The sequence below is a fragment of the Barbus barbus genome, assembly GCF_936440315.1.
Source record: "Barbus barbus genome assembly, chromosome: 38".
In the NCBI taxonomy this organism is placed as follows: domain Eukaryota; kingdom Metazoa; phylum Chordata; class Actinopteri; order Cypriniformes; family Cyprinidae; genus Barbus; species Barbus barbus.
The window spans coordinates 10,509,916-10,652,988 of NC_136716.1; the positions used below are offsets into that span (position 1 = coordinate 10,509,916).

The window sequence follows — 143,073 nt, forward strand, 5'->3', positions numbered from 1 at the left end:
ACGTGCGTGGAGCCGGCACTGGAGGGCACGTGCGTGGAGCCGGCACTGGAGGGCACGTGCGTGGAGCCGGCACTGGGGGGCTCTCGGGAAGCGCGGACACTTGGGGGCGCTCGGGAAGCGCGGACACTTTGGGGCGCTCGGGAAGCGCGGACACTTGGGGGCGCTCGGGAAGCGCGGACACTTGGGGGCGCTCGGGAAGCGCAGACACTTGGGGGCGCTCGGGAGGCGCGGACACTTGGGGGCGCTCGGGAGGCGCGGACACTTGGGGGCGCTCGGGAGGCGCGGACACTTGGGGGTGCTCGGGAGGCGCGGGGCTGGATGGAACCAGCGGAGACGAAGGAGAGCCGGACGGAACCAGCGGGAACTCAGGAGGGCTGGACGGAACCAGCGGGAACCCAGGAGGGCTGGACGGAACCAGCGGGAACCCAGGAGGGCTGGACGGAACCAGCGGGAACTCAGGAGGGCTGGACGGAACCAGCGGGAACTCAGGAGGGCTGGACGGAACCAGCGGGAACTCAGGAGGGTGCTCTTGAAGCGCGGGGTTGCGGGGGTGCTCTGGGCTGAGGACAGCAGCAGTGCAGGGAAGAGTTGGGTGGCCGGAACATTTGGCAGGGTATGTGGAGGGTCCTGGCGAGCGGTGAGCTGGTGAGGCCGGGTTGTTCTCGGGTTGGGTTGGACGAAGATCGGTTTGACATTCTTCGATTTCGAAATCAATGCCATGTACATTGAGGACATAATTTATCAGCCCGATAAGGGAAAAACTGGACGTGGGGATATCGCAGCTGATGACATCTTTGTCCAACCCAAACCGAAAACACACACCGAGCGAGGCGTCAATCCAGCTCACCTCGTTGGAAACCTCAAGAAACTCCTCTACATACTCTACCAACTCCCGACCATCCTGCCGCAGACACCAAAGCCTGTCTTCAGCCATAGTGTTGTTGTAGGTCCGGTCTTCTGTCACGTTCCCTCTCGGGACACAAGGAGCGAGTAGACGTAGGAGTACCAATAAGCCGTTTATTGCACACACAAGGAAACGAGGAGCATGGGGAGAGACGAACATCACTGACGATTAGACCGGACACAGGGGCTAGGAAACACAGGGCTTATAAACACAGGGAAATAAGGAACAGGTGTGGACTAATCAAAACACAGGGCTAGGGACTAATTAAACTAATGAAGACAAACGAGGACAGGAACAGGAAGGCCAAATATGGGCACAGGAGGAGGGGAAACACAAGACAAGGACTGACAGGAAGTGTATTGCATTCACTTGAGGAAAAAAAATCTACTCTGTTTTTCTGAATTAACGAGTTAATTATCTCAGAATTACGAGATAATTTTTAATGAAAAAAAAAAGTTTTTGCTCTGTTTTTCTGAATTAATGACTTAATTATCTCAGAATTACAAGATAATTTTTCATGAAAAAAGTTTTTTCTCTGTTTTTCTGAATTAATGACTTAATTATCTCGTAATTCTGAGATAATTAAGTCATTAATTCAGAAAAACAGAGAAAAAACTTTTTTCATGAAAAATTAAGTCATTAATTCAGGAAAACAGAGCAAAAAAAATTTTTAATGAAAACTTATCTCGTAATTCTGAGATAATTAAGTCATTAATTCAGAAAAACAGAGCAAATTTTTTTTTTCTTTAAAAATTATCTCGTAATTCTGAGATAATTAAGTCGTTAATTCAGAAAAACAGAGCAAAAACTTTTTTTTCATGAAAAATTATCTCGTAATTCTGAGATAATTAACTCGTTAATTCAGAAAAACAGAGTAGATTTTTTTTTCCTCAAGTGAATGCAATACGCTTCCGTAGAGAAGAGAGTAGTAACTAAACATGGCTGTTTTAGTACACAGAAATGATTAAAGTCATTAATAAATATCTGTTTTAACAGTTAGTATCCCCGCAATCAATTTAACAATCAATCATACACATCATATATACACATACAGTACCACAACAGATATACACGCTGATGTGAAAATGGGATAGGCCCTATATAGAAAGACCACAATGTGCAATATCTAGGTTTCCAACATGAGGCCCTGCACGTGTTTACATATAGCCATAGCACCATATGAGACTGGAATTCTTGGGGATTGGCATGTACCAGAGAGAGGTTGTCTAAGTTCACTCTAAACTTAGACTCAAACAGGGCTGGGTGATCTACTAAAGAGTAACATGTTTGACATAATCGACAGGTCTATAGTTTAATCATATTTAAAGGTCAATACTTTAGAACCAGGGGAAGGAATTCTCATGAAAGTTTCAAATGATTGTATAATCTCGCTTAACCAAGAACCACGTGGTGACTAGATGCACTCATTAAGTGAAGTGACATTTATCCAAGTATGGTGACCCATACTCGGAATTCGTGCTCTGCATTTAACCCATCCAACGTGCACACACACAGCAGTGAACACACACACACCGTGAACATACACCCGGAGCAGTGGGCAGCCATTTTATGCTGCAGCGCCCGGGGAGCAGTTGGGGGTTCGGTGCCTTGCTCAAGGGCACCTCAGTCGTGGTATTGAGGGTGGAGAGAGCGCTGGACATTCACTTCCCCCACCTACAATTCCTGCCGGCCGGGGACTCGAACCCGCAACCTTTGGATTACAAGTCCGACTCTCTAACCATTAGGCCACGACTTCCCAAATTAAGCACAAATTAACACAGTCACTCTAGGTGATGTTTCTATTATAAGCATATTTTGCACTCTAATCTGCTGTAATGATAATACTAATATATTTAACTTTAATAAATGTAATGGTAGTGGACTTTAGGGTCAGAAGTCCAAACCAGACTTAAAGAGGACTATTCTGACTAAAATTAATGAATTATATTTCAGAATAAACTACATCTGCAGGAGAAAGTACCTTTGAAGCTACCCTTGAGCAAAGAGATATAGTGAAGCCACAATAAACACATGAACCTAGCAAGTCTTCTCTATTTAAATAAACGATGGCTTGGGTATAAAGCCATCGCAGCTGCTTTTAAAAACTGATAGGGCACTCTTTTCATATAATGTGGTGACCATATCTGTTCTTAAAGAGATAGTTCAGCCTAAAATGAAAATTCTGTCATCATTTATGCACCCTCGTGTTGTTGCAAACTTCTTTACTAAGTGGAATACAAAGGTTATCTGAATGCCCAAGCCACTCTTTTCCATAATATTAAGTGTTAAAGATATGCTTAGTCCCCATTCACTCACTGTATGGAAAAGAGCAACTTCGACAGTCATCAACATATCTTTTATGTTCCCTGAAACAACATGAAGGTGATTAAATGATGACAGAATTGTCATTTTTGGGTGAACTGTCCCTTTAAAGCTTATATCTTTCAGTGCTGTGAATCACAGAATCTGTGCTGAACCTGACTCTCTCTTTCTTTGTGTGTCACAGACAGAACAGCACAGCATTTTGGGATGTCTAACAAGCCCTCTAGCACAGCAGCCAGAATTTTTATTGCACCACAGCAGTGTAGATATTTAAAGCAGGGATGTCAACAATACTTCACAGCATCAAGCAGAAGCTGTAAATTAACCACAAGCAGGAATATCTATTGATTATTACAACTATGGTGATGATTATACCTTAAGATGGCAGTGAAACTTTTTTTTATTAAAGATGTCAGAGGATTAGGGGTTTGATCGATGCTCTGTTGTCATGGAAAATCAATATATTGTCAGGGTTCTGTCACTTTATTCACGGTTTTGTGACGGAGCCCTGACACTCCCTTCTTGTCTTGTTTTCTGGTGAGCGCGTGGCTTCGGTTTAGCTCGAGCTGCGTGCTCTCTCCTCTGTGTGCTCTGTTTCATGTTAGAGCGTGGTGTTCGGATCCCGACACTCCTGTCTTGTTCAGGCTCGGTTCTGGTTTCGTGTCGGGGTTCGGACACTCACACTCCAGGTTTGTTCTTGCTGTGGGAGCGTGTGATTTCGAGTTCGCTCGGGCCGCGTGCTTTTTTCTCGTTTTGTCTTGTTCTGTGTTGCACGCAGCTTGTGTTTTTTCACTGAATGCGTGCTTTCATGTTTGTCATGTTTTGTGAACATGCATTTTGTTTTGCTGGCCATGTGCTTGTGTTTTTGTTTTGTGTGAGCACATGTCTGATCTTGTTTAGTTCTATGTGCCATGTGCTCTCATGTCAATTGTTTTGACCCCACCCACCTTGTTTCCTGATTATTGGTTAATTTGCCCCACCTGTGTTTACTCGTTACCCTCCTCATTTGCTCCCTTTATAATCTCCTGTGCCGGTTTGTCGTCCATCTTACCCTGTGTGAAGTCCTGTCCTGTCCTGTCCTGTCCTGTCCTGTCCTGTCCTGTCCTGTCCTGTCCTGTCCTGTCCTGTCCTGTCCTGTCCTGTCCTGTCCTGTCCTGTCCTGTCCTGTCCTGTCCTGTCCTGTCTGTTTTCTCCTACGGGGTGGTTTTCTTTTGTTTATTTAATTTTTGTATTAATAAAGCCCTATTTCCTCCTGCAGGTGAGTCCTCGCTCTCATCCCTTCCCCTATACCTGACATGTACTGTATGCATTTAAGCTGTTCAATGTAAATGATTACAAGCTTTCCATTTAATGTCTAGCAAGTACGTACTTTAGTAGGTCTGACCTGTACAATGTTATTGCACATTCAGTTGCCGCAAACAGTAATTTGACATTTGTAACATTTTAAAAGGCATGTTATTACATTAAATGTTTCAAGCATAACATGAACTAAACTGACTTCACAGTACGTCTATGAACAACAACAAATTGTATACATCTATATAAATGTGTGTATTTAGTTAATACTAAAAATGTCAAAAAATGGCTATAAATACTTTTTGGGCTCTCTGTACTTTACCTCATAGTGTGATTGTCCATTATTGCATTATGCATTGAGCTTGCAGCCTTGGGCACATTGGGAAATAGCGGTCATTTCCTTCCAAGTTTTTCTGAAGGCTAAATCAGTTTACTGCATGCTCCATTGTTTTGTAACCTTGCATTAACCCCTTAACTGTCATCCCCATTTTTGAAAATTCACGAGAACATGCACTATCCAAACTTAAATTATTATAATTCATGAACACTTTTGAATACAGACCTAAGGTTGGTCTCTTTTTAAAGAAGACAATTAGCAGATTATTACAGAAGTGAAATCATTTAAAAAAAAAATTAAGTATTAAAAAGTTATAGAAGTTTAAATTTACTGTAAAGAAAATGTATTATACAAATTTTTTAATCTTTAATCTTATTTTATATAAAATATTTTAAAAAATAGATAAAAATCTAAAATTGCTGTAACTTTAAAACCATTTGTCTACATACGTTGTGTTCCAAATTTGAAGTTGATATAAAAAAAAATTGAGGTTCATATGCGATTTTGTTTAGGCGTTATACCAAAAACAGCTACCGGGTGCCATCGAAACTCCATTGAATTGGGGTTTTTTTATGCATTTCTGTCACAAATATATCAAGTTCAAGTTTATTTGTACAGCACTTTTTACAATACAAATTGTTGCAAAGCAGCTCTACAGGAAATTAAGTTTCCACAATATATTAATATATTGCAGAACCTTAATATATTTAACTTATGGCAAAATTTGGTAATTCTGTATGTTGTCTGAGCGTTGGCATCCTCTGAGGTCCTCTGAGGGGTTGGCATCATCTTTTCTCAGGTGTTCGGTCATCTCAGATCATTTAAGGGTTGGATCCAGACTGAAGCTTCTGTAATTCCTAGTTACCATGGGATGTTAATCCCGTGGCAGAAACAGAGAAACAAATAATTAGCGTAGTTGCTGTTCCATCTAAGCAAAAATGATTTGTTCAACCCAAGATAAAGAATAATAATAATGTACATTTGATCAGATATAACTGCAGTACAAGATTATATGCATTATGTGAATGCTTGGCTAAAGAGATGTGTCTTTAATCTAGATTTAAACAGAGAAAGTGTATCTGAACACCAAACGTTATCAGGAAGGCTATTCCAGAGTTTGGGAGCCAAATGTGAAAAAGCTCTACCTCCTTTAGTGGACTTTGCCATCCTAGGTACTACCAAAATTCCAGAGTTTTGCGACCTTAGGGAGCGGGTTGGATTGTAGCGTGGTAGAAGACAAGTTAGGTACGCAGGAGCTAAACCATTTAGGGCCTTATAGGCAAGTAATAATATTTTGTAAATGATACGGAACTGAATAGGTAGCCAGTGCAGACCTGGTAAGAACTCTAGCCGCTGCATTTTGGACTATCTGTAGCTTGTTTATTGAAGATGCAGGACAACCACCTGACCTAGCAGTGCATTACAATAGTCCAGTCTAGAGGTCATGAATGCATGAACTAGCTTTTCTGCATCAGAAACAGGTAGCATGTTTCGAAGCTTGGCAATGTTTCTAAGATGGAAGAATGCTGTTTTTGTAACATGGGAAATATGATTTTCAAAGGACAAGTTGCTGTCTAATATAACACCCAGATTTTTTTACTTTAGAGAACGTAACAGTACATCCGTCTAATTGTAATCCAAGAGATTTTGTGTACTGCTTTTGGTCCAATAAGTAATATATCTGTCTTCTCTGAATTTAATAGGAGGAAATTATTGGTCATCCAATCTTTTACATTTTTTACACAATCTATTAGCTTAGATAGTTTAGAAGTTTCATCTGGTCTTGTTGAGATATATAGTTGAGTATCATCAGCATAACAATGAAAACTAATCCCGTATTTTCTAATAATATTACCAAGGGGCAACATGTATATTGAAAATAGCAGAGGACCTAGGACAGATCCTTGTGGTACTCCATACTTTACTGGTGATAATTGAGATGACTCCCCATTTAAATGAACAAAGTGGTTGCGATCGGACAGGTAGGATCTAAACCATCTTAAAGCCTGCCCTTGAATACCAGTATAGTTTTGTAATCGATCTATGAGTATGTCATGGTCTATAGTGTCGAACGCAGCACTAAGATCAAGTAATACTAGCAATGAGATGCAGCCTTGGTCTGAAGCAAGAAGCAAGTCATTTGTAATTTTAACAAGTGCAGTTTCTGTACTATGGTGAGGCCTGAAACCTGACTGAAATTCTTCATAGAGAGAATTTCTTTACAAGAAGGAGCACAATTGAGTAGACACAACTTTTTCAAAAATTTTAGACATAAATGGAAGATTTGAAATGGGTCTGTAATTTGCCAGTTCATTAGAATCTAGTTGTGGTTTCTTAATAAGAGGCTTAATAACCGCCAGCTTGAATGGTTTTGGGACGTGACCTAAAGATAACGATGAGTTAATAATATTGAGAAGCGGTTCTTCTGCTACAGGTAACAACTCTTTCAGTAGTTTAGTGGGTACAGGATCTAATAAACATGTTGTTGGTTTAGATGCACTGATAAGTTTATTTAGCTCTTCCTGTCCTATAGTTGTAAAGCACTGCAGTTTTTCTTTGGGTGCGATGAATGAAGCTGAAATACTAGACGCAGTGGAATATGCATTTGTTATTTCTGATGTTATCTATTTTATCAGTAAAGAAATTCATAAAGTCATTACTATTAAACTGTGAGGGAATATTGAGATCGGGTGGCGTATCTGTATTTGTTAATCTAGCCACTGTGCTAAATAAGAACCTTGGATTGTTTTGGTTATTATCTATGAGTTTGCGGATATGCTCTGCCCTGGCAGCTTTTAGAGCCTGTCTATAGCTGGACATACTGTTTTTCCACGTACTTCTAAAAACTTCCAAGTTAGTTTTTCTCCATTTGCGCTCAAGATTACGAGTTTCTTTCTTGAGAGAATGGGTATAACTGTTGTACCATGGCACAGTACGTTTTTCTCTAACCTTTTTCAATTTGAGGGGGGCAACAGCATCTAATGTATTAGAAAAGATAGTGCCCATGTTGCTAGTCATTTCGTCTAGTTCATGTGTATTTATGGGTACACAGAGCAGTTGAGATAAATCAGGCAGGTTATTTGTGAATCTGTCTTTAGTGGTTAGTTCTGCCCGGACGATAACGCGGAGCCAAATAATTAATATCAGTAATACGCAGCATGCACGATACAAGGAAATGATCAGTAACATCATCCCTTTGAGGTACGTGAATGTTAAAATCTCAGACAATTAGCACTTTATCAACATTAACTAGTAGATCTGAGAGGAAATCTGCAAATTATTTTAGGAAATCTGTATATGGCCCTGCCGGTCTATACACAGTAGCCAGAGCAAGAGATAGGAGAGATTTATTTTGCATATCTAACAGTGTAACATTAAGCAGAAGTATTTCGAATGCGTTAAACCTCCTGTATCCTGTTTTCTGAGTAACATTGAGAATATCACTATATATTGTTGCAACACCGCCGCCACGACCAGTCTGACGGGACTCAGTAATGTTTATAACAGTGGCTTGGTGGAGTAGACTCATTTAGACCAAAATATTCATTTGGTTTAAGCCAGGTTTCAGTCAGGCAGAGTACATCAAAATTATTATCTGTGAGCATTTCATTCACAATAACTGCTTTGGGTGCGGGTGATCTAATGTTTAGGAGCCCAAGCTTTAAAAATAGTTTTTGTTCATTTATTTTGCGTTTTTCTGGTTTAATCACGATCACATTTTTTCTAGATCCTGCATTAAATTTATATTTTGACCTCGCTATCCGGGGAACAGACGCAGTCTGTATAGATTGGACAACGCAAGTACTTCTATCTTTTAAGTGGGTAGAACAAAAGTCATCATAGCAGTTATTTGAGAATTGTCTTACTAGTCAGATGGAGCGTAGCGTCCTGGAGATGTTGTCCGACAGGAGTTCCGCTCCGACTCTGCTGGGGTGCAGGCCATCAGCACGAAAAAGTCTAGGATGCTCCCAGAAAAGATTCCAAATATTAACAAAGAGCAGTTTCTGTTCTTTACACCATGACAATAACCATTCGTTTAAAGCAAACAGTCTACTGAACCTTTCGTGTCCTCGTCGATACGTGGGAAGCGGTCCTGAAACGATGATCGTCGTCGCGGGCGATGTACTGCGTACCATCTCGATCAGGCTCCTGAAATCCCTCTTCAATGTCTCCGTCTGCCGCAGCTTGGTGTCGTTAACCCCCGCGTGCAGCACGACAGCACCGATGCTCTCATCGCCCATCAGGATTGCGGGTATCTGCGCAAAAACATCGAGAACACAAGCACCGGGGAAACAGTGAGTGTGCACTTTACCTTCAGCTAACGTAGCACGGACGTGCCGGACGATGGAGTCTCCGACGATCACAGCATTGTGTTCCGTCTCACGGAGGGGAGCGAAGTGGAGGTGGCGGAGAGGTCATTGCCCGGGGCCTGGCTCGCGTCTTCCGCTGCATCGATTTTTACAAAGCTCATCGTTCTGAGAAGCGAGGCATGCTCTGATTGGCCAGCTATCCAGTATGTTGTAGTTGGCCGAATACCTCAAGTGTGAGACGGAAATGTTACGCCCCTCACCGTATTGTGATGCCGTGTCCCAGCGCGACGACACAAAAACAATAAAACCCATTATAAACGAGGCATTTGTTGTATCCACTGGGGACATAATTACTGATTATAATGACTTGTACTCTCTTTTTAAACATTGCCATGTCTGCATTTGTGATCGGAGAAACGACAAACAACAAGCACTCCACACAGCTCAAAACTCGCATTTGAATAGTCAGTAGCAGAAACGTACTTACAGGCTGTGAGTCAGAAGTGTCCGACTGTCCTTGCAAAGTTGGAATTGCCCCACTTTATAGAAAAAGCCTTTGTGCAAGCCAGCATTGTAGGCTACTTTTCCAGCTTCAGGAAATAGTCCTAGGTAAAATGCGCTCCACAGTGCACACACTCAAACTTTGGATTGAACTGTTCTGGAACAGTGTTGTAAATACAACTTAACCATTGATTTCTAGTTGTGTCCTCTTTTGGAAGCCTGAACAAAGTACTTTCACTTTCACAATGGAACACAGAGTCTCCAGGACATGGCGCCGGAGGCTAGAATAATATACTACAGCAAGAATAATAGTTCTTCTTTCATTACATATACATTTGGGCAGCGTTTTGCAAATATCCCCACACCGTGACGTAGACATGTGGGGGTGTTTAAATGAGCCGTTTTAGGGGGGCGTGGTCAAGTCTTAACTTTTATAAAGAATATCTTTTTGGTTTTGAGACTTTAGTCTTTGCAACTTCAAGGATCTTATCTATGCACAAACAGCTTGTAACACTCCAAAGAGAAAGGAACACTTGAAATGGCATCATATGGCCCCTTTAAACAATGCTTCATGCTCACATTCTAGTCAGGAGTTAGCAATAACCCCAAAATTACAAGGGAACCTTTTCTCATTACATAAAAAAATGCTCTGTTGTATAAAAATGAAAACATTGCTGTATAACTTTATTCATTAAAAATAAATGAGCAAAGTTTAAATAAATACATTGTAAATACATTTGTATCCGGTCATTGGAGAACATAAAACCATAGCATGAACACTGGTGATGAACACTGCTAGCATGAACACTAGTGATTCAGACTGACAGATGACATAAATACAAATAAAGAATGAGCCCAATGAAAATCACATGACATCATGAGCTTAAAATATGCAAAAATACACCACCTACAAGTATCCAATCACACAAGCCAAGCCAGGATAAATAGGATGACTGATGTACAACCCACTAGAATAAAGGTCATCCACTAGCATACTATCATACTGCAGTATCACTAGACCTTGAGTCCTAAATGAATTGTGAAACTGATGGCACAAAGCAGAGCATTAGTCATAGAAATAAATTATGTTTTTTTTTGTGACCAATACTGCTGTTAACCATTCTATTTGAAGAATAATTGGAATCACCATCCAAAAAAAAAAAAAAAAATTGAATAAGCACAAACAGTTCTTCCAAACATGAAACAATCGCTGACAAAGACACACACAAAAAAATCTAATCACATTACCAATATTCCTTTCATGCCCGAGAGCGGTTGAGAAAGGGTTGTCAACAATTACTAAACTACACTCAACTGACGTTTGAGCTCAGACCTATAATTTTAAAAGTTCATTAGTTTATTAACAGCTACATTTTAAAAGCTAATCAGAAGCAGAGGGAATGCTTGAGTTAAGGAATGCTTCACACAGGAGCTTTTATTAACTGTGGGCCCCTGTAACCCTGGAGAAAGAGCGCTGTCTCTTTAAGAATGCTGGGCAGACTGTTTGCCAGGCTATTTTAGCTGAGACCAAGCCCCTTATTGACCTACTTTTAACAGGAGCATGGGCATTACCCAGGCCCATGTTGAAAAAAAAAAATCCTTAACATTTTAATTGTAATTTCACATTGCAGTAAAATAGAGCAGATTTACACTATATTTTCCATTAATCCACATATTCTAATACCACACAAAATGTTTGGTCCTTCACTCAAAGAGTCAGCAATGATGTGTGCAAATCACACAATTGCTAAAGACGAATAGTTTAACTGAGTTCTTCATAAAACCCTGGTTCACAACAATTAATACTACTCTACACACAATCCACAATGCATCATGCTGCTTTAACTTTATATCTAGATCTTACATTATCACTGCTGTGCGTTATCCTCCTGCTTACCTGATGTGGCTGTCAGGATTGCGCAAAACTCAGAATTGTAGAATTGTCTACTAATTCCTTCATGAGTGTGAGTGTGAATTGAATTGAGCGTACTCACAGGAAGCTGAATTGGAACTTGAATTGGCATGACAAGAAGTGGAATTTGCTGCAGAAATTTAAGACAGGCAATGCATTCTGGGAAATAAAGTGCTCTTTCACCCTTGTCAACAAGTTAACTAAAATTGTATGGCTATATAACATCTATCTACGATTTTTAAAATGTTTTTGAAAGACATCTCTTCTGCTCACCGAGGCTGCATTTATTTGATATAAAAAAAACAAATAAAAAAAAAACATCAATATTGTGAAATATTATTACAATATAAAAATAACTGTTTACTATTTTTCTATGTTTTCTATGTTATTTATCCCTGTGATGGCGAAGCATTCATTACTCCAGTCTTCAGCACCACATTATCCAAGTGCTCAATTATTGTTATCAATGTTAAAAACAGATGTGCTGCTTAATATTTATGTAGAAACCATGATAAATTTCTTTCAGGATTCTTTAATGAACTGAAAGTTAAGCATTTGTTTTTTTACTGTATTACTATTAAAGTATTTAATATAACTTTTGATCAATTTAACACATCCTTTGCCAAATAAAAGTTAGAATTTTGTTCCTAAACATTTGAACAGTAGTGTATATAATTTTGTTGAATATTTAATTCCACTTCCTTGCATTCAATTTCGAATAGCAATTCTGCATCTTGTTTGTTACCACAATTCAAATTAAATAATTGCACTAGAATTTAAAAGGCATTCTCAATTCAATTCTGATGCACAACCCTGATGGTTGTTAAAAAAAAAACTATCACATCCCGTATTCTTTCAGTGAATGCAGATGAAATTATCTACAACTGTAATTTACTCCAATCCGAAGCCCTCTGCATTTGAAATGGCAATAGTTAACTTTTGCCGCAGTTCTTTCTTGCTCTTGTATGGAGGTAGACAGATCTGGTTGAAACATGTATGCGACACTGGGAGCCTGCAAAGAAAATGAATAGATAAAATAAACTGTAGAGAATGAACTTGCATGCAGTCATTACACTGCAATCTGCCAATGTGATGATTACCAGTCAGTGGAGACATCAATCTTGGAGATCTTGAAGTTGAGGTCGGCCATTCCACCCACAGGAACGCGGTCACTTCCTGTGGTAAAGTGAAGAAGTTTCTTCTGCAGCTCCAAAGGAAAAGCCAGCACCACGTCCCAAAAGGCTCTGCAACACCAGAGTGAACAGTAACATTTCAACCGATAGATATGCATATAAGAGCATGATTATGAAAAATTGTAAACAGGACATGTACCGGATGGTGGGGTCAGTCTTGCTGTAGCCCTCATACTGCACCACTCGCTGCAGAGAGCCCATGTCCAGATTAGGACTTCCACAAACCAGGATCTCAACCTCCTCTGGCCTTAGAAGCTACATAAATGACAGATTTAATGAGTCCTTAAAATACTACAATTGTTGTGATTATGTCGATGCATATGCGCCCCACTTGCATGTGTTCTTTGCAACAAAAAATGTTTGGGTAACACTTTATATACAAGTTCAATACAAGGACATTGTTTAACATTGGCAATAGCTAACATGAGCTAATAATGAATATTAATTTTACAGCATTTATTAGTCTTGGTTAATGTCAGTTTCTACATATGCTAATACATTTTAAACAGTCATTATGAATCACTATTGTTCAAAAATCTGTGTTTTTAGGATTATTTGATGAATAGAAATTTCAACAGCATTTAATTAAAATATAAATATTTTGTAACATTACAAATGTCTTCACTGTCACAATTTAAAGGGATACTCCACCCCAAAATGCAAATTTTGTCATTAATCACTTACCCCCATGTCATTCTAAACCCATAAAAGCTTTGTTCGTCCTCGGAACACAATTTAAGATATTTTGGATGAAAACCGAGAGGCTTGTGACTGTCCCATTGACTGCCAAGTAAATTGCACTCCCTGTCATCAGAAACGCATGGATACGTATTGTACGTTTGGCTTTCCTGTAGCTCAAATAGTAGAGCATGGCGCTAGCAACGCCAAGGTCATGGGTTCGATTCCCACTTTGATTTGAACGGAAACAGCGTATCCATGTGTTACTGATGACAGAGAGTAGCATACGCACTTTGCGTCCATCGGATGCCCAAATTGGCGCTACACTGACACAGAGAGACAGAGAGGAGACAAATTGTTGAATAAATGTCGTTGTTTTTTTTTCTTTGACTACAAAAAGTATTCTCGTCGCTTTATAAAATTCAGATTGAACCACTGATGGCAGATAGACTATTTTGACGATGTTTTTTATACTTTTCTGTGCCTTGACATTGCAATTTACTTGGCAGTCAATGGGACAGTCACAAGCCTCCTGGTTTTCATCCAAAATATCTTAAATTGTGTTCCGAGGACGAACGAAGCTTTTACGGGTTTGGAACGACTGATTAATTGATTAACTGATTAACGAGTGATTAATGACAAAATTAGCATTTTGGGGTGGGGTATCCCTTTAATGTTTTTGCCAAATTAAAGTATTAATCTCTAAAATAAGTTTAAACAGTAGTGTAGTAATATTATTTAAGCCTGAATTATAGTGAATAGTATCTTATAGTTAACCTTGGTTAATAAATACTTTAAAAATTATTGTTCATTGATAGTTTATGATACTTAATGTATTAACTAATACTGGCAAATAGCAAAAAAAATTATAAATAAAAACAAAATAACAACATTTTTATCTGATTCGTATGTTATTCGAACAACAATTTAAAGAAAAAATGAAAGCAGAAGATTCCTGGTAAAATAGCTTGAATTTTTTTTTTTTACATTTTATTTAGAAGACAGAGTCAGAGCAGCATATTAAACAATGTTTTGCATTTGTGCTTATCACATATTTCACATCCCCAACCCCTCCACCCCCTGCCAAAAAATAAAGATGACAAGGATAAAGTAAGCTAAAAGTAAAAAACTAACATTACTCTATGTTGGTGTGAAACCTTGTAAAATATCTATCTTATCAAAATACAACTGTCGCCCCACCCTGCACGTACACAGATGGTGTTGTGCAGTGTGTTGAGAAACAGTCAGACAGTGTGAAAGACTGAAAGATAAAGACAGGTCTTTAAACCACAGAATACTGTAGGTAGCAATGGTCCAAACCAATCTGTCACGTCCTTCCCCTCCCCTAACCCTCCACCTCACCCCAAGCCCAACGAGTCAGATATTACCATTACAAAGCCTCTTACATAAGCTGCCAGGGACATAGTCAACTGTTGCATAATCGCTAAAGACGGGGAGGGTCTAAAGTTGATCATGGTCAGTGGAATCAGGCCAGAGGAGGAACTGAAATCATGTTTATCTATTCTCATTGTGACACTACTTAAATAATCAACCAGACACATGTATAGCTGATCCTACAGCATGCAAGAGAGAAAACAAATAAAAAAAACTGAGCAGAGCAACTGGTGATTGTGCAGTTCAGTGAACCCAGAGAGAAACCAATGACTTACAGGCTGAACATTCCTTAAAATGGTCAGATGAAATAACTCTCCCTCTGCTTTTCTTTTTTCCGTGTGCATCTCTTGATTAAGAGAGCAGTCTGAAGTAGCACCATATTGGGAAGTCTAAATCGAGGCTGAATCATCGCTAAGATAAACAAACGTGTAATTTATGATTTTCCCTGGTGCATAGAGAAAAATATCCAACAATAACAAAACATCATCCTGAACACTCTCTCCTGCGTATTTTAGGCTCACTACAAGTCACTGTTGTTCTTACAAAAGAACATTTTGCAGCAAGAAAGAACATGTGTATTGGTAAATGTGGTTTCTACACAGACTATTCCAGCACACAGTTTAAAACACTCCCTCAACATGTGTTGAGACACAAGAATTTTAATTAATAACTATTAACTGGCAAACTGCATTAATGCATAACAAGCAACAACAAAAACACAACTTCAAGTTCTGCAGATAGAAAAAAAATAAAATAATAATAATCACAATAATTTTTTTTCTCACCATAATAGTAATACCAGAGTGCGTTAATTAGTAAACTAAAAAAGGAAAGTGTCAAAAGAGTTCATGAAGGAACTCAATTACAATGGGGATCGAAAGTTTGGGAACCCCTTGCAGATTCTGCAAGGGGTTCCCAAACTTTCGCATGCCACTGTATGTAATGACAGTTTTGGTCTCTATAAATTATTCTAGGTATTTCAGACAATATTGTAAACTGTAACAGATATTCAGTAATGAAAATAAATTTACATATTGTCTGAAAGAAAAATAATCAAGAATAATTTAAACCAAAACTAATATCACATTGTTGTTGTCATTATAATTAATGATAATTATTCTCTTAGAGTTTATTATACAGTTCTATTATATTCTATTGTATTATTATTACACATGCGTCGTGATACTCTTTCCACAATGGTGGCGCACCACTGCAGACGGGATGAGGAGGAGAAGAATTGTTGAATAAAGTCATTTTTGTTTTCTTTGCATACAAAAAGTATTCTCATTTCTTCATACAATTACAGTTGAAACCCTGATGTCACATGGACTATTTTACTGATGTCCTAGCTATGTTTCTGGACCTGGGAACATTGCAGTTGCATTGCTGTCTATGGAGGGTCAGAGAGCTGAGAGAGTAATTACTTAGTAATAATAAACATTATTATTAACAACATACTTTTCCATAGTGAGACCAATATGACTAATGGAAAAACCTGTGTACAATATTTAAAAGAAAAGAAAACATAAAAAACATTTAGTTAAAACTAGTTAGTTCATTAAGTTAGCATTGGCTGTGTTTAAACATGGAGGAGACCATGTTAAGTGACATACTCAAGAGCTGTACAAAGTCAGATTTCAATTGACATGCTAAGCAGGGTAAGAGACTATGTATTCATTCTATACGACCTTGAGTCTGAGGTCTCTCCCAGCCAGTAGCTGAAGAGCCTGGATATGGTATGGAGATTGAACAAACAAAGCAGGCCCAGTTACAGGGCACCCTTCCAACAGAGGGGGAAGGGACAGCCCATGCACAGATGTAGCCTTTACACACACACACACACACACACACACACACAACGGCCCACAGACCCTGCCCTCTCTCCTGCCCCTGAAACTCTCTCTGTCTGAGAGCCACTTGTAGAATGACTATTCCAGGGCTTGCAGTGCCTCACAACAGCAGTAGCTGTTAAAAATTACTAGCTGCAGTTAAATGTCAAGCTGTTTCTTAGCTTCTGCTTACTTGCTTGCTTCCAGAGTATTCCCATGAGAATTCCTTTTAATTACCAAGTAAGTATTTTGGCAAAAACCATACAAACTCACCATCAGGGCATTTGAGGCACAAACACTATGAAACCCATGATAGAAAGCAGCAAACTGCCTGTAGATGGATTTATTCAGCAGGAAATCAATGTAGAGCTGGACGTATTCTGTGCAGGGGCAAACAGATCAATCCTTCAGTAGCAGGAATAACACAATGAGATAATTCATGTTGAAAAGGGAAAATCCAGTCATGCAGATAACTAGAGAGTGAAGACTCTCTCACCTTTTCTGTTTAGGTTGGTTACAGGGATCTTGTCCCCTCCTGGTTTCAGATTATATGACTTGACCACTCCAAGTTCTTCTTGAAAAACCTAAAAAAGTACAAAAATGACCTCCGCTTTGTTTATCTGCAGATGTTATCACCTGGTTCAATCAGGCAAACACACTTATCTATTAGATACAATGGAAGGGGAAACAAGTCTGAGAGCAAACATCCTGATGCAGGTTGAGTTTAGAGGGGACTCGCCTGAAACGTGGTATAGAAGTCCTCTTCAACGTTTCCTTCATAGCTGAGAAGTTCCCCAAGTCCATGAGCAAGATCCTATGCACACAGAAGAACTCATATTTGACAAGTGTGTGATTTTCTGAATTCCTAGCTTTTTATATGCTCCATACTGTGCATTTCTACTTTCGCAAACAATGCAGTATAAAGGGCACTATCTACACAAATCATAATAAAATTAAAATGCACTGACTATAAAAAAAAATATAAAGATTTTATCATGTATGTGGCATTATGTGAGGTTTCTGTGACTGTGGCAAGGCAAGGCAAGGCAAGTTTATTTAATTAGCACATTTCATACACAGTGGTAATTCAAAGTGCTTTACATAAAAGCAAGTAAAATAGTCATTAAAAAATAATAATAACAACAATATAACAAGGAATTTAAAAACTAACACTCTCAAGCTTTGTTCAAACTCTTCTGCACTAAGTGAAAAAAACCTTCCAAAACACCTAACTATTCCCCTACTTTACCCCTTACTTACTTTGACCATCATAAACCAAACAAATAGAAGTCAACTGATTAACCAACACACTTGTCTTTCTTTGCCCACATTCTCTTTACCATCACAGTAGTTTAGCCTTCTGTTTAAACGTTTAAAATGATATAAAAATGGACTTGAAATGTCTTTAAAGCAAGTTTTTATTATACATAAAATAGTGCAATCAGTTCAGACGTAGCATTACAATTTTTTGCAGCTAATAAAATGGTAGCAAATGAGATGTCTGTGCTGTTTGATGAAAATTCCGGAAATCTAGTTTTTCATTTTAAGAAAGTAGCTTTAGAGATTCCACATCCACATTACCTTTGGAAAAAAGTTTGAAACAAGGAAGCAAACAATGCCCGCAGGCAGTTATGTAAGTTTGGAGGAAGCCTGAGACTGTTAAAACAGAACATCTGGCTCTGCAGTAACACCAGAGTGAAGGGGAATCAATATGTCAAAATACAATCAAACTCTGGTACGTTAAATTTCAGCATACATAATAGTCTGTACTATGACAAAGAGCTTTACAACAGAAGAAATAGCTAATATCGGGCGCCCTCTGCTGGACACATGAAGAGAGGCACTGGCTGAATTTTAACAGGCAAATGTGAATTTTTCGAAATTGAGATTTATGCATCATCTGAAAACTGAATAAATAATCTTTTTGGTGTTTGGTTTGTAAGGATAGGACAATATTTGGCCGAGATACAACTATTTGAAAATCTGGAATCTGAGGGTGCAGAAAATCTAAATATTGAGAAAATCACCTTTAAAATTGTCCAAATGAAGTTCTTAGCAATGCATATTACTAATCAAAAATTAAGTTTTGATATATTTACGGTAAGAAATTTACAAGATATCCATGATTTTTGGCATAAAAGAAAAATGGATAATTTTGACCCATACAATGTATTTTTGGCTATTGCTACAAATATGCATCAGGGACTTAAGACTGTTTTTTTTGGTCCAGGGTCACATATTGTCACCAAAAGAAAACAGTACCCTGTACGCTGAAGTACACTGGAACAATTCAGCCATTATTATCGCATGTGTTTGAAATTAAATGTATTTAAAATTTTGCCTGTGATCTTGCCAAGTTTAATGAAAGTGAAATTGACGTGATGCGTGGCCAAGTATGGTGACCCATACTCGTAATTTGTGCTCTGCATTTAACCCATCCTAAGTGCACACACACAGCAGTGAACACACAAACACCCGGAGCAGTGGGCAGCCATTTATGCTGCTGCGCCCCGGGGAGCAGTTGGGGGTTCGGTGCCTTGCTCAGGGGCACCTCAGTCGTGGTATTGAGGGTGGAGAGAGCGCTGTACATTCACTCCCCCCACCTACAATCCCTGCCGGCCTGAGACTCAAACTCGCAACCTTTGGATTATGAGTCCGACTCTCTAACCATTAGGCCAGGTCTTCCCCAAAATGGTATAATAATATACCCTTTTCAAAAAGCAACTCACATGATATTGGGGAGACCAGGACTAGTTCTCACACAAAATAGTTGAAACAAGAACTGTATCTCAGTAACTAGGTTTTGAGCAAAAAAATGACCAATTACTTACATTGTTGTTTTCTCCTAGTTTAACGTAAGCAAAACAAGTAAACTCCTGTACACTATCATTCAAAAGTTTAGAGTATATTTTTTTAGGTAAGCTTTTTGAAATGTCTTATTCTCACCAAGGATGCATTATTTAATCAAAATTAGCATTGTAAAATATTATAAAAAAATTTAAATAAACATTTTCTGTTTTGATATATTTAAAAATGTAGTTAATGCATTCCAACATGCTGATTGGCTGATCAAGAAACATTTCTTATTATTATCAATGTTGAAAACATTTGTGATGCTTAATATTTTTCAAGAAACTATGATACCTTTTTATCCACTGATTAACAGAGAGATCAAAAGAACACCATTTATTTGAATTTTGTAACATTATAGATGTCTTTTCTATTAAATGTAATCATATTAAATTACCCTTGCTGAAAACACTGTACTGACCATAAACTTTTAAATGGTAAAATCAGAGTTGTATACATTCAGACAATCATTTGATTTTTTTTCTTTTTTTTCTCATAATAATTTCTCATAAACAGCAATAAGTAACAGTAATGGGATACTCTTACATGATATTTAGCTGTATTTGAAACAGAACACAAGAAACTAGCATTTGAAGGGTTAAGGAGATCAAAAGACAGAAAATCATGATACTTCAAAGGCCGCTGTGGGATTCACAAGACAGGCATGACTTTATCAGCAGAGCTGAAAGCCAACAGAGCGCTATTACTGCAGTCCTCAGAACAATGCACCATCTGAGACTTATTAATCGCATCCAGGCGACTAGACAACAGGAGTGTGTGAGTCTGTGAAGGCTGGGTGACACCCTGGAAGTGCAAAAGATAATACAAGAGCTATTTCTGACTCAGTGCTATTCTGTCAGCCATCTACACTGTTTATATATGGCTTAGTGAGCTCAATGTCACCATATAATGAGCATCACATCCTAAATAGTACATATATGCTATACAGGGGCTGGATTACTTAATATTGGAATAATAACACCACACTACACAGTGAGGGCAGGAGGTTCACCCATCAGTGATTGATAAATGTGTTTGTCAAGATTTGGCAGGATTGAATATGATACCATGTGGTGTGTCACAGCTTGTGTACATACAGGCATAATCTGCTGGAGGTCGTCCAGGGTGAGGGTCGCCATGCCGACAGGGGTGTCGAGGTCACATGGCACAATGGGCGGGGTCAGCAGCTTCTTGTAGACGCAAGGGGGGAAGCGGATGTCCAGTGTGATGCTGTTGTACACAGCCAAGCCCATGAGCTGACAGATGGGGTTAAGTTTGCACAACTGGAAGGATTCACAGACCTGACACACACCTCCAGCCTTATGTTACACAATGGCTGCGTCAGAAACCGAAGGCAGCTTCTTCACTGCTTGATGGCCAATGATCTAACAGGCAGCGGTTTATATGAAGGCACCTTTAACACTCTGCTTTCCAAATGTCACATCTAATGATCACCATGTAAGGTGGATGATTTTTAGTCATAGCTACAAATTAGTTTACTTATTTTAACTACCAAACTACACTGCCATTCAAAAGTTTGGGGTAAGAATTATTTTTTTTTTTTTTTAAAGAACTTTTAGTTTTACTCAGTATGAATGATTTTTTTTAAGTGACATTTATAATATTACAAAAGATTTCTATTTCAAATAAATGCTCTTCTTTTGAAACTTCTATTCAACAAAGTCCTCAAAAATATTAAGCAGCATAACAGTTTACAGCATTGATGATATTAAGAAATTTTTCAGCTTTGAAAATTCCGCTTTGGCATCACAGGTGTAAATTACATTTTAAAATATTATTTAACAGAAAACTGTCATTTTAAAATGTAATGATATTTCACAATATTACTATTTTACTATATTTTGATCAAATAAATACTGTCTTGGTAAGAATCTGATCAACCCCAAACAAAAGTGTATAGGCAGGAGTGTGCAATATCAAAGGCAGTAAAGGACACATATAAGCATTTTTTGGGGTTTCAGACACAACCAATGTGAAAACACAAAATCCTTATGCACATCTTCTCCTGTGTTCTTATGCTGTGCCTTCAAGGTAGAACATTTCAATCATTACAAACTGGTTAAAATAAAATCTGAAATTTTGTTCTTTTTAGTGCATGTATGTTAGTTTTACGACTCTATATGCTAATGCACTAGTGTTCTCTTGAACAAGAATGCCCATCCACTAAAACCACCAACTTTTGACTACAAATAATGATTCATGGCTGAAATATAAACTAAAGTCTTCTGGCTTGTATGCCTCTGATGATGTTTGGCGAACTTCTCCAATCTTTTTGCCTGCTTAAACCCTGCCCCATTCTTACAATTGACTGCAAGCTCACATTCAAATCTGCCTTCATTCAATCAACAACCGATGAATAGAAACAAGCCCCCACCCTACCTTTTTTTTTCTTTTTCACTCAAAAGTATGTCATAATTCTGAAGAAAAGATCTGCCACTACTTCTTTTTAATCTCAACTTTAAAGTCTTAAAGTCTAAATTTTCTGTGCAACTGGTGGCATCAAATGGAATTGTAATCTGCTTGAGCAGCCAAATTTAATACCAACTGAAGATGAAGGGAGTGGTTGAAACACTTTAGTGTTGCACAACTTACAGAAGTTATTTAAGATTTGCTAATATTGCAACATCACCTACAGTATAGCAGCACAGTAAGATGCATGGAAGAACACCCAACAGGTGTACAATATATTTAAAGGAAAATGTGAAGAGCCCTGCACGTAAGTACTTTCAGCTGTAGCTGACAACTCAGCCCCATGTGCTCTCCATATGTGTAGCTAGGGCGATGGAAAAAAAGTCCTCCGCTCAGGAGAGAGAGCAGACAGGCGGGACAGTTTCCATGAGGACTGCAACGATGAGACAACACAAACCGAGCCCTGGCTGTTCCTAACGAGACAAAACAAAAGAATCTTTATTTCATAATTTTTCACTGATGTGACACAGCAATTCTGTGCTAAAGGAGAGGGAGCTCTGAGGCCGAGCTTTGGACTTGCAGCCACATGCATTGACAAGCCTAAGCCAGAGGGGACAATTAGAGGGTTAACAGCTGGACATGGTAGGCTTTCGCTGCCACCGTGTCTCTCCCCACACGTTCCCGAGAGCACCGTATGGAGCAGTTCTCGACTCTGACAAGGCTCGCTCACACACCACATCACTTACAAAGCCATTTCATAACCATAACTATATATGTGCATCTGTCTTTAGCTTCATATTGCATTATAACCTTGTGTTCTTGACATTTACAAATCACATGGCATAAAAATAGCATATGCTCCATTTTCACATCACCACAGCACAGATTGGTGGCAGAAAATACACTTCCCACCAGAAAACAGAAGGACGAGAATGAACGTCAGATGTATGTGCCAAATGGGAGCTGACTCTGTATTTATGTGCTATTTTAAGTTTGTCACACCCACATGTGACCACCTATACTGTATAAACTGCAGGGAAATGAAAGGATACGGCTCCAACCAATCGGAACTCAGAGTAGTTGTCACATTTCCAGCTGCTGAACCAATGACATTGGGACTCCTTCACATACGTGAACATACCTGCAACATGACACACAGATGCAGAAAAGAACAATTACTATTCACTAAGAAAAAGCAGCAACCACTGATTGTGTTATGTATTTACACCACTGTCGAAATAAATTATCCAAATGAGGACTGACGACTCAAGTCTGACACTTGAAGTCTTGAAGATACTTTCCTACACTGTTGAACCAGACACTTTAATATTTTAATGTTATCTTTTATTTTCCCTTATCATAGCAGTGTTATTACCTGACTATACTGTTTCTGAGCCACATAAGAATAGAGGCTACTACAGAGAGCTTTAGTTTATGAAACTGCATAATTGCTTTGCAGGTATAGTACTATACGTTCATCTAACTAGATCACTTTTCTTTACTCTCCTAAGGTCCACAATTTTTACATTACTTTGTTTTTTGTCAGACAGTTTAACGAATTATGCTCATTGTTTTGATTGCTCTCATTAAATATCAAGGGATCTGAGTAAGAAAATTTACATTAATAAATAATTTACTACTACAAATACAAAAACACACAAACTCATATATATACAGTGTGTGTGTGTGTGTGTGTGTGTGTGTGTTTACTTGTTTATGCTACATTGTGGGGACCAGCCTGCGGATTTATTATTATTTTATTTATTATTATATAATAAATTATTAATAATAAAAATAACACAATTTTATAAAACATTTAAATTTGTATTTCAAATAAAATATTATTTTATTTAATAATAAAAATGATTAAAAACAGTAAATTATGTTTATCTGAAAATGTAACAATACAAACAGGTTTTCTGTAAGGGTGGGTTAGGGCAGGGGTTCTCAAACTTTTTTGTCAGCCGAACCCCTTTGACAAATTATTTACTTAAAGTACCCCCTGATATTTTAAGTAAATATTTCTATAATTTAATGGCACATTTATATGTTGAATTTTAAAAACATTTATTTTTATCAGTTTTAAATTTCAGCAATATTTATATAGCTGTTGTTATTTTTACACTTATTTTTTCCACAATAATTGTTTAAATACAGGGTTTCCCAAAAATATAATTATTTTTATACCTTTAAGATTTTACATTTACATGAAAATGGTATAAACCTGTAACATTTGTTTGCAAAAACTTTTTATTTTATTTATTTTATTATTAATTCGCTAATAGTATACACTCGTAGGCACACCCTGTACCTACTCACGAACCCCCTGCAATTCCCTCACGAACCCTGGGTTAGGGGATAGAAAATATTGCTTGGTCAGTTTAAAAACAATAGAAGTCTATGGAAAGTCCCCACAATTCACACACACAATACCTGCATTGCTGATCATGGTTTTGAATATTAATGTTCAACTACCTTTTTAAAATTATTTCTTATAATAAACCTCATTAAATTTTGTTACCGAGGAGACATCTTTGTTCAAGACATTGAGAGTAAACATTTAAATAGTCTAACATATTTTGGTATTTTGCCTCTCAAGAAAAATATGCTTAGACATTTTTAATGAGATTACAGATTTATTCCGATTCTTTTTACCACCTGTATTGTCAAAGACTGGCACAGTTTGTCCTGATTGTCTTACCATAGTCTGTGTGAAAAATCTGTCGAATCAGGAGAAGAAACCACTCTTTTGTGAGTCCACCCATGTCCAGCCCCGCTTCCCCAACAAACGTCACTTTCAGTTTTTTCTTCAGGTCTGCTCGCTTTCTCGAAAGCTATTAAAAAAAGGAACACATTTATGGAGGGGCCATTTTTCCAAATTAAGTCTTAGCCAGACTTAGAACTTTCCAGAACATAATGTACATGCTGTTGGCTGAAAGTCCTCTCAGCCTAAGAAAACAAAACGTAGATTTCTGCTACTTTACACAGAGCAATGCATCCCAAACATTAGTATGTCCTCCATTAGAGCTAAATAGTTTTCAATGGTTCAAGGGAGCTCCTGGTAACATCTACAGGAACAGATGCAATTCTACGTTTAGATTTGGACCAAGCAGTATTACCTCATCCAGTGAGTCACTGACCAGCTGCAGACGCCTAACTTTAATGTTGAGAAACAGCAGACTCATATCCACCCTCTGCCTGCGAGAAACCTTGTCCACCAGGGTTTGCTGCATTGGACATATAAAGGAATGCATTTGTCAGTCAACAAACAGGTTTGTAGAACATGGCCACATCTAGGTTTTATTCAGTGTCTGTATGTTTCTTGTTTCTGAGTAACACTTCTTAAACAGATGATGTCTGTCTACTTGCGGTGTATGATCATATTATTCTCCAGCCACGTGTCTGTTTATCCTACAGTCTGGACACATATGTTTGGGAGGGAGCCATAGGAATGGCCGCCCCACCCAAGCTAGGATTGTTATCAGAAAATACTCTCTGACTAGAACACATATTTTCCCAAACAGAGACTAGCTTTTTCATCTTAAGACAGTTTTAGCTATAGTGAGAGCTCATTGTGCAATTGAACTCTCACCCTGGCCATGCTGATCATCTGCTGCTCAGAGTCTCTCTGGATGATGGCCTTCTTCACTACTGTGGACAGGATGAAGGGGAACTGACAGAAGGTGAACCTGAGAAAATATAGATCAGAAATTACTTGGTCTTAGGTACAAGTTTAAAGTGTTCACTGGTGACAGACCAATATAGCTTAAATTCAGTTTATTATTCTAACCCTAGTAGTCTAACGAGTCACATGACACCGGGGAGAGAAAATGGCTAACTGGGCCCAATTTGGACATTTTCACTTAGGGGTGTACTCACTTTTGTGGCCAGCAGTTTAGACATTAATGGCTGTGTGTTCAGTTATTTTGAGGGGACAGCAAATTTACACTGTTATACAAGCTGTACACTCACTACTTTACATTGTAGCAAAGTGTCATTTCTTCAGTGTTGTCACATGAAAAGATATAATAAAATATTTACAAAAATGTGAGGGGTGTACTCACTTCTGTGAGATACAGTATATATATACTATAAATATAAATATTATTATTATTATTACAGAAATACTATTACAGTTTAAAACAACTCTTTCTTCTTTTATTACATTTTATTATTATATTTATATTTGTGTTGGCAAAGCAAAATTTTCAGGAGCCATTATTTCAGTTTTTAGTGTCACAGCATCCTTCACATCATTTTAACATGCTGATGTGGTACTCAAGAAACATGACCTCTTATTATCATTATCAATGCTGAAAAAGTTGCGCTACTTAATATTTTTGTGGAAACTGTGATGCACTTTTTATCAGGATTCAGGATTTATGACTAGAAAGTTCAAAAGAATCAAAAGCATTTATTTTAAATCTTTTGTAACATTACAAATGCCTTTACTGCCACTATTGACCAATTTAATGCATTCACACTAATAAAATAAAAAAATAAATACAAGAAACTAATAAAAAAATCTTACTGACCCCAATCTTTTAAATGCAGTACATTTTAATGACAAGTATCACGCATAAATCTTACAATTTAGTCATTTTTAAGATGGAAATTATTTATGCTTAAAACATGCCATTGTGCTAATTAAAATAAGAAAAAAAATATATTGTAAAAATGAAAATACAATATTTTCTTGTTTTAAGGACAAAAACAAGACAAAACTCAAATTTTGAAGTGTTATGTGAAATTATATTTTTATATTCACACCTGTTTGAATTTCCGTGAGCCTGCCACGTGTGGTAATCCTCCATAAAGTCTATGTGGTCCAATGTTAGGTTGTAGAAATCAGTGAAAGGGATGATAGGGGGAGAGGAAATGCTATTTGCAGCATCTGTTAAAACAAGACCAATGTTAGGATTCTTTTGGTTCAAAGTACTACGAGAAAGCATCTCGATTGTCTCCAGGCCCTCTATAGTTGCCAGCACAGTAGTACTCACTAAGCAGGGAAAGGACTTTAGTGGCTGAGGGAATCCACCAGGAGCATTTGGCCATGGGCGGCAACTCTTCTGGCTTGGCAGGAAATAGGCGGGTAGTGATGAAGAGCTGCAAACGCTCCACCAGCTGTTTGAAACGCTTCTGAGGCAGCCTGAAAGATGAAATATATCGTAAACAGGAAGATATAATCCATACACACTTCTTTCTTTACTGACAATTTGTGTAATGCCTTGACACTGGCTAGCTCTGCTATTTGTTGGATTTACACAATTAAAACCACAATTACTTAGAATGCAAAAAAGCCAAAAAGCTAATTTATTTAAAATACTTTTCCATTGTGAATTGCTCTCTTGTACAGACTCACTTTTTAAACCAGTGCATCAGGAAATGGTGGTCCGCTTCAGCCAGGGCTGCTATTTGCCTCAGTAAGTGTGCATAGATGACATATGTGGCTGGGCTGGTGTACTGAGGGTTCTGCAACACAGAGAGGCATTTCAGCAAACTTCAAAAAGGAAATATAACTTTTCATTTAGGAGCAGAGAAAGAAGTCTGGCTTTTAATAAGAAGTGGCACTGCAGCTCTTTTCCTCTCCAGTATGACCTCATCCCTTCCTTAGGCACGGCAAACGCAAATAATACAGAGTCTGCCTGACATTAGTGGCAGACAGATCAGCCCAATAATTGCCTCTGCTTTTCAATTTCATCATGTCCTCCAGAGAAATGTAGGTCAGAGAGCCCATCAACAGTCTGGAGATGAATACCGCTATATGCGAACTCTGGAGAAGACCGACATCTGTTCATGCTTCTGTTTATGAAACAGTCTAACTCTCACCACCACTGATCCCCATCAAATGGAGAGAAAAAACGTTTCATAAAGCTGAAAACCCAAATCAAATCCAAGCTAACCAAGCCATCACCTAACTCTCTGCCTACGGCTTCCCAGGCTTAAATCCAGTGGCTGTGCCCTTATTTGGACAGTCCCAGGCCAGCCTGCGCTGGTCATGTGTGAAGTAAACACTTAGCTCACGATCTGTCTGCACCAGAGCAGAGCTATTGCTGGAGTCAATGGGCCATGTGGTGAGAGAGGAGATCAAGAGTTTCCTGAAACTCCAATTCGCCTCTTACTTAGCCTGGGGTGTTTAGTGTGGCTGCCAACACAAAGGGCAAATCAAAGACAGATTAGAGCAATTTTGCTGTGTAAGTGCACATCTATAGGATTGCACGCAGATAACTGCTTTGGTTTGCAAAGGGAATTTACAGGTAATGCAGAAAAGTATCACATGTCTTTGGGTTCTGTGTGTAATGAAGGCAATTTTGTGTTAATGGCATGTGTTGGGGTAACAAACTGAAAGATGCTAGATTTTTTAATAGTGTGATAGTAACTGTTCTCACAACAAATGTTTCCAATGAGCACCAAAACTTTACACCACTGTATTTGTTAATCACATTTTATTGTGCAAAAAGCTTTACAGGTGAGCAAACTGAGATAAAACACGCTCTCCTAAACTGTCTTCTCTCACTTTCGTACTGTGCACTGTAATGGTTCTTTTTGTGAATCAATTTGTTCATACATTTCAAGTCATTAACCGATTCATAGATTGGATACAATTGACAGATTAAATAATCACTGATTAGTGCAGCCCCTGTTGTTGCACATTATTTAGTTACATGCTGATGTCACAATGTTTTCAAACTGATAGCAATTCTGGTTCATAAAGTTTTTGATTTTTAATATATCAATTATTATGCATCTTATGTTAATTCTAACACCCTAATTGAGATCAAATTTTAGAGCCAGTATTTCTGACAAATAAATACAGCTCTGGTTATAGCAATAAACAATGTGGTTCAATATAGTTAGCTACTTTTTGATAACCTACTGCAGATCAGCCCATTAAGCCAGGATGTAATAGTGAAAGAGAACATAACTATCTTAAGAGATAAACAGAACTAAACATTTCTTTACAAACAAAAAGAAAACACACAAGTGTGCAAAAACAATGCCATTACCTGCACAAGAACAAAATACGCTCTAAGATCATCCTTTGTGCGAGGCCTAAAAATACAAAAACAAAACTGACAGTGATTCTTTTTTAATCACTATTTTCTGCAAAGACTTCATGTCCTCTTTTAGCGCTTCAATGAGAGAACACAATGCACTACTCACCCTTTCCATTCTCTTAATAAGCTATTAATAATTCCCTTCAGGACTGATTTCTGTGTGTCCGCAGGCTGCAAATTAGTCAGATTAAACCAGTTTTGTTAAAGCCAAAACAACAGACAGAGCACAATGGCTTACTGTGTAATTCAATTACAAGAGAACTTCAGTCAGTTCTTACAATGGAAAGTTTCTTTCTTACCGTGTGGAGTAAGGCATCATAAACAATATTGACAAATTTGATGTTTATTCCTGAGTCTTCAATAGTGTTAAAGGGAGCATTTGCTTCTTTCTGAAAATAAAAACATTATTCATACTTTCTACCATCCACTTACATGGTGCGCTTTATATATACTTCACATTTTAAATGGATGGTAACCCATTCACCTCATATAAGAATAACATTTTCTGATGAAACCATATGCAGATGTTGTTTTTTACTCCCTGAATGAGCTCATTGATTCATTTAGAGACCAAAATGTTCAGTTTTCCCTGACTTTCACGGTTACTTTTTCCACCGACTTCCAAGAGTTCTCATTAAAAACTTTGGCTAAACTTAAAAGGATGTTTCATTCATAAAATTGACCATTATTCAAAAGCCTAAATAAAAACACACTTAGACAAGTCAATTATATGCTATTAATAATTGAGTAACTAGTAAAATATATATTTTTTAAATAATTATATTTTAAAGGACTGTTGTTATATTTTACACACAGTAAATTAACTGATAATTCACAGTAAAAGCTGTGGTTCATTTGGGCCTTTTTGGCAAAGTAAGCTTATGCTCAAAAGGGATTTCAAGCAATATGAAAACAATCAACAGCAATCTAGTAAAAACTTTTAAAACATGAACAAGACACTGTATTGAGAGCTTCAACACACCTTAAATGCACCATTGAGTTCCAAAAAGGAATCAAATGTGGTCAAGTAGAAATCATGGACTTGCTTCCAATCCCCTGAGATAGTTGCCCTTTCAACATCATCCCTACAGCCGGACAAAGACACAATTAAAAAAACACTGTAATTGACCTTGGGAATTCTGCAGGTTGACTAAAGGAAGAAGCACGTACTGAAACTCTTTGGCGGTTTTGGTCCGAATGGGAATAATGGGTTCTGAGACAAAACGAGCCTTCACTTCTGGAGGGAGAACATCAATAGAGATACGATGCTTCTGTCTCACATCTGGACATATTGGAGGAAGCTCTCTCACTGAAAACAAACGCACACAGAATTAATTAGACAGCAGCTCACAATATGAGCAAGGTGGGTCGTTCATCTTGCTCTCCAGGGGGATTTTTGCAATCACTCTACAGCTAACAATTATTTGTCATTATCTAATCAGAAACAACTATCTGAACAATGACTCTCAGCATCCCAACAACCACCTGGTAACATACAATCACCATCAGCGCAGTGTGTTGTTATATTTAATAAAGGCACTCTAGTCCTTTAATTCTCAACAAATGCACTGATTAAAGCTGATGCGTTAAGATTCACAAAAAGATTTGTACTTGTGGACTACAGGAACAACCGACATTTTCAAGGTTCGCCCAGTGAATTTATAAGGTAAAGTGAGAACATTTAACAAGCTTTAGCACTGCGTCAGGCCTCAGTCCATGTAGAGTCTTCCTAACAAGTCCCCAGCTCATCTGTGCTACAGACAGACGTGAACACACTTGTGCCTTGTCACAGACTTGAAGCTGAATGCATCTCATAGACTACATCTTTGATCTCCCAGACAAAGAAAGGGAAACAGCTGCTTGAAACAGTGAAGTGGTTATCAATTCAAAGCAGCCAAAATGGACTGCTTTGAAATGCAATTAGTTTTTTTGTTGTCGTTGCAAAAGGGAATTACCTTTAAATCGCTCATGCATATCATTTTAAAACCATAGTAACCCTTGCTTGAGTTACCTGCTTGTAGATCTAAAGCACTGACTATGGACGGATAAAATTTGTTTAATAATATTTAAAAAAATCAAGTTATGCAACAAGAAACAGCTAAAACTGGCAGCGCTGGAAGCAGTCTGACCTTGTTTGACTGCAGGTAGCAGGAGCGGAGAAGAGAGACTGTGGCTGCCTGACTCTCTTTTGTGATTCAGGGTGGAGATGAAGCTTCCATAAGAGGGGAAAGGGAGCTTCGGTCCACGATCCAAGCTCTGGCGATGAAATTATCCTCGTTATATTCCAATATTTATAAAAAATATTGTGCTGTGGCACACCTGTACTCTGCTGATAAAACAAATGGCAATAGAGAACAGATACCACAATAAACTATATTTAGCCTACTATACTACACTAGACTGACAGATTAACATCTAATTAAGCAAAAATCTGAAAAATAAATAGCCTGCTAAATAATATATGTCCCCTTATTCAAATAGCTGAATAAAAATAAGTATCAGTAAAGAATACAATAGCCTACATATTAAAGCACATTTAAGCAATAGTGGAAACCTTGTTAATTGAGATTGTGTCTCTCATTGCGTAACCAGCAGCAGCATCAGTGTTGTTTTGCGGAAACGAAACATTATGCCTGATGTATTATGTGTGCTTTCAACACCAGGAAAATACAAAATCACTAAAAGAAAATGCGCTGTGAGTGCAGTAGGTTGAGCTAAATATTCCATGAATCACATATGCCGATTTTACAGAGACTTGAGTTATTTAACACTACGTCGTTGTCTCAGCAGTAGGCTAATTTCGTAAAGAATACAGTATAATTTCCATTAGGACAACCACGCCAATTCAAAGGCAAATGCAAGTGCATAAAAGTGCAAAAAAATATGCATTCACGTGATATATTAATATATAATATTTGAATATTCAAAAGTTATATTAACCATAGTCAGCAATATTTGAAAAATACTTACATGATTTAGTATAGGAGGAAGTCTGTCTCTGTGCCTTTCTTCAAATGGACAGTTATTTTCGCTCATGTTTAGATGCATGTCCTCTGAAGAAAAGCCTTTCGAGCGCAGTTACATGGCTTATTTTTCTGGAAAAAAGTACTTTTCCCGTCTGCGTAATCTCAGTGCTCACTTTCCTTTTACTTTGAGAAATACAGTAACAGTGAGTGAGTCCAGTACGGTCTGTTCTTTTTGCTAAAGCAGGTGAGTTTTTGAGACTAAGATGACCAAAAAAGGCTGATCTTTGCTTGTCAAAGAGAACAAACGAAGTGGGCAAGAAGAAAAGTAAAAAGAAAAGATACAAAAATCTTCGCGACGCTGCGTTTAGTGAGTAAAGTAACTTGAAGAAATGCCGTGGCGTCTATGTGCGGTCCAGCTGTACGCTGGCGCCATGTTGTTGAGGATGAGGATGATGAGGAGGAGGAGGAGGAGGTTTGTAGTTACGGACTTGGATACGGCCGTGCTGAGCTGAGTCAGATTTATTGCACACCTCTAATTAAGATCTTTCCTAGAACTTAAAATACACCCAGCTAAACTCTATTTGTATGTCACATCAAAATCACATTTCTAGTTTGAAAGAAAAAAAAAAAAAAAACGTGAAAGTTGACAGAAATATAAAGAAAGTCCACTTTGAATTTAAATCAGTCACATGTTCCATTTCATGATGGTGTTGCATTAGTTGGCAGCTCCCTTTGTAGGACATAGACAACAAGCTAGTTCACCAGGTTTTATATGAAGCCCGTGAAGATGAGCAATCTTTGGGACTGAAGCAGATGACCTGTGACCTCTGATCTCAGGTGCTGACCCATCTGCGTGTGCTCCAGGAGCGGATGAATCAGTCTCTTAGACATTATTTGTTTATTTATGGTTGTTTTAATATCTGTAAGACCATACATGCTCTCAATGTCAAATGCAGAAATATTCATTCATGCATTCATGACGTCGAGGCTAGATTATTGTAATGCTTTATTGGGTGGTTGCTCTGCGCGTTTAATAAACAAACTCCAGCTGGTTCAAATTCAAAATGCAACAGCTAGAGTTCTTACTAGAACCAGGAAGTATGACCACATTAGCCCGGTTCTGTCAACACTGCACTGGCTCCTATTAAACATTGTATACATTTTAAGATCTTGCTAATTACCTACAAGACCCTGAATGGTTTGGCACCTCAGTATTTGAGTGAGCTCTTATCACATGTCCTTCATGTCCGCTGCGATCTCAAAACTCTGGCCATTTGATAATACCTAGAATATCAAAATCAACTGCGGGCGGGAGATCGTTTTCCTATTTAGTGCCCAAACTCTGGAACAATCTACCTATCACTGTTCGGGAAGCAGACACACTCTGTCAGTTTAAATCTAGATTAAAGACCCATCTCTTTAACCTGGCGTAGGCCTACACATAATACACCATCGCATTTCTATCATTCAAATCTGTTAAAGGATTGTTAGGCTGCATTAATTAGGTCAACCAGAACCGGGAACACTTCCCAAAACACCCGATGTCTACGCTAATATTAGTCTGTTTCTTTCTTATTCCAAGGTCACCGTAGCCACCCGGATCCAGTCCGTATCCAAATCAGATGGTGGATCAGCACCTAGAGATGACCTTTACAGCCAGGACACCTAGATGAGCCGCAGAGACTGATCCCCAGTGAAGACCCTGTCTCCAAGACGGCCATCGGGACAAGACCACACGAACCAGATGAGTCCTCTGCACAATCTGATTCTGCTTTAGCCTAGATTTAAACTGCTGATTTTGTCTGGCCAGAGGAGAATGACACTATTTCGACAAACAATTTCCCCGTCTAAATACTGTAAAGCTGGTATAAAGCCACCCAGCTTTATATCAAGCCAATGTAAAGCTGCTTTGACACAATTTGCATTGTTAAAAGCGCTATACAAATAATATTGACTTGTCACTGTGCTATGTTAGAATCTCAGCTTTTCTCTTATACCTTATGCAATGCATTCGCATAGTTACAAACATTTGTTGTGGCCCACTGGGGTTGTTCTTCGTCTGGATCTCAATCAGTGCAGTCAGAAAGGCTCAAAACAGCAGAGTTTCAGGTGTTAAAGGAAGACTTTATTACAAAGCAACAAAGTCGAGAGAGTAGCCGCCACATTCACCGTCTCTCTGAGTCTTTGTTTGTTCAGATGCCTCATTGTATACCCTCTAATTATCAATGTCTCAAGGTTGGCTTTTTTTATTTTTTATTGGCCATATCTTTTTGGCCTGCCACCAATATTTTGCGGCCTTCTCCGTCTGCTATCCGATGGTGGAATATTGCTGAAACGGCCCTATTTAAAATATCTGGCCTCCCATTGGCTGGAGGCGATTTCAATGTCTTTGTGTCCTCACCTGGCTTTTTTGTTCTGGAACTTTCCATCTCTGCCCATGTAAACTCACAGTCTATATGCATATATTCAGTTTTAGACTAATTTAACACATTATTCAATGTATTGATTACTTTCATGATTCTACATTCTCTTGGTAATGTTAGTAACATAAGTAAAATAATATTTCTATAATATTTCTATATTTTACTACTGAATTACACAATACAGTCTATGTGAACTATAAGCTTCAGTCTCAAGGGGGTCAGGTTCTCTTGCATCAGCTTTCTCGTATTGTGACCTTGATGAGAAGTGTCAGAGCATACAAACCATATATTCTGCATAAATATTGCTTTGTTGTTCAATCTATTATTTTTAACTTAAATCTGCCAGTGAGTATCTTACATAAACATAGAATGTTACAAGTTTAAGTAATATATTTATATGCTCTGTCTCTATCTATAGGCTGTATGACTCAACATACTCATGTGCTGCTGGTGAAACACTTGGCCAGTAGGTGGAAGGAGAGATCTGTCTTTGGAAATTGTGACTTTCAATTTGGTTGCATACAGTATGTCTTGAGATTTGTTCTATATATGTCTTGAGAAGTTCATTAAAGCAACAGTATACTTCAAAGCGTATTTGTTTACAACATATGCAATGAGCTATATAGATTTATATAGATCTTATAACTCAAAACTGAAATGTTAAGGGATATACTTTTTTCAGTGAAACTCAACAGGATATTAAAATTATTCAGTTGAATTCAAAATGGTTGTTGGAGAACTGCAGTCTGCAGAGAACACATTATGTAAAACTAAAATGTAACTGTCAGAATGACATAAATAGCATTCATCTGACATAATTTATTTCCTCAGTGGAACATGGTTAAAATTATGTTAAATGATTAAAAACAAAGTCCTTTCATTATTCAAACCACACAAGAGCATATTCCTTACTTACACTAAACCATCACAAGATTTCTATATTTGATATATGTTCACCACTTGTTTTGACCATATCAGGAACCCGCCTTCACTGTCTCCCGCCAGTCAGACGAACATTCCTATACAGTAACATGAGTGTTACACGACTTGGATTCTGGCATTGACTAATATGGCTCAGGTGCCGTTGGCAGCTCTTAGAACTGGATAGACACCCTGTCGTTCAACTGATCCTGTCAGCATGACTTAAGCCATAGACTAACACCATGCTTTACTGTTTGATTTGTTTATGTCTTCAAATTACCGCGTTTGAAAAGGCTCTTCTTTATTGATGGAACAGACATTGAAACCGGATCATAACATCTTAATTAACAAGACAGTTTGTACAAGCTTTCCATTAATACATCCAACATATGAACTGAAGAAAGACGTTTGGGAGTTTGCCTTTCCTAGTTTCTCACTTTAATGTGGATGAACACAATTGATTTGGATCTCAGCACGTCCAGCCTTTTTTATTCCAGAGAGACTCGAATCTTATCACTGAAATACTAAATAATTTTTGTTAACAACTGTTTATCGAGTTTTATTTTGTGGAACAGTAGTACAAAACAAAAATCAACTGTACAAATTTAAAACCCACCCCTTGGTTGACTTAAAAATAAATAACATAAATAATAATAATAAACACATATTAATTAATATTAATAGATAAACTAATAACAATAAAATAATTTTTACAAAGATTTTAGAAAAGAAGACCATCAATTTACAGTTTTCACATTAGATCTATGTATACGAGAAGTAGAGAGTTCCATTGAGATTAATGTCCAACAAATACACAGTCCAGGTTCATCTGTGAGGAGGATTCCAGCGGTTGACCAGCATTTTTTTTTGCTGCTGTGAGAGCAGCTAACAGGAAATATCTTTGTTGGACGGACAAGGTGAAGTCCCAAAAGTCATTCATGAAAAAATGGTGCCGAGTCAAACATATCTCAGTACCCAACAAATATAACAGGTCCTGTGAGAGCTGAGACCAAAAAGGTGAGAGAGAGGGGCACTCCCCAAAAAAAGCAAAAACGTGCCTAAAACTCCTTGGGAACAGAGATTACACTTAGGAGAAGACGCCAGATTCATATAAAAACGTTTCATTGGAGTCAAGTAAACCCTATTCAGCAATTTCCAATTAATCACTTGGTGATTAGGGTTTTTAGAAGACAATTTAAACATACCCCATACCTGATCGGAAAATAAAATCTTCATTAAGATCCTTAGCCCAAACAGTAGTAATAGATAAAGGTTTGTATGAATGCTCAAGAAGAAAGAGATAGATGACTGAAGCAGAGGAGTGAGATTCCTCAGAAGGAAGGATTAGTTTGCACAAAGGGTGAACAGGCAGTTGAGAGTTCCAAGGCACCCCATACGCCCGTAGGGCCGATCTAATGCGTAAATACATAAAAAAGGAGGTGCCTGGCAGATTATATTGAGTTTTAAGATTCTGGAAGGATATTAAACCACTATCATCATAGATATCTCCCAGAGTGTTTACTTTATTATGAGTGCATTGCGGACAATGAAATGGAGTACTGCCTGACAAAAGGTTATTATTGTGGAAAATAGGCGAATGCCTATGCCATTTTGTAACTAGTTGTGAACGTCTTTCAACATCCCTCCATGTGGAGAGGAGATGGGTTCAAGTGGGACCAAACCGAAATTTACACTGCCTAAGTGGAACTCCCAAAAAAACAAGATGCTTCAATTTATACGGATAAATGATAGATTCCTCAATTGCTCTGCAAGACACAAAAGCGTCAGGATCAAACCAAACTGCTAAAGGAAGGAGGGAAAAGGTTTGAGCATACAGTCTAAAATTAGGGAAAGAAAGACCTCCATGTAATCTACATCACTGTAAGGTAGTCAGTTTAATATGAGGACATTTCCCATCCCATATATACCGTGAAACACATGCATCTAGTTTATTCCAGTAGCCAACCGGTGGAGCGAGAGGAATCATGGAAGAAAAGAAATGAATACATGGGAGAACATTCCTTTTAATCACCGATATACAAGCCTGAAAAGAAGTAGGAAGACGAGACCAATTTTCCAAATCTGAGGATACTTTGGCTAGAATACCATTATAGTTTTTTTAGACGATTTCCTGCAGGGAAGGAAAAACATCTATCCCCAAGTACTTAAAGTTTTGAACCAATGGAATAGATATAGAATGGGACATGGAATCAATTTTAGAATTGAGGGGAAGTAAACATGACTTACTCAAATTAATTTTAAACCCTGAGAGAGATCCAAAATGGTCAAATAAACTCAACACATGAGGAATAGAATGACGGCTTCTCCAAAAATAATAAGATATCATCAACAAACAAAGAAATATGATGATGAGTATTCCATATATTTTTGGGAGAAATAGTTTCAGATTGTCGGACCGCTTGAGCTAAGGGTTCCAAGGATAGGCCAAATAACAGAGGAGACAGCGGGCAACCCTGACGAGTACCTCGATGTATAAAGAGTGGGTTAGAGTGAACAGCACCTGTGAGAACAGTGGCTGCTGGATTGGCATACAGAACTTTTATCATATTTATGAAACTTGATCCCAGACCCAGATGCTGTAGAACTGCCCATAAATAGTTCCATTCTAGCTGATCGAAAGCTTTCATCACATCTAGAGATAATCCTGCGCAAGGGGAGGACAAACTATTATTTGAATTAATAATATGATATAACCTGCGTAAATTATACGAAGCCAAGCAAGATTTAATGAATCCTGTTGAATCATGATGAACTAGCCTATTCATAAATTTCTCTAGACGACGAGATAGGACTTTAGCATATAATTTAACATCAGTCCCTATCAAAGAAAGTGGCCGGTAACTAGAACAGGAAGTCGGATCTTTATCTTTTTTTAACAAGAGAGAAATAACAGCTATATTAATAGATGGATGAAACGAGCCTTGAGTAACTGAAAAATGTATCATATCTAACATGAGGGGGCCTAAATCCGACCAAAAAGTAGTATACAATTCGATTGGAATGCCATCTATGCCTGGGGATTTCCCCTTGTTCATAGATCGAATTGCTGACTCCAGCTCCTGAAGAGTGATCGGTTCAGCCTGGTATTCTGAATCTGAATCTGACAGCCTAGGTAAATCAAGGTTGGACAGAAAAGATGCAAAAGAGTCAGGTTCACCATCAGCGTCAGAAGTATTGAGGTTAGAGTAAAAAGAGTGAAAGGCAACATTAATGTCTTTTGGGTGTTCATCTCATGAACACTCAATAAATAAACGTAGAACACACAACTAATACATTATCCATTCACCACACTCACTTATTTTATTTTATTTTCTCATTTCTAATTTGCACATACTTGACCTGTACATACATAGTCGCCTATATTATATATTATATATTGTGTATTTTTTACTTTTTTTTGCTGCTTTGTACATTGGTTATTGGCTATTTCCTGTTATTTTGTTTCATTACCTGTGTCCTGTCCTGTTACTGTCCTTCTGTTGCACTGTGGAGCTTCTGTCACTATAACAAATTCCTTGTATGTGTAAACATACTTGGCCAATAAAGCTCATTCTGATTCTGATTCTGATTCTGATTCATAATGAGTCCAGATTGGGATTTCACTGCTGAAATATTAGCAAACTTTTCCCTGTTGCGTAATCTTAGGGCTAAAAGGCGGCTTGGTCTACTCCCTTGAAAATAATAATTCTGCCTGGATCTTTGGATCAGGAATTCTGCTCTGGATCTCAGTAATGAACTGAGTTCGGACCTAACTGCCATGATTTTACTGAGTGTATTGTCTGAGAAACAACGCTGATTATCTCTAGTCAGATTCTGGAGCTGTGATTCCAGTTCAATTATCTTTTTGTGTTGGTTTTTCAGAAGCAAAGAGGCATATGAAATGGAGTTATTCCTTATAAACCCTTTAACTGCATTCCAAAGTGTTCGAGGATCATCCACTGAACCTTGGTTAATTTCAATAAATTTAGCAAATTTATTTCTGAATTCACTGCAAAAGTTTTCATCCTGTAACAATTTAGGGTTAAATCGCCATCTAGTGCCACGAGATGGCAGAGGGATCAAAGATAATCTGCACAAATTTCCATCATGATCCGACAAAGATAAGGAACAGATATCGGCATCACGAACAGCTGAAGATAAAGTAGTAGAAATGAAAATAGTCAATTCGCGAATAGGATTTATGAGTAGCAGAAAAGAAAGTGAAAGACTTAGCAGAAGGGTTTAATAAATGCCAACTATCCACCAACGAGGATGAGGTTACACATTGTCGAAATTTGTCAGAACACAAAGCTTGAGAGTGTGAATCTTTTGGTCCAGATCTATCTAGGATATGCGACATTACAGAATTTATATGCGGCCGAAACCAAACCGCGTGCCGAACAAAACACACACACACACACACACATGTTGGACTCTCCATAGGCGTAATGGTTTTTATACTGAACAAACTGTGTGTGCTATTGCCCTACACCAACCCTACACCTAAAGTTAGCCCTCACAGGAGACTTTGTGCATTTTTAGATTTTCAAAAAAACACCATTTAGTATGTTTTTTAAGCCTTTTGAATTACGGGGACATAGGCAGTGTCCTCATAAACCACCTTCATATTGTTATACCTCTGTCATACCCATGTCATTATACAAATTTGTGTCCTCATAAACCACATAAACATGCACACACACACACACAGAGAGAGGACAGAGGAGCGCATGGCCCGAACTCGAAATCGCACGCTCCCACAGCAAGAACAAACCTGGAGTGTGAGTGTCCGAACCCCAACACAAACCAGAACTGAACCTGAACAAGACAGGAGTGCCAGGATCCGAACACTATGCCCCAACATGAAACAGAGCACGCAGACGAGAGAGCGCACAGCTCGAGCTAAACCGAAGCCACGCGCTCACCAGAAAACAAGACAAGAAGGGAGTGTCAGGGCTCCGTCACAAAACCATGAATAAACTAGACCGAAGTGACAGAACCCTGACATTTAGAGCATCTCTTCTCCGATTAGACAGCAAATGTCCAGCTGAAGCTCACTGAGAGTTGAAAGGGATCTGAGAAAAACTCTTGCATCTTCTGGGGAATATAGCATTTTAGGTAAGAAAGACAGCGTTGCTCCGTCAGAAGTTTTCACCGAGGCATGAAGTCTGGCGGCCCGCAGAATGAGCTCCCTGTCCGTGTACCGCAGCAGTTTAATGATGAAAACCCGTGGTTTAGTGCGATCTAAGGATAGCCTTGTGTACACTCGATGCGCTCGCTCCACTTCAATCTCTTTGCCCGCCAGAGACGGGAGTCACATCGGTAGCAATCTTTTCAAAAAGCCCATAGGGTCGTCCTTTTCAGAACCTTCAGGCAATCCAACCAGACGCAGATTGCTGCGCCTATTGCGATCCTGTAAGTCCACAACCTGTTGCTCGAGCGTGGCAACTCGCCTATCGTGATCTGCGACAACTTTCGTTTGTTCTCTCATCTCCCCTGTAAGAAGATCCAGTTTATAGAGCATAGCGACTGAACAACTGACCTATGAGAAGCAAACTCGTTCCGCATCGCCATCAACTCGGTTCTCAGAATGTCCTCAAAGTGTGTAACAGTGTTCGCCATCCTGTCCATCATATCGCTTGAGTTCGTTGACTTGGATTTCTTCTTAATCGGAGTAGCCGATGGAGACAACTCCTGATGTTTACGACTGCATGCCATCAGGTAAAGCACAACCAATGAATAAAACTTAAAACAAAACGAAAAAACAATCAGCAAAAAGAGGCCAAATGTACGGAGCTCTACTCAAGTGTGACTAGGTTCATGAGCACGTCACGTGACTCCTCGAAATACTAAATAATTTGGAGCATGCCTTTGACACACTGTTTTTGAGGGAAAAGCTGTTAATTTTATATTGCCTAACCTGACCCCTATACTCCTAAACATAACCCTCACAGAAATCTGTGCAAAACACTAGATTTAAATAGAAACATGATTTTCCAGTTAATCCTTTTAACTAGCGATGTCCTGCTCTCTATTCGTTTTTACTAAATCAATGAGGACATTTTGGACCTCCAAGCATTGTCAAACCTGTACACCAAGAAGTTACACCATAATACTGTTTTTATATCTATTGTATTCTTAAAATATATTCTGAAATTTCCTCTCTCCTAGGGATCAGTCAAGTAATCACTTTTTGCTTGAAAGAGGAAAAACCATTTATTATTATCAATGTTGAAAACATTTTTGATGCACAGAAAACTCAAAAGAACAGAATTTATTTCAAATAGAAATTTTATATAACATCATAAATGTCTGTTGTAACTGGTCATTTTTCTTTCTCAGCTTTCAGTAACATGCATGCTAATAAGAAACTAGTTAATAGTTAATCATTCAGCATCTGAGATTCTTTCTACTTTTAGTCCTTATTATATTTAGTATTTTGTTCATTTGTCTGTATGGCAGCATGGTTCACCGCTGTGACATAACATGCATAAGGTGATGATTTACTCTTCTATGTCCCAGAGGGCTTAGTTTTCATATGCCATCCTCAGAAACATCTTTCATTGCACCGCCTCCCATATACATGTTTCAGTAATCGATGTGACTGAAGGAAAAGAACATAGAGGTCATCTCAGTTTCATTAAAACTTGCTTTTCTGAGATGTTCATATTTCTTTGGGATCTATTGTTAAAATGAACAAATATGTGCATGAAAACAACAAGCTGTGTCCTTGAAAAAACTGATATCATGCGTGTTGCATCGCAGCTGTTTTACACAATCCCTGTGAACACATCATTAACATGACAATGAGCTCATTGACTGCATCACATGAGGCATCCCACACCGTGGATGGGCGTGCTGAACTTTCATCTTTATCCTGCTGGCTGCATGCCATTCCAGAGTCATGCTGGACACTGGTGGAGCGAGCCAAACCCAGCAGGAGGCTCTTGTCCCTGACACATCCTGACAGCTATCAATTGCCTGAAGGTTGTTATGTTATGGCTGAGCTGCTCATGTATTTTCGGAGGGGAAAAAAAATACAAGAAATAACTTTTTTTGACACAATCACGGTTGAAATTTTGGCTGATTTAGCATGGCGGGACACAGTATTGAGTTTGATATTTCACTGATCCTGTCATGTAAACTAATAAGCTATGTTGCACAATATCATCTATAGTCACAGAAGCGATTTTGTTTCCTCTAAAAATATGCAGCAATGCTGTGTGAAAACGTTTCTCAAAGTAGCCTTAAGATTCCTTTTTAACATTGTTTAATACTGAATCATCTTTTTGGCTTGTTAGTCTTTGTTGCAGTACAAAGGCACGTTTCACACACTGCATCTTGGGTTTGGATGTGATTGCATTTGTATGTGTGTGTGTGTGTGTGTGTGTGTGTGTGTGTGTGTGTGAGTGTGTGATGGAGTCTTGGCTCATTCTCAGTTCTCACAGTGCAAGCAGCTGAGTGCTGCAGAATGGAGGTCTTTGTCCACAGTACTGAAAAAAAACCCACTGCCTTCATTTATGTCCTTCTCCTCCTCTCCATCCATCCTCACACAAGTGCAAATACAACATTTTAAACCATTTTAAATCATATTTTATTTAAAGTTAATCAGGTGTACATTCTGTAACAGGCCAATTAAAACATCTACAATACTGTTCAAAAGTTTAAAAAAAATATGTGAAGACTCTTTTGCTCATCAAGGCTGCATTTATTTGATACAACAGTAATGTTGTGAAACATTATAACAAATTAAAATAATTATTTCATATTTACATTTTTAAATATGTTTTAAAAAGTGTAATTTATGATGGCAAAGCTGAATTTTCAGCAGCTATTGCTCAAAGCTCGTGAAAATGCGTATAAATAGTACACCAAATAAAAATGAAAACTCCTGGTATTGATATGCAAAAATGGATTTTGGCATATGATACGCACATGTTTGGCGTGCATATAATACGCGTTTTCGCGTGCATATGATACGAATCTACGCCACAATCCTACCCATCACGTAGCATATACACGCCGAAGTCCATTGTTTGCGTATCAATAGCACGGGTTTTCGTTTTTATTTGGCGTACTATTTACGCACTTTCATAAGATCGGGTTGGTATTTTATACAGTAACACTTTAGTTATGGACCATTTGTTGAGATAAAAGTCACAACAGCAAGTTACAAAAACTTTGCAGTATTCACAACATACAGATAATGTGAAGCACATTTGAAGCTGAGTTAGCTGCACGACCAAAATTTCTTCATGCATTCCAGTCTGATCATCACATTTGTTGAGCTGATATTCAAAATGAAAGTATACAGTATTTGGCATGAAAAAGTGCAGTGATTTTTGGTGCTTGTTTGCACTTTACTATCAAAGTGCAGTAACATACTGACTTAGTAAATGATATATCAACATCAGAGACCTCCCATCAATGAAATTCAACCAAGTGGTCACAGGAGATGCAACTGAGATGCATGTTAATAGCAGCTGTGAAAAGCTAACTGTCTCTGCTGACCGCTTGTGCAGTATTTTCACCTATGACTGAAATATGGGCCAGTACAAAATGTACTCTTGATCCAATCGTCTGCTTGTCTGTGCCAAAACAAGTAAGATATGCTGTATTGCTAAAAATCCACTGACAAATGCATTAAAATTATATTTTTTATTACAGGATAGAAAAGTCATTAAGGCTTACAGGGCGCTCAAACAAAAGTTTGTGCAGATGAAAGATTGCGGAAACACTTCCATTAATTTGTGTCACTTGGGCCTGCCACTTGTTTTCTTAATGGGTTAAACTGCTGATGACAGTCTAATTTAACATCTGTCCATCACAATAAGGTTTGAGCACTGAGGGGATGAATGAAGCTCTCTCGTATATTAAAAAAAAAGAAAAGTCCAAACATAATTATTCCAGTGGGTTAGATCTCAGACTGATTTCTGTAATCTGGGTCTTCATCATCCTGAATGTTTGACTGGAAAAACATCACGCCACTAACACAAATATATGCTAGTATGTGTTGCCATATGAAAACTGAGGGGCTTAATACTGAACACTAAAGATTGACTATACTGGTGTGCAATATATTTGGCTCTTGATCTTTTTCTCCTCAGTCTCACCTTGAGCAGTGTTCCTAAATGTTTATTTAATACAGTCAAACACTGAAAAGCACCTCAGTTGAAAGGGTGGCACAAATGTTTAGTTAAACTTTAGGGGAGCCAACACAGACATATAAATGCAGACAGCTGAGCAAATAAAGACACTAATTAGGCCAAACTGAGATTCCAAAATGCCTGCACAAAAGTACATTTTGACCTGAAAGCAGAGGTTTAATTTGACTGGAATGATCTAATACCTTTGATTCCAAATAAATAAAGAAAAAAGAAATTATTGGCAATCCATTCCATTTGTGTTCTCCAATGTGGTTTGATCCATGAACACCCATGCATCACTCTGTCATTCACAAAATAAAATTTAACCAAATGCCCATTTGTGATTTACATCTATATGCAATCAAAATAGTGTTGTTTTTGGTTCTATCTTCCTTGTCTCATCATTTGACGTAATTTCTGTCTGTTTAATTGCTTTATTTCTTTAGTTTATGTGTATTTAAGCCCTTCTTTTCTTGTTGTTCTCTGTCCAGTATTGTTTGTGCACTGTTTTGTAGCTTCTTTTGTGTTAATAAACTGTGTTTTCTTTGATCAAGTTTATCATCACTTTTGGACTGAACATTACAGTATATGGTATAAATAGTGTAAACAGTGTACTTTTTTCATATTTTTTCCATAAAGTATACAGTATTAAAAAAATAATAATAAAATAAAATAAAATAAAAAACACTTCCAACAAGCTGTAGGTAAAAAAAAAAATTGGGGGTGGGTGAGCTATATCTTGTCAAAAGCACCAGTGTCACCACAAAATTCTAGTGTTTTCCCATCTCCAAATTCATAATTTAACCCCGTTCTTTTTTACAGAAAAAGGGAGAAAGGTACACAAAGGTTCCAATAATCCTCTGTTGTGCAGATGGAGAATGCATTTGGCACAGGTGACGAGGCATACACTTTCCTAGACAGAAGAGAGTGCTTTTGGAAAAAACTGACTGGCTATAGCACAGAGTGTAAATCCAGAAGTGTTGTGACTGACCTGTTGGAGAAAGTGGGAAAAATACACTTTCTTGAGTGCAGAGCCCATTGTCTCTTTGCAGACTGGTGCGTCTTCCAGAGCATTAATTCCCAAAGCAAAGCTGAGCCGCAATCTGGACCTTTGTGTATCTGATGCTCTATGACCTTTACATTTTAGAGAATGTAGAGTGATGGACACACACACACACACACACATTCCCTCATAAACCTTCTAAATAAAATGTGTGTGCGCACTTTAATACACGGTTTATGAGGACAAAAAATGTGTATAATGGCATGGGTATTACAACATATACACGGTTTACCAAGCTTTACCATTGTGAATGAAATGTCTTAAAAAACAATAAATGTGTTTTTTAAAATTCAGAAAATGCCAGTATTTTCTTTGAGGGGTAGGGTTAGTGTTAGAGGATATAAAATACAGTTTGTACAGTATACAAAACAAGCCCCCGTAAACCGTATATACAAGTAAATGTGTGTTTGTAAGAGAATGCATTATATGTCTCATTTTGAAATGATCTTTCGGCAGCATTTTCTTCTCACCAAAAGCAATGAAAGCCGAATCACTTGAAAAGTTGATGGATTTTGGCTGTAGAGAAATTCTATCCTTGGCAGATGAACCTTAGATGAAATCACAGAGAAAATATGAGGCAGTGCTGCCGCACCCACCACAGTGCAATGAGACCATCAGGAGCGAGAAAGAATTGAACTGTCTCTAACACATGCAACATAATAAACACTGTGTTTTGTCATATTATCAGTTTTAATTACCATGACATGAATATGAATTCAAAAATCACACACCCAATAACATCAATAATCATGAATGTATTTTTCTTCTGAACAAAGACACACAAATACAATAACTGTCATATACACATTTCTAATCTCTATAGGAATCACCTCAGGGACTTTACATTGAAAAATAGAATAGATTATTCTAAGCAGCATTTGATGTTTGTTAACATACAACATATATTTCCATTTTTAAAATATCTACAAGGGCTTTTTACAAAAATACATATTGATCATTGCAGCACAAGGACATTCAAGAGTCTATTCTAAACACATATTATACGGCTTCCACTTAAACACAAAGTCAACCTCTTTAATGTGAAAACAATTGGACAATAATATTTTCTTTTTCTTATTCTTTTCTCTCTTTTTTTTTACCTTGATTGTTGCTTAAGATTTCATCCAAATAGAATTTGTGTGATTCTATAAGAAGTAAATTGTAGCGAGTTTTATGAAGACATTTTTCTTTTGCTTTTTTTTTAAGTATTGGGGGGAAAAAAATCTGAAATCTGTGAAATTAGGTAGTTTTGTTCCATGCACAGACATTCAAGCTTTAGTTCTGCCACATGGCCTCTGTTTGTAAGTATAGTTATAAGGTAAGACAAACAGTTCTTAGCATGTGGTCATGATGTAGAGTGTCTTTGGTGTAATACAACTAGGCTAATTTACTGTAATGAAGCCTGTGTATGTGGTCAAGTAAATGCTTTAATTCTATTTTGCAAGAATAAACTATGAATACTTCCTTTACTTTGTCATTTTTTGATTCAGGATTTACTGACATAAAATTACATTCTGACATAAAACAGGCAAGCATGACTCAATATTCAAAAGAGCAATTATGAACATTATACCCATGTTTCTATAATTTGGGGGGGGGGGGGGGGGGGGGGGGGGGGGGCAGAGTACTACAAATTGTGATTGTGAAAGTCATTGCCTGTCAACCATAAACCAAAATAATGGCACAATGACAGTAAAGCTCAACTCTCTCTCAATTAGGATGCCAGGGAAGTATGATGGCATTGTAAAACCTCTACTCCAAGTTAATTTCACCTTTATTTTAAAAAAATGAGGCACATGTGCAGAGAAGTCACCAAAACGCTTAAAATAAAAGGCATTTGTGTGAGCACAGAGGTATGGCCTATAATAAATAAAATCCCTTATGTGGGCAAAATTAAAAACAGACCAGTTTAAAAGCCTTGGAGGATGTTGGAGGCTCTGAACCAGCCCAAAGCTTTAAACATCAGGAGACTTATAATATTAAACCACTAAATATGAATATTCTGTCATCATTTACTCACTCTCGAGTTTTTCAAAAACCTGTATGACTTTGTTCCTTCTGTGGAACACAAAAGGATTTATTTATTTTTTTTGAAAACACCTCTTTATAAATCTTTATAAAACGTCTGTCCACAGAAGCTCTTTATAAGATGATGTATGGGAAAAGGCACTGCCGCATATACTTGAGATTTTTATATCGTGACATTTTTTTTAAAAGGAGATACCATCATATTGATAAAGGCCCTTAAACATGACTTTTGTGTCACTTTGGTAAATGAACCACAATACACAAATCCCTGTGGCACACGGTAAGTGTCACAAGCTTCTATACACTAACTGATCCCAATAAAGAGAGCCAAAGTAATTAAACAGAAGAGACAGGTAGAGTATATCTTCAGAACTGGACATGTCCATTCAATTCGCTGTCTGTTGATAGGCTGAAATTAGTGCAGGATATTTCAATCTAGCCAAAGTCAATGCGTGGTCGATATTCAAGTACCATCGGGTAGGCCTGGAGAAAGAGACATGTTGTAGATAAGTATACAATATACAACATTTTACGGTACAGTGTGCAAACTTAAAATACATAAATGTGACCCTGAACCACAAAACCAATCTTAAGTGTCAATTTCTTTGAAACTGAGATTTATGCATCATCTGAAAGTTGAATAAATGAGCTTTCCATTGATGTATGGTTTGTTAGGATAGGACAATATTTGACCGAGATACAACTATTTGAAAATCTGGAATCTGAGGGTGCAAAAAAATCAAAATACTGAGAAAATCACCTTTAAAACTGTCCAAATGAAGTTCTTAGCAATGCATATTACTAATCAAAAATTCAGTTTTAATATATTGATGGTAGGAAATTTACAAAATATCTTCATGGAACATGATCTTTACTTAATATCCTAATGATTTTTGGCATAGAAGAAAAATCGATAATTTTGACCCATACAATGTATTTTTGGCTATTGTATACCCCAGCGACTTAAGACTGGTTTTGTGCTCCAGGGTCACAAATGGATTTGCATACAGATTTTGTCAAGTTTATTGGAAATGTATTTCTTTAACAATTAAACATTATTTTTAAAAATTTAAGTTGAAACCAAACTGACATACTCTCTCTTGATCACTGAGCTTATGGAACATCTATCTTGAATGTTTATACATTGCTGTTAAAGGGATAGTTCACCCAAAAATGAAAATTCTGTCATTAATTACTAGCACCATTTTGAAGAGTATCACATATGTAAACCACGTTTGCAGCGTATGTACGCGGATATGTTGTTTACGTTCAGATCAAAGCATAAACAACGTAAACAGCGTATCCTCGTACGGTGCTGCTGGCACAGAACAGCGTATGTTGTTTACGTGTGTGATACTCTCCAAAAAGGCGCTCTATAGGGTGACGCGTTGAGGAGATGAATTGTTGAATTAAGTCGTTGTTTTTGTTTTCTTTGCACACAAAAAGTGTTCTCGTAGCTTCATAAAATTACAGTTGAACCACTGATGTCACATGGACTATTTTATCGATCTCCTTGCTACGAATTTTGAGCCTTGATCGTGTAAGGATCCTTGCTGTCTATGGGAGGGTAAGAGAGCTCTCGGAATTCATTATAAATATCATAATTTGTGTTCCGAATATGAACGAAGGTCTTACAGGTTTGGAACGACATGAGGGTGAGTAATTAATGACAGAATTTTCATTTTTGGGTGAGCTATCCCTTTAAAAGTCAATCTCTCTATGGAGAAAATGAATGGAATATGGAACTCTATTGCAGAACTCTATTGTAATGGTTTTAATCTAATCATATTTTGAGTTATTCTTTTCAATTTTAAGACATTTTCAATCTGCACTGAGAACGTGAGAACATCTTCACAGCAGTACTGACGGGTTACATGAAAAACTCTAACACACACACATTCTCATTCTCAAGTACACTCAAACATCACTCTCAGAAACCTGTTTATAGAAAGCAAGGGAAGGAGTTTTCTGTACTGTACCAGAAAAACAGGAGATGAGGTGCCGGCTCTTTCTGACCCAGTTCTGTGCCACTTCAATTTACAAGGATTTCATTTTTAACCACATGTAGCTTTTATATCCTCAGGAGCTGGTCAGAAAAAAAAATTGTTGCGACTTTTTTTTTGGCAGAATCCCAAAACTGATTATGGGAATCCTTGTTGAATTCTCAGTTTATTTAAAGTCAATTTCAAGATCTAGGAAAGCTATAAGGGAAGTCTTTCTGATTTGACAGTATGCATGAAATGTGTGATAAATTTAAGTGATAAATGTAATATTCACCAAAACAATTATAAATGGGGATGTCAACTGATAAATTATATTATATTATGGACTAAAAATGGCGCCGATGATGGCAGCTATTGTGCATTGCTCTTCAGTGTTTGTACTGTTTTTGTTTGTCTTTCCTGTTTTTTGTTTTTCAAATACGATCAGTTTTACCAGGGATGATCTGCTGAACATTCGGCAGAACACACCACAAAATCCTTTACCGGATTTTGATTTTTCGGACGTTTTGCTGGACATTGTAGTTGGCGGAGCCGTAGCTCTGGTCAAACGCTACAGGAGGCGCAGACGGGGGAAGCGACCTGGAGCGCTCGTGAAGCTTCGTCAGCGTGGATTTCGAACGCCGTTGCCTAGCATCCATCTGGCGAATCTCCGCTCTCTACCCAACAAAACGGACGAACTCCTTCTGCTCTCCCAGACAAACAAGGATTTGTCTAACTCTGCTGCCCTGTGTTTCACAGAAACCTGGCTGAATGGCGACATACCGGACAGCGTGCTACATCTGCCTAATTATCAGCTGATCAGAGCAGATCGCGACGCAGAATCAACGGCGAAATCGAACTAATGCTGTTCAGATCTAGAAACGCTCTTCATTAACTGCAAGCCGTTCTATTCGCCGCGGGAGTTCTGCTCGTTCATTCTCGTGAGTGTCTACATTCCACCACAAGCGCACATGAGCACAGCTTTACAGAAACTCGCTGATCAGATCACAGAGAGTGAGCAACAACACCCGGACTCTGTTTTAATCATTCTCGGGGACTTTAATAAAGCAAATCTCTCCCGCGAACTGCCAAAATACAGACAGCACATCACATGTTCCACCAGAGACAGTAATATATTGGATCACTGTTACACAACAATAAAGGAGGCATATCACTCGGTTCCACAAGCAGCTTTAGGACTCTCTGATCACTGTTTGGTTCATCTTATTCCGTCCTACAGGCAGAAACTTAAGTCTGTAAAGCCTGTATTAAGATCTGTTAAAAGATGGACTAACGAAACAGAGCGGGATCTACAAGCCTGTTTCGACCTCACTGATTGGACTGTTTTTGAAGCCGCTGCCATCGATCTGGACGAGCTCACAGAGACTGTAACATCTTATATCAGTTTCTGTGAGGATATGTGCATTCCTAACAGGACTCATCTAATCTACAACAATGACAAACCATGGTTCACTGCAAAACTCAGACAGCTCCGTCAGGCCAAAGAAGATGCTTACAGAAAGGGGGATAAAGTCTTGTACAAACAGGCCAAATACACACTGGAAAAGGAGATCAGAGTGGAAAAGAGGAATTATTCTGACAAGCTCAGGAAAAAATTATCTTCCAGTGATCCTGCTTCAGTGTGGATAGGAATGAAGGATATCACCAGTTACAAGACACCATCCCCCAGCACTCTGGAGAATCAACACCTGGCAGACAACTTGAATGACTTTTATTGTCATTTTGAAATATCACCCCACACCCGCCCTGTACACCTCTCCACACAACCATTCACACCTCCAGCAACCCTCCTCTCCCCCACACCTACGATTCAAATCAACGAAGAAGATGTGTGCCAGGTCTTCAGGAAGAACAAAAGAAGGAAAGCACCAGGCCCAGACGGTGTGTCACCAGCCTGCCTAAAAATCTGTGCTGACCAGCTGGCTCCCATCTTCACACAGATTTTCAACAGATCACTGGAGCTGTGCGAAGTCCCCTCATGCTTCAAACGCTCCACCATCATCCCCGTCCCAAAGAAACCCAAAATTACTGGACTTAATGACTACAGACCTGTGGCCCTAACGTCTGTAGCCATGAAATCATTTGAAAGACTGGTTTTGGCTTATCTTAAGGACATCACTGGACCCCCTGCAGTTTGCCTACAGAGCAAACAGGTCTGTGGATGATGCAGTCAACATGGGACTGCACTCCATCCTGCAGCATCTGGACAGACCAGGGACTTATGTGAGGATCCTGTTTGTGGACTTCAGCTCCACATTTAACACCATCATCACGGAAACCCTTCAAAATAAACTAACCCAGCTCTTCGTCCCCACCTCCGTCTGCCAGTGGATCAACAGCTTCCTGACAGACAGACAGCAGCTAGTAAAGCTTGGTAAATTCACATCCAGCACTCGAACCATCAACACTGGAGCTCCTGAAGTTCGCAGACGACACCACACTGATCGGCCTCATCCAGGACGGTGACGAGTCTGCTTACAGACAGGAGGTTAAGGAGCTGGCTGTCTGGTGCAGTCTTAACAACCTGGAGCTTAACACGCTCAAAACTGTGTAGATGATTGTGGACTTCAGGAGAAACCCCCCTGCTCTCCCCCCACTCACCATCATGAACAGCACTGTGACTGCAGTGGAGACATTCAGATTCCTGGGCACCACCATCTCTCAGGACCTGAAGTGGGATATTCACATAGACTCCATTGTCAGGAAGGCCCAGCAGAGGTTGTACTTTCTTCGCCAGCTGAGGAAGTTCAACCTGCCACAGGACTTACTGAAACAGTTCTACTCTGCCATCATTGAATCCATCCTCTGCACTTCTATAACTGTCTGGTTCAGCTCAGCTACCAAATCTGACCTCAGAAGACTACGGAGGGTAGTACGGACTGCTGAGCGAATCATTGGTACAACCCTCCCCACTCTACAAGAACTGTACTTATCCAGAGTGAGCAAAAGGGCTGGTAAAATCACTCTGGACCCCTCACATCCAGCACACTCCCTCTTTAAACCGCTACAGAGCTCTGTGCACCAGAACGGCCAGACATAGGAACAGTTTCTTCCCTGAGGCAATCCATCTCATGAACACTCAACAATAAACATGGAACACACAACTATAATACACTATCCATTCACCACACTCACTAATTTTATCTTTATTTTCTCATTTCTAATTTGCACATACTTAACCTGTACATACATAGTTGTCTATATTATATATTGTGTTTTTGCTGCTTTGTACATTGCCTTTTGGTTAATTGTTGTTATTCTTTTATTATCTGTGTGCTGTCGTGTTGCTGTCTTTCTGTTGCACTGTGGAGCTTCTGTCACTACAACAAATTCCTTGTATGTGTAAACATACTTGGCCAATAAAGCTCATTCTGATTCTGATTATATTATATTATATTTATTGTTTTGTTTAAAATTAACATTTTAATCATTAAATTTAATCACAGGGGCAATGGAAATGTTATGTGGTTAAAAAAAAAAACATGGTGAAATGTTCATGAGCTGTACTTTGACTAAAATAGAGCCTAAGTGCTGGCTTTTCCACACAGATGGAAAGTCATACACTTATCAACAGGGACCCTCATTAAGATGTGGCATTACCCTATGATGTCCCCTGGTGAGTTGCAAGAGGATATGCTTGGGTATGAAAACAGAGTAGAGACCCCCCCAGTGGAGCGTCTGTAACCCCCTTCACCACAACAGCGATCCCTGACCCTGGACCTCATAGCTCCATACTCCATGACAGCCTTGTGTAAAAGTGAAAATCATAATGCTAGAATTAACTCTGAAGTGCATGCCCAACTGAGGAGGGGGATGTGGGACTGACTCGACTTGTTTTGAAATTAAGTATTAAATTGGTATGGCTCTCTTAAGTTTATTGCTTTAAATTTTAAATACCATGTAAAGCCACACAACTTGCTATGAACCTGCTTTGAGTAATAGGGTCTGCCGCACTGCTCATCCCAGTGGAAAAGATGAGAGGAGATGAGAGGATTTAGATTTCACACATGAGAAGTGAGGAAAGAAGGAGACACTGGTATTCTCATAGCTTACATTTTCTCCTCGAAGCCTCCAGCGGGTCATGTAGATAAACTCCATGGTGTGGTCTTTACCCATGATCTCACCATTGCATAGAACATCTAGCTGCAGAAAAAGTTAATGACTGTCAGAGCAATTACTTTGTATGGGAGGCCAAAACAGCCAAGCAAACTTGAAACAAGCAAAACATAAACAGCAGAAACATGATAAACATGAGAATATGGTGATTAATTGGTGAAACACATGCAATTAAAATAAAAGACACATGTTTGAGTCCTAAGAGCATATTTCATTTGGAGTGTTTCTGTATGCCAAGGTCATGGGTTTGACTACCAAGCAACACATGTACTGATAAAAGATATAGGTTTTATCACACTATATGCACTATATGCTTAGCATTAACGTGTCTGTAAAATGCATAACAACATCGTGGTGTCTTTTTTTGCTTACAGGAAAAATGGTCACATAGACTAAAGATATTCAGGTTTTACCTCATAAGAACTGGGAAGCTTTAACTTCAGACTTAAAAACTTCTTGATTGTTCCAACAGTCACTCTTGTTGAGCAGCGAATGAATTTTTTCATTAAGCCCTGGAAAACAAGGCGAAACAATTTATCAAAATTCCAAAATGCGACTCAGTCAAAATATTATGTTTTCTGAAAGATTGTGTGACACTGAAGACTAGAGAAGTGGCTGCTGAAATTTCAGCTTTGGCATCACAGGAATAAATGACACTTTAAAATACATTAGAACAGAAAAAAAAAAAATAATAATAATAATAATAATAATATTTCATTATATTACTAAAAAGAATTAAAGTAAAAGAGAATTATTTGCAACAAGTGAGATACTGGCAATGTGGGAGCCGATAGAAAGGATTGAGCTTTGGAGTTGCACTGATTGATACCAGGCTTTAGAAAAGAATGAGGATCAGCCTCGACTTTAATCTTAAAATGTCAAACACACTGATCTTGAGGGAAAAATCTGATCCTGGATCACCTTTCCTTTAGAAAGGATAAGGGGGCAAGATCAACACAGTAAGAAGATAAAAGAAAAAGACGACATGGAATGGCACGCATAAAGTAGGCAAGCCTAAAGGAGGAGGAGAGATAATTCAAGATGACTAACCTTAACAATATTCTCTCCAATCTGCCCATTGTTACGCAAGCAGTCTAGACAGATGGCTATCTGCGGATCACTCCTGTGGTAGTCTCCATCACCTTTAACATCATCATCTTCATCCACTTGGGCCTTCTTACATACAGGGCCATCCTCTAGAAAAACAAAACAAAACAGAGTTGCTCATGTTAAAGGATTGTCATTTAAATCACTTTATCAAATGGTCTGAACTGTTGTTTCATCTACAGTGCCTTGCAAAGTTTTATGCTGCTGCCTTATGTTAAGATGCTTTAAATTACTTTTTTCCACATCAATCTACACTCCATACACCATAATGGTAAAGAAAAAAAAGTTTTTTAACATCTTTGCAAATTTATTAAAAATAAAAAACTTAAATGATTCCATTGCATAAGTACTCATACCCTTATCTGGGACAGATGGAATTTAGCTCAGGAGCATTCATATTGCTTGTAGGTGTTACTAGACTTTGAGTGAAGGTAACCTGTGGCAAATTCAATTCAATGGGTATGATTTGGAAAGGCACACACGTCTTCATTAAAGGTCCAACAGCTGATAATGCATGTCAGAGTCAAAACCAAGCCCTGAGGTCAAAAGAACTGCCTGTAGAACTCAGAAACAGGTTTGCGTCAAGCCACACACCTGAGGATGAGTTCAGAAAAAAAATTCTGCTTCATTGAAGGGAAGCATGTAGTCTCTGTTACCCTTAATGGAAGAAGTTTGAAACAACCAGGATTCTTCTTAGAGCTGAGAAAACTGAGCAATTGACGAAGAAGGACTTTGGTTAGAGTGGTGACGGAGAACCTGATGGTCACTCGAGTTGAGCTTCATGATCACATGTGGAGATAGGAGAAATCTACAGAAGGACAAACATTACTGCAACACTCCACTGATCTGGGCTTTATGCCGGTGTGGCCAAACTCAATCTTCTCCTCAGTGAAGACAAAAGAAAACACACTTGGAATTTACAAAAAAAAAGCATAATGGACCCTCGGACACTGAGAAACAAGAATCTCTGGTCTGATGAAACTCAATTCTAAGCATCATGTTTGAAGGGAACCAGCTCTGCTCATCACCTGCAGATTACCATCCCACATGTAAAGTGTGCTGGTAGCATCCTCATTCTATGGGGCTGTTTTTCAGCAGCAGGGACTGAGGGACTAGAAGAAAAGCTCAATGCACCAAAATATTAAGATAGCCTTAATGAAAATCCTAAGCATTTTCAACATTAAGCGTTGTGTTATTTAATGTATTAAGTGTTAATTTCTTGTTTATGACTAACTAAAACTGCTTTGACACAATCTGTATTGTATAAAGAACTATATAAATAAATGTTACTTGACTTTTATTTATTTTTATTTTAACATTTTTCTGACTCCCAAAAATGTTTAAAATGCAAAATCCCTGTATGTCTATCAATCTACATGTGAAAATATTATCATTTAGATTTGATGTGAAAATTGCATAAATTTCATTAAAAATAAAATAAAATAAAATAAAATGAATAAATATGTGCCACATTATGTGCTCCCCTGACAAAGCAGGGCACAAAAGTTAAACTTTTCAGACTCATAGCTAATGCAAAATAGCATCTGCCTCTTTTCTCAGGCTTTCTTTCATATGAAATAGATAACATTCAAAACGATGCTCTTGGGAAAATCATGAATGTGGTAATTATCTCATCATTAAGAACTGCTTACAGCTGCAAACACTTACAAGTTGCCTTGGAGACTCCAAGTATTATGAAAGTCATTCATTTTGGTTCATAGATTGAGCATAAGAGCTGCCGATTACGAAGATTGTAGTACACAAACAAAAAACTCATACATTCCAACAAATCACACAAAACATCTTTTTTCTAAATGGGGCATCCCAAACAAATAAGGCGATGTAATTTTACTACTGATGTGATGAAAAACAAATGAACGGCATGTTCTTGTGTGTCTTCACCATCATCCAATATGGTCTTAAGGCAGAAATTCAACTTCAACCATCTTCATCATGCAAACCCTCGTTAGAGCCAATTCTAACTTGCTGGCCAGTGTGTTACTTAATCAAATTAGTTTGATGGCACTCTGAGAAAAATGCAGTAATGCTTAGAATAGGTGTTAAAGGTTGACTGAGGGTACATTCTAAAAAATGCTAGGTAAAAATCAGTGTTGGGTGTAACTAGTTACTAAGTAATTAGTTACAGTAATTTAATTACTTTTCCCTTGAAAAGGTAAAGTAAGGGATTACTCTTTTTTTTCTGTAATTTAATTACAGTTACTTCTTATGTAATTGAACGTGATACTGTATATAGACTGTAGAGCATTTATATACAATACAATACAATACAATAGTGGATTTAACACCACAATTTAAAGTCTAACCTTAAAATGCATGCGTTTTATGTACCCTTCTAACTTTAAATACATTGGTGAGTTAATAAGAATATTGGTAACACTTTAGTGCCCAATTCTCACTATTAACTAGTTGGTTATTAGTATACTGTTATATTGGCCTGTTTAGTAATACTTAAAAAGCGCATATTAATGTCTTATTCTGCAGGACCTTATTCTAAATCCTTAATCCAACTCAATTCCTTCCCAATTCTTAAATTTAACAACTACTTTACTAAGTAATAATAAGCAGTAATTAGGAGTATATTGAGGCAAAAGTCATAGTTAATAGTGAGAATTGGACTCTAATCTAAAGTGTGACCAGAATAATGTATTTATTTGAAAGAATTAAAAGTACGGTTTCAAGTCTTTCCTTGTATCAATAACTTGTTGCGGTTGATATAGGATTTAGAAAGTAATTAGTAATAAGTAATTAAATACTTTTTGGAGAGAGTAATTTGTACAGTAATCTAATTACACTGTTAAAGATGTAATTAGTAACTAGTAATTAATTACTTTTTTAGAGTAACTTACCCAACACTGGTAAAAATATGGACAAACCCCGCGATTGGGTTGTTTTCAACCAATGGTTGAAACGGTTAAATGTTTAACCCAACCTTCTGGGTAGTAACCCAACCGCTGGGTCAAAACAACCCAATTGGCCTATCGGTAAGCCCCGCCCACCTTAGTTACTGTTGCTCCCTCGGACAAACAAATGGAGTTACTCACTTTCTTACAATGACAGCTGCAGTGTGAAAATCTTGTCCCACGATGTTTTTGCACAATTTTGGACACAGAAGGCCACCAAATGGGAATTAAATATTTCATGGAGGGATTTATAAAATATTTAAAAATAAATACGGTGGGAAACTCGAAGCGAGGGTTGAAAGACCACAATGCAAGCTGGAGAAGTCTCATATTATGGTCGGTCATCACGATCGCAGATGACAACATGCAGGATCAACGCTGTTCATGTATCGCAGGATACGATTAAATTAATTTACATTTAACCAGCTTAATATGGATAGGCACTGAAATGTACAAGACGCGAGAACAGTTCGCTATTTAGGTTTTACGTTAGCATGGACTCGTTTTAGCCAGATATACCTTGCTAAAGCACATGATGGCATTAACGTTCTGCTTGAGCAGATGAAAATTGTAATTTAATAAGTGTATGACAACCAGAAAATGAACGTTTTTGTCTTCATTTGTATTGGGGTTGAATACTTAGGGACATTTTGCTCTGTTTTGTTTGGATTCAGGAAATGTAATAAAACAAATTATATTGCTCATCCTCTCAGGATACCTGGAATCAGTGTTACAAGTTCCCCAGGCACATCTTTTTTTCCATTTTTGAAGCAAAAACCCCATAAAACCGATGCAAGCTTGGGATCTTCCAATGTTTCTCTATGGCGCTGAAACCTAAAGATGTCCGAGTTCCGCTCCCCGTGCAACTGATACTCGACTGCCATTGGATAGTCTGTGTTCGAGGGGAGGGGCTTACCGATAGGTCAATTGCTGGGTTTACCCAGCGCTGGGTTATATTTAACCCAGCATTTTTTAGTGTTGTGAGCCTAAACTGCAAAAAAAATAAAATAAAAAAAATAATCAAATTTATTTTACCATGGCATCACTTATACAATTTGGAATTTAAAAAAAACAAAAAAACTTTTAACTAGATAGTTGCCTTTATCTTACTATTATTTATATAGCACAATTATTTACATTTCATTTACATTGTTTTATTGTAACTAAAAAGGTGTCTGTCTAAAACGCCACATTAAGTCTAAATTTGGTCATACGAGTCAAGCTTTCTGCAAAGCCATATATCCATTAAAGTCTATCAGTTTTAAAATTTCAGTGCTTATCTTTAGCTGTGACTGTAGAAAACAGTTGTACAGAGTGACTCTGTAGTAGTTCTCTCTGGAGTCAAGGGAGCAAAGTGACACAGATACATCTATATTGATGACTCACATCTTACTACCTACCACATCTGAGCCAAGGTCAGTGGAACACAGTGTGGTAGATTCATTTGAGCTGTGAAGACATTACTTGATAAGGAACAAAAGTGATACAAAACATCTGATGAAAGAAGTTTAAATCCGGATACAGCAGAGTAACCTGGCCTATCGGATTCAAAGCCAGGAGAGCCTAATGTGTGAGATTAAAGGGATAGTTCAGCCAAAACCAAAATGTCTGTCATTATTTACTGAGTCTTCTGCCATTCCAAACCCAGATCACTTTCTTTCTTCTGTAAACCACAGAAGGAGATGATAGGGCGAATTTTCTTGCTGCTCTTTTCCATACAAAGAAAATTAAATGTGACCAGGAGCTTTTAAACTGCAAAAAGGGCAACAGGGAGCATACATGTATCATAACACTAGTTCATATAACCTGTGTGTTCAATCCCTAGTCTATTTGGGATATTTTTACAGAGCGTTTTGTCATTTTCAGAGCTAGTAATTTTCACAGCTCATGGTCTCCACTCACTTTCATATGGAAAACAGCAGAGTCAACATCCTGCTAAAATTCTCTCACTTTTCTTTCAGGTTTGAATCAAAAACAGTACATGAATGACACAATTTTCATTTTCAGGTGAACTATTCCTTTAAAATTGTTATGCTTTGAGTTAATATGTTTATAGGGTGAGTGCAGTTGTAGATCATGTCACTGTTTGAGTCATTTACCATCAGGACTTTCTTTCAATTTGTTTCTTCTCCAGAATTCAGTCTCTTGCTGCTGTTCCTCTGGAAGAAAATAAAAAAAGACAATTAAACGCCAGTTGATATATGGTATCTATATATGACACAAGAGTTACTTCAAATGGCAAAATACATACTTTCTCTAAGACCAGGCACAATTTTGAAAATGACTTCTTCTAGAGTGTTGTCCAGCCTTTGGAGAAAAGAAATACACAGAAATGTGAGCTACCAGAACACCAGCCATGCTAATGTCGCTATCACGTCTGTTAGCAGGTTCAGGTTAATGCTGCTCTATGCTCTTGTTATCATGTTATCATTCTGTCTGGTGTTGGGGTGGAGATGTATTACTGGTGTGGAGAGGCAATCTTGTGCAGGGTTAGTCTCACAGCTGACACTCTGGCTCCAGAACATAGTCTGGCTGTTGCTTGGAATGCCTCTCAACCAGGATCAAATTCACTGCCACTTTATGACCCCACACTGCTCAAAACCAGGCAACTGAGGGTAACAAAAAATCTCTCAGATCTATTATAGGAAAGCTGTTAGATTTTGTTCCAGATTTCTTCAAAATCAAATAGATTAATCTCATTAATCCTTATCATGGCTTATGTTGTTGTGTGCTCTACAATGTTACACTGAATCTGATCCCAGACCACTTGAAGCAGATTTTTTTGAAAGGGTTTTGAATTAGTAGTAGGATATCATGGACCAGTGTGGTTTACCTTAACATCTCCAAAGGATTTGTTTCATGAACCTGGATACCACATTTTGGGCAATCATTGCTGTCCTCAAAATGCTGGACTATACAGCTTTTACAAACTATACAAAAACAGAAAAAAGAAGAAATTATACTTAAGTAACAGTAAATATCTGTGAAATTTACAGTAAAAAAACAGCAGCTGTGGCAACTTCACTGTAGAAATACACTTGTCTAAGATGACTATGATTTCATCATCCTACAGTATAAGTCAGTGGTTCCCAACCCTGGTCCTGGAGGCACCCCAACACTGCACATTTTGCACGACTCCGTTCTCTGACAATAATTTCAGGTCTTGGAGTCTCTACTAATGAGCTGATGACCTGAAATGATTAAGGAGACATGCAAAACATGCAGTGTTGGGGTGCCTCCAGGACCAGGGTTGGGAACCCCTGCTATAAGTAATAAAATGATTTGTTCTTTTTTTACTTCTAAAAACTATATATTTTACATTGCTTTACAGTATTTGATGTCCTATTATATCTATTACAGATTTTCACCATATATAGCAACAGAACTTCCCATTTACCAATTAGATTTTACTGTAACATTTTTACAGTTTCTTACTGTTAAAATTACAATAATTGTTTATGTTACATTTCACAGTTGAAATTCCCTACATGTGCAAGAATGACCACAGACTACAATTAAAACCAAGTCTTACAAACTGGCATTTAGATAAAGCTTTAGCTGGCTTTGTTTGGCTAGTAAAACATCTATCATTTTCCACCAGCAAAATTGTAGCAACAATCATTACCTTATTGCTCTGTAAATACACACATACAAGCTACCAACACACACTAACTAAATCAAACTGCTTTACCTCATGAGTAAGTGGGAAAAAATAGCCACTGCCCACCCATATTAACCACTGACATTGATACACGACACAATCAGGTCATCACTGTTTGTAATAATAAGTTGGGCAGGTGGCTAAAATACAGTGTATTCTAAAACAAATGCCTAGTACATCCAAGATATTAAATTATTTTTATGCCATTAATTAACATTAAATATAAGCAAAAAAGTGATTAAAATAAATACCAAATAATATAAATAATAATACATTTTACAATCTAACTTTCTCATATGCCACAATCAAACAATAAAGGACAAATTGCAAACTAACTCCATCAAGAAACTAATTTGTGTGAAAATAGCTTATGCTTGAGGAGAATAACTGTTGTCATGGTGACTGATCTACAGATGACAGTGACAGTGTGTTGGTCATGTATCTTAAAAATGAGGGAGATTTCACATCTAGTACCAATATAATGCAAAAAGGAAAGTAGGTCACTTACACCTGACAATGAAATGATAATTAATTAACACTAAATCGTGATGTTCGCATACTCTCTGTGGATATACATATGCGCCTAATCAAGCATTATGAAATTAACTGTCCCTAAAATCATTAACAAAAGCAGGAGCGGGATTTTTCAGCTTAAAACATGCAACAAACACTGGTCTAAATAGACCTACTGTAGCAGTGAAACAGGTAGGTCTGCACTAAAATACGATAGTTTTGTTGGACACGTTGATTCATATATTAAACAATTAACAATTGCAGTTATGTAAAGTTATTTCCTTATTCTGCTATCCTAACTTTGTATGGATAATTACATTTTTCACCTGAATTTAGCATTGATTCTTTTCCACATACGCTGTCCGTGACACTATTAGAACAGATCATTTTTGGGTCAGAGCCCACCGGCTGACAACCACTGCTAAATCATCATTAAAATTTTCATTAAATTCTCATTGAGACTGTAGATACTTACAGGTGTGCAGGCACTCTGTCACAGTGGTGGGCTTGATCAAGTACCCTTTACAGATATAACAGGTGATGAAATGGTTGAAGTCCCTCACCGGGTGTTTCCTATGTGATGTCATTGTCAAGTTACCAAAGGAGGGATGAAGGAAAAACAGATGGTGTACGGATGAAGTGGAATGCAACTTCAGCCTCTCTGTGGCTCAACTGCAGTATTCTGCTGAAGGGCCCCTGGCCTTCTCTTCCTTCATGACATCATGGAAAATTAAACATGCCCTTAAGACAGACCTGTGGATGTGGATGAAACAATTATCATTTATATGAAAACAAATTTAAATCATTGAAAGTTGTTGAAATTTTTTTTTACTTTTATTGCTTTGTGAATATTATATCTTTGTGTGTAACATTAGCCTATAATCTTTGTATGTTAAATATGCATTCAGTAAGGCTGCGTTTGAAATCGTACTCTCTCAGTAGGTACTTCTTTTGAATTTCTTATTTAGACACCTTTAAAAATCAGTGTTTCTCAATTCCAGTCCTGGCTGACACAATGCAAATTCCAAATGCTATTGCACCCTTGAAGGGCACTTTTGGAAGAGGATGTCATTTGTTAGGGCGTTCCAAACGGAAGTGAACACCTCAATCCCTCCATGAAAGGCCCTTCCACAAGTCCGATGGTCCATAATTTATGGTCATATGACCCAAGGTGGCTCATCCTCATGATTTTAAAGCTAGATGGTGGGAGAGTTTGGGTTAACGTATTAACAGAAAAATGTTGGGTGTTTTGTTGTGAAATATTGCAAACAATTAATATTAAGTTTAAATAAGTTTCATAAGTTAGAAATATGTTTAATAGTAGATGCGTTGGGTAATTGTGACCTGCACGGTTCAAAGAAGAGATGGCAACTTCAACGCACACACACACATAAAGCATATTTTAAAATCTTCATTATAAAATGTATATTTATTTGTAACATATTAACAGCAATAATAATAATAATGCTATAACATTCCATGTGAAGATAATAAGAAATTACATAGTCTTTCATGGCTCCCTTTGCCAAGGGCATTCCAAATGGCTTTATTATGTCACAGAACTCCCCTGCTCTCTCCAAAGTCCCCACTTCAATGGCTCTTCTTCCCTTTGGAGTGAGCAGGGCATAGGGATGCTCACTTCCGATTGGAACACTTAGAAATCTCTCCTAATGAGCTGATGATCTGAAGCAGGTGTGTCTTAGACAGACATTCAAAAAGTGCAGAGTGGTGCTTCGTCGGACCGTAACGGGGAACCACTGTTCTATATAGTATGGATATTCACCACATTGTCATTGTCAAAGTCATGTGACCTTCAGCCATAGTCAGAAGTTATGGCTATAAGAGATGCAGCAAAAACCGGAAGCTAACAATAAATTACATTTTCTACCATCTCCACCTACCCCAACCCTAAACCCACCTGTTACAATAATGCAAAAATAGTAATTGATGTTGTACAGTGTGAGAAAAATTATGCTGTATTGATGTGTGCATGCCCAGTAGCTTTTGCTGTATTCCTTCTAGCCTTAACCATAGTCAAGGGCACTCTGGAGTGAGAACAATCATGGCCGCCATATTGAAGGGTCATTCTAAACTGAAGTACTCAAAACTGGCCACTTCAATGGGCCCTTTGGAATGAAGAATTTTGAAGGGTACAACTGATGAACACTTTGCTCCCATGATACTTTTTTTGCAGGTTTAATTGTGCACTGCAGCAAGTAAAATGCTGTACTAGCTGTTGTTTATGCTCACTCTTATTCATGACAAAAATACCAGTGATTATGGATTTTATTCTGACACCTACTGAAGTATGTTTAAAGTGAAGCTGTTTGTTTTCCTTTCAGGTCTGTTTTTCTGTCTATTTTTCTACTACTACTAATATGACACATATAATGGTCATTACAGGATTTGGTGATTTGTGCTAGTACACGGTAGGTGACTACATCCAATCCTTAATCTATGGTGTAACCTGTTTGTTTGGATTTTTATTTTTCCATTCATTGTTGATGTTGGTGGATTGATTGTGCATCCTCAAATCTTGCCCTACAGGGCCAATGCCCTGCAGAGTTTAGCTCCAAGCCTGATCAAACTCACCTTCCAGTGATTTTATAATGATCCTGAAGACATTATAGATTAGCATGCTTAGGTGTGTTTGATTAGGGTTAGAGCTAAACTCTGCAGGAAAGTGGATCTCATGGGCCAGATTTGAGGATCCCTGTTGTACATATACCGACCCATACTCTAGACCAGTGGTTCTCAAACCTGTCCTGGAGGACCCCTAGCCCTGCACATTTTGTATGGTTGTTTCTCAATATGCGTTCTTCAGCGATCTTGCGTCCTTGTGTTCTCGTTCTACGTCATCATCAACCGTCGAAGTTCAGTTCCAATTCTCAAGAATGCAAGTACAGAGGACGCATGTAAGTGCCCAGATATGTTCTGGATATTGAGGATGCGTCGAGTGCAGACTTGAGAGAATCGAGCCGTTAGAAATCCCAGAAGACGCTGCGGGTGTACGGTGTACGGAAGCCTGTAAGCTTTAAACTCACTCCCGCAAATACTTGATGGCTCTTGAAAGTAAACATTTATTGTTTAGTTTTGCTTAATTTTAATAAAGTGGTAAAACCGGTGAAAGTCTGCAGTATTTTATTATAATATTAAAATGAATCGTAACATAGTCATAGCTAAACATATAACACTGTAAAATAAAACGATATACAATTATATGAAAATAATATCTATAATAGTATGAAATGTTTTGACAGTTATGACATTTGTTTGTAATGTTATGTTATATTTATTATTCATTGGCCACTGCTTATGCTGAGACTATGCGGTCAGTTAAGCAAGAACGCAGTACATCTCATTTCTCACAAGGATGCGTTCTGTGTTCTCGCGTCCTTCCGAGGTCGTTCTTCCAAGGAAGCCTTGCAAGACTGGTCTCCACTAGAACACAAGTCCGTTCTCTGCGTTCTTGGAATTGAGAAACAGCCCATGGCTGTGTCCAAATTCAGGGTCTGCATCCTTCGGAGTACTCATTTGAAGGATGTTACGTCACAGCGCCGCGACGAAGGCTGTCCAAATTCGTAGGATCCTTCAAATGCGGCCCACAAATACGTCCTCCTTTTCCCCGAATTGGAAGGATGGGTGTGGTGGATCCTTTCCCGTCCTGCCTATCCCATAATTCTTTTCGGCAGAGCGTAATGGCGGACGAAGCGAGCGGTAGCGGAGTGGGAGAGGAGTTTCTCTGACAAAACAAGCTAAAGTTTATGCTTCGGCTCAATGAATTTGTAGGAGAAATTAGTAGAATACTTAAAAACTGTCTTGTAGTCTGATATAAAAAACTCTCCGACAACAAGCAAAGAAAGTATTTAATTTATTTAATTGCTTTATTTCTTCCAAAATAATTGAAATGAGGAGAATAACTCTTTGTTTGTCCATTTTCCCGCTTCTTGCTTGGCGCTGTCACGGTTGCTAGGCGACAGGATATGAGCAACCGGTAAGGGAGGGAACTGAAAGAAGGGTAGGCTGTCCAAATTCACAAACACCGACTTCCGGGTTTTGCGGACGTAGGAGGATCCCTCCTCCTTCAACCGGGTAGGAAGGATCCTAAGGAGGATGCAGACCCTGAATTTGGACACAGCCCATGTCTCCCTTATCTCACACACCTGATTCAACTCATCAGCTTGTCAGCAGAGACCTGAATTGGGTGTGTCTGATAAGGGATACATACAAAATTTGCAGGGCTAGGGGTCCTCCAGGACAGGTTTGAGAACCCCTGCTCTAGACCAGTGGTTTTCAATCCAAACGCACCGCCCTGCACATTTTATATGTCTCTCTTAGTCTATCTGACACAGTCAGTTCAGTGCATGGAACTTTCACCTAATGAGCTGATGATCTGAATCAGGTGTGTTAAATAAAGGAGATGCACAAAATGTGCAGAGGTCCCCAGGACCAGGATTGAAAACCACTGCTCTAGACAAGTGGTTCCAAAACCTGTCCTGGAGGACCCCTGCCCTGTACATTTTGTATGTCTCCCTAATCAGACACACCCAATTTAGTTCTTGCAGTCTCTTCTAATGAGCTAATGAGTGGGATCAGGTGTGCTAGATAAGGTTGACATACAAAAGGTGCAGGGCAGCGGGGCCTCCAGGACACGTTTGGGAAGACCAGGGGCGGGGCCGGGCATTGCATTGCCTTGTCACGCCACCTCAGAAAGAATTTGTGCCCCCTCAGTTTTCTTAATGAACTTATTTATTTAGTCTGCAGAGCACATAAAGGTATTCGATTTGAGCAAATCAATCAGCATCTTACTTGAAGCAGTGTAGCCTATCAAAGTAGGCTACCGTAAGAGCGATTCGCGAGTAGAGTCGGTTGCGGTCATCACAGTTTCTCCAGCGCGGCTGGCTACACAAGCTCTGATGATGACAGCTAAGTCACGATTTACCAGACTCACTCACTGTATTTCATCCCGTGCTTTAATAGGGTTACAAACTCTTTTCATGTTATATTAATGCTATAGCGTATTGTGTCATGTTTATCAAATTAAAACCGATTAGGAAAAGTGAATTTACACACAAAAGCTTGTTTTACATTGTTCCAGGGCCGGTGTCAAGGGGGGGGGGGGGGGGGGGGGGGGGGCATCCAAGTTGAATCAGGTGTCTTAGATAAGGGAGACATACAAAATGTGAAAAAAAAAAAAGTGAAAGTCGTGACGTATTGTCAAGTATGGTGACCCATACTCGAAATTGGTGCTCTGCGTTTAACCCATCCAAGTGCACACACACAGCAGTGAGTAGTGAACAAATGCACACACACACACCGTGAACACACACCCGGAGCAGTGGGCAGCCATGCTGCAGCGCCCGGGGAGCAATTGGGGGTTCGGTGCCTTGCTCAAGGGCACCTCAGTCGTGGTATTGAGGGTGGAGAGAGCGCTGGACATTCCCTCCCCCCACCTACAATTCCTGCCGGCCGGGGGCTCGAACTCGCAACCTTTTGATTACGAGTCCGACTCTCTAACCATTAGGCCACGACTTCCCCCTTTGTGCAGGACTAGGGGTCCTGAGGACATGTTTGAGAACCACTGCTCTAGACCAGGGGTTTTCAACCTTTTAGGACATGCGCCCCCCCTAAGTTTGTCTAATTTCACTCGCCCCCCCCCCGCGAACCCAAAGTGTGCGAACATCATTCACATATTGCTTGCTGCGTTTCCAGTGCGTAGCATTAAGAAACATAAACATATAACCAGTTTACCGGATTCAGTGTGATGGCTGAGCCTGTTTCTGAGATAACAACATGCCAATCTGTGGTTGGATTTCTGACATGACTAACCGTAAATCATTTTACACCATTCTCACTGTCGCCGAACAGCGGGAGTCAGATTGCCCCCTAGCGGATGGCTGAAGAATTGAAAGCTCGTATTCATAAATCTTCAAGGCAATGTCTCTGAATTAATTGATGCTCACGCCCCCCTTGACAGGTGCTGGCGCCCCCCTGGTTGAAAACCCCTGCTCTAGACCAGTGGTTATTTAATTCCAGTCCTGGGGACCCCCTGCTCTGCACATTTTGTATGTCTCCCTTATTTAACCATCTTAACTTGCCTTCTAGTGGCTTTGTTTTGCATGTCTCCCTTATTTAACACACCTGATTGAGATCATCAGCTTGTTAGGAGAGAGATCCATGAACTGAACCAACGAGCAGTTCTTATTGATGATCTCAATCAGGTGCGTTAAATAAGGGAGACATGCAAAACAAAGCCACTAGAAGGCAAGCCTGCAACCATTAGCCGAAAAAGCGTAACCGCTAAAGCTAACGCATTAAAAAATATCTAATATATAGTAATATATTACCTTTCAGCAATTGCTCTATTCAAAACATAAACAAAAGCGTCTAAGAACAGCCAAACGATGTGTGACCCCGCACCACAAAACCGATACAGATAACAGATATATTTGTAGCAATATCCAACAATAAGCCTACATTGTATGGGTCAAAATTATTAATTATTTTATGCCAAAAGTCATTAGGATATTAAGTAAAGATCATATTCCATAAAGATATTTTGTAAATTTCCTACCGTATCAATTTAATTTGATTAGTAATATGCATACAGGTCTGGCAGTACATGAGAAAAGAGAACCAGAGGCTGTTTTTTTTTTAATGGATGGCAATGGAGGAGATGCTTCACTAGGCAGAATACACAGCTTTTTAGAGGAAACGTCTTATTTAATGAATCGACAGCCTATCTGCTAATCTTCAACTTGTTTTACACTAAACAATACTTTTGGATTTAACTACTTTTTAGAGTTTACCATGAAAAAAAAGCCATTTTATAAGAGAAGTCACTGACTTTTTGCAACTGTTGGGATTCATTTTACGGCACTTCTCATTCATTCCTATGGTTTCCGTAAACGGCGATGGAGTAACGCACAACTCTGAAATTCAATGACGTCAAGGATGTAATGTGATTGGTTATTACAGTACACGTGATCCAAGTTAGCTGTTACACTTTCTCCAATAGTAAGTAATACAAACCCTCTTATCTCCCTATAGATAAGATAATCTCTGATGCAAAATGTGCAGAGTAGGGGGTCCCCTGGACTGGAATTGAGAAGCACTGCTCTAGACTAGGCTATGCTATTGCCGTCAATAAAGTAATGTTGTGTTTGTTGTCATATGTGACCCTGGACCACAAAACCAGTCTTAAGGGTAAATTTTTTGAAATTGAGATTTATACATTATGAATAAATAAGCTTTCCATCAATATGGTTTAAGATACAACTATTTGAAAATCTGAAATCTGAGGGTGCAAAAAATAAAAATATTGAGATAATCGCCTTTAAAGTTGTCCAAATGAAGTAATGCATATTACTAATCAAATTAAATTGATACGGTAGGAAATTTACAAAATATCTTTATGGAATATGATCTTTACTTAATATCCTAATGACTTTTGGCATAAAATAATTAATAATTTTGACCCATACAATGTAGGCTTATTGTTGGATATTGCTACAAATATATCTGTTATCTGTATCGGTTTTGTGGTGCGGGGTCACACATCGTTTGGCTGTTCTTAGACGCTTTTGTTTATGATTTGAATAGAGCAATTGCTGAAAGGTAATATATTACTATATATTAGATATTTTTCGAGTGCACCTTTAATGTTTCAGAAACTAGAACTTGTCTACAGGTGCATAATGACACATGCGCGTTAAGCCCCGCCCACGATCTTCAAAACGAAACCATTGGGTTAAAGTACAGAGGCTTCGAAAATGACAACTCATTCAATATATGTGTAACTACTTTTGTCCTTACAAAAAAAATCATGTATAAAGTGGGGGACTGGTATTATTTGGTAGAATAAGTAACTATTAACCGACACAAAATTTGGGCCTGTGAGCATACACATTGTCGTATTTTATAGCTAGTAGTTTTTATAACGTCCCTTATCTTATGTTGCGATCAGACTTAAATGAAAGGTGTTAACAAACAGATCCATTGTGGTTTTGTTATATAATATCTATACTCTAAATGTCTCAGTTGGTCCTCATAGGCTACGTCGCTTATCGTGGCATCCTCACGACAAAATTGTCTTTTTTTTTTTTGTCAAAATGATTCGGTTTCTCTTTACTTGGCCATCGTCTGTGTCATTCTGTGCGTCATCTTCCTGTAAAACCCTGCGCTGCGTTTCTCAATAACGAATAACGCGCGATCAGTGCCGCACTCGTTTTAACTTGCTGCCATTTATACAAGTGTCACTTTCCGTAAACGAGAGGCGATGCTTTATCGCTCACCAGTGCGCACTAAATAACCAGCTGTACCCTGACAACTAGTATCCTACAGAGACACAGACATGCTGACGAACTTGATATGACACGAGACCGCATTCCCATCCCACCCGAAACTTTACGATGAAGGGAGAGCGTGAAAACGACACAGCTGCAGTCAGACAGTAACGACCATCTCTTACCTTCTACACTTCATGGATCCACGTTGATGATGCGCATTGATTTTTACAAACAGGCTTGAACGAATTTGGGCTGTTGAAAGTGATGGTTGTAGTAGAGGCACAGAATACGGAACTGCTTTCATTTGAGATGATATGGGGAAGGGGGCGGAGGACTTTCCAGTTCTTGTTTACGCATTGCTGTTTTATTCATTCCATGGCAGACTGTCTCTGATTGGACACAAACTAGGGCGCAGCTTTCAATTACCAACAAGTCCAGTAACAGTTTAGAACCAGTTTATCAATGAAGAGACACAAGTGTGGCAGCCCTGTTATGATTATGACCTATTCAAGACAGGTACCAGCCGTTAACATGTGACTTGCAGTTCATGTCAGACAGGCTTGCATAAATAAGGAGCGATAATGTGACATTAACCTCCTCAGCCAACCTCAAAATAAATAAATTAAAATCCTGAGACATCTTCCCACAAATGACTAGCCTAATCAGTATGTCAGGTCAGGTGTTATGTTAAAAAAAAAATACAGAAAAATAAACATATGTTTGGAATAATGAGGTTGAAGTTTTAAATATATTTTTAAGTTTTAAATGACAATTAAAATGTAAAAAATAAAATACAAACAAATGGAAATTGGGTAAGATGGGGTAAGATGCTGCCTGGGGCAAGATGGCCTAATTTTGTGCCTCTGGAAAATGGTAACCTATAACTTTGTATTATATTCAGTACCAAACATTTTGGTGTCTGGACACATCAATGTTTTTAGATTTGTGTAAAGTAAAAATTTTTGTTTTTATTTAGATAAAATTAGACCCTTGTGGTAAGATTAGCTCAATTGGCACAGAAGGCCCCAAGTGGCATGTTGTTACTAGAAACATAATTTTTTTTTATTTAATAATTATAATACATGGGGCATGAACCGGAAGTTGCTGCTGACTTTACTTCAGTGCAGTGATGTATTTCCAGCTAGAGCCCTGCACGGGCCTCAAATTTAGGCCCTAGCCCGGCCCTGGCCCGAGACGCTCAGGCCCTAGCCCGGCCCACGTCCGACAGCTTATCAGAATTACCGGCCCGAGTCCGACCCGAGCCCGTCTTTTTTCCCCCTTCTGCTAAAACAGTTTATACTACTGTTTCGGCTATTAAAATAGTTCAGTTTTGTGTGTAATGGCAAAATTATTATATTTCGTTTCGTTTTTTTAAGTTAATTTAGAAAACGTTTGGAGCATTTTTGTTCGTTAAATAGCCTATAAGTTTTTGTTTTTTTAAAGTAACGACCAAGCGGCCAGCTGCATGAGCTGATCATAGCCTATGTTTGATCAATTTAGCCTTCTCATATCATCAAGACTGGCCTAAAATAAAATCTATAGATATACTAAAACAGTTCAAGCATAACAATGTTTAAATGTTAAACCTGCGCTATCTGTAGCCACAGGACATCAGTAGTCTCTCACACTATGCTGGTGTGATCTTGGTCCACTCTTCTTCCACAGTTTGGTGACTGTAGTGGGTTTCTTAGTCATAACTTTGTCACCAAGGATTTTCCAGAGATTTTCAATCGAGTTTAGATCAGGACTTTTGGCTGGCCATTTTATTATTTCAATGTTTTCAGCTTCAAGGAACTGCTTTACCCATTTTGCAGAGGCCCAACTCCCGCTGCAGAAAACATTTCCCAAACTATGACACTTCCTCCTCCACCTTTCACTGGCTTATTTGGGTTCAGTCTTTCCCCAGTTTGACGACAAACATAATGTTTTCCATCGGACCCAAATAAATGCTTTCATCCCTGAAGTGAACTTTAGACTAGTTCTCCTCTGTCCACACAATGCTCCTCAGCAAAGGTTAGTCTAGCATTTTGATTGTTTATGCTGATGAGAGGTTTGATCACTGCAGAGTTGGCTTTCAGTCCAAATTCTCTTAAACTTTGAGACACTGTATGCCAAGACTAAATTTACCCTGTTCAGTGCTGAACTGGCAAGCAATTCTAGCTGCAGTGTTGAACCGATTGCCCACTGAGATTCTCTGCATTATCCTGTCCTCTCGTGCATTTGTCTTTCGTGGACGACCAGCTTTTTTTGGGGGACTTGAATGAGTTTTTGAAAGAGTGACATTGTAAAGATGTCTAGAAATCACAGATTTGGAATGACCAACTTCTCTCGCTATGGCTGCTATTGGCCTTTATGGACAACCTGCTGTTGGAGGGTTTCAGTCACTTTAGAACAGCTCACCATCTTTCAAAATAAGTGAAAACTGCACACTTTTACTCCTGTTAGGAGAACTTTGTAAGAATTACAGAACCTCAGACACTTTGAACTTCTGAGATGGACAACACACACACGGTGCATTAACATACAGACATCTGTCTCCACATCCCACTGAGAGAAAATGCGGGAAAATGCCTCTCTCATATATGCATCAGTTCCTTTTCATCCCCTTCCTTCCCCTCACCCATCCTTCCCTTCACTCAACTCACTCAGAATGGTTGATAGTAGAATATAATGTTCTACGTGAATGCAAGTGATATTTACAGTCATGTTTGGCATCATTTGAATTGTCTCAGGGCGTCTGGTACAATGGTCTCATTCTTACAAGAAGTAAACTAAAAGGTAATACAGATCGTAAGAGTTCAGAGATATTTCGCATACTGTAGAGGGTGGGTCAGTTCCCAGTGCCTTTCATGCAAACTACCTTCTGTCCCTAAAGGTGTTAACTCGACTTGATCAAAGCAAATTACAATTGTTAGTTCCGGTCTCCACCTCGGGGGGTATTGGTCTTGGTCTGAAGTACTTAAGGAAATGTTGCAAAAGGATCGGGGCGTTTTCTGTAGCCAGAAGCCCGTAGTGTGTGTCTCAATACTCGCACTATGTATTTCTATAAAGTCAGGTATGCATCCTTTACTCTGTAATCCTTAGATTTATCTTTGAGAATTCGATGTTTTGTATTGATATGATTTGATCTCTTTGAATTGCTGTGTAATTGACATAATAGATACAGTATTTACCTGACTGATAATAAATTGTTACATTTGACCTTATTCTGTTTTACTCTGTAATTATTGACTCCTTTGAGTAGATTACGTTGCATCCTTGTTAGAGACATGAGCAACCGAATGAACGAGTAAATATGAAGTCAAGAGTTAACTAGAATAATCAAATATCAGAAGAATACTAATTAGAAATAGACAAGCAAGCAATTTGTATTTCAAGCTAAATACGAGGTCATAATAAAATGGAGTCAGATTAGAGTTTAACTTAAATTGAAGAACTTTGCACATTGAAAAGACCGAACACGCAGGAAACCTTCATCCACCATTGAACACCTTCTTTGGGCCAAATGTGTGGACCTTACAACTTCAAATAGGACTAAGCAGTGACCTCGGAATTTAGAAAATTGTAATTTGTTCTCTAAATTTGATCTCCACAGTATAATAAACTCTCCTATTGGACATTTTATTTTGACAAAATATTAAAGTCCGCATGAAATCAAAATGGACTTTATTTACTTTACTAGCACACATCGCTAGTCTTGATGTGAACAATTAATCCGTGCAAGTTAATCCGCTGAAATAAATTGTTTGGTAATCTTTAATCTTCTTTTCAAAACAGTTTGAAGACGTCTGGGCATCGAGGTTATGAGTTTCTTGAGTTTTGGTATTGGAATTTGGTCCCATTCTTGCCTGATGTAGGTTTCCAGCTGTTGAAGAGTTTGTGGTCGTCTTTGATGTATTTTTAGTTTAATGATACGCCAAATGTTCTCTGATCTGGACTGCAGACAGGCCAATTCAGCACTTGGACTCTTCTAGTACGAAGCCATGCTATTGTAATAGTTGCAGTATGTGGTTTTGCATTGTCCTGCTGAAACACACAAGGCCTTCCTTGAAATAGACATCATCTGGAGGGGAGCATATGTTGCTCTAAAACCTTTATATACATTCATAGCATTCATAGTGCCTTCCAAAACATGTAAGCTGCCCATACCGTATGCATTTATGCACCCCCATACCATCAGAGATGCTGGCTTTTGAACTGAACGCTGATAACATGCTGTAAGGTCTCCCTCCTCTTTAGCCCGGAGGACACGGCGTCTGTGATTTCCAACAAGAATGTCAAATTTGGACTCGTCTGACCATAGAACACTTTTCCACTTTGAAAAAGTCCATTTTAAATGAGCCTTGGCCCACAGGACACGACGACGCTTCTGGACCATGTTCACATATGGCTTCTTTTTTGCACGATAGAGCTTTAGTTGGCATCTGCAGATGGCAGAGCGGATTGTGTTTACCGACAGTGGTTTCTGGAAGTATTCCTGGGCCCATTTAGAAATGTCAATGACAGAATCATGCCGATGAGTGATGCAGTGTCGTCTGAGGGCGCTGTAGATGATGAGATTTGCAAAGCCTTTAAAAACAACATTCCTCAACGTCAAATTACAAAGTATTCCACAATCTTTTCACGCACTCTTTCACCGATTGGAGAGCCTCTGCTTCTGAGAGACTCATCTTTACTTCTGAGATACTCTGCCTCTCTAAGACATCCCTTTTATAGCTAATCATGTTACAGACCTGATGTCAATTAACTTTATTAGTTGCTAGATGTTCTCCCAGGTGAATCTTTTCAAAATTTCTTGCCTTTTCAGCCCTTTGTTGCCCCCGTGCCAACTTTGTTGAGACCTGTAGCAGGCATCAAATTTGAAATGATCTCATTTAGTGGAGAAAAGTGTAAAATGTATATGTTTAAACATTTATGTTCTCTATGCTCTATTGTGAATAAAATATTGGCTCATGTGATTTTGAAAGTCTTTTAGTTTTCATTTTATTCAAATTTCAAAAACGTCCCAACATTTCTGGAATTCGGGTTGTATTAAAAAAAGTGAAAATATGTACTGATGCTCAAGAAGTCAATGCATTAACAGATGGGGGGTGTAAACTTTTCCCTCTTTAATATTTTAATTTAAAAGTAAATCCACATTGTTCTTAAGGGGGGTTTCTTCACCCATCATACCATATAAATTTATGTTCATTGTGCACATCATATTCTCAGATGCTACATTTGTAACAATATGTTGCAGTCATTTTCTAGTTTATAAAACAATTTTACAATTACATGTAAAATACACTACGAATTACTATTTGAATGATGAGCAGGATTTACACAATGTACAGTACTTATAAAATAGCTGTAGTAATGAATTTTCAATTTCATGCAAATTAATGTTAAATGTATATTAAATATATTATGTATTAACTATAATCAAATCTCCGGATCTGAACAGTTAGAAATTATGAAAATATTCAGGTATATTAACAAGCAATAAAGAAAAATTATCATTTGTTCTACTCTTCTTCCTAATTAACTACTTGTTGGCACTCTGTGGAGAAGGTTCAGATGTATTGGATTCTGAATCCCATTCAGTGGCTCAGCTCATTAGGAGGCATTCCACACATTCCAGTCCCACTGCTGTCTGCGCACTCAGCACCTCACATTAGTCACACTGATCACACTGTGAAAATACAATTACATCCATCAGATAGCATGAATATTTATATACGTGTTACATAAAAGCTGGTCTACATGAGAAATCTGAGGCACATTATACAATGCAAAATTTACTGTTCATATTATTATAAAAGAACTACATGGCACTTTCAATAAATATGGTTCAAAAGAAGACATGAAGCACAAAATAAATAAATACATTAAAAACATGTAAATAACAACAAACTCAAGCTTAAAACTTACTTTTTTAGGATAGTTTTTATGTGATTTATGTGATTACTTTGTGTTTTATTATATTGGCCTTGTATTGTTTTATTTGTTTTTTACTGCCTGTACTCTTGTATGAAGTAAAAAATATATTTTTTACTTCATATTTGTACGTAATGCACTTTGAGATACTACTTTTAAAGGCGCTGTATAAAATAAAGTTTATTATATTATTATTATTATTATTATAACAAATCAATAAATGCTGTAAAATGGTTGCATGCAAAATGTGGGACACAGCTAAATATGAATATCAGTTTAATAGATTGTTTCAATTTTGACATTGTGGTATGATTTTAATTGCTGGAAACAGTGGAAAAGGTCAAGGCCAAAAACAATTTTATTTGTTATTGTGTGAAAATTAATTTAATAATTGTTAGCATTGTCAGTGGGTATAAAAACCAAACATAGGAAAATATTAACAATTACACAAAATGAGTGAAATAATATTTAGCTGTATTTATGTATTTAGGATAAAATGTTATCTATAAAAAATTTGCCTTAGCCATAAAAATATTATGTTCACTGTAATACATTGTTATTAGATAAATTATGCTACTAGCAAGAGCATGAAAAGTTTAAGAGAGTAGAACACTGAATGCTTACAGCTGAATTGCCAATTATTCCAATGCTCAATTATTATTTTTTTTCTGTAATATGACTGCCAAGCTTTCATGCATCAACACTGAGTAATATTTCCATATGATATTATCACTCAGTGTGATGAAAGGTTTGAAAACTTGCCTTGCACATCTTTGATGTAGCGCTAGTGCATAGAAATGTGTCAGCACAAGGTTAATATTTCATATTGCATATTAATATTGCTCATGGTATACTGTACCAGAGCTATGTGGTGACAAGTTCAACACACACGTGGCATTTAGTAGATAAATCAGTCACAGTACCACCTGACTGAAACTCAAAGCATGAACATGCGATACATACCTTCAGATTAGAGGCACACTCAACACTGCAAAAATGTTTACGTTTAAAATAAAAGCTTTTAAAACATATTTCATGTTTAGCTATTTTTATAGACAAAAACAATACTGATTAAAAATCTTTAAGTTCAAGTGGTCTCTTTACTGAAAAAATAAATAAATAAAAAATAAAACCTGAGGTCTAAAAAGAGCAGGTAGAGGCTGTTACAAGCTCCAGAAATGGTTGATAGATATTCAGGCAATGTGTTTAGTTACAGATCATCTTTTACAAGCATTTTTGTAACACTCTTAAGAGGACAGAAAAAAACACAACATGGAAGCTTTACATATCATATATCTTACTGACCTATGGTCTAAATACATTAACAAGATATTACATAATACAGAAAGTCCCATTATTATCTCATTGGAATAATTCCCATATATGCACTGTAAAAAATTGCTGTTAAAAAATGGCCATATTCTGACAGTAACATTCAGTTTTTTCATTACAACAGTAAAATCCCGTAAAAAACCCAATGAATTCTGGGTAATATTTGTTGTTTTCGAGAAAGTATCCTTCCTTAGTCCTGTGAAGTAACAGCGCTCAGAGTCGACACTCAGAGACTGTACACCCTCATTCACTATTCCCTACATGAGTTTACAAATATAGTCCACCTGACAGGGAGAATGAAAACTAATGAGTGAATTCAGCCAATGATGAACAGCTGCTGTGAGCAAGAGCAAGAAATGAAACCACAACTGACAAACAGCCACAGTCTTAGATGAAATCAACTGAAATAAAACAGCAGAGGATGATTAAACAACTCCACAAACAGCATCACCAGCTTCATGCATCACAGTCTGACTTTATTTCTTCTGTCATATATCTACAAAATGTATTTGAGAATTAATAGACATTTAGATGCTTTATTGAAAATGTTTCGTTTGACCTCACCATTATGGCGATCAGCATTGCTTTAGTTGGGTTCTTGACCCTTGACTTTTTAGTGTTTGTAAAACACATTAGTCACAGCAGCAAAAACCAAAATAAGCTTATGTTTTTTGGATTAAAATCGTCATGAAGCAATCTGCTTCTCTGCTCTAATTCAGTCTTTAACTTCAGTGCTACAGCATCTTTTAGACACATACAGACATCAAGAATCAGCATATGAATCTCAACAATGGTGAGTCAAAAGCTTCATGCTGCAATGCATGCTGGGTACCAGCACAGTACAAAACTCACCCATGACTCCCAGCATGCATTGCAGCATGAATAAATTATGCCACTTAATTGTCCACTTATTTTATAATTATTTCAATTTGCTTTTATAATTGCTTTTGTTTTGTGTTGAGTTTTAGTAGCGTGTTTTGTGATGTTCAGAGTTGATCTGTTTATTTATTTTAGTCACAATTGTTGAGATTCATACGCTGATTCTTGATGTGTGTGTTTCACAGCAATTTAGAGTTTTTTGTTTTAAATTGTCAGCAATTGTTTTCAACAATCTTACATAAACTAGAGCAAAAGCATGAGCAGGCTGTTATTACATCACTTTGGTAATAGAACAGACACTGGAGAAAACAAATCACATATTAGTGAATATGGTGTTTAAGGGTGGTTATGTCATTAGCACAACACAACTAACAAAATTACAAATTTTGCTTTGGTTCGTTTTCTATAATAAATATGCTTTAAAACACATGTTTACAACAGCCAAAGAAAAGCTAATGTTAAAAAGTCTAGGTTCAAGGGCACAACTAAAGCTAACACTGATCTCCATCATGGTAGTTAAAAAAAAAACCCGTACATTTCCGTCTGACAGAAATAGCATCAGTCTAGTTAGTAATGTGTGAAGTAATGATTTAGGAGTTGTTTAATCAGATCTTAAGAGATTTAATGTCTTCTTTATTTTAGTTGATTTCATCTAAGCTATGGCTGAATTCAGTTGTAGCTCTTGTGTTTCTCTTTCATTCAGTGATTTTGCTTGATCATGCACAATCATCACTTAATTAATCACAGAATTATCTCATTAACTTCAGCACTGATTCAGTGTTACTCTAGCACTCTGTAGTGTGCACACATTAAGTTCCTTTAAAACTGAGGATTTTGTTGCGGGTTTAAAGGGTTAAATATGTAAGATGAAAAAAAAACAGCATGAAATGTAATTTAACAGCAATAAACTGTAATTAATTTACGGCAACAAACTGTAGAAAAACAGTTACTTGCTGGCAACCGTGCTGCCAGCAGATTACCGTTAATTCAAGGAAAAACAGCAATTTACTGTAAAATGTAATAGTCAGGTTAAACAAAAGAAGAAAAAAAGTTATTTTTACTGAATTATTAGTGAAGGTCCACAGAAAACAGTTATGCAAAGTCATGAACTGATAAGAATAGTAAATATTAATCTGAACTGTATTAATGTGCTTTTGCACAAGAGAGATCTGTTAATGTAGTTTTGTGGGTCACCATTGTGCTGGAGAGTAGAGCCTGTGCTTCAGTCAATGATGAGCCTCAAACACTATTCTGCTGCTTTATTTAAACACAGTATCTGTGCAGTTGCTTAAGCGGCGAAGATCTTTTCATTAACTTCTCCAGCATATGCATGTGTCATAGCTGATAATGAACTGAAATGATTTGAGTTAAAGACATGTTTATTTAAAGTGTTTGTAGTTTTATAATAAGAAATATTTCTTCTCAGTGGACTCAAAGATATAAGGTCACATTACTAACGCAATATGAATACTAATATTTTAAACTCGAACTGCATGAAGCTATTGGAGCAGAGTTAATTTCCATGGTAGTATAACAGTAACATGCTGTAAAACAGAAGAGCTGTAAATTAATGGTAGAAGGCTGTAAATTAACAGTACATTACTGGCGACTCTGCTGCCAGTACATTACTGTTATTTAACGGCACAATTTTTGACTTCTTGAAACTAGTGCCTTCTGAAGTTTCAATTAATAAATGAACAAAGACGTTGCATGTTAGACTCCATTGGCAATATTTTTTTCATCGTTGGTGCCAATTCTGCAAACAAATATTAGATATTATGGAGGGAAATATCTTTCTAACACCAGTGTACCCTTCTGCTTGTTAAAAGATGCTGTATGTAGCCTTCCACAGCGCTTAAGAAAGCCTTGAAAATGACACTCAATTAGACATGATACAATGTTACCAATATTAATTTTAATAGATAAATTCTTCACATCTTTACTGCATCATTTCATAGTTTTATAGACCCTGGAGGTTTGGAAAACTAGTAAAATAGCAGCTGTCATGCAAGACAACCACCCATGTGACTCATTACTGTAAGTGATTCATGGGCAGCTCAATTAAAAATAGTCACAGGGTGCGACAATTCTACCTGCTCTCGTAACAGAAGTAATGCAAGTGATGAAACCGAAGAAGAAAATAGCCTCATAAATGAAGACATCTCCCTTAAAATACGAGACAGTCAAAGCTGATTATGATGTTATATGTCTCCATAACACTTCATAAACATTTCCTGTCATCTTTGTGTGTGATGTGGAGTGGTGTTCTGTGTCTTGGGCTTTGTGGTCAGCTGTAAGTCATCCTTGGATAGACAGGGGGCTCTATGGCGGCACACCAGGTTTAATTTCCATTCCTTTAAATGTTCCCAAAGGCATCTGACTTCTGAAAAAAAATCCTTTTTTTTCACCCTCAGCCCCCTTCAAAATGACATCACAGTGACGTGGGAAACCTCAGAGGTGGGAGGAGTCTGCTGAACAACAGGAGTGTGATCTCAAACTGTCGCCACCACATATATAAGTGATGCTTGGCTTGGATGCCTTCATTTTGGCACAAGGAATTTTCAAGGAAAGTCATGGGAATCCTACAGGATGATAAGCTGGTAAGGGCTTATATGTCTATTTCTAAATGTCTATTTAAAAAAGCAGTTAGTTTTTAGTGATTGCCATTATGCATTTTAAATAGTTTAATTTGATGCTTTTCTCTCAAGATTTAAGTTTATTTTGTGCATCTTGGATTTTTAGGCCCTGGGCTCTTGTTACCTTTAAAAACAGATAATAGCAGGCCTACTTATTATATTATTTGAAATATTTAAGAACAAGATCCTCTTCAAACTACTTCAATTGCTAAATAAATGTGAAATATCTTCTTTTTTTATGATCATTCAATGAATTTGTTCTTTTGTTTACCACAAAAGAAAGTCAGTCATACAGGTTTGGAATGACATGAAGATGGATATAATTTTTAGGTTAACTATCCCTTTGAGTGGTTATTTCTTTGGTCTACAAAATATATGTGTTCTAATTTTATGTTATTTTAGGTTACAGACATCACAAGTGGAAACAAAGAGCAGGATTACACTGTGGCACAGCATTCTTCTGAAGAATGCAAAAGCTCTGTTGAACATCATCTGAAAGCCTATAACCTTCAGTGTGACAGTGAAGTCATTTTAAATGGTTTTAATGTAAGATATAGGTTTCTTAAGCATTCATTTGTATACTTCATGAAGCATGCGTTATTAGAAGTGCATTTTCTTTAGCATATTTGAATACTTTTGCAGACTGGCAACAGCACTAATGACCTCCAGAAGATTATAGAAAGTCAGAAGATAAAAACAAGTACACTAGTCTACAAAACACAGTCTAAACAAGAGATAGTGGTAAGCATACTTCAAAGCAATCATTATTAATGAGATTTTAACCCCTCAAGTAATCATCTCATTGTCTCACAGAATGATTTTGTTGACGAGGATGACTTTCTGAAGGCAGCGCTGGATAACAAATTGCCAATGATCAAAAGTTACCTCGCCAGAGGTGCAGACCCAAACGCCTGTGATAATGTAAGTGTTTACCCAACATATTGAATAAAAGGTACCTGACAGCACTTAAATCTGAAGGATGGAGATTAAACAAAACAAATAAGTTCAGAAATTAAGTTATGCGTAATAAAATGGAATGACAGGGGAAAAGTATTGAACTACTGAAATTTAATACTTTGTACAAAAGCCTTTTTTTGGTAAGGACAGCAAATTCCACAGAGTCTTCAAATCTTGAAGGTTCTGTGGGCTTCTTCTGTGAACTCTGATCTTTAGTTCTTATTTTCTATTGGAATCAAGTCAGGTGATTGGCTGGGCCATTCTAGCAGCTTTATTTTCTTTCTCTGAAACCAACTGAGAGTTTCCTTGGCTGTGTTTGGGATCATTGTCTTGCTGAAATGTCCACCCATGTTTCATCTTCATCATCCTGGTACTGTAGGTGTTGGGACTGAACCAGCTAATATTACTTTCCACTGATAAGGTGCGGGATTGCTTTCTAATTACTAATAGATTTCTGCTGCAGTCTTGGCTTTCCATGCCTTTTTGCACCTCCCTTTCTTCATGTGTTCAATACATTTTTACTTTTTCCCCGTGTCATTCCATTTTATTATTAACTTAATTTCTGAACTTATTTTAGTTTTCTTTGTATTCATGGATTACTTGGGTTGTTATCGACGTCTGGTGAAAATTTCAAGTCAACAGCACCTTTAGAAATATATTGTCTAAAACAAATGGTGACATGTTCAATACTTATTTTACCCACTGTGCGTATATATGAAGAGTTTATTTGCAATAACAGATAACTCTGTTTTTGAACATTTTTGAAAATCATGTTTTTTATGTTATGTTTTTATTGTGTGAGTTAGCGGTTTTTGTTAAGTTATTTTTTTTAACCCAGTTTGATTTAGATTAATTGGAATGCACAATGAAAAAACATGATTTCTGAGAATTAAAATATAATTATTTTGTTAATAATAATAATAATAATAGTGTTATATATTATTATTTTACTAGTTCAACCGAACAGCTTTGCACAGAGCTTGCTCACAAGGAAATGTGGAGATTGTGCAAACCCTGCTGGAGGCCGGTGCTTCAATTGAAAATAAGGACAAGGTATTGAATAATATTTACATAATACTTAAGTAAATTTGTGCATAGTTTTTCTATGAATACAAATACACATTAATACTTGAGTGTGCAAGATCAAGACAAAGAAAATATTTTAAACCTAAGCTTCAATTTCTAGTATAGAAATACTTTTATACCATTTTCCAGAAAAGTTTAAATTTAATGACTAAAAATGCAACTGGTGTAACCATCAAGCAAAACGTAGTAACATTTACCTTAATCCTTGAACACATGAGAATGTATACATTTTTAATTCACATTATTTTTCATAAAGTTTAAAAATACATTTAAAGGCAAAAGTATTTCAACAAATATTATGAATTAATTCATCAATATAAATTTTGAACCTTACTGATCTTGACATTTCATGGAAGTATCACATGTTGGTTGCACCACGATTTTTTGTTTATATTTTAACTGATTATAAGGAGGATCACACTAAACTTGCTTAGTTTTTATGGAAGTGGTAACATTGTATGAGTCAATTTTACTTATAATGCATCTATTCTTTGAAGATCGATTCTGTACATCTATTCTATTCTTCTAATTTGCATAATATGAATGGATCATCTTATTCTTTTGGATGTGTTTAATTAGCTTCAAGCAACTGAAGTTCACTGGGCTTGTCGTGGAGGCAGTTTGCCTGTGCTGGAAGCACTACTTAACCATGGAGCAAAACTGGATGCCAGAGACAAGGTAAAAGCAGTAATTTGACAGCAAATCTGTTTTAATAATATAGCTGGTGTGGTCTGACATACTGTCTCTATCGGTCAAACTTGACGTCTTCAGCTTCGCAGCACCCCCCTTCATGTAGCAGTCAGGACAGGACACCATGAATGTGCTGAACATCTCATACACTGTGGCACAGACGTCAATGCAAAAGACATAGTAAGAAATTTGGCAACACAGTCATTAAATAAAGTAAAGAACACTTTAATGGTCACTTTAAATGTCTTTCTGCATCAGGAGGGTGACACACCACTGCATGATGCAGTCAGACTGAATCATGTCAAGCTCATCCAACAACTTCTGTTGCATGGAGGTGACTTAAAACTCAAGAATTGTGTAAGTATTCTTAAATGTAATGCTTAGCCTATATACTTTTATCTTGTTGCTTGTGCAGGGGCACTGTAAGGGGGGGGTTAGGACGATTCTAAGGGCCTGACGATGGAGAAACATGATTTCTACCGAGGGGGACTTCCCTGGAACGCAATTCACCGACAGAACACGAAAGCGGGGGCCCGAGTGAATATGCTGTCCAGGGGGCCCAGAAACCGTAGCAGCGCCCCTGTGCTCATGTATTAGGATGCTATCAGATACTAATAAATGGTGATTTCCTACATAGTTAAATTAATTCTCAATAAATTTCACTAGGATGCTTATTTAAGCTGTGCACAGTGCCATCTTCTGGTTCTTATGTAAGCTTATTTACTTTTGCTAGTGCAGAAACAGCCCTCTAAAATAATTTTTAGTAGCCAAGATGTTTTTGTAAAGGCTTAGGATCAATATTGCTTTATCTTCTCCAGGAGGGAAAGTCACCAATGGACAGTGTTTGCGAGTGGCAGAATGGAGCTAAAACCATCGTTGACAACTTTAAGGATGGAAAAAAGTAGATGCAATACTTGACCACCATAGGTGCGCTTTGGGCATAATATACTCAAAAACCTGCATTTTTAGATTGCCTGCATATTAGAATCTGATATCTAAGGAGGGTATATTATTGAGCCCTGCATGACATTATGCCTTTTTCAAAAGGAAAAGTTATGTGAAAGTTTTGCAAGAGTTTTGGAAATTGAAGCACAGTACTTTTTATTGAACCACAGATAAGGCAGAAAGGAATGAGAAACTTAATGGAACATAGAGCTTCCTCTTCACATGGAAATGCATTGCCTGAAATAGCTCTACTGCTAAGATTAGATTCAGTCTGAGCATGATTGATTGACATTTTTGGTATTCTAAATCACGTTTTATGACAGAATGCACGTAATGTGAAATGAGCATTTTTGTACTAGTTTAATTTATCTGTAAATTTTGTTTGCAATTCTTTTAAAGCTCAGCTAAATAAATGTCATTTTTTAAATATCTGTATCATCTTTCAATTTAAAGTGGATTGCAAGATTGAGGAAAAAGGATTCAAGGAATATTAATTTTCAATTAAAAAAAATTAATACACATGAATTCTGAAATACTGGCTATGTTAATTAGTTTTGGCCTTTTTAGATACTGGAGGTTCTTCTTCTTGCTTCTGGGGAGTTTTAGGTTTCTTCATGGTGTAAACAACACCAGATGCAGTGGCTCTCGTCTCTGTTATAAAGAATAATGAAAATGACTGACGAACATTCACATAACACTTTACAACTAATATCAAAGAGTATACGGTATAAATGCATACTCAGCAAGTCCACTAGCTATCTAACAAAAAACAAGCCCACGTGGCATAGAATTAGGCCTGTACTGGAGAAATAGTTGAGCGATTTTCCAGTCACTTACCTCCATGAAGCAAGACAGATCGACAGTTAGTAGAAACAGCAGCTTTGGCATCTCCCTCAGACAGGCTAAACACAAGACCTCTGAAATCTCAATGAAGGAACATATCAACACAGATACACTGCCTTTTAGAAGTACCATGACATATTCACACAATTTATTCATACACAAATTAAAAAAAGGATACAAATTGGCAATGTCATATGGGCCCCTCAACTCAAGAGGCTAAGGAAAAGAACAAAAGACAACAGTGTCATACTGACTATACAACCCAGTAACATTGAAATTATATAAATTTACAAAAGACTTTTTACCCTTTCTGCTCCACTGGACACTATGATATTCTGTGAGGAAAAAAAAAAATATTCAGAACTAGCTTAACACATTTTAAAAGTGTTTGTCTGTAAAAAGGGACAACATACTTTTCCTTTACAGACTTCCATGAGGCTGATGGCATTGGCAATGGTGTATCTCCTCATAGTGGCGTCTCTGATGGCTGCCGCATAACAGGTCTCAAAGAAAACCCCCCTGTCAATAGCCTGAAGTGACCAACAAAATAACAGTGTTGATACAATTTAAAGGGATAGTTCACCCCTAAATTGCTATTATTTTTAACCATCAAGTTGTTTCAAACCTGTATTAAAAGGTGACATTTTAAACATAAAAAAGTGAATGTCTGGTGCTGTCAAGTTTTGGAAAGAATGCAAAACACCATGATATATTATCATTAAAGTAGTCCATGCAGCTCAACATTTTGCAAGGACATTAATTTTAATTTCGGTGTGGAATATTCAGGATCTCATATTCACAACTTGGTAATAACATAAGTAAAATTGCAGAGGTCTATAAATGCTGCAGTGACACTTAAAAATCACCTGGTATGCTGTTAGGCATGAATATAAAATACTATAACTCACCCCATTAACTGGAGCCCTTTTAATATGAAAGGGCTGTTTTTCAGCCACTGCAATGCAGATAATGTCCACATCAAAAGTCATGCAGGCTGCCTGACATAGACAAAGGAAAATATACAGAAACTTTAAAAATCACAACTGTTGGTTTTCATCAGAAATGTAAAAGAAAATAAATTATACTAAATGGAAAAAATAAGCTAATTCAGAAATGCAATTTTCCTTACATGAAAGAGTTTTTCTGTCTTGGGGTGCACCGCCACAAGATCGAAGCTTTTGTATTCATTAGTTGGTCTCTGAAGAAAATATACAAATTTCACTATATACAGTCTCACAGAAGTGAGTACACCACTCACATTTTTGTAAATATTTTGTTATATCTTTTCATGTGACAACACTGAAGAAATGACACTTTGCTACAATGTAAAGTAATGAGTGTACAGCTTGTATAACAGTGTAAATTTGCTGTCCCCTCAAAATAATTCAACACACAGCCATTAATGTCTAAACCGCTGGCCACAAAAGTGAGTATACCCCTAAGTGACAATGTCCAAATTGGGCCAAAAGAGTCAATATTTTGTGTGGCCACCATTATTTTCCAGCACTGCCTTCACGCTCTTGGGCATGGAGCTCACCAGAGCTTCACAGGTTGCCACTGGAGTCCTCTTCCACTCCTCCATGATGACATCACGGAGCTGGTGGATGTTCGAGACCTTGCGCTGCTCCACCTTCCGTTTGAGGATGCCCCACAGATGCTCAATAGGGTTTAGGTCTGGAGACATGCTTGGCCAGTCCATCACCTTTACCCTCAGCTTCTTTAGCAAGGCAGTGGTCGTCTTGGAGGTGTGTTTTCATGTTGGAATACTGCCCTGCGGCCCAGTCTCTTCTTCAGTATGGCACAGTACATGTTGGCATTCATGGTTCCCTCAATGAACTGTAGCTCCCTAGTGCCGGCAGCACTCATGCAGCCCCAGGACCATGACACTCCCACCACCATGCTTTACTATAGGCAAGACACACTTGTCTTTGTACTCCTCACCTGGTTGCCGCCACACACTCTTGACACCATCTGAACCAAATAAGTTTATCTTGTTCTCATCATACCACAGGACATGGTTCCAGTAATCCATGTCCTTAGTCTGCTTGTCTTCAGCAAACTGTTTATGGGCTTTCTTGTGCATCATCTTTAGAAGAGGCTTCCTTCTGGGACGACAGCAATGCAGACCAATTTGATGCAGTGTGCGGCGTATGGTCTGAGCACTGACAGGCGGACCCCCCACCCCTTCAACCTCTGCAGCAATGCTGGCAGCACTCATACGTCTATTTCCCAAACACACCCTCTGGATATGACGCCAAGCACGTGCACTCAACTTCTTTGGTCGACCATGGCAAGGCCTGTTCTGAGTGGGACCTGTCCTGTTAAACCGCTGTATGGTCTTAGCCACCGTGCTGCAGCTCAGTTTCAGGGTCTTGGCAATCTTCTTACAGCCTACGCCATCTTTATGTAGAGCAACAATTCTTTTTTTCAGATCCTCAGAGAGTTCTTTGCCATGAGGTGCCATGTTGAACTTCCAGTGACCAGTATGAGATGGTGAGAGCGATAACACCAAATTTAACACGCCTGCTCCCCATTCACACCTGAGACCTTGTAACACTAACGAGTCACATGACACCAGGGAGAGAAAATGGCTAATTGAGCCCAATTTGGACATTTTCACTTAGGGGTATACTCACTTTTGTGGCCAGCGGTTTAGACATTAATGGCTGTTTGTTGAGTTATTTTGAGGGGACAGCAAATTTACACTGTTATACAAGCTGTACACTCACTACTTTACATTGTAGCAAAGTGTAATTTCTTCAGTGTTGCCACATGAAAAGATATAATAAAATATTTACAAAAATGTGAGGGGTGTACTCACTTCTGAGAGATACTGTAAATAAAACGTTAGCAAATTTCTTAGAATTTCTTCATTATAAATTTGCAACTTACAAAATGAGATGCATCAGAGGCTATGATGGTCAATCGATTCAGTACTTTGATGGGAGAAAATTTGCCCTATACAAAAAAGCACACAATGTTAATTAACAGTATCCATCATGGTTAAGTATGCGCTAGAAACATGCTAAAGTAATTTACCTGTACTATTGGAAATTTATCAAATATGTCTGAGACACTCTGTGGCTTAGGAATTTCCTGCAATACAAGACAAGACAAGATGAGCATCATCAAATGAACTTTTAAAGTGTAGAGGTTAGTCTAACTACTTTATATCATACCTGTTTCTTCTGTTGTGGTTCAACCACATAGTTTATTGCGACTGTTGAGTAGCCAACTGAAATATAAAACAGTTAAAGTTTATAACTGAATCAATTGTTTCTCAATAGTACATCAGATCTATGCATTTGTTTACCCTGTTTCTAGTTTATCAAAATTGGGCCAAGCTGGTCATGAGCTAGCAGATCTGGTATGACCAACTGGTAGTTGTTTTGTTGCTAGTGCAAGATAATTTCCCAGCTCACACAAACTAACACCCAGCTAATTACAATCTTAGAGCAGTTAGAAGACCCCAGCCAAAACAGAACTACTGGATTTCCAATAATGTTAACTTGTTTGACAAGGTATGAGTTAAGCTTTCACAATCAAAATGCATTATTAATGAACATCTTATTAATAATTACTAAAGTAGATAGTTAACCTACCGAGGTAAACCATAATTTTAGCAAAAATAATTACTATTTCTGCTACTTACGGTGAGCAGATGTCTCTATGATGCTTTTGAGTCTGTTTTTATCATTACTGCTGATGATGTTTAGATCCATAAACGCAGACATTTTTCCGCTGTTTTTACAAACGCAAATCTATATAGAGTTTACTTCTTATCACATAAATCTAAACCATTTCAACGGATGTACTGAGACCCACATGCACAAACACATTCAGGCTAAAGCGTGAACCAGAAGCATGGACCACGTGGGTTAATTGGGCTTTATGGGTCATGTAGTTTGCGTTGGTCAACTAGAACTACAGTACAGTTTACTTCCGCTTTGGGGGTGAAACTACGTCGTAGCGAACTCTCCGATTGGTCCGATTTGAATAGAGAGGACCGCGACCACAGGAAAGAAGCACGTTATTGATGTAAACGGGATACTGTTATATATACATATATATATCTATATATATATATATATATAACAATAAAGCGAAAAGTAAGTGAAATTGGCGAGAACGAAAACACACAGGTGATACTTTTACATTTTTCTATGTTGTTCAAAATTGGTGCTTAATTGAATTGGGGAAAAATTTCAGGCAGTAACGTTAGCTTATTTAACATGTTCAGTAGTCGATGCGTCACTGTTGTTTCCCTTTTGTTTGTAGCCACTTAAATTTGGTCACATAATAACATTTAGCTAAACGTAGGCTTCGTCAAAATGATGGAGTCGTGTTTAAATCATAACCCTGGGAGAGTTGGCTCTATAACGGCTGAGGACCTCAGGAAAGACCTTTTCGTCGAGTTTTCCAAATTATCAAGGGTATTTATTATTATCAAACATATTTCATGTTTTAAAGCCCTCGAATTTAGGCTGTAAAGTAGTATTTCTTGTTTCAACAGGACTCATTATTGCTGGAGAAAGAGCATCTGCAGGTCTATCTCCGTGTCCGTCCATTCACTACTGCAGAGAGAACAGAAGGAGAAGCACAGGTGCCAGCTAAATTATGACATATTTTATACATTTTGACCTCTTTTGAGAAATTCTGTCATAACCCATATGTGTTCACTTTTATTGTGTGGATTGGGTTTGAAACAACATGAAAATGTGAATGATGAATTTTTATTTTGGGGTGAACTATACTTTTAATGTGCTTAATACAATTTATGACTGTAATCTCTACAAACAGGAGTGCATCTCAATTGAGCCTCCAGATACCGTGATTCTGAAGGCACCAAGAACATCTCTGACAGCCAGACACAGTGAGAGATTCGGGTCACAGCTGGCACAACGATTTCAGTTCTCACAGGTATGAGTACAGCCACAGTGACCTCTGGCAGTGTCATTTATTGCAAACAGGCTTCAGTGATGTTATCAAGTGTGTTTCTGCTGTAATATGATTGCTGAATTCATGTTTTAGGTGTACGGTCCAGAAACGACACAAAGAGATATATTTGATGGAACAACCAAAAGCCTTGTGAAAGAAGTCTTGGATGGAGGGAATTCCTTGATCTTTACGTATGGAGTTACTAATGCTGGGAAGACGTTTACTTTTTTTGGTAAGAATTTTGTACGAGATGTTTGTTTGTGGGGCCTAATGGTTAGAGAGTCAGACGTGTAACCCGAAGGTTGCGGGTTCGAGTTTCAGGTCTTGTTGGTGGAAGGAGTGAATAACCAGCGCTCTCTTCCACCTTCAATACCACGACTGAGGTGAGACCCTTGAGCAAGGCACCGAACCCCCATCTGCTCCCCGGACGCCGCAGCAAAAATGACTTGGTCACTTCACTTTCACTTAATTATAATTGCACTGTATGAATAGCTGTCTATTTTATGTTGTAGGCCCTGATTCAGATTGTGGAATTCTGCCCAGGTCATTGAATGTGATCTTTAACAGTATAGAAGGCAGAAATTATTCTCAAAATAACATCAAGCCTCACAGATGTGTCGACTTTATAAGACTCACCAAAGAGCAGCAGGATGAGGAAGCTACAAATAAGAGAAACCTTCTTCGCCGATTTAAAGATGTAAATAATTTTTTATATATACTTCCTTTTTTATTGTTTTATAGCACAAAGTAAATTACTAATACTCACATCTTGGCTGTTTCTTTGTTTATCAGATTGACCCCCAGAAAACCCTGTCTAGCATGTCCAGCTCCAGCTGTTCATCATTTGAAAGTAAGTATTATTGAATGTTTTATGTATTTTACTCTGCCTTTGAAATGGTTTTTGAGCTTTCTGTCAGTGAGCATAAACACTTTACAAACATTGATTTTTTTTTTTATTCAGGCTCCACCTCTAGTGACACGAATGGGGACAGTGTCTGTTTGGATGAGACATCTTATGCTAAATTCTCTGTGTGGGTCTCCTTTTGTGAAATCTACAATGAAAACATCCATGATCTGCTTGATGTTCCAAATGGCTCTCACAGAAGGAATGTTTTGCGGCTAGCCCAAGATGTTAAAGGAAATGCTTTTGTGAAAGGTAACTAACTGTTTTCTGGCTTGAAAATAATAATAATAATTGAATAAATGTTTACATTTCAATATTTAATATTTAAAAATATTTTCCTCCAGATCTAAAATGGGTTCAAGTTAGCAGTGCAGAAGAAGCATTAAAAGTTGTGAAAATCGGAAGGAAAAATCAAAGTTTTTCATCCACCAAGCTCAACCATGTCTCTAGCAGAAGGTGCTTCATTTTAAATCACTGTGGTGTTAATATTTAACTTGATCATTTTATTATGTTTTGAAATTTTATAACATATACGTTTTCTCCATAGCCACAGTATATTTTCCATTCGGGTCTTGCGTATTGAAGATGTGGGTGTTCCTCGAGTTCAGACAATAAGCGAGTAGGTGACCTCAATACTAACATGCTTTAACATGGAATCATTCATTTATTCATTAATTAACTTATTTTTAAAGGTTGTCATTATGTGATTTGGCTGGATCTGAGCGATGTGCAAAGACTCAGAACCGAGGAGACCGCTTAAAAGAAGCTGGAAACATCAACACTTCCTTATTAACGCTAGGGAAATGTATCAATGCTCTGAGACTCAACCGAACGCAAACCAAGTGAGAAAATGTCCACTTTTAAAACAACTAATTTGCTTGCTGCATTAGATGCATTTGCCTTCTGTTTCTTTAGTCCTTTGAATTCCACTTTGAAATTGGGACTTAGAATGCAACTAATTGGTCTTTTTGCACAGGTTTCATCAGCACATCCCCTTCAGAGAGAGCAAACTCACACATTATTTGCAGGGTTTTTTCTGTGGCCGTGGAAAAGCCTGCATGATCGTCAACATAAACCAGTGTGCCTCAGTATATGATGAAACCCTGAATGTCCTCAAGTTCTCAGCAGTGGCTCAGAAGGTTTGCAGGAACCATTATTTGATATTAAATTATCAGGCATTTTTACTCTCTTTGCTGTTTATTAATTTTGTTTTTTTACCGTTTATCCTTATAGGTGGTGGTCCACAACCCTAAACCAGCTCCTAGTATTGCGCTCAAGAGATCTGCCAGAGATGTGTCCATGATAATCAATAACGCTGACAAGAAGGATTGGACCAGGAGAAGCTCGCTCATGAGCTGGGAGATGAGCCTAGAGGACGTGCAGGAGGATGAAGATGATGAAGAAATGAGTGAGGATGACGGTGAGGAGAGTGACGGTGAGAGCATGGAGGATAACACTGTCCTAGAGGCTGCAGAAAGTCAAGAGCTGTGTGAGGTATTCAGGTGTTTTTTCAGTTTCAGTAATTGTGTTTTAGTATTCAAGGTGTTTTTTCAGTTTCAATTATTGTGTTTCAATGTTATTTTAGACTATATGATATGCTAATATGATACATTCTACACAGCTTCAGTTGAAAATTGAAGAGCTCCAAGAGAAGCTGTCCAAAGAAGAGTCTGAAAAAATAACTATGGAATCTCGTATTCGTGAGGAAGTCACTGCAGAGTTTATGGAGCTGTTTTCTAACATGGAAAAAGACTACAAGTAAGTTAAGCAATACATTCATTCATTCAAATTGTGTTCAGCACAGGGTTTTTTTTTGTTGTTGTCTGTTTTTGTCGCAAAAACGGGGGGCGGGAGACCCTGTGCTGAACATAACACAAATTGTGACCCTTTTAATTATTTTAGTGAATCTGACATTATAACAGTGCACACAACGGTAGTCAGTGGTTGCAATTAATTTCTATGAATTTCTCATATTTATTGAAGATGCATTAATGTATGTTGCTTTTTTTCAATGTTTCAGTGAACGTCTTCAAAGAGAGAAAGAAATTGTTGAGGAAAGAGCAGAAAGGAGGCTTGACATACTGAAGAATCTGGTCAGTGGAACTATCGATGAAATGGCCGCTGTTAGCAGTGATGAGAATGCTGCAAAGGTAATTGCAGAGGGCTTCCTCTAATAGGAAAAGAGGGCAAAATCAAGTGCCATTTATGTCCACTGTTAAAACCTATTTGAATATAGCTGTTATTTCTGCTGTCTTTTGAAAAACTTTTTTGGTTTAGTGACTAAATTTTAGCTTCATTGTATTCACTGTTATTTTATGACTTTAGACTGATCTACTGTGTATAAATCTTAATGCATTTCATATGTACATGGGAAAAATAGCGAATTCTGCTATATCTTTATCATGGCACACATTTGACATTGAAATGCTATTGGAATTTTTTTTTTTTTTTTTTTTTTCTCTGCATCATTCTAGGAGGCTAAGATTGAGCTTTTGGACAGCATGATCGAGGCAATGCGAGATGATTTAGCTAAGATAAAAGGAGATGCAGAGGCAGTACAGAATTGCTTGACAAATGTCCCCGAATCACCCAGAACAATTAATCTTCTGAGGACACAGCTGGAGGAGATGAGAGAGGAGCTTTTCAAAAGCCAACAAAATCTCGGTCTTAAAACTAAAGGTGTGTTCAGTTACCACGAAGGGGGGAAAGCTCACTGTTTTATGACATAAGTGTAATTATATTTTCTCATTTCAGAGTTGGAAGCAATGTGTGTTCAAATGCAGGAATCAAGTGACCAGCTTCTCCAAGCAAATAAAGTAATTTGAACTAAAGTTTGATTTGAAAGGCCTAAGGTTATTGTCAATAGATTGTTTACATGGACTACCTGGATTTTGATGTGTTGATGTTTGTTTGTCTTTTTTAGAATTATGAAAACCAGAAACTGCGATGTCAGGAACTCATGTCAATCTGCCAGGAGAAAGATGACATGGTCTCTAAATTACAGACTGCTTTGGACCAAAACGTGGAGGCAGCTACTAAAGATGTAAGTTTATAATACACTACTGTTCAAAAGTAAAAACAGAGAGATTATGAAATTTTATAAAATTTTTAAAAACCGGTTCTCTATTTTATTGTATTATAAAATGTATTTTACTCTTGTGATCGCTTAGCTGAATTTTCAGCAGCCATTATTCAGGGCTTGGTGCCGGATCTGCGGCGTGCAGTGTTTGGCTGCAGAAAAAAATAATCCTACATTTAAAAAAAACTTGTTGGTATCACTTTCGAGTCAATGAGTTTGCCTACCAATGGTTTGAGAGGAGCACAGCTTTCACTCTCAACCAAACTATTATTACTAGCAATCAGATTTTGCAGATCATTGTAGAGTCGCAGCCTAGGGGGTAATGAGTCTTACTTTTCCAAAAATAAAAAATAAGAACAATCTACTTTTTCATAACTGAATTTAAAAAGTTATAACCAGTCTTGAAGAAAAAAAATGAGGTGACTAACTTTTCATAGCTGTCTAAAGAGTTCACTAGTCTAAACAGTTTATGCAACTGGCCCCTAATGGATGGAGAAGCGGGACAAAAACCTGCGAGGCGTAATGGTCAAAGATGTCCATCTAGCACATATTTACATGGAAAAACTAATTTAAAAGCAGCGGAGCTTTGTAAACAGCTCAGAGTTATTATGTCACCTCCATAAGAACGATATGATTTCCAGAACAAATTTACCAGGATTTTTGAAAAGCTGGTCCTGTTAACACATGATCTCTTAATGGTAACTTACCAGTAATTTAAAAGTAAAGACTGTGTGTAAAAGGGGCTAAACTCTTCCTCCTCATTTGTTGTGAATTTGAATTGCTTAACGTTCATCAAGGAAAACAGTGTGTATTATCTCACTAGATTTGTAATGTAAATCATTTATAAACCTTTGCCAACACAGGAGAATACATCAACCTATTTCTAAATATGCCATTTATTGTAGGGCTGTGTATTGGCAAAATCTTATGATACGATACAGGGGTTACAATACGATATATTGCGATACTGTAAGCAAGGCGATATATTGGGATATTTCTTATTTTAGGAATAGGATATATTTTTAGGAAAGCTGTCATTAAGAGCACACCACCATATTCAAACCTTTGCAATAAATAAATAAATAAAAATTGTTTAACCAGAACACACTGGGATCTGCATTTGCAATAATCAGTCCCTGTAACATTCAACATTATTGAACCACTTTTTGTGCAGTACGAGTCAAGGGGGGGGGGGGGGGGGGGGAATTAAATGCTTGCAGTATTCTTTAGTTAAATGTGTATGTATAAAATGTATTTTATAAAAAAGACCATATATATTTTTAGATCCTGCTTTAAAGGTTCACAGTTTAAGTTTACAATTGTAATATAACAATATCATAACATTTTGATCTGAACAAAAAATTACATCTGCTTAGTATCAATGAAAAATAAAGTGCTTGCAGGGTTCCTAAAGAAAATAAAATAATTGTAAAACAATAAAATAAATACAGCTGTTGAACATTCTCAGAACCTTTCAACTTGGATTTCACAGGTTTTTCAGTTTATATTTATGTTCCGCGTGGAATCGCTGAGACCGCGACGCGAGCACCGCCCCAACTGCACAGAACGCCCCCGAATTACGAGAGAAAGCTGCAGCCGCGCAGTGACACTACAGCCCGCTGCGCCTTGCGCGAAGGCTTTTCAACACGGGACGCGACAAGCGGCGGAACCGAGGTGGCGCTTGTGCCGCGGTCCCGGGGCAGACGTTGCTACAAAAGCCCAAATGACGCCACACTTCAGCTTTGTACCAAAACGAGAGCTGGAACAATTCTTTCATCCCCCATTACTGGCAGCGAACTATATTAATGCTAACATTAGTGGCGTGCCCTAATGCTAGTATTTCCTGTCACTGTTTAAGTTCAGAGATGAAGACTGCTATATAGCTGTCGGGATATGATCTCAAAACGAAACAACTGCCATGAATCCTGCATGATTTGTTTTTTAATTTTTATATCGATATTCCGTTTTTGAGAGTCGATACAGTATCGCCAAACAAAATATCGCAATACTCACGTGTATCAATATTTTCTTACACCCCTAATTTATTGTACATCACGATATCAAAATAAACAATGTTTAAATCCATTCAATTTTAATATTTGGCCACAAGCAAACTCAGAAACTTTTAATCACGCTGTGAAGTGAAATGTCACCAGGCCGTTTGCGCCCTCTGCAGGTATTTATTATAATACAAAATGTACTTAAAGGGGTCATATGATGCTATTTTAAAGATCATTATTTTGTGTATTTGGTGTAACAGAATATGCTGACATGCTTTAATGTTCAAAAACATATTATTTTTCAAATACTGTATATTATTGTAGTTCCTCTATGCCCCGCCTCTCTCAAATGTGTCGTTTTCTACAAAGCCCCTCCTTCAGACAAGCACAGTCTGCTCTGATTGGCCAGCTGACATTGTGATTGGCTTAACTCCACAAGCACGCATCAGAAATGTATTCTGCGCATCCCTTACCATAATCGCAAGCTTCAGCTTTCAAGTTATTTTTACCATCAGTTCAAGCTCAAAAGGGGAACAGAGTCGCATGACAGACACAGTGATGATGCTTGTATGTATTTGCAGTACACAAGCTGCGGTTAAGATGATTTCTGACGGGCTGTACTCTCTGCTGTGATGTGACCATGGTCCCCTCACACACACATGACGCGTTACGTGCAAAACTCCGCATTTGAACAGTCAATAGGAAGTACTTGAACTTATAACAAAACATACTTAGTCGCTGATTCAGAAGCGCCAGATTGTCATAGCAAAGTCGGAATTGACCCTTTTAAATAGAAACACACAGCATCTCCCTGACATGGCTGCATCAACACTACTGCGGTTACTGAAACCACGCCTTCTTTCTTTGCGTGAACATTTGGGCGGCATTACGCAAATATTTCCACATCGTGATGTAGACGTGTGGGGGCGTGTTTGAATGAGGCGTTTTAGCCTGGTCTGGATCAGCCTTCTCTTTTAGATAGAATAAATCCTTTTGTGGGAGACTTTGAGCTTTGTAACTCTGCAGATCTTATACATGCAAAAAGGAAAACAAGAAATCGCATCATATGACCCCTTTAAAGGGTTACTCCAGCCCAGAATGAAAATTTTGTCATTAATCACTGACGTCGTTCCAAACCTGTAAAAGCTTTGTTAATCTTCGGAACACAATTTAAGATATTTTGGATGAAAACCGGGAGGCTTGTGACTATCCCATTAACTGCCAAAGGATTAACACCGTCAAGGCCCAGAAAAGCATGAAAGACATTGTAAAATAGTCCATCTGCCATCAGTGGTTTAACTGTCATTTTACGAAGCTACGAGAATACTTTTTGTACGCAAAGAAAACAAAAATAATGACTTTATTCAACAATTTGTTTCCGCATCACCGTAGCGCCATTTTGGAGATTATCCGCTGGACGCAAATGTAAGACGATGTCTTTCATACTTTTCAAGTTGGTTATGTTCATATTATATATAGGCATATTACATTATGTATTTTTACAGTGTTGTTCAATAAAACCATGTAATTACTTGGTGTTGATATTTTATTTGAGCCAATTATTATTACCTCATCGTTAGTTTATATATAAATAGACATACTAAAGCCTGCTCTTCATTTAGGTCTATTTGTGTTACTAAAAAATATCAGATTACTCACTTGTCAAAATAATCAGTTGATTACTTGATTGCCAAAATAATCATTAGTTACAGCCCTAGATTAGTTAAAATATTTCAAAATACAACTGCATTGTTTTACTTTTTGTAGTTAAAAGACAAATATTTTGTCATTGAAAATTTCTTAAAAATAGTATTAAAATATTGTCTCATTCTACTGAACCAAGTATCTGTATTTTGTCTCATCTCATGAGCTAAGTGTATTGTCACACCCCTAGTGTCAATAAGCGGTGATTAGCTCATAATTTTCCAAGTGCATGATATAGCTTTCATTCTTCAAGTCAACCATATATTCATGAAAAAAAAATCAGTTTGAATAAGGAAGGCAATAATTTTAAAGTTGCCACAGTCATTGCATGCTTTGCATGTGATGCCCCGTCCCCCCGCTCCCGGAAAAAAAGATGGACCCAGAAAACCCCTGATTAGTCCAGATTTTAGTGTCACCTGATACTTCAGAAATCATTCTAATATGCTGATTTGTTGCTCAAAAATATTATTATTGACAACAGTTGTGCTGCTTAATATTTTAGAGAAAATCTTTTTTTTTTTTTCAGATTTATTTAATAATAATTGATTTAATAAATAGAAGTTCTCAATAATATAGTTTATTTGAATAATGTTTTGTGACACAAATGTCTTTACTGTCACTTTTGGTCAATTTAATGCATCCTTGATGAATAAAAAATAAATTCTAATGTAAAATATCATACTGACCCCAGATATTTGAATGGTAGTGCATGTTGACCGATTCCAGTTCAGTTAGGGTATGTCCTTATGGAATAATCTCTGATTAAGAGTGGTGATCTACTAGTATGATTAACATTCTGTCTTTCACTTATTTAATTTCAAATCTGTATGCTGTTTTTTTTTTTTTCTGTGAGCACAAAAGGTGAATTTAAGTATCTTGTCACAACGCTTTATAACCAACTAGAGTTTATAGTGACCAGTGCGTCAAAATCCAAAAAGGACATTAAAAACAGCACAAATGTAGCTCATAGTAGACTTATTTTAAAGTCTTAATACAACAGCTTGTCTGAAAAAGTACAAAATCTGTTAATCACTGAAAATTCAGTAGAAGTCCTGTGTACTTTTTATGGTGTTTTTTTTCTTTCTTTTTTTTTTAGAGTTTGACAGATATGGTCACCATAAACTACCACTATATTCAAAGGAGCTTTTTGAAAATTCTTGAATTCTGCTTTTGTGTACTAGGGAAAACAAATATTTTTATGAGGTGGTACACATTTAGTTATACATTTGGACTGTAATGGCTCATGTTTTTTCTTTCATTCCCAATGTACAGAGGGCCTTAATTAATAATATCAAAGAAGAAATCCTAAATTTCAGAAACAACTGTAAGTGTATGCTGAAAGAAGATGGTGAACCTAGAGGGGAGGAAATTACAAGTCAGAAAACTGAGCAGCTTTTGCAAGAACTGAAAATGAAAGAGGAGCAGCTGAATGAACTTAAACTTGAGCGTTGTTCACTTGAGAAAAAAGTGTGTGATCTCTCTGATAGACTGGCAGAGCTGACTCGTGCACATGAAGCCACTGTGGTGATGCAGAGAGCAGAGGTCTACAAAGTCACAAATGAGAACAAGACTCTTGCCAATGAGCTACATGCACTTCAGCAGGTAGCCAATGAGATGAGCCCAAAGCTCAAAACTCTGCAGATAGAATCGAACACTCAGACAAAGATTGCCAATGAGCTTTCAGAAGAACTTGATGCAGCCAAAGCTTTGATTAAGGAAAATCAAGCAGAGTTTTGCAGTCAGTCCAAAACTATTGAATCCTTAATGACAGATGCAGATCATCTGCGTCAGGAGCTCAGTGTCTGTCAGCTCTCTCATGATAAAAAGGAGGCTGAATGTGAGAAGATGGTGGAGTTAGCTCATGAGAAAAGCCAACAGATCAGTGACCTGGAGCAGGAGGTCAGTCAGACCAGAGCAAACATGTGCCAGCTGGAGGAGCTCTCCAGTCAGCTTAAATATGAGCGTGATGCCCAGGCACAAGAGTACCAGAGCCTACTGAGCCGTTATGAAGCTCAAACGTTTGTTGTGGCCCAAATAAAAAGTAACTCTCAGCTCCTGGAAGAACTGAGTGCTCTGAAACATCAGCAGGGGAGGATAGAAGAACAAGAGCAAGACTCCAGAGATGATTGCTGGAAAACTCTGCAGGACAAACTCAATCAAATTCTGAGCAAACTGAACCAGCACGAGGAAGTTCTGAACATAGTAAGAACGATTGTAGAGAATGAGATCTCTAAGGCAAGAGATGAAGCCAAGAGGAGAATAACTGCGATGGAGAAAGATCTGGCTCATAAAGATGCAAATCTAGAGACTAAAGCCCAAGAGATTTCAAAGTAGGTTCTCATTTCTCATCCAAACGTTTTGATAAGTTGAGGAGTACATCCTCATTTCAGTTGTGTCAGTGTCTTTTTTTGTATGTACTAGATTTTACTGCTCATTCTCTTCAAGTATTTATTTATAGTTGCTTAAGCATGGAACTGAGAAAAATTATTTTGATTAACATCAGCTGGTTTGATTGATCTTTTGGTCTTTTTATAGGTTGAGAGAACTTGTCAACGATGGACTTAATAAAATCAAGACCATGAGTTGTGATTTGCAGCAGGTGGAGAGAGAGCGATCTGATGTCAGAAATCAGTTATCTGAGGCTATAATGCAGAAAGAACAGTTAGAGAAACAGGTTGGAAAAATCGCTTCTTTTGTTAGTGTGGTAAAAGTGATATGAACAGTTTTTTTTAATAATGCTGTTTTATTCCTTCAGATTTTGATCTTAAGTGAAGAAAAGAAAATGTTTCAGCAGAAGCAATGTGAAGCAAATGAGAGGAGGGATCAGGCTGGACACAGTTTGAGCTGTACAGAACAATCTATTGAGCCACCGCAGACTGTGAGTGCTGCTCTTTCTCTCAGCTTTGTTCAGTTTGTGATGTTATCAGGTCTTAAATGCTGGATTATTCCTCATCTTTTCACTCACAGGTGAAGTCTAACTATGCCACAGAAGAAGAAAACATTCAGACTTTCCAAACAAGCTGTCAGGGTAACCTATATGTCTTTTCTTTAAGCACTTTTTTTCTGCAGTACCAATTGGTGTTAACAAAATCGGCTTACGTTTTGTCCTCAGTAAGATTGATTTTGTTTGCAGATCTTTTGGCAGAGCAGAAGCTGATTGAGAAGACGTGTGTGAACTTAAATAAAGACTGCACACAGACAGATGAGGAGGAATTGCTGGAGGCCAGACTGAATGAGATTGAATCCATAACTGAAGGTGGCTGAGTCTGTTCTAATTGTAATTCGTATAAATCTCTGCTAGACAACATACTGTGAGAAGTCAGCAAGATTCAGTTTAGGGAATTCAAAACGTAAAGTTACTTCAATACCAAGTAGATACAAGAATAAAAAGAGGCCAGTCTTTTTTCAGTATCTGCAGTAATCTATTATTTGTCATATTAATCTAATTTGTTAATAGTAATTAAACGACAATATCTACTTTTTAATCTTTTATTTCAATTATTACATGTATTAACTTATATGAACACATTCTATTTATTTTCTGTAATTATATCTAAATTTAATACTAATCATTTACAAGGAAAATAAAAATATATATATATATATATTTATTTGTTCTTTACTTACTGTTTACTTAAAGTACTTGACATTTTTTGTTAAAATATACACTACTATTTTCTATTTTTATTTATTTGGATGAAAGTAATACTACTTTTCCGCAAGGATGCATTAAATTGATCAAAAGTTACAGTAAATGCATATAATTTTACAAAAGATTTCCTTTTCAGATAAATGCTGTTCTTTTCTTTACCAGAAAGAAGTACCAGAATTTAATATCCTCAAAACTATTAAAGTGTGACACATTTGTCAACATGGATAATAAGAAATGTTTCTTGAGCACCAAATCAGCATATTAGAATGATTTCTGAAGTTATGTAATAAAGACTAAAATTTCACTGGTATTGGTGTCATCTACAAAAATTCTGGTATGATGGTAATGCTGCTTTGGTCACACTGTTCAGTTTACCTGTAACTGAAGCTAACCTCAGGCATTTCTGTTCTTCTCAGATCTTGCAAATCTGCAGGAGGAGTATCAGAAACCAAGTGTTGGTGTCTCAGATGAACCTCAGCAGAAAAAACAGAGAGGTTGCAGACCTGCAGAAAACACAAAAGTAAGACCCTGGAACTCTTTGATCCCTCCGACTTTTTCCATAATTGGGTCTTTCCAGCAGCAGAAAATTATTTATTTTGATGTTTCAGCAGCCTAATGAGGAGCAGGCAGATGATAAGCAGGAAAAGGGGCTGGATGGAGCAGCCGTAGGGAAAGTGGCTCAGGTAGCAAGGCGACTAGAGGGTGACCAACAGGACAGGCTGCAGCTGGTAATAGGATCAGTCTTTCTAACTCTCTCTCCCTGCCTCATTTTCTTTTCACAGGCTTGAGGGCAGGATTTAGCTCTGAGTAGTAATTTATTTACACAGCAGGTTTCTGAGTTAATATAATTTTTGTGCTCCAAGCGACCTGCCAACAGGAGGAATGACAAGACTACAGCAGGACATTAATATCACTGCAGAAAAGTAGAATGTGCAAACTTCTTAATTCATTTGATAATCATTAATTCATTACACACTTTTTTTCTTTTTTTTTTACATGGTATTTACTTTACTTTTAGTCATTTAGCAGACGCTTTTATCCAAAGCGACTTACAAATAAGAAAAAGTAACTAAAACTAAAAGTTAAAACTCTGTAAATACTATATACACACACATTTAAGAAAATACAGAAATTAAATAAAATTGACAAGTGCATACAACAACATTTCAATAGTAAACATATAAATGAAAAACAATATATATTTTTAAAATATAATCAGTATTTGCTCAAAATCCACCAAAAATTGTCAATTTGCACTACTCAGATTTTGTATTTTGGAACTGACACTAAGTGGAATGACCATTTTTATTTGGCAAGTTGAGGAATGTTATTGGCCAAAGCCTAATAATTTGTAAATGACTAAATATTGCCTCATTGATCATCCTGACCGGTGTAACAGCCTATCAGTACAGATATATAAATTATTAGGCCATTGCGAATGAGAGGAAACTGAAGGATTTTAAAATGCTTTACATCAGTAACAAAGTTTTATGACAGTGCTAATATAATATTAAAACATATTAATATAATGAAATATATTTTTCTTTTTCATTTCCCTGCATACTGATTACAGGAAATATTAAAGCAGCAGCTGGCTGAGAAGCAGGATACCATTGTGAAATTACAAAGGAAAAAAGATTCGGCTGCTTCTCATAACTCTTATAACCAGAAAGTTGGCCGTTCCAAACAGACATCAAATGTGAAGACAGAGAATAAAGGCGACTCTTTTAGTCCAACACAAGAGGTCAGTAGAGTGATATAAATGCAAAATGCATAGAGCTTATAAAAAGCTTTGGAGCATACAAAAACAGGAATAGCTCTGGTCTGTATTATAATTGGTTACTGTGGATATATAATATGTGTTGGTAATCACTCAAAGCAGGCGGCAGTACTCGACTCCTCCATCCTGTCCACGAAGAGTCTCCAAGAAGAGCGCTTCCCCAAACCTGAGCTAGAAATCAGCTTTACTCCACTTAAACCTGACCGAATGAATGTCAGGAAACCAGGAGAAGCAGAGTCTGTCACGATAAAACTCCGACGTACAGCCAGAAAGAGAAAGAGCCCAGAGATGGAGGTATACAGACACTGTCTAAACAATAAAAAATTAATCCATGTTCCCATAGTCAGGGAATTTTAAAAGTGTGAGTTTTCACATCTGGAAATATCATGGCATTTCTATAGTTTAATTAGTTAGACCTATTAATTAATTTAAATATATAAACATGATTAATTTTAAACCTGTATTGCAGCTACAGTTAGTTGCAGTAAACTCTGAAGGTTCCGGTCTATTTTTAGAAATTCTTGTCAAATTGTGAGACATTTAAAAAATCAACAATGAAACATGTTAATCATGTGTGTTAACAACTTGGTCATCGTACATATAATGCAACACATAATCATATAACTTGTGATTTATGTGTTTGTTATTCTAGAACTCTGTGGAGCTAGAAAATCGAAAAAAACGACGGCTGAAGGTGAACAACAAGGAAAACATGCAATCTATTGAGGTGACTTTCTGTCCATTAATACACCTGTGACATCTCACGTCTTTCTCTGTAATGTTTATTCGATAATACACTGAGCTAGTTGTATTCTGTATTTTGCACCTTACCAGACTCCCACAGTGCAAGGGGAAAAGGTGAGTCAATTACAGCAGAAAGACTCTACTGGCATCTTGAAAGGTAAAAAAGACGGACCCCTGCAGAAGATTAGTGACTTTATCCAGAGCTCTCCAACCCTCTTTGGGAGCAAAGGTCAGTGCTGCCTCTTAATTTTGCACTCAGTCAATGACATCGATTGGAGCTCTCTGCTAAAAGTCTTTCATACTGTATCTCACCATGACCCAACTTTTAGCTCCCTCCTCAGCCAAAAAGATCATAAACATGGTGAATGTTAAATGCCCCGAACCTCTGAATCTTTCTGAAAACATCAAACCCAAGAAATCCAAACGAAAGCTCTTCAAGACTCTGGTTTCCTCCCCGCTGGACATACCCTCTCATCCTGTAAGTAGTGTTTCCTGTGCATTAGTCACGTAAGAGTGAATCATAAGCATGTATGAATAAATGAATGAGAAGCATATCATTTGTTAGAGATAATGTAATGACAACTATTTAACATTTTAAGTCTCAAAAAGACAAGGTTGATAGTCAATCTACTTTAAAGATTGTTTTAATTTCAGTGTGTTTTCAATCCCAACTTAATAAATTAAGCAGTAAGCCACAGTATTTGATTGGTTTCTGTTGTTTGAGTAACCTGAACACCTAGGCAGTAGATGTTACAAAAAATGTTAATGATACATAAACAATACTTGCTGAAAAGTTTCATACTTTATTGAAACACTAACATTACCCTGGTATATATTCATGAAATATCATTCTTTTATGTTTAAATTTGACATTTATAAATAATTGAAGTACATTCTAAAGCCTTGCTGGATGCGAGTAAAAGAAATCTGTGATACATTATTTATTTTGAGATGTGTTTGTTTGTTTGTTGTGGTATGGAGGTACAGTTTAAAATGTATTTGTTCAGGACTAAAAATCCATGCAGCAATGCTGTCAGGTGAATGTGTATTAAATTCATTAAATAATTTTACAGATCATTGGAGGCAGTGATGATGATGATGATAAAGAGAGCGCTCATCTCATAATCAAGAGAAAACTCAGAACAAGAACTGCCAAGACATCTTCCAAACATTAATTTCATGGCCAAGTATAATTTGTTTTTGTTGTTTTTTTTTTTTCTCCATATAAATTGTTTGTCATATATTTTGCATATTTTGTTTGTTCAATATCTGAATGTTGTTGAAGTGTTCATGTTTGTTTCATTAACACGAGAAATGTTTGTAAATATTTTATAACTGTAACTCAAAACCGTTTTAAAAACTTTTGTACTTTTTTTAATTCAGCTTTTGATTTCTTCTGATTATATGATAAAATGTGACAAACAAAATGACGTTCATTTAAAAAAGCTTAAAAGCAGATCATTTGGGTTGCATTAGAAATATAAGCTCAATATGCTCAAAGCATTGCTGTCCCTTGAGGTTGGATTTCCCATTTTTAAAAAAAAAAGCCTCCGGTGAGGAAAGCAGTTCCAAACAATCAAGGTGAAGGGGATGAAGAGAATGTTTGGATAGTCATTTATTTCTTCTGTCAGTAAATGGAGGGTGGCTGTCATCAGAGAAGAGTAAGTAATACATTTTACTTGCACCTCTTGATCTCTGCACTCGACTCGAACACAGGTCACACCTGCACTAAAACACTCTTCTCTTTGCAGAGGTGAAATAAATGTGACACTGAAAACAAACCATTTTTTGTGGGTGTGTTTGCATGTCGTCATCATCGTAGGGGCTATGGTTGCTTGCATTTGCAAGTTCATTTGTGGAACTGGGTTGTAAAAGTCTGCTGTCCTTAATGTACTCAATAGCACATTCAATAAATATCCTCTGAGATGTTCCCAATTTCTAGGGATAGTCCCGGTTTTTGGTGTCCCATCTCCTGAAATGTCTCCATTTTATAGCATAATAACAGTACCCTGCCAAACACAACCTTCTGGTCACCACAGCAATCGTACAGTGATTATTTTCACACATAAAAGAGGCTGCAAGCCACTGATTACTTGGCTTCACACTGCTGCTTTATGAAAAACTTAACCTGGGTGAGAACAGCACCATTATCATCAGTACATCAAAGTAAACCCCCATGTGAATAAATAATCAACTAAACAATTATGCTTGGAACAATTACATTTGCAAGCACATTTTTTGCTCAAAATGAGTCAAGAACACAAGTTGTATTTACTGTATATTTGCTCCATGTGAAAATGAAAAATACTATTTATTTTTTTACATTTTTGTGTGAGAGTTGTATTAAAGCCAGTTAGGATTAGTATAATCCACAAACATCATGATAATAATGGTAGAACATGGAACCAACAACAGTTAAAAACTGAAAACATGCTAAACAAAATGTTAATTCAAAAATCATAAAAGTGAGATTTCTTTGGTATTTTGACCACCGAACAAGGAAATGTCTCCAGTCCTTATTACGATTACATGCGCTGATGAATTGTTCAGAATAAGATAAATGACATGCATTTAGAAAATAGACAGAATTAATTTTCATTTCATGCCAACTTTAATTTATTTAGAGTGCAACGTGAGTTTATTGTGTGTAAATGTCATTACAATGCTCTATAGTGTCGTATTAAGTTTAACACCATCACACACAAGAAGTGGATTTTAATTGGTCAGGCTTTGCTTTGGTCTCTGGCCCTGCCACAGTGTGATGAATTGATTGACATCCTCACTGTGTCATCGCAGTTCATCAGCTCACTCTCTAGGCAGCAAGTGGTCCGTTAAGGGAATGTGCTCGTGTTTTTGACCACTCTTTGTCTCTATTACTGACCAGAGAAGGGGCAACGCTGTGTGGTGCCGTGTGCTAATATGGTCGTTTGAAGGTTGAGGGATAAATTTGGTAGCCGCTGGCTCATTTCAATCTAGTCTGACCTAATTGTATTTCATTTAAATGAAATAAAGTCTGTGAATTTCCTTGTAACTGCTGGGGATTTCAACGAAAGACAGTCATTTCAGGCAACACTGGGTATTGTGTTATATCTTTGATTGTCTGTGGGTGATAAATAGGGAAAAACATGCATTGACTATTAGGACTTAAAGCTCATCTACATCCTTAAGTCTGACAGGAGTAAACAGCATAGGGGACTCAGTGCTTTCATGTATGAGGCGCTTTGGTGCCCTAATGTAAACACTGTCAGGATGTCCGATTTTAGAGGCAGCAGCAGGCGAAATTACTTATGAAAAAGTGGCATTAAATATTGAAATTGGTGCAAGCATGTCAGCTTTCATTTTCTGCTTCATTTGTTTCAGAGTGAAAATCCCATACTCCTTCCAGCAGCCTTCTGAGCGTTTTCAGGAGTGCTATATTGAGCTTCATTACTCTCTTATCAGAAGGGTCACTGCACCAGCCCAGTAACTCCACTTATCAATTACCTCAAGATCCCTCAGCAAAACAAGCAACTCATTATTCCTATGGCAAACTGCTTGCAGTTGCATATTAGATGGTTAATAGTATCTCTAATTGTTTAAGCAACTGCAATACCAAACAAGCAAGTCTGATTGCGATATTATTCTTAATCAAGTGCATCAGAAGACCTTTATCCTTACCCCCCAAGAGCCATGTGGAGCACTTTTTATGATGGATTTATGTTTTATTTTGCTTCAAAATCTTGACCACTATTCACTGCCATTATAAGGCTTTGAAGAGCCAGGACATTGTTTAACATAACTCAGATTGTATTCTTCTGAAAGAACAAAGTTAATACACCTAGGATGGCTAGAGCATGAGTAAATCATGGGGTAATTTGCATTTTGGGGTGAATTATTTCTTTAAGGCCCATTCACACAAAGGATGATGACTATAACCATTAAGTTTTAAGTAATGTTCTAATTGTATGAGAATAGGGAAGTTTACACCACAACTAATTATAATGACAGGGAAGAATGATATTGCTGTAATCACTTTCAGAACAATTTCGGTCAAAATGCAGTCATATCAATAATCCATGCAGTCATGAATTTCGTGTGAGGGCGAAATATGTCCCTACTCCCTACACATTTTTGTTGCACTGACCAATAGAACTTCTGTGTGAGCTGTGTTTCATGCATTTTGACACAATTGGCAATCTACAATGGACCTTTTTGTCCTTGCATTTTTGCAGAAATTTCACTAATGCGACTGCTGCTTAAAGTCAGAATGTCTATTTCAGCATCTATTTTCTCAATTCATGTTACAGATCTTATTGTCAATAATTCATCTGTGAATGTTTATTTTATTTTATTTATTTTTATTCCACCTTGTAATTTTTAATTAAAATGTCATTACTGGACCTTCATGTGCCTCCATTTTTGCTTGCAACATGCTATGGATGGAACAAAGTCCTCCTAGTTCTACTTTTTTTCTCTTGTTTTTTGGAAAAGCTGGGATGTATGTCAAAGTACGGAAGAAAAGACTTCCATTTCATTGCGACTTTAACAGCTTGTACTTGGCCACTGATGTGACTACAGTCTTCTAGTGTGTGTACTTTATTTTAAAAATCTTAATATTTAAATAATCCTTTGTTTATTTAAAATGTTTTAAATGAAATGTTCCTTTTTCTTTGTAGAATAGTGAGAAGTGACTTATTTGATGGCGGCAGAAAGGCTTTTAAGACGGTGCAATTATTGTGGTGAGGGTGACCTTACTGTTGAGATTTACAAGGGCATGGATGAGCACAGTGGGACTCAGACCTACAGAAGAAGCACTAACTCTGTGATTAATGTGGCAGGGGGGCTGTTTTATCACATGAATGCATTTCATCCTTAATTATTATAAACCATCCCTGGAATTTCACATTTTTAAGAAGACTGTTGAAGCACCATGGGCCTGTTCTGTAAACTATTTATTTATGTATATACTTATATATATATATATATATATATTTTTTTTTTTTTTTTTGATGGCCCACATAAGTTTCTTTAGCTGTGTGCTGATATGGCACTCATTGTTCTTGTTAGCCAACATGCATATCAAAGTCTTTTTGCATGGAATGGCACCAAACAGGTGCAATTCAATAAGAAGACCTAATAACAAATATGTTCTAATAGGGAATGCTGAAATTGAATTAGTCTGTGGCTGTATGCTACGCTGTTCTTGTGCATGAACATTATTGCATTTTGTTATTGAGAATTAGTTTTTGTTTTGCAACCTCAAATGTCAGCACATAATCTCTGTGAAACAGCTGAGACAGCAATTTTAACAAGTTTCATTATGTTTTTGGTTCAAACAATGGCCATTTGAAATGGGTTTCTCAGCACTTCAGGGTAATTGATTTTTATAGAAACAGTTTTACATTAATTTCGCCCCAGTACAATCAGCGAACTGCTATTAACCTATTTTCTTTTAATTACTCATCTAAATTAATCAATTACCAATCTGCAATAAAGCATCTCATGAAGAAAATCTTGTTACAAATCACAGCACATATAAACGAATGAAGTGATGTTAAAATGTATCTCTGGCATTGCCTAATTTATTTCTTGGAGTGCCACAGTGCTGCATTAACGTGGCATTTGCCCTTGCTGAAGTTGAGAGATTGACTTACATAAGCATCTATGAATAATTTTTTGAGCATCGCAGTACATGACTGTGCTTCTTACAGTGAGCTCAACCCTATTTAGAGGTAAAAATATAGCGAGAGTGGATTGGGTGACCCAAACATCGGTCAGGATAGTGGTAGGTTTAAAATGGAAATGAAATCTTATTTGAAACTAGAATAAATATTTTGCAGATTGCGACTACGAATATCCTGATTTTGAATACGCTGTGTCATCAGGGGGCTTAATGTGAAAGAATTTACAAATGAGATGTAACCTTGAAAAGACAAGCAACCGCGTCATTTGATTGCAGTTTGCACCCTGTGGTCCAGGCTGGCACCCCACACGTTCTCACTTCAATCATCCTTCTCACACATATAAACACAGACAACCTACAAGGATAGATTATAATGAGTTACAGGGTTCTTTATTTACCTAAACAACCCCAACAAACAAAGCCAAGTTGAATTTTAATGATGATTTTTTTTATCATCTTTAGTCCCCTGTTGACTGAAGTAATGCATGTTTAAACATAGGAGAAAGCTTGTAAAATGACATTTTTTTTAGGATTTATGACACTCTCAGACTTCATTGAAAAACATGATGTGAAAAAATCCTCTGAAGATTTTCAATTTAGACAATAAACCTGACACCTGACATTGTGTACAAACCCTTGGCCCCTTTCTGCCTGATGAAGGATGCTTGAAAATGTGACAGAGTAGTTGTGTCTCCAGGTTCACTGGAGAGTGAGATTAGTGCAATGGCAGCCAGCCTCTCCACATTAGCACAGGACGACAGCTAGTCCTGCTGTGATGCTGGCAAAAGCAAGAGCTTAAAATAACTACAAAACGAATCAACGTCTTTACCAACTTAACCAGTCAAGAGGCAAAGTTCTTTGCTATCCATCTGCATTGTGAAAGCCTAGCTGGTAAGTACCACTCCTTATCAATTTCTTTCTTTAAACTAAACTTTTAAACTCTTTTTTTAACTAACAATTTGAATAAACACTTAAATCCCTGATTTTCACATTTCTTTTTGGACCACTCTGAATATTTTAAATCGATGAATTTATGTGCACACTGTGGTTTATGCAGTGTTCATCAATGACATACTTTAATTTATTTAAATCAAATCATGTCTGCCTTGCTATAAAAAAAAAAAAAAAAAACTATTTTTATTCTATTATCAGCAGAAAGCATGGACAGAATACTTATGGTCTCTCTGTTCAAAGTCATTGCCAGATGCAATTAAGCCTCATGTCTTTATTTCCAAGCTCCTATCCAGTTCCTGTGACAATCGTATTCATTCCCTTTGGGAACATTTAAACATTTCACAGTGGCCAGTGAATTAATGGCATAAAACAGTTGAACAAATCAATCAGCATTTATAGAGGTTGTTCTCACTCTCTCCATTATACCTGTTCTTAATTGCTGTCATCCATTAATCCCTGACTTCTTGTTAGTAATGGTACCTGCTGTCTCGGAAATCTCAGAGGTGTTATTCCTGACCGATTGTGAAGTTCTGTTAATGATGTAGTCTGATTGTATCAAAGGGCAATACTTTAACCGCCAGGACAGTTGGTCAATTACAGCTTCTCATCAAGGAAGGAGACGTTCAGGCTCCTGGAAATAAAGCCTCAATGTCAGGCACCATAACATTCAGATTTTTTTTAAACGACCAAAATAGGATGCACAGGGTGCTTAATGAGAATTTCTTGTTAGCATGTACTTTCCGTTTGTGTCCCAGAGCCCCGATGATGTCAGGCTAATAATATCCCCTCCTCTCGCTTTCAGTGTGTTTGGACTGTCCTTCAGAACTGTGTGATTTATTAGTCTTGAGACTTCTTAGTTTCAGAGGTAGGGGCGGAAATCATGTTCAAATGGAGTGGCTTATTGTGTGGAATCTGCTCGGGGCCCGCGGTGTCCTGAAGAACAGCAGACAGGGGGTCCGAACACTGACAGGGTCATTCTTACTTTCCTTTAAAAGTTTAGATTGCAATTATAGTGATGCCAGGTGGAATTAGTGTCAGTACACTAGTATTCAAAGACATCAAACTGGTGGAGAGTGCTTATGTGATATGTCTATGATAAAACACAACAACAAGAAGCAAATAGTACGGATGGATGAAGTGTTTTTGTATGGAAGCCATTCAGAAGATCGGTATCTTTAGTATCTTACCAGGCTGGAAAACAACACTCTTTGTAAATGGTGTAGGTTGAAGGACGTGTCTCTCTGATTGAATTGATATGTGTGCCGGTGCTTCTGAAACTGGTGGCAATAAATTCACCTTGAAATCTTCCCTGCACTGATGTACTGGAATACATTTCTGAAATATTTGTTTGTTTATTTGCAGATGGCCAGATTTAAAAGGGGGTGTAATAGACGATTGGATTAAAAGGTACAATATTTCTACGGTCTGTAATTAGTAATAATACAGTAATTAGTAAGTAAATCTTTGTTGATTGCACTCATTACTAACAGATGTTTTAAGAGAATCAATGTATTTTGAAAAAATATTGCAATTGATGTTGCCATGCCAGTGTATGTGTGATAATATTAACCTCACCGCAAAAACTAGATTTGCATTTCTGAAAGCAAAAACCAGTGCTTGCAAGACAGCAAACGTGTTAAGATTGTTAAAGATTTAAGTACGCTTTTAGGCTTAGCATATCATTATATACTATAAATGGTTAAATGTATGCAAGGACAATAGATGAAAGAAAGAATATCAATTGTAATTCGGTATGTAAATAATACAACAAGGTTCCAACACTGTCAGTTACAATTTGAATTAACTGAATGTTTATTAACTTTTCTTAAACATCACATTAAAAAAGAACAAGCCCTAACCTAAATGTTAGACAAATATCAAGACAGTGCTGCCTTGCAAACACTGTTATTGTTCAGCTATTCATATTATTTTTGCCAGACTGCATGGAGAACATGAAAACAATGGCATCAGTAGCAATAAACCATATCAAAGCTCATATAATAGTGATCACTGCTAGTGTTAAGGTTGACATTTTAAAATGATGTATACAGGACTACAGTCTCTAACCTCGTAATTTACAATATTAAACTGACAAATGTCCTCTGTGAATAAAGTACACCACTATTGCATTTCACATTGAAGCCTTAAATCTGAATATATTTGCAGGTACATTGATTCCAAATAGCCCCCTGGAAAATGGACAGGAACCAGCCCTCAAAAAGACTAAAAGACTCAGCAGAGCAGCGTGTCGCAGCATTCAGAAAGAGGTACAATTTACAGAACAGTCGTTCATGTTCAGTTCAGGTACACTGTAAAAAAAAAAAAGAAAAAAAAAATTGAGCCAACTTAAAATTTTAAGGCAACAAACTTCAGCATATTTTTCAGTTTTCTCAACTTGTTGTTTTAGGTTTATACAACAAAAAGTTGAGAATCTCCTACAAAAATAAGTTGAGAGAACTAAAAAATATGCAAAAAAGCTGGTTGCTTTAAAAAAAAACAATTACAGTGTATAACATGAGAACAAAACCTCTTGACCAGTATAGATTCTCTGAAACACTTGGAAAAGATTTCTTGTTTTTCTTTGATTTTGCAATGTGGCCTAGCTAATAACTCCTAACATCCTTTGCTTTTTAGTCTTAGATGCTTGACACATTCTGCTGATGACATCCCCATTCGTTTCCCTTTCTGTATAGAACAAAGGACAATATGTGTCCTCACCATGGATGCATCCAAAGCATTTCTTTCAAATCCTTATACAATGAGAATCAGGCCAATAATAAAAGCAAAATGTGGATTCATGTAGAATAGTCCAAGTGTCCAAATACTAAAGCACAAACAAAAGTTTTTCTGTCCTTTTTTTTAATTAATCCTATTTAATCCTCAGCAGTTTGTTTGTTGCCCTCAGCATCTTAATGACACACTTTTATTATATTTTTTTTTATTTTTAGGTAGGAATTACCGTGGCAGAGAGAGCTCAATGCGCTGAAAAGAAAACACCTGGAAATTAAGAAAACAACTTCATCAATTTGACAACACGCGCTGCAAATGCTCACAACACAACCAAATAAAGAAACGGTTGTGTTGTGAGCATTTGCAGCACGTTTCCTAATTTGTTTGCATTGTAAGCATTTGCAACACCTGCTGTCAAACTGATGAAGATGTTTTCTTGATTTGCTGGTGCCATTTCTATTTGCATGTGTTTTCTGAAGTTGCAGAGCATTGCGCTCTCGGCCACCGTAAGGAATTCATAGAGACAATATTGAGTATTTGTCAATATTTTGTCAAAGTTTTTTTTATTTTATCTGTCAATGTCAAACTATTTGTCCATGTCAATTTCTTCATTTTAGATATGCTGTCAACTCACGCTCACTTAAAGTGAATCTACTTTTTCACCAATTATATTTTTATATCACATTATATATTTTATTATATATTTATTGCTTATTGGCTATGAAATGCAATGTTAACATTGGTGCTCCTTTGGTTTTATACTATGCATTTTTGTTTGTTTTTGTTATATTTGTTTATATTTTGTAATAGGTTCTTTAAAATATATTTTAAAAAGGATTTCTACAATTAATTATAATATTGTATTTAATTTTAATAGTTATTCATCTTAGTATTATTTTTATTATACAATAGCTTAACTGATTAACAATTAGAGCATTCTGCTATGTTTTCTCCGAGTTGGCCTGAATCTAATATTTTTGTTACCACATGACTTTTAACAACCTATTTTAATCTCAACTCATCATTCATGTTCAGTACTTTTTCTTACAATATTAATTGTAACTTCATATGCATATAGACATTTCATATCGAAGAACGTCGAATCTGCAGGGCCACTTAGTACATGTTGATGTATTGTTTAGCATCTGTTGGCCAAGCATGCTGACAGAAATTAAAGGTACCTGCCCACCCCTGTCTTTCTCACAGCTAGAAGACAATAAATGCCATGCTTCTAATAATACAACTATTGGTGTGACACTCAGCTTGCTGTCACATTATTAGTGGCAATCACTGATGGTGATTTGGAGGGCAGAAGGGATGGGACGAAGTGGAGTGTTCAAAACATCTTTATGATTGCTCATACACTGTATACTTTATTCTAGTGTTCTATTATGCTTTATAAATTATGTACTTAGATAATTAAAAAAGATTGTTCACCCCAAAATTAAAATGATGGCATTATTTTCTCACCCTCTTGTTGTTCAAAACCTGTTAACTTTAGATATTTGTATTTATGTATGTATGTCCATATGATGTAAGTCAATAGGGTCCAATATGACTTTTGCGACATACTAAGGAAAGTCATACAGGTTTGGAATGACATGAGGGTGAGTAAATGGTGACATAATTTAGGTCTGTGGGTAAACTGTCCTTTTAAAAGTAATCTATGTCCAAAAAAATATTTCTTCCATGCCACCACAGGTTCGTGGTTATTAAGAAGTATTACATATGTGACCCTGGACCACAAAACCAGTCATAATAGCACAGGGATATTTGTAGCAATAGCCAACAATACATTGTATGGGTCAAAATTATAGATTTTTTTTTATGCCAAAAATCATTAGGATACTAAGTAAAGATCATGTTCCATGAAGATATTTAGTAAATTTCCTATCGTAAAAATATCAAAACTTAATTTTTGCTTTGTAATATGCATTGCTAAGGACATAATTTGGACAACTTTAACGGTGATTTTCTTAATATTTCGATTTTTGTGTTGAGATTCCAGATTTTTTTAAATAGTTGTATTTCGGCTAAATATTGTCCTATCTATACAAACCATACATCAGCGGAAAGCTTATTTATTCAGATATATAAATCTCAATTTGACTCTTATGACTAGTTTTGTTGTCCAGGGTCTCATATAATATAAGCAAAGAAATAAACAATAAAGTTTACTTTATGAAATATTGTGTGTATTCATCGCACTTTGATTTTGATTGCTATTTTGCTCCTTCATCAAGCACATTTTACAGCAATAAGATCACATTTATAAAGCATTTCATGAAGCTTTACAACCGTTCCAATTTCACTTAGCAATAAGCAATAAGGAATTCATCAAAAAGTCTCTCGGCCTCTGTGTGACTGCATCAGTCCCTAGAGAGACATGAAGGGTACAGACAGCCTACAGCACCAGGTCAGGTCTCTCAGCTAGTTTCAAAGCCTCGTGCATGCTGGCTGCCGATAGCTTGCGGTTGATGTTCCGATAGCGGCAGCGGATGAGGTTATGGTAGGTGGTCCTGAGGTCTCTGTTGAAGAATGCATAAATGAAGGGGTTGATGAGCGAGTTGGCATAGCCCAGCCAAAGTAGTGTCCTCTCCACCCACAAAGGCACGCAGCTACACTGCACCCCGCAGATGAACGGCCGCGCCGTAGAAAGCAGGAAGAATGGCAGCCAGCATACGGCGAAAGCCCCCACAACAATCCCAAGGGTGGCCGCTGCCTTCTGCTCTCTTTTAAAGATGGAGATGTTTTTACGGTCATTTTTGAGAAGGCGAGAAAAGCTCACACACTCCTCCACCTCCCTCTGCAGCTTTAGGACCGCAGTCACGCAGTTCACGCTTTCCTCGTCTTCGGCTTTGGGAAAACCAGCAATTGTGTGTTTGGCAGCACTCACCTTTGCCACTCTGTATATCCGGTAGTACATAATGAGCATCACGGACATGGGAATGTAGAAGGCCACGGCGGTGGAGTAGATAGTGTAGCCCACATCCTGGCTGATCAGACACAAATTGTCATCGTTGACATTCTGAGCCCATCCAAACAGTGGGGGTAGTGTGATGGAGGCAGAGAGAAGCCATACAGACAGCACTATTTTAGCCATGCACTTTCCACTCTGTCTCACGGGATACGTCAACGGCTTAGTGATGCCCAGGTACCTGAGAAAATGGAGTGGAGAATGGGAAAAATGAAAGAAGGGAAAAAAAGGACTGTTAAAGTGCATCACTGTCAAAGAATGCATAAATGTGGGCACTTTGGTGGTGACTTTCTTTGTCCTTATTTGGAATAGTACAATCTAAGCTTGATATATCTCCTTGAAAAGAGACCAGGGCTAGTTGTCATAATGAATAAATAGCTATAAAATATGTAAATAGCACAGTAAGGTTTTTAGTCAAATAAGTTTTGTCCAGCAGTGTTTTTAATTACTTTTATTCTGTCCTTCAAACTATTTTTTATATATATATATTTGTTAGGTAAACAAGTGATTATGATATAATCACACTGACATACATGCAGACAATAGTTGAATATATATGAATATATATAAAAAGGGAGATTTGAACTGCAAGGTTCTCATGAATTGTGTTTTTCAAAAATGTTACATACACTGTAAAAAGTGGTAACCTTTAATTGAGATTTATCTTGAAGAGATATATCTGCCTGATATAACCCATACAATTAAGTTTATAAGCTTGAAAATAACTTAATGTTGAAAAATATTTTTAAATGTTGAAAAAACTAAATGTATGCTATTTTCAAATTCTAGAACTTCTTTAGAGAACTCTATTGTCCTTCAAACTTCTCAGGGGAGCCAAGTTACCTCAGTGTCAGAGTACAAATATCTGGGTATTATCATTGATAACAAATTACAAATTGGTTCACATATCAAGTATCTGAGTAAACAATTAAAGAAGAAGTTAGGGTTTTACTTTAATAATAAGTCATGTTTCCTATTTAAGGTGAGAAAAAAATTAGTGTCTGCTACATTTCTACCGATTCTCGACTATGGGGATGTGGTTTACCAGCATGCCCCCTCTTACCTTCTTTCTTCCTTGGATGCTTTGTACCACGGTGCTCTAAGATTTATAACTGATTGTAAATTTTTAACTCATCATTGTGAATTATATGAAAGTTGCATGGCCTTCCTTGAGAATTCACAGAAAAATGCATTGGCATTTGATGATATATAAGGCAATTCTGGGTCATTTGCCAAATTATCTCTGTTGTTTTATACAAAGGACTTTGTTTGGAAATCATTCATTACATTCTGAAACAAATTATAATCTCTGTGTGCCCTTTGTCAGAATTGATCTTGGTAAAACCTCTTTTAAATAGCTGCCGCCTCAGATTGGAATCTTCTCCAAAAGGAAATGAAGTTACAAAACTTGGTGTCTTATAATTATTTTAAGTCCTTACTATGTAATCTAGAGAGCAACTTAACAGTGTGTAATTGTTTTTTTACTGGTTATATGTTGGTTTTGTAATGCATGTAGTAATCTGCCTATTTTGGCCAGGACACTCCTGGAAAAGAGATTTTAATCTCAGTGAGCCTTTTCCTGGTTAAATAAAGGTATTATTATTATTATTAATGTGTTTAAATTGAGTGATGTTAGATAACATAATTTTTTTATTTGAATAACACCAGTTAATTTAGATGTTACTATGTTTTTAGTGTATGCTGTCATTTATATTTACTCTCTCTCTCTCTCTTTCTCTCTCTCTCTCTCTCTCTCTCTCTCTCTCTATATATATATATATATATATATATATATATACAGTGTATATATATATATATATATATATATATACATATATGGTTTGACTAATGGTCTGATTAATTAAATTTTTTAACATTTTTAGATTTATTTATTTTTTTACATTTTTCCTGGTTTTATAAATTGTTTTGTGTTTCATAATTATTTTAGTGTTTACATTTTCCAGAAAATGTGTTTAAATTAGGCTGTTTATAGGCGTGTTCTATTGTGAAACGTACAGGTATGACCCTTTAAAAAGTAAATATGCCTGTATTTTTCTGGTCTATAATGGTGAAAATGTTCAGCTTATTCGTAGTCAAGCTAAAATATGAGTCTATAAAGAAACTGATTTTCAAAAATAAACCACGCTGAGAATTTTTAAAAATGTGGAGTAAAAAATGTGACAACTTACCCCGGTCTAATATACATACTAAATTACACACTTAACGTGTATATAGCCATCTACCATTGATCAGTTTAACCAAATTATGCTTGCATCTATTTTTAATTACAGCATATCTGGGAGACCTACCTGTCTATGCTTATGACACATAGTGTCATTATTGAAGCGGTGCAGCACATCACGTCCATGGCGATAAATACATTACAGAAAACACGACCAAAGATCCACTGTCCTCCTATGAGATCAGTGATGCAGACAAACGGCATTACGACCACCGCAACCGACAGGTCTGCAACGGCCAGAGAAACGATTAAGTAATTAGAAGGTTGCTTCAGTTTCTTCACAAAACACACTGATATGACCACCAACAAATTCCCGCAAACTGTTAAAATGGTAAGCAAGGTCAGAACCCCTCCGATGAGCACTTTCTCAACATGTCCGTAACTCAAAACCGGTTCTCCGCATCTGGTCTCGTTATCCATGAAACTTGGCGTCGGCAAAGTTGTAGTGGTGTCGTGCATCTTGTTAAGAAAACGTACGTCCATCACTTCAGATGTCAAACTAGTCATGAGTGCCTGCACGCGATCCTTTGTCAGCGTCGAAATCATATTGGCTGTTGAGAGCTGTCCTTGGTTCTGACAAGATATTGCTCTCATTATCCATCAGATAACCAAGTCCCAGTTAAATGCATGATATGTAATAACTACACACATGTGCTGTATTGAATTTCTGGCTCTATCTGTGATAAAAGAAAGAACATCCCATCTACAAGCGAAGAGCCATTCAAGTTGTCGAGAAAACATTCACAGAACGAACCGCGCGCTCTTCACGGCGTTTATTTTATTGGCGTCTTGACTGTGCGTGACGTGAAATGTTTATGGGCGTGACTCTTTAAAAAAAATGGGTGTGCATTATTTTGACAGACTGTTGTAATGGGATGTCAAACAGGACAATATCATCTGTGTAATCATCTACAGGCTAAGCATCACATACATTCAACTTCCATCTAAAAAATGCTGGGTTAAATATGGACGAACCCAGCGATTGGGTTGTTTTTACCCAGCGGTTGGGTTACTGCCCAGAAGGTTGGGTTTAACCCAACATTTAACCCAACTGTTGGATGAAAATAACCCAGCATGTGTTCTGTCCAATATTTACCCAGCACTGGGTTGTATTTAACCCAGCATTTTTTAGAGTGTAGCTACATAAGAATTCTGGGCATGTGTAAAAAAAAAAAAAAAAAAAATAATATTTCCTGACACTATGCTTAAAAAGTCTTTACTACCATCTCATGGCCTAACCTAGAATTACAATTACTAATTCTTTGATAATAGTAGCCTAGTATCCATAGACTATAAACTATAAAAAATGTAAACCACTAAAAGTGAAAAGGTTTAATACTACCATAAGTAAAATAAAATTTCATTGTATTTATTTGATCAGTTTGAATTGTAGTCTTCTTAAAACTCATAAAATTAAGTAGAAGGTATTGTGTTTATAATAAGATGAATACTTTTTTTTTTTAGGGGTAAAAAAAAAACCCTGTGAACTGTGTGTAGCATTGTATGAGATGATTAAATGATTATGTGAAATTATCCTGCAATTAAGACATTTAGTTTTCAGAGAAAGCTATAGTATTTGTTAATAATACAGGAGTATTTGTGAATAAGACTAAAACTGGAAGAACACAGGACCAGTATTTGGCTTCCAGTCATCATTAACTCATGATAGTCTTCTGCCTCTACAGAATGATCACACGACGAGGGAGAATGGCGGTCCCAAAATCCCTGCAGGAGAGAAATAAAGAGGTAAGGCCATGTATTATTCAGCAGGAGTAAAATAAAAAAACATTGGACAGCGAGGGACAGAGAGGACGGGTAAGAAAAAGAGAAGGATGGGTGGCTAGAGAGCAAGGAGATGGGGGAAGGAAACATGGAAAGAGGCTGGAGAGTAAGTGGGAGGATAAAGAGAGTGACAGGAGATACGTCAAGGACAAGTTTAAATAGGTTTATTTAAGTATGTAAGTAGGCATTGTAGATTCATAATTTATCATGTAATAGCAAACTCACAGATATATTTTAACAACAAATTATTTAGTATTGTAGTAATCTATACTTCAGCACAATGAGAACACATTCATCTCTTAACTTAAGTTGGCCAGTATTGTCCAAAAAATCATTGAAAAAAAAATTATGTGATTGTTTGTTGAGGTTGATGCCAAGAAGTATTGTGGTTGTGATGGGCATTATTGCCTCCTCAGTTTCTCTAGACTCTATGGTTCTATTTACTTTTGACTCCATTCATTTGTAAAGGCTGAAAGAAAGAGAATCACAACCCTATATAATGTAAAAGACTATTTGGCATTTAAATGTGAAATTTAAATCTGTGCTATTTATGAATTATTAATCCTTCTCAATTCTACTCAATGGCATATGAAAAACATGTAAAATATTATAATATGCCTGGATATTTTTTAAATCCACAATTCCTCTCATAATGTCATCTCTAAGGCCCACAAAAATAGCATTTTCTTGTTAGTTCATTTGTGTCCTTAAGCACACCTATTTTTAAACAGATTCATTGGCTTCCTGAAAGGGGCGAGTAGCCAGAGATGGACAACTCCAAAATGCACAAGAGTCAAGCTGCCAAAATAAAAATAAAAAAATGTCTCTTTATAACTACTAACTATTGCAAATATACTTTGGTCCACATAATCAAACTTTTGTTTTCGAGTGAGTGAATGAGCCTCTTAATAGGCTACTGATTTGGTCAATCGTGGCACTTAGTGGTCTGATATCGATGACTAAAAGGGCTTTTCTTACTTTAAATAGTTCACCCTGGGTCAAAAAGAATTCCTTACTTCTGTCTTGCTAACGTTTTACACTGTTCACAATTTACCTGCCGTTACAAATTAATCCTGGGCAGGCCATGTTCCAGAACCAGTTCGATGAGGGTAATTCTGAAACTATACTGTATGCAAATTTAGACTGTACTAAAGCATAAAAAGAGAATAACTGTCACGGTCACCAGGAGCAAGGAGCGAGGAGACTCAGGAGATAACGTTCACAACGTCTTTAATAGAAACCAAATGCCAAGGAACACAGGAACATGGAGAACGCAGGAGACATGATGCACACGAATGACATTTAACAGCCGACACCAGACTAAGGGAAACACAGGGCTTATAAACAGAGGAGTAATAAGATTAATAAATGACATACGGCAGGGGACTAATAAACTGATAAGCAAAACGAGGACAGGAACAGGAACTAACCAAATATACGAGAGGAGGGGAAACACAAGACACAGGAAGACAGGACTGACATTTACTCCCCGCTCCCGGAAGGCGCGCCCGTTCTGGGACCCATGGCGGAGCTGGGAGCTCGGGTGGCCATGGCGGGTCAGGGGACTCGGGAGACCATGGCGGCCATGGAGGATCCAGGGATTCGGGTAGCCATGGAGGATCAGGGGACTCTGTGTTGTTCAGCCTCTCTTGAAAAAGAGTAGCCTTAATGTAACATCATTTAATAACTACAGGCCTATTTCTAAATTGCCTTTCATCTCTAAAATCTTAGAAAAGGTAGTGGCAATGCAGTTAAGTACGGTTTTGGAGGCTCATAATATCTGTGATAAATTTCAATCTGGCTTTCGTAAAAACCACTCAAATGAAACTGCCCTCTTAGGATCTCAAATTACATTTTGATGGCTGCTTATGCTGGTGAATGCTCTGTGCTGGTTTTGTTAGACCTTAGCGCAGCGTGTGATACTGTTGATCAATGCACTTTGATTAATAGACTGCGTTCTCTAGTGGGCATTTCTGGATTAGCTCTGGATTGGTTATCCTCCTATCTTTCTGATAGGAGTTTTTCTGTGTCCATAGGTACTTACATGTCAGACTCTGTTCCTCTGTCCTGTGGTGTGCCACAAGGTTCTGTGCTTGGCCCTCTGCTGTTTAGTCTATATATGCTTCCTCTTGGCAAGATTATTAGTAGTTTTAAAATATCTTATAATTGTTAATATGATGACATCCAATTATATATTTCTTTTATTCCTGATAGACTAGAAATACTGTCCCTTCTGCAGAATTGTTTGGCATCCATTAATAAATGGATGTCAGACAATTTTCTGCAACTAAATAATGATAAAACTGAGATGAAGATTATTGTCCTTGACAACATTACTCCTAAAATTAGGCAGGCTATTGGGGGTCTGTCATCATATGATAGCATTCTTGATCACACACCAGGGCGAGAACACATTTCACTTAAAAGGTACAAATGCCTTTTTGAGGCTCTCGCTCTGCTATTGTGTTCAGCAACCTTTGGGAAACAACCAGTGGGCTCACCCTGCACTGCCCTGCCACACATCCAATCTTGTAGCTCTGGTCTGGGTTGCCAAATGCTGTCCCTTGCCTTTTAACAGAAGGTCCCTCCTCAGTGGAACTGGCCACAGAGGGGCTACAAGCAAGTCCACTAGCTCCAAAAACCACAGCTGGTTGTGTGGTGCACAGCTTATGGAATGACTCAATGTCTGGGTCCTCCTCATCTAAGGACTTTAAGAGCCTACATGGGTGCAGCCCAGACATAGCACACACTCATTGTGCAAGTCAGGGAGCTTAATGGGCTCACTACAGAAGCGCCATCCACATTCCTCTATTTGTCTTTTTGCCAGATTACGGGAGGGGGTGCTTCTTCTGGAATATCCATCATTCTGCGTTGAGCCATTTTGGTGCTATCAGCAAAAGGGTCACCCTCTCCTCCCTGATTTTGTGCAGCACTAGCGGGAGTATTTTCATTTCTTGGGCCAGCAACTTGACAGTACATCTTCCTCGCGGGGGGCAGTGGGTGTTCTCCGAGGCAAAGAGGTCGATCTCCACTTCGCCTCAGAGGCTCCATATCAAACTCACCATCTGAGGGTGTAATCTACACTCTCCATGCACAATTTAGGTCTAGCTTGCTTTAGGTCTTCCGGAAGCAGCGGAGCCCGCTGATACTCCCTCCGAGGCAGCGGAGCTCACTTCAGGCCTTCCGGATGTAGCGGTGCCCACTGATGTTTCCTCCGAGGCAGTGGAGCTCACTTCAGGCCTTCCCGAAGCGGCAGAGGCCGCTGATATTCCCCCCGAGACAGCGGAGCTCGCTTCAGGCCTTCCCGAAGCGGCGGAGCCCGCTGATACTCCCTCCGAGGCAGCGGTGCTCACTTCAGGCCTTCCCGAAGCGGCGGAGCCCGTTGATATTCCCTCCGAGACAGCGGAGCTCACTTCAGGCCTTTTCAAAGCGGCGGAGTCTGCTGATGTTGTCTCCGAGGCAGCGGAGCTGACTTCAGGTTTTTTCAAAGCGGCGGAGCCTGCTGATGTACCCTCCGAGGCGGCGGAGCTCGCTTCAGGCCTTCCTAAATCGGCAGAGTCTGCTGAGGTTGCCTCTGAGGTGGCGGAACTCGCCTCAGGCCTTTCCAAAGCGGCGGAGTCTGCTGATGTTCCCTGCGAGGTAGTGGAGCTTGCTTTGGGCTTTCTCGGGGCGGCGGTGCCCACTCACAAGGCTTCCGAAGTGGTGTTATCCGCTCACAAAGCTCCCGAGATGGGGATACCCGCTCACGATCCTCCCATGGCGGCGGTGCCCGCTCACATTCCTCCCGAGGCAGCGGTGTTCGCTCACGAAGCTCCCGAGACAGCGGTGCCTGCTCACGATCCTCCCGAGACAGCGGTGCCCGTTCGCGTTCCTCCCGAGGCAGCGGTGTTCGCTCACGGAGCTCCCGAGGCGATGGTGCCTGCTCACGATCCTCCCGAGACAGCGGTGCCTGCTCACGTTCCTCTCGAGGCAGCGGTGTTCGCTCACAATTTTCCCGAAGCGGCGGTGTCCGCTGATGTTTCCCACACTGATGTGCCCCCCGAAGCTGTGGAGCTCGCCATTGCCCGCTCCAAGGTGGCAGCTCCACACAAACCGCGGTGGTGGCCGTTGGACCTGCCTTGGGTCTCCATCCCGCCGGCCCTGCAGTCCCCAGGTCCCCCTCTGGAACACGGACCTGGTCCCCCCCATCCCACCATTCCGCCCCCACTCTGCCGTCCCCCTAGATGGGCGCTTGGGAACGTCTGGAAACCGTTCCTTAGAGGAGGGGTCATGTCATGAGTCCGGGTCCTGCGCTTCTCCCTGTCACCACAGGAGGTCGCCATCTCCCGTCCTCCCGGACTCTATTTCTCATACTCCACACAACTGTAACATTACACACACCTGTAACACACCAGCTGTTCCCCATTGGCAAGGACTATTTATGCACCACACTCCCACTACTCTGTCTGGTGAAATTAATTGTATTTGTAGTTGTGTAATGGTATTTGCCATTTTATGTATCTCGTTCCTGAGTCTGTATTGTTTTGCCTTGTTGGCCTTTTTGTTTGTTTATTAAAGAATCTTACCTGCATTTGGACCCAGACTTTCTCTTTTCCACGACGCCTGCAGCGTTCCGTGACAGACGGAGGAAATGTGGGAATTAGGTTAAACTGAAACAAGGAATGTGGTGTATAATTGTGTGAAATGTATGATGAAAATTGGCTAGGAATTTCGCCAAGAAAATACCAAGAAATAGGTTACAGCAGTTTGTCTTTCGACTACTGACATTATAGTCCTCCACGTCTGCTGCGTTCTCAAAACTCTAGCCATTTGATAATACCTAGAATATCAAAATCTGCGGGCGGCAGATCCTTTTCCTATTTAGCACCCAAACTCTGGAACAATCTACCTAATACTGTTCGGGAGACTGACACACTCTGTCAGTTTAAATCTAGATTAAAGACACATTTCTTTAACCTGGCTTACACATAACACATTAATACACTTCTATTATTCAAATCCGTTAAAGGATTGTTAGGCTGCATTAATTAGATCAACCAGAACTGGGAACACTCCCCATAACACATGATGTACTCATTACATCATAAGAAAAATGGCATCTACGCTAATATTTGTCTGTTTCTATTCTGTTTCTCAGTCCGTGTCCGGATCAGATGGTGGATCGGCGCCGGGAGATGATGTATGTGCCCCTGATCGTCGGCAGAGGCCGGACACCTGGATGAGTGCCAGAGACAGATCCCCAGTGAGGACCCTGCCACTTAGACAGCCATCGGGAAAGACCACTGGAACCAGTTGAGCCCTTACAATCTGACTTTGCTGCAGTTTGGAATTGAATTGCTGGTTCATTTGGTTAGTTAGGAGAACTGGCCCCCCGACTGAGCCTGGTTTCTCCCAAGGTTTTTTTCTGCATTCTGTCACCGATGGAGTTTTGGTTCCTTGCCGCTGTCGCCTCTGGCTTGCTTAGTTGGGGACACTTCATTTCCAGCGATATCGTCGACCTGATTGCAAAGACACTATTTAAACTGAACTGAGCTGGATGATGACGTCACTGAATTCAATAATGAAATGCTTTTAACTGAAAATCTTTATTATTATTTTTTTTTTATCTTTTCATTTACATTATTGACACACTATTTTCCTTTTTTGATATTGTGCAGTTGCTTTGACACAATTTACATTGTAAAACGCGCTATATAAATAAAGGTGACTTGACTTGAATTGACTTGACTAAAATTTCTAAATCCGCTCTCGGACTGAGCTCGAATAGCTTCAGCGTCAGCGACTTTTTATAGTACAAAATCGCTGTCAATTAAAAGGAGATGCAGTCTTTCGACAGACCCTCCAATCATCACGCAGAAGCCCGGAGTCCAGGCCAGCACACTCCATTCACCCCCAGAGACCCTGAGCGTCCGTGGGCGGGACATAATCGCAGCATTTATCTAATGACCGTCTAGTTTCGAAGCACTGAAAAAAACTGTTCAAAGCAGCCCAATTTAAGTCAATGGACGCTAGGCTTCAACAGGGAAATACACTGTGACGAATGTATGAGAAGGAAATTGAGTCCTGCTATATGTAGCTGATTCTGAACGAACTCGTCTTCAAGATGAACGTGCTCTAACGCATTTTTAGTCAATAAAATGTTAACACAATAGTACATATTTGATCATAATTTTTTTGACATTATAGGGGAAGCCGAGCTTCCCTTGCAGTCTTAAAGAAATCCCCACTGCTCTCTACGCATAAGCTGCAACGGTGTACAGCAGGGACAGCAGGCCAGGCCTACATAGAGCAGGCCTAAGCTGCAAATGGAGGCTGCTGCTTCCATGAGTCCTAAGTCTCTGAAACATTTTTAAGGGGCTGTCTTTTTCCAGTACAAATGTGGTCAGAACATTCACTATGGTCTGAACTAGTTCCGTTGACAGGCATGCAATCATAGAACGCTAATCCAGAACCATTCCCAGGAATGTGATGGACTGTTAAAGCCTGCTCTTCTGCATGTTCACAGACAGGCCGAGGCACTCTAAATGAGCATGGAGCTTGCATTTGTGGCTCTCCAGCACATCACAGGATTGAGCATAGTGCTGGACTGCAAATATTGGGGACATGTCAATGCAAACAGCATAGTGTCATACAATATAAATTTATGGTCTTTTTATTCAAGAGTAAGATCTCCCTTCATTACAAACCTTTTATATTTAATAACAATTATCTTTCCAATTTTCAAGAAGACATTACATTCCAGAAGGCAGTAAAAATAAAGAAATTGTAAATATCAAAGTGGCTGAACTGAAGCGGTGGTGATGGCGCAGTGGATAAGACACATGCCTTTGGTGTGAGAGACCCGGGTTCGAATCCACTGTGAGACACCAATGTGTCCCTGAGCAAGACGCTTAACCCCTAGTTGCTCCAGAGGCGTGCGACTTCTGACGTATAGCAATTGTAAGTCGCTTTGGATAAAAGCGTCAGCTAAATGAATAAATGTAAATGTAAAATGTAATGTAACTCCACAACAAGCTTCTCAACACATTCATCACTTCCCTCTCTCTTTTGCTCACAGTGTTTCACAGATACTGTTTACTGCTGCAGAAAAATACAACCTTTCAAATTCTGTACTTGATTTTGGACAACCTGTCCTACTACCATCAAAAACTTTTATCCACCAAAATGAGCATGTCAACCTGTTCCACAGAAACACAACCCTCTAAGATAGATAAGTGTGGGGACGTCGGGCCAGTGGTGGGCAATAATGGAGGCCCCACAAGCATGTGTTCATGCTAGATCCCAACAGGTAGAGCATGTGCTTACCAGGTAACCCTAAGGGAGCACCCAATCCCACCGGATCTCTAAAGGAAGAGCTTGTGTCTTCCGTGTCCTGTGGGGGAACACCCATTCTCACTGGGTCCAAACAGAAAGAGTTTCAACCTGCCAGGTCCCTACAGGGATCCCAGAACACATAAGCCAACATCTAAAGGCATGCCGTTCTGCCCACTGGGTACCCACCGAAAGAGCCTGTGCCTTTCGTGATGCCATGGGAAGTACATGTGCCCAATGATTCCCCAGAGGGAGCACCTGTGACCACTAGGCTCCCAATCATGGGCAAACGTAGGATCCTGGAAAACATAAAACAGAATTTGACAAGGCATGACTTCTTGACACCTGTGCCTGTAAGACCTCCAAAGGGACCATCCATACCTGCCAGAATCAGAAAAGGAGCACCAGTGTCCTCTGCTTCCCCACAAGAAGCACCTGTGTCTACCAGGGCCCCTGAAAATGAAGTAATCCCTGACAGGTTCCCACAGGGAGCACCTGCAATCACCAGGCCTCACTGATGGGCAAACATAGTATCTGGGAAAACAAAAGATGGCATTTGACAAGGTGTGTCGTCTTGACGACTTTTGCCCTTAAACCTCCCATAGGGACCACCTAAGCATGCCAGTAGTGCTGCTGCATCAAGAAATGTAACTTGAAACTCTGTTACTCTAAGAGAAAGCTATACATCAATTCTATGCAGTGATGCCGCCAGATGTGTTCGTCTCTCCCCAAGCTCCTCGTCCTGTGTGTCTTCAATAAAAGACTTTATTGAATCTCCACGTCTCTGCGCTCCTTGTCTCCCGAGAGGGAACGTGACAGAAGACCGCTTCTCCTCCCCCGTTTTGTTTTCCGGCTTTTGAAAAGTTTTTGTTTGTTCCGGTTTTTCTCCCCCTCTGCGGCGATGGAGTTCGTCACCCGACTCCGCGCCCTTATCCTCCGCGAGCTATCATTTGTGGAGTTTACCGAGGAGTTCTGCGGGCTCACTCGGAGCTCCATGACGCGACGATTCTCCACCTGTTCCGGCTCGGGGCCGTTTTCCACTTCCCCATACCACAGGACTGACCTGGAGGGAAGGAATATACCGGTGTCTGGGAGACTTCCGGGCCCGAGCCAGAACCAGCCCGTCATCGTCCGCGACTCCCCCGAGTCCGCCGCTCGCGCTTCCAGAGCGCCCCCGCGAATCCGCGCTTCCAGAGCGCCCCCGCGAATCCGCGCTTCCAGAGCGCCCCCGCGAATCCGTGCTTCAAGAGCACCCTCCTGTGCCTGCTTCTCGCAGATGGACTCCTGCGTCTCCGCTGGTCCCGCCCAGCTCTCCTGCGTCTCCGCTGGTGCCGTCCAGCTCTCCTGCGTCTCCGCTGGTGCCGTCCAGCTCTCCTGCGTCTCCGCTGGTGCCGTCCAGCTCTCCTGCGTCTCCGCTGGTCCCTTCCAGCTCAGCTCTTCCAGAGCGTCCCCAAGTGTCCGCGCTTCCAGAGCGCCCCCAGAGCGCCCCCAAGTGTCCGTGCTTCCAGAGCGCCCCCAAGTGTCCGCGCTACAAGAGCGCCCGACAGAGTCTGCGCTGCAAGAGCGCCCGACAAAGCCGCAGTGGTTACCAGGGGGGGACTTCCCCAAGAAATTTTTTTTTTGTGGCCGGGCCAAGGGTCAAGGCCATGGAACCCCTCGAGCGGCCCGAAAAAGTAAGGCCGTGGCCTCCCGAATCCCCTGACCCGCCCTGGGCTCCCGAGTATAGTAGCATGTCGCCAGAAATTTAGTAATCAGCGTCCCGATGTGTAGTGAGCCAGGGTGCTTACCAGTGGCCGAATTCTTGTGCAAAATACAACCTAGCAAGCTTGGGAGTTGATTGAATCACACCCAATATTGCCCTGGTCCTTTCAGAATCCCCACTTCAAAGACTCTGCTTTGGAGTGAGAACACGCTCACTTCCAGTTCACCCTATGTTAGACTGCTCATCTGGGTAAACTCAAACCGGTGTGGTGAACAATCAGGTCCCATACTTTTGTTGCTAGGCCTATAGTTTAGGCTGTAGTGACGTTTTTTCTCTGCATCATATCACCCTGTCTTGATATGTTGTGTAGTAATGAGCGATGGACCGTACATTGTCCCTTATCCACATATTCTTTGAATAGGAAGACTCCTGTATTGAACTACATCTCAGGGGGGTTGCCAGTTATGAGGATTGTCTGACGAAAGTATAAATGTATGTAAGATCTGAAGCCATTTGTCAGCTAAATTTAGAAAAATTATTTATCTCTCCAGAGGGCATCCATTTGCCCTTTTTTGTGGCCGGGCCAAGGGTCAAGGCCATGGAACCCCTCGGGCGGCCCGAAAAAGTAAGGCCGTGGCCTCCCGAATCCCCTGACCCGCCCTGGGCTCCCGAGTCCGCCCTGGCCTCCCGAGTCCCCTGAATCGCCCTGGCCTCCCGAGTCCCCTGACCCACCCTGGGGTCCCGAGTCCCCTGACCCGCCCTGGCCTCCCGAGTCCCCTGATCCGGCCATGGCACCCGGAACAAGCCCCGCCCTGGAGGCCGGTAGCCCTGCCCCCTGATCCCTGGAGGCCTCCAGAGAGCCCACCCCCCCTCCCATTAGGATGGTGTATGGCGTGAGGACACGCCTTCCGGAGGGGGGCGTAATCTCAGTCTGTGTCTCGTGTTTCCCCTCCTCCCGTGTCTCTATGTTGCCTTCCTGTTCCTGTCATTATGAGTTGATTAGTCCCTAGCCCTGCTTAATTAGTCCACACCTGTTTCCGTTGATTTCCTTGTGTTTATAAGCCCTGTGTTTCCCTGCCCCTGTGTCCGGTATTGAACGTCAGATGTAACATCAGATGTGTTTGTCTCTCCCCAAGCTCCTCGTCCTGTGTGTCTTCAATAAAAGGCTTTATTGAATCTCCACGTCTCTGCGCTCCTTGTCTCCCGAGAGGGAACGTGACAGTCTGTAGCACAAAGCCGGTTTCAGTTTTTACCCAGGTAAGTTTGCATCAAACTCTGAGTTTTCGGGCTCAAGAAGATGGGTTAGTTTTGAACGGGTTTCGTCACCATGGTAACTTGCGTTACACAGCTACCCTGCTCCGAAGTAAGTTGTATTCTGGGTTAGAGATCTCAAACCCAAACTGGTCCAATTAGCTGTGAGCAAAGGGACACATATCTAATGCAATGAAGCCACTCCCCTGTATCTCTAGCTCCAAATTAAAGCAGTTAGAATTTTAGAGACAAAATTGTCCGACTTTTGCAGCTACTTATTTATTATATTTATATTATCTAAATTATAATTGTTTATAATTCATATAATATATTCATATAATTATTACATGAAGTGGCAATTAATTAATCCCAATGTTAACAGTGGTGACGTTTTACAATGTAAGTATAGTAGCATGTCGCCAGAAATTTAGTAATCAGCGTCCCGATGTGTAGTGAGCCAGGGTGCTTACCAGTGGCCGAATTCTTGTGCAAAATACAACCTAGCAAGCTTGGGAGTTGATTGAATCACACCCAATATTGCCCTGGTCCTTTCAGAATCCCCACTTCAAAGACTCTGCTTTGGAGTGAGAACACGCTCACTTCCAGTTCACCCTATGTTAGACTGCTCATCTGGGTAAACTCAAACCGGTGTGGTGAACAATCAGGTCCCATACTTTTGTTGCTAGGCCTATAGTTTAGGCTGTAGTGACGTTTTTTCTCTGCATCATATCACCCTGTCTTGATATGTTGTGTAGTAATGAGCGATGGACCGTACATTGTCCCTTATCCACATATTCTTTGAATAGGAAGACTCCTGTATTGAACTACATCTCAGGGGGGTTGCCAGTTATGAGGATTGTCTGACGAAAGTATAAATGTATGTAAGATCTGAAGCCATTTGTCAGCTAAATTTAGAAAAATTATTTATCTCTCCAGAGGGCATCCATTTGCATAAAATATGTCTGGGCTGGGAGATGTATAAAAGATAAAGGCAGCTTCAGAAATCTCCTCCTGCTGATGAAAACTGAGGACTTCTACCTCCCTGTGAATAGTGAAAACACCCAAGGGATTGGGATTATTTCAAAATCCAAATTATAGTACTGACAATGGTTCCTGAATTTGTACATGGACCCCATTTTCCTCCCCACCCCACATTCATCCTTAGAATGTTCAGCATTAAGATCTACACAAGGACAGGTCACAGCTAAGTAGAGGAAACATATTGCCACACTTTCTATATGTGTGTGCCAAGAACATAGATAAAGGTGAATACAAACAAACAGAAATAGAAATATAAACAACAAAAAGAAATAAAGAATTTTGGCACATTACAAGAATGTAACAGTGTTACTAATTGCCTTTTTATTCATCAGTTTGCCACCACTAGCTGATCTGCAGATGGATAGACCCACAGTAATTCTATCTGCCAGTCACTAGATAACTCCAGCAGGCATAAATTATTCCTTTAAGTTAATAATCCTCATTGTGTACATTTGTTAAGGGTCCAGAAGGTGTGACGCCCCTATTGTTTTATTCTTATTCGTCCTGTTTCCACCACAGAGTAAAAAGATAATTGCCAAACAATGTTTAAAATAAGAAATGTGACATAAAAATTCACAATTATGGGAAATAAAGTAAAGAATAATAAAAGAAAATGTTCCACACTATGATGTTCTCACCTGTAATGCATCAAATAATTGCCATGGAAGTAGCAGTTTCAAAAATCAACACCAAGTGATTAAAAAAAACATTAAATATTTAAACTCCTTTTGTCATATGAAATACAATGATGCCAGTCTTCCCAAGGTCAATAATTTTCCCAGTCTGCCAGTTTAAATGAATAGTTTTTTGTCATGTAACATGCTAGTAAAGTTGATGGCAACAATGTCAAGCTTGAAATGATGTTGTATCGTAACAGTTATATGGCTTATAAAGACTAAATTTCGCATGTGACCTTGGGAACATGGCTTGACAGAACTATAAAGTTTGGCATAAAGATGTTTTGAAACAACTAGTATAATATGCTTGTTCTGTGGTTGTTTTATACTTTGAATCATGCTTAATGTGATGTCTATGATGTTACTAACATGCTTAACCACATAATTGTTGCTTACAGCTATATTCTTAATTGAAATGTTTAGCCCTATTTAAGTCCAGTGCTGAACCTTCTTTCTTCATAAGTTTGCACTTGCCTTTGTAACTACTTCTTGAGCTAAGCATGTGTATTCTTGAAGTAAGTTTGGTTGATTATATTCACGTAATCTGTTTGGTACTATTTGGAGCCTATAGGGAGTTATGTTACTCCCAGTAGATGGAGGACAAGACATCATTGCCACACAAGTGCTTCCAATGTGTCTTGTGCTGTATTATAGATGTAATAGCACATAACTGTGTAATGTCATATCTGGGCTGACACTACATGATATTAACTTTTCTGAAGAATGAAAGTAGAAAGCATCTTAGAATAGCACAAATCAGTAAATCTCCTACACTGAACAGAATATTGAAATGTATAATTTATTAAAATATGTGTTACTACAGCATTGACAAATGCTGGTGTTTTTATTGTAGCTTTGAACAGAGATCTAACTTAAACTTCGCTATAGTCCAGAAAGAATGTAAAGGGTGGAAAGAACACAAACACGTGTTAGACTTGACAGAAACAGCAAAAGAAAGTCTATAAGATAGAAATGAAATAAATTTAATAATGATTGAGGACTCTCAGTTGTTTTATTTAATAAATATTTTTCTCCTAATAACTTACGAGATATAAAAATGTTCTGCTGGGAGACCTGGCATTTATGTGGATGCCAGCTACCTAAAGATTGTTGCAGACGCCTTTCATGGCAATGGTGGTCCCTAATGGTACCGGCCTCTTTCAGCAGGATAATGCACCCTGCCACACTGCAAAAATTGTTCAGGAATGGTTTTAGGAACATGGTAGTGATGAGTTCACTGTGCCCTAGAAAAAATACCCTAGATCTCAATCCAGTTGAGCATTTCAGGGATGTGCTGGACAAATCCAATCCATTGTGTCCCCACCTCTCAATTTGTAGAATTTAAAGGATCTGCTGCTAATGCCTTGGTGCCAGAAACCAGAGTACACATTCAGCAGAGCTGTTTTGGCAGCACATGGAGGGACCTACACGACATTTTGGCTACACTTTATTATATTTATATCATATTGTGGCTGGTCAGTGTATGGTTGCAACTGACTGAAGATTACTTCTATCACGCTCATGGCGCCCTCTTGAGGCAATGCCACTCAAAATGTTAAAGGTTTACTTTTTTATGCTGCTGCCTATATTTTGCTTTATTTTGCTTTTTTATTTAATATGTCTCTTCCAAAATTATGTCAGATTTAAAATAATAAAACTATATAAAATCATTTTGTATGTAAATATCTACCTATATTTCTTTCAGTAAGTAAGGACGAATTATTAAGTGATGGATTTGTATAAGTTTCTTCAATAGTCAGTCCAGTAAATGTACATCTTGAAATATAGCTAACAATATAAGTTATTCTTATTTACTTTGAAAAATCAATTATTAGAAATACACTAAAAGGCCTTTTACTTCAAGTATATCAAGTATAAAGGTTTTTCAGAAAAGTTTTGATGATTTAATCATTTAGAGGCCTTAAAAATTGTGTATCAAATATGAGACAGTAGGCTTTATAGGGTTAAAGATGTGTTTACATTATTTTTAACAGAACAGAAAACTGAATGCCTCATAACATTTTAAAATTATTTTAAGGCTTTGGGTAAATATAAAGTTGTTCTTCTCTCAGGTCTTCGCTGAAGGAGTGGAATCCTGGAGTCATCGCGACCTTCATAAAATATATATTTGTTTCTTCTTGAATAATTATTAATCAAAGTTACATTTATGCATGTTAGAAATAAGTTGAATATGGCTTTAGTCTGCCTTTTTACTCTCTAAGAAGCTGCTGTCATTGTGTGTGTGTGTGTGTGTGTGTGTGTGTGTGTGTGTGTGTGTGTGTGTGTGTGTGTGTGTGTGTGTGTAAAAGAATTAACGACAGAATACTGGTGTGATGGCTTCACGTGTCTGCATTTACTGAGAATGAAATCAATGAGAGCATATGCACACTACAACAACTCAGTGCACTACATGGTCAACACATGTATGCCTTTCGCATAGTAATAGCTGGCTATAACATGGACAACTTGAAACACTTTTCATACTCAGCTTTTACAATTACCAAAATGACACTCAATCTCATATTTCACCAGAAGATTAAAGCTTCGAAGATATGCAGATAAGCACCAAAATTATCAAGATATATATATAACATTTTCACTAGTATTTAACCTTAATCACATATACAACCTTTATAACATGAAATTGACGATGAAAAAAAGGTATTTAGAATACAATCCATATTCTCAGTTGAGAACATGCTGCTCATTTCGTTGTCTGATGTATTACATTGAATGACGAGACATATGAAATTCACTCTTCAAATACAGTCACTCAAATGTAACGCCTAACACACCGTTAACAGCCATCACCGCAGATTAAACGACCATGTATGTAAATTGAAGAGAATTCATAACGCTAAATAATATTATCTCTTATAGATTCAAATAATATTTCTACTTTAACCATTCATTATATATGGCGGGCTTTCGCGCACCTATGCTAATCATGTGCTCGACTGCACTGAACTCACGACACTCTTAATAAAGTATCAAATAACAATTTTTAAACAGGAGGTCTACCGATATGGGTTTTTCTGTGGCCGATGCCGATATTTAGAAATCAGGCCAGTCGATGGCCGATATATGATACAGATTGTTCTGGCCGATTTTCTTTCTTTCTTTCTTTCTTTCTTTCTTTCTTTTTTCCCTTCATCTCATAAAATCTAAGTCAAGTAATAAGTAGTAAAGTGATGCATAAAATTGCTTAAATTAAACATTTATTAAACAAAATAACTCTCTCCAATCAGTGCACTTGTATAATTTAAATAAAAATAATGTATACATTAAATAAATACACAACAGGTAATCAAAGATCTAGAAAAAAAAATTTATTTTTTGTGCACATAAACTTACATAAAATAAATAATATAATAAATAAAATAAACAAGAGTAGTGTTACACAGTAGCACCCAGCAGCATTTCTTAATTTTTGGTCTGAAGCGAACAAAACTATATACAACACCTGAACTTCACTTGAACACTTGTTCTGAGTCTGAACTCTAATTATCATTTTAAAGTAAAAGAAAGTGCTCAAGTGATCAAGGTGGTGGCATATGCCTGGGCAAAACGAGTGAAGTGGTCGACAATTACCAAAATGTACTCATAGCCCCCTTTGCATTTGTCCAGATGGAGAAAGTCAATGGACACCAATTCAAATGTGTGGGTCGTTTTGATATTTTTAAGGGGCGCTCTTGTCTCATGGCAGGGTTTTTTCTGTTTAATACAGCAGCAGGTTCTCAGGACATAATTTTCAATGTCTTTCTGCATGTAAGGCCAGAAAAACCGATCCCTAATGAGGCTTGTGGTGCGATCGAGTCCCTGATGACCCATCTCATCATGCATCTCTCTCAGAACAGTTTTTTTTTTGTGGCATTCAAATTCGCAGAGGTCAGGACATAGGTCAATGGATTATTGTCACTGAAAACTGTAAAGGTCGGTGCATAGTACAGGTAGTCTCTGAATTTTTCAGTGATGGCCCATTTCAGAGCTAAGAATTCCAGCCTCCCGCTGTGCAGATGGTAATTTTTCTCCACTGTCGTCAAAGTCTGAGAACCATAGGCAGTTACTCTCAGCTTGCCATTCTGCTGCTGGTATAAAACAGCTCCCAACCCTTGGCTGGACGCATCTGTATGAAGGATGAACGGTTGAGAGAAGTCCGGGAATCCCAGGATCGGAGGCTGAATCAAGCAGTTAATCAACTTTTCTAGTATCTCCTGATGTTTTTCCGTCCACTCAATTGATTTACTTGATGGCACCACATGATTTCGTTTGTTGTTTCTTACTTTGTGTTTCCCCTTCCTCTGTGGCCCAGCACCTTCAGTGTCACTTTTTAGCAGATCATAGAGGGGACTGGCAATTCGGGAAAAGTCTTTAATGTATTGCCGATAATAGCTGAGCAGGCCCAGAATCTTGCGTAGCTCCCCCACTGTGCTTGGTGTCTGTTCCTTCAGTGCCGTTACAGCAACGGTGTCTAAGGGATCAATAAGACTGCCTTCAGCTGACACAATTCTCCCCAGATATCGCACATCCTTCTTAAAGAGCTCACATTTTCTTGATTTTAACTTAACTCCATGGGACCGTAACCTCTGCAGTACTTTCTTCACCGCTTCCACTTGTTCATCGAAGGACTCAGTGAAGACCAGAATGTCGTCTAAGTACGGAATGCAAATTTTGTCTCTTATCCCTTCCAGGCTCATTCAGGTGCATTCATAAGGCCGAAAGGAATACGAATCCATTCGTATAGGCCCCACGGTGTTGTGAATGCCGTCAGGTACCTGCTCTCTGGGGACATGAAACCTTGGTGGTACGCCTTTCCTTGGTCTAGCAGCGAAAACCACGCATTGCCTCCCAGCCCATCTAGGATATCCTGCACCCTGGGTATTGGCTGGCGATCAGGGATTGTTTTGCTGTTCAGGTCCCGGTAATCAATACATAGCCTGAGGCTACCATCCTTTTTACGGACGCAGACAATTAGGGATGAGTAAGGGGAATGAGACTTGGCCACCCACCCTTGAGCAATCAGGTCATGTAAGTAGTCCTTCATCTCTTGATATAACGGTTTAGGGATATGTATGTGCGGGCAACAGGGGTGTTATTATTTAATAAGATACTCAGTTGCAAACTTGGAACACAGCCAATATCGTCATCTGACTTCGAAAAGGCATGACATTCTTCACGTAACATCCGCTTTACTTGTTGCTGTTTGTGCAGAGTTAAATGGCTCACATCCACTGGAGGATCCCATCGATCTGTATTGCCATCTCCCTCAGTTGTTCTTGGTAGAACATGAGTAACAGATGCTGTGGCTTCACACTGTGCATTTGATATTTGTAAGACAGACTTAACTGGCTGCAGAGTTCCTAGCTCTGTTCTACCACTGAGCGTGATGTCGTGATCCGTTCCATTCTGCACAGTGATAGTAATTATGGGGCGGGCCCCCTTTTCCAGAATGAGGAGGGTATCAAAGAATTCAAGGCCACCTGGGTACATTGGGTTAAAGTGTGGCTCAAACAGTAGCACCGTATCTTGTTTCACGTGAGGCACTTTTACCAGACACTGAATTTGCATAACGGCGTGCTTCCGTATGTTCACAGACTCCTTCCTGGTTCTTACTACGTACTCGCTGAGCCCCTCCATAGTCACCAAACTGATGAAGGTATGTACACTTTTCTTCTTTATGCTAGGGAAAGCACTTCTGACAGTTCTGTACAAACAAGCATTAGTCACATCAAGAGATCCACTTGTTTCACTTCGTCTCATTATTTGTTCTATCACGTTATGCCCAATGATAGGTCTGGGCAATTATTGGTCCTTCAAAACAAGCACAGGAATGTTTAAATCTTTCTCATTACTTTCAGGGGATGCCAGCTTGAAAGTCAACTCCACCCATCCACTGTATGGCATGTTCGCTCCATTTGCTGCCACCAGACGCAAGCTGTTTGGCGCTTCGGTCGCCTCCAAATTATTTCTCAGTGTCACCACAGGTGCATATTTGGCTTTCCACTCCTCACCTATAATGCATACTTGGGAGCCTTTGTCCCATAATGCTTCAGTCTTTTTTTTCTGTCGATAACAGGAAACAAGTCACTGTTTTTCCACTAAGGACGTGATGGCAGAATGCTGGTTAACCTGACAAGGGGCAGTTAAAACACTATCCAGCGACTGGGACTCAAACTGCCTCTGATGGCCCATGATACATTTCTTATTTTTCTGGGACTTCTCTGCCGCTCGGGTCACACCCTGTCCCTTGGGGGTAAACCCGCTCCTGTTTAACGGAGCTCCAAGCTGAGGCCTGGCACATTTACTGAGAATTTTTTTGAGAAATGCTTGCTGCTTCCACAGTCGTAACAATGGGTTCAAGGTTCTTATGCTTTGCGCTGCTGGCAATGGAAACATTGTCTGGCTCGTGAGGGACGGGGCTGGCGGAACTGATGGGGGTGCTGTGGTGGCACCATATACTGCTGGGGATAATACTGCGGTGCTGCAAAACTTGACGGCTGAGTTGCATAATTGACGGACATGGGGTGCTGCTGAGGAGAAGGATACACATACGGCTGTCCATGGTGGCTTTATAATATTGAATAATGCTGATGTGAATGGAGAGAATGTTCTGGTGGAACAGTGGACAACTGAACTGGGTTTGCAGGTAGAGGAGTTATTTTCTGTTCCCTCACCTGTTGTTGGCTTTGTGAGAACTGGTGTGGAGACATGTATGGACTTCCCTGCCGTTGGTATGTAGCTGTATCGGGTTTCCAGGTTTGATGCTCTTGGGCTTGGGTCCATCCTGATGTCTGTTGGGACACTGCTGCTGCTGGTTCTTTGTCATACACTGCAAAACACTGCTGAGGGACAGATAAGAGCTGTTGGATTGACTCTTTGATCTGTATAATATCATCACTCAGGCTTTTCAGTTGTGACATTAAATCGAACTTCGACTGTTTGGACTGACGTTTTTGTTCAGGGGCGGGCTCAGGTAACTGTACAGCATGAACAGTACCATTTTTTTCATATTTTCGCTTATTTTGTCTTTCAGATTCATTAAAACAAGCTACATTGAGTTTCTCCAGCAACACTTCGTCTGGAACAGTGGGATCTGAAAGGTATGGCTGAAGGTCACTTTGGATGCGGTCGTTTTGCAGTCCAGTCGAAATGGCATGCAAGAACATATTCTGAACTGGGGCGGGATCATATTTCAACCCTGAGTCATCCTCCTGAGAAGCAAACAGAATTTTCTGTCTCAGATCAAGGGCTCGAATTAGAAAGCTTTGTGGCATTTCTCTAGTGTGTCTTCTGTGGTGAGCTGCTTATACAATTCAGTCGCATTTTTCTCCTGATAATGAGAACGAAGTATCCGCCTTAGCATTGGGAGTGTCAGCCCTGCCTTCCCCTCAAGATAGCTCCGCAGCTGAAGCCCTGGTATGATAGCCCTGATGACAGAATCTACTATTTCCTGTTCTGCATACCCCTTTTTGAGTCCACCTTCTATCTGCCGTGCCAGACTGGAGAATGAGAGCCGATCCTTCTGCCCTAGACCATTAATTTTGAAGTCTTTCTGCCATGTTGAGGCAACTTGTCTCTGAAATGTGGGTGAAGAATAAACTGGGTTCTGGTCTGCATATGTCTGTCTGTCTGCTGTATTTTGTAATGCGGTGGGGCTAATATACATGGTAGAAAACAATTCAGCTGTACTCTCTCCACTTTCTTGTATTGTTCTCTGGGCTGTGTTAACGTCTCCAAGTTTAATTTCCTCCCTCTCTGTATCTTTTTCAGGAGCATTAATTGTGATTCCCGTGAGCTGGCTCAGTTTGTCATTAATTGTTAACAGTTCAGCCATACCGCCATCTTCTAACTCCTGTAGCTCAGCTCTCAGTAAATAGTTAAGGAGGCTCAATAGGAATAAACGTGTCACATTTGTCTCATCTTCTCGTGTTAGGTGAAGAAAAACACTGAGTTTTGGTAGTTTTTCCCGTGATAGTGTGCATAATTTCTCACCAATTTCCTCCTGAAGATGTTTAAGCTCCTCCATTTCTGCTGCTATGTAGACAGGCCGTTGAGAGTGGTGTTTCACTTACTGACTTGACTTGACTGAATCTCCAGCGCACGCACTGCTCAATCAGAACTTTCCCGCCATTCGTCCTGACTGTCTCACCCTGTTGCTCATCTGGTTCGCTAATGAGGGATGATGTTGCTTGATGGGATCTGCCGGTAAGGGAGTCACTCCACCGAACATCGATCCCAGCGGTGCCTCCAAAATTGTAGCACTCCTGGAAAGAAGTGTAAATTAAGTGTAGAATTAACGACAGAATACTGGTGTGATGGTTTCACGTGTCTGCATTTACTGAGAATGAAATCAATGAGAGCATATGCACACTACAACAACTCAGTACACTACATGGTCAACACATGTATGACTTTTGCATAGTAATAACTGGCTATAACATGGACAACTTGAAACACTTTTCATACTCAGCTTTTACAATTACCAAAATGACACTCAATCTCATATTTCACCAGAAGATTAAAGCTTCGAAGATATGCTGATAAGCACCAAAATTATCAAGATATATATATATATATATATAACATTTTCACTAGTATTTAACCTTAATCACATATATAACCTTTATAACACTTTCGGGCACCAATGCTAATCATGTGCTCCATTGCACTGAACTCACAACACTCTTAATAAAGTATCAAACAACAGTTTTCAACACATACAACTCACTTATATTATTTCAAACAGTGTTTATACTCAGACCGACAGTATATTTTTTGTGCATTCTACTTTGTAGCTACATGGAAAGAAGTGTAAAAGAATTAACGACAGAAGAATGCTGGTGTTATGGCTTCACGTGTCTGCTTTTACTGAGTGAAGCACATCACGGGTGCGCACCCCAACCCAACGTACGATGACGTCATGCAAATAATTAATTTACTAATTGCACAAAATATATTTTCCTTCTCATAAACACAAATAACGAATTAAATCCTATTTTACAATATTAGAAAAATAACATTAACCAGTTTTATATTAACTTTGGGAACTTAATCACCATATCACATGTGTGTAGTTAAATTTGATAAGTTTTAGGGCAGAGCCCGGCAACCTTGAAGTACAGATAAGTGTTCTCTGCGTATCTTTGTGGCTAGATGCAGAGAGAGCTCTAGGAGGAAAGCCTGATGTCCAGGGTATCCGATATACGTCTCTGGAAAGACCTATTGCGTCTGACCTCTGATCACTTGTCACCAAAATAATCACTAGAAGATATGCTTTGAGTTTTACGTCCATGTTTGGAGATTTTCTTAGTTTATCTATGTTTCGACCAACCAGAATCTTTGTTACCTATGTATTGACGTAATTTGTGACCTCTGTTAGAGTATAATTATTGGTGTCTAGAACAATTAACTGCAGAATATACGTATATATCGGAAGTAGCAACCCAAGATTTAATTTAGATGACCACGTCCATTCAGTATACATCTGCATCTGCACTGAATACTGAAGTACTAAATACTAAGAAATGTGAATTACTTAAAAAAAAAAAAACATGTTTGTCTGAACAAAGATTTTCACATTAAACAATATTGAGGTCCCAGCATGCATTGCAGCATAAATAACTTGTGTGGTTACTATCATATGATTTTTGTTTCAATGTTTGCTGATAGTTTCTTAACCTTCTGTTGTTTTTTTATCATCATTGTAAGTTATTTATTGTGTTACGATTTAAAGAGCTCATCTTTTTACATTTGTTGATTGTCAAGGCGCAACAGAAAAAAGCATAGTCCTACTTCACAAGTAAAATAGTCTATAAAACTATATAACTCAATTTATTGTTAATTTGAAAAACAACTAATTTGTTGAACAGGAAATCTGTAATGCCTTGAATTTATTAGCTGAATGAGGCATTTTGCATTTAGTTAATGAACAAATTCAAAATGACATAGGCTAAGGTAGTAGGCCTACTTAGAGTTCATTTGAGACAATAGTTGAGAATACCTAAAAGGTAGGGTGAAGCCAGTTGTAATAACACCATTGTTTGCATACTTCTATTGATCATAAACTTGTTTTTCTTTCTTATGTTGGATTTGTGGAGAATAATAAAATATTAAGTAAACTTAGTTCAGTTTGTGAGCCAAGAACGTCGATGATCCATAACTTTCTTTTGTTAGCTCTTGAAAAAATGTCCACCCACGCATTAGAAATAGTCCTCACATTGCTTTAGAAGACAAAGAATCTTGCTCTGAATATGAAATCAATTAAACTGAATAGAAATTTTTCACATATTCATTGGAATGGTGTAGCCTACATTGCCTGCCAGTGTTGTAGCCTATGTTTTTCCTATTACCCACGTAGGCTATTACGTTATATTGTTCCTACAGTTTTATTTAATAACTGGTTTAAGAACACAGACAAAGTGTATTCATTCATTCTTTATGAATAGCAACACTGTTTTTTGTCTTTGGCTATGCCAAAGTCCACGTGAG

General features: G+C 38.3%; 6 protein-coding genes across 7 annotated transcripts; 2 read left to right on the top strand and 4 right to left on the bottom strand.

Annotated features, from left to right (window-relative positions):
• Nucleotides 1-10,330: 10,330 nt before the first annotated feature.
• Nucleotides 10,331-32,432, bottom strand: LOC306857417 (putative E3 ubiquitin-protein ligase HECTD2). The gene is made up of 21 exons (XM_079397351.1): nucleotides 31,986-32,432; nucleotides 31,145-31,271; nucleotides 30,186-30,324; nucleotides 29,998-30,100; nucleotides 29,315-29,404; nucleotides 29,122-29,186; nucleotides 28,965-29,010; nucleotides 27,320-27,429; nucleotides 26,958-27,106; nucleotides 26,728-26,851; nucleotides 25,550-25,646; nucleotides 25,077-25,184; nucleotides 24,659-24,791; nucleotides 23,010-23,098; nucleotides 20,625-20,783; nucleotides 17,417-17,491; nucleotides 17,174-17,261; nucleotides 16,951-17,057; nucleotides 12,915-13,030; nucleotides 12,683-12,826; nucleotides 10,331-12,594 (listed from the first exon to the last, which is right to left on the bottom strand). The coding sequence occupies exons 1-21, from the start codon at nucleotides 32,061-32,063 to the stop codon at nucleotides 12,474-12,476; spliced, it is 2,268 nt and encodes a 755-aa protein (XP_079253477.1). The 5' UTR covers nucleotides 32,064-32,432; the 3' UTR covers nucleotides 10,331-12,473.
• Nucleotides 32,433-46,632: 14,200 nt separating this feature from the next.
• LOC306857371 (polycomb group RING finger protein 5-B-like) lies at nucleotides 46,633-70,500 on the bottom strand. The gene is made up of 9 exons (XM_079397287.1): nucleotides 70,354-70,500; nucleotides 62,359-62,636; nucleotides 60,543-60,639; nucleotides 59,961-60,016; nucleotides 59,809-59,868; nucleotides 54,732-54,877; nucleotides 54,095-54,193; nucleotides 53,619-53,708; nucleotides 46,633-48,045 (listed from the first exon to the last, which is right to left on the bottom strand). Exons 2-9 carry the CDS (start codon nucleotides 62,468-62,470, stop codon nucleotides 47,998-48,000), a joined length of 708 nt encoding a protein of 235 aa, XP_079253413.1. The 5' UTR covers nucleotides 62,471-62,636; nucleotides 70,354-70,500; the 3' UTR covers nucleotides 46,633-47,997.
• A 10,371-nt stretch (nucleotides 70,501-80,871) lies between these two features.
• ankrd1b (ankyrin repeat domain 1b (cardiac muscle)) lies at nucleotides 80,872-84,572 on the top strand (the record flags this gene model as incomplete). Its single annotated transcript, XM_079398521.1, has 8 exons — nucleotides 80,872-80,898; nucleotides 81,337-81,480; nucleotides 81,748-81,855; nucleotides 82,846-82,944; nucleotides 83,557-83,655; nucleotides 83,749-83,847; nucleotides 83,926-84,024; nucleotides 84,486-84,572. The coding sequence occupies 8 exons, from the start codon at nucleotides 80,872-80,874 to the stop codon at nucleotides 84,570-84,572; spliced, it is 762 nt and encodes a 253-aa protein (XP_079254647.1).
• On the bottom strand, nucleotides 83,667-89,326 carry rpp30 (ribonuclease P/MRP 30 subunit). Of its 2 annotated transcripts, none has more exons than XM_079397378.1 (11): nucleotides 89,108-89,326; nucleotides 88,635-88,690; nucleotides 88,495-88,551; nucleotides 88,348-88,413; nucleotides 86,585-86,653; nucleotides 86,364-86,453; nucleotides 85,869-85,985; nucleotides 85,761-85,790; nucleotides 85,634-85,671; nucleotides 85,450-85,529; nucleotides 83,667-85,263 (listed from the first exon to the last, which is right to left on the bottom strand). In XM_079397378.1, exons 1-11 carry the CDS (start codon nucleotides 89,187-89,189, stop codon nucleotides 85,157-85,159), a joined length of 792 nt encoding a protein of 263 aa, XP_079253504.1. In that variant the 5' UTR covers nucleotides 89,190-89,326; the 3' UTR covers nucleotides 83,667-85,156. The 2 variants fall into 2 exon arrangements, with proteins under 2 accessions (XP_079253504.1, XP_079253505.1); XM_079397379.1 differs by having other exon boundaries at nucleotides 89,058-89,321.
• A 460-nt stretch (nucleotides 89,327-89,786) lies between these two features.
• kif20bb (kinesin family member 20Bb) lies at nucleotides 89,787-106,211 on the top strand (the record flags this gene model as incomplete). The annotated part of the gene is made up of 30 exons (XM_079398522.1): nucleotides 89,787-89,888; nucleotides 89,969-90,058; nucleotides 90,256-90,375; nucleotides 90,487-90,625; nucleotides 90,906-91,090; nucleotides 91,186-91,243; nucleotides 91,355-91,549; nucleotides 91,642-91,753; nucleotides 91,845-91,916; nucleotides 91,990-92,139; nucleotides 92,274-92,436; nucleotides 92,531-92,791; nucleotides 92,919-93,055; nucleotides 93,318-93,447; nucleotides 93,772-93,976; nucleotides 94,052-94,113; nucleotides 94,221-94,340; nucleotides 99,353-100,410; nucleotides 100,616-100,754; nucleotides 100,836-100,958; nucleotides 101,048-101,108; nucleotides 101,214-101,336; nucleotides 102,149-102,252; nucleotides 102,341-102,460; nucleotides 103,306-103,476; nucleotides 103,612-103,806; nucleotides 104,165-104,239; nucleotides 104,347-104,485; nucleotides 104,586-104,734; nucleotides 105,330-106,211. 30 exons carry the CDS (start codon nucleotides 89,787-89,789, stop codon nucleotides 105,429-105,431), a joined length of 4,860 nt encoding a protein of 1,619 aa, XP_079254648.1. The 3' UTR covers nucleotides 105,432-106,211.
• Nucleotides 106,212-116,006: 9,795 nt separating this feature from the next.
• Nucleotides 116,007-119,367, bottom strand: htr7 (5-hydroxytryptamine receptor 7; the record flags this gene model as incomplete). The annotated part of the gene is made up of 2 exons (XM_079397680.1): nucleotides 116,007-116,760; nucleotides 118,889-119,367. The coding sequence occupies 2 exons, from the start codon at nucleotides 119,365-119,367 to the stop codon at nucleotides 116,007-116,009; spliced, it is 1,233 nt and encodes a 410-aa protein (XP_079253806.1).
• Between the last annotated feature and the right edge of the window lie 23,706 nt (nucleotides 119,368-143,073).

Excerpts from the sequence above, each read along its gene's own strand:
- rpp30 (XM_079397378.1), bottom strand. The coding sequence starts at position 89,189 with ATGTCTGCGTTTATGGATCTAAACATCATCAGCAGTAATGATAAAAAC. Across the intron at positions 88,414-88,494 it reads ATAAATTTCCAATAGTACAG|GGCAAATTTTCTCCCATCAA; the intron begins GTAAATTACTTT and ends TTTTTTGTATAG. Across the intron at positions 85,791-85,868 it reads TGGAAGTCTGTAAAGGAAAA|AATATCATAGTGTCCAGTGG; the intron begins GTATGTTGTCCC and ends TTTTCCTCACAG.
- LOC306857417 (XM_079397351.1), bottom strand. The coding sequence starts at position 32,063 with ATGCATCTAAACATGAGCGAAAATAACTGTCCATTTGAAGAAAGGCAC. Across the intron at positions 30,101-30,185 it reads AAAACCGCCAAAGAGTTTCA|GGATGATGTTGAAAGGGCAA; the intron begins GTACGTGCTTCT and ends GTCCGGCTGTAG. Across the intron at positions 24,792-25,076 it reads TCAGTGACTCACTGGATGAG|CTTTCGAGAAAGCGAGCAGA; the intron begins GTAATACTGCTT and ends TTTTTTTAATAG.
- LOC306857371 (XM_079397287.1), bottom strand. The coding sequence starts at position 62,470 with ATGACATCACATAGGAAACACCCGGTGAGGGACTTCAACCATTTCATC. Across the intron at positions 54,878-59,808 it reads ATTGAAAGAAAGTCCTGATG|AGGATGGCCCTGTATGTAAG; the intron begins GTAAATGACTCA and ends TTGTTTTTCTAG. Across the intron at positions 53,709-54,094 it reads AGCTTCCCAGTTCTTATGAG|CTAGATGTTCTATGCAATGG; the intron begins GTAAAACCTGAA and ends CTTTTTCTGCAG.